The sequence below is a fragment of the Emydura macquarii genome, unplaced genomic scaffold (genome assembly GCF_026122565.2).
Source record: "Emydura macquarii macquarii isolate MOO-44397 ecotype Brisbane River unplaced genomic scaffold, CSIRO-AGI_Emac_v2 contig_170, whole genome shotgun sequence".
NCBI classification, from domain to species: Eukaryota; Metazoa; Chordata; order Testudines; family Chelidae; genus Emydura; species Emydura macquarii.
Window position 1 is genome coordinate 1 of NW_027130307.1, and position 139,352 is coordinate 139,352.

The window sequence follows — 139,352 nt, forward strand, 5'->3', positions numbered from 1 at the left end:
GCGCAGTCCACGAGGCAGGAAGCCGAAAACGTGGTGTAAACTACAGTGTTGTTTTATTATCTTTATTTATTTTTTATTCTTTATTTTTATTATTTTTATTGTTGATATAGAAAACCTTTTATTGCAGCATGAAGTAGACATTCTTTTATTTATTTATTTCATTTTTGTAAGTGTCTCAAAGGAAGCGCTCCATTTTATTTTCACAACACCATTGAAGATTATCTTTATTCACAGTAAGGTACAGAAAAGTCTGAGCATTGCCCCAGCTTTGTGGGAGTGGAACATGAGTTCCCCATCCCTGGCCGCGCAGCGCCTCCCCCGGCATCACCTCGGCCTTTCCCGCCCAGACCCAAGACTGCTCCTGCCGCATCCCCTCAGCACTTCCCGCGCCTCGCACGATTCACCTCAGACCTTCCCCCCTCCGCCCATCCCCGTCCCCGCTGGTCTTCGCGCAGCTGCTTCCTCCGGGCAGGTTCCTCAGCGCCTCGAGCCACGCCGGCATTTCCCGCCCGAACTGGATCCGTTCTTCGCGCCTTGGCCCGCTGGCGCCGCCCCGCCCGCCCCGCGCGTTACCTCAGCGCTTCGCGCCGCAAGCCCGGCCCTTCCCGCCGCTCGTTCCCCCGCTCCGGGTTCGCCCCAGCCTCGCCCCTTCCCGCCCTCCGCGCCTCCCGCCTCAGAGGTACCCGCCCGCCTCGCACTTTCCGCCGCCTCGGAGCTTTCCGCCAGAGGCAGAGCCCGGCCGCCTCCCGCCGTCCCACCGGGCGCTGCAGCCCGGCCTCTGCCCCTGCCGCCGCCTCCCCGCCCGGCCTCCCGCGCCTCTCCCCGCTTCCCACCCGCCGTTCTCGGGGCGCCTCCCCGCCGCAGCCCGCGCCGCCACGCGGAAGCCCGGTCCGAGCCCCCGCCCAGCCTCTCCGGCGCTTGTTCCCTCCGGCCCAACCTGTCCGGTGCTGCGGGGCGGCTCCCGTGCGCTTCTGCCGGCTGCGGGCGGCTCCTGGTGCCGGGGCGGCTCCTCTCCCCGTTGGGATCCCCCTTCTCTGAGGGCTGCCCTCGAGCGGCGTCGGCGCCTCGAAGATCCGAAGTCTGGAGTCGGCGCCTGGGCACGTGCTGCCTCGTGCCGCCTCAGCGCGTCTCTCAGCCCCGCCCCCGGCTCGTGCCGCCTCAGCGCGTCTCTCAGCCCCGCCCCCGGCTCGTGCCACCTCCTCTCGTCTCTCAGCCCCGCCCCCGCCCTGGGCTCGAGCTGACTCCGCCTCCCCCCCCCCACCCCGAGTCGATTCCCCCCCGCTCTGAGCCCCCTCCTCACCCCACGCGCTCCCTCCAGCAGCAGGGCTAGCCCAGCTGAGAGTCATGGCTGTGTTAGCCAGAGGGACCCAACCGCCCCGGGAAGGGTCAGCCCCTTACAGGGGCCGCATCGAAGGGCTACTTCTCTCCCCGCCTGGATGAGGGGTCAGCACCCACGCCTGGGGGTGAGAAGGGTCCGGTTGGCATGCCAGCACAGGCACTAGCCTTGCCCCCCTTTTGCCGTTTGAACAGCTGAGCGATGCTGTGAACTGGAAGGAGCTAGTGGAGAAGAGCGCTGGCTACGGCAGCTGTGCAGGAATGCCACACTATCGCCTGCACGCCTACTTCCGCAAGGAGCCACTCACCCACCTGCTGCAGGATGGGGGGACTTGACCAAGGACAGGTAGGGCTCCACTTGCTGCCTCCACTTCTCCCTTCTGCACCAGAGCCCCCCACTTGCCTACATCACAGCACAGGTGACCCCTTCGTAGCTTTCCTGGCAAGCCAAGCCTGTCTCTCCTTTGCAGGATGGGGCTGAGCTTTCTCCCAGAGCCAGTACTCTCTCTCATCCAATTCAGTGCTTAGGCACGGACCACATCACTTCCATCCCCCAGGGGACAGGCTGCTGCCTCCTGTTATGTGTCAGAGACCTAGGCAAACCCCTTGGCCCAGGATTAGAGGCTGCAGGCAGTGAATGATGGCAGGTATCTGCCCAGACTGCAACAAGGTGAACAGGGCAATTGCTACATTTGATCAAATCCCAGCCACCAACAACTCCAGCCTTGTCGCTATGACAGCAGCCAGCTGCTTCAGCAGAAAGTGCAGGACAGGCTGAGATGGCACTTCTAGGATAACCCGGCCCAAGGGAAAGTTTCTTCCTAATCCCCACACCCTATAGCTACAGCATGATCAAAGTCTAGGGGAGGGGTCACTGCAGATACACCAAGACACTGAGGAAATAGGACATACATGGGCAGGAGTGGAAGAGGCAGTAAAAAGCAGCCTGAAGCTTAGTCCTATCAACCCAAAGGGCAGGCCCTGATGCATGTGATTTTGCCACAGGGCGGTAGGGAGGAGGAGAGGCTGTGACAACTCAGCCAGCTGGACCTGATGTTTGCCTGGGAGAAGATGGAGTCTAATAGGGCAATGGCATCTGCCCCAGTGCTGAAGGAGCTAATACTGGATTCATCTGCTGGCCAGCCCAGTTTGCCTATGCCCTGGAGGAAGGGGGGTGGTGGTTAGAGAACATCACTCACGGAGGTGGTTTGGGAGGCCCTGCTCCCGCTAGACTGGAAGAAGGAAGATGGTCTGGAGGAACACAGCAGGCTGCAGCCGCTTGTCTTAGTTCTGTCCAACTGGGAACGCTGCCCTGAGCCGTGGTGAATGGGTGGGGAGGTACAAACGTGAGAGAGGGGAGGAATGGCATCTAAGCTAACAAAAATAAAACAAAACAAAGGCAAAATGAGTAAATGAAAGGAGGAAATTTATTTCGTCATCTGAGATAGGGTCCAGTTATATGAGAAGGCAGTTTCATTGTTTCAGAAGAGGGGGTACAGCAGAGCAGCTGTTAGCGGTCGTGCTGCGAGGTAGGTCAAGTTCCAGTTGGCATATACTTATTGTTGGAGTGATGAGACCCCATCTATGCCTGCAGTGGGAGCTGGTGCCTCCCCATCCTGCCATTGGAGAGACCCCATCTGAACACAGCTAATGAGACCCTGCCTCTATGGCTGTTGTACTCTTCCCCTGCCAGGAGGCACTTGCCTACAGCTCCTAGGACAGGGCACTGGTCCTTCTGTAATGGGCTTTTCCCACTCTCAGCTCTGTGCTGCCTGGCAGAAAGCCAAGGCTAAGAGAGAAACTCCCCTCTGTGGGCATGGAAATATTTCACACCCTCTCTATAGCTGGCCGCCAGCCTCATGGCCAAGCAAAGGTCACAGCAGCATGCATGCTGCTTGTGCAGGGGGCCAGGGCTTTTTTGCAGTAATGGCATGCTCCGTCAGCTGGAAGAGTCAACATTTCCCCATTGCTAATAAATCACCCGCCAGCAGGGTATAGGCCTGCAGGCGGCAGGGAAAAAAGGGCAATACCAAGCTCTTCCCTCAGTCCTGCTTTTCCCCTACTTGCAGTCCAGCCTTTTGCTGGGAGAAGCTTCCTCAGCCTCAGGGGTGAGCAATAGACTCAGGGGTGATTCCTGCCACCTCCATCCTCTGGTGCAATCAGTTGAGAAAGTGACCCCAGCTTCTTACACCAGAGGGCACATTTGCCATTAGCTAAGTTTGAGCCAAACAATGCTTCAGCTACTGTCTGAAAAGCCCAGTCCCTGCTGTCTTAATTCCGTTAGCTGTTTCACTCCACCTTTACAACGTCAATTGGTACTAACACCCAGGGAAACTCAGGGCAGCTTGTTAGGACAGCAGACACATACTAAATGAAGATCAACTCTCTGTAGCTTGAAAACTTGTTTCTTACTTACAGAAGTTGGTCCAATAAAAGAGACAAGGTGGGTGAGGTACTATGTAATAAATGAGGGATTTGCTCACAGCCCCCTCCAGCCTCTATTTTCATCTGTCAACTCTTGAGCGTGTCTCCTCCTCCTCTTGCAAAACAATTCCATGCCCTCTCCTTCCCCTGGCTGCTGCAGTGCGCCAAAACCCAGCTTCCCCAGCCAAAGAGCACTGGCAGTGAATAGAGTTGCTCCCCCAGGCCAGCGTCTCTGAACAGATGAAAGTGATGCAGGTGGGATAGAACAGTAGTGCCCAAACTGATGAGTATGCAAGTCAGCTGGGATCAAGGAAGCCCTGCATCCTAGGCTGCAGTAGGACATTTTTCCACATGGTGGGAGGGTTGGTGATCTCTGGGACAGTCTTCCTTGCAAAGTAAACCCAGAATGAAAAAGCTGCTCTAGAAGCACTGGCTCTGGAGGAGTTGTGCACACTGGAGCTAGAGCAAGGAATAGCATGAGCACACTGGTGGAGGAGGACCTGACAGCTACCCCAGTACATGTTCTCCCAAGAAGAGTGAAGGGGAAAATGAACATTATGGGGAGTCCAGAACACAGAGCTGAGGACGAGTCAGCTTGCCAGACCCATCAGTTAAGATGCACTGTGACATCACAGAGAGAAACGATCTCATTGTCGTCATAGCACTGGCTGGTTTCCCGGATTGAGATCAGAAGCTATGAAGGGCAGCTAAGCCTTCACACCCAGGATCCAGGTGCTTGGGGTGTCAGTGCAGGTTTCAGTGCAGTTGAGAAAAACAATGAAGGATCTCGGCATTTGGAAATTTGGCTTTGAAGCATCCTTGTTTTGTAAGCACCAGATATTTACACTGATTGGGAGGAAGCACATCATGTCAAAGTTGTGAGAGCCTCCCCCTCTGCTCGGTCTGAAATAAGCCATTAATTCATGGAAAGGCAGTGATGGACTAATTGTATGCCTTGCAGGGCCTGCCCTTCTGAGACCAAGGTTAAAACAAAGGATCTCCTTACCAGAAAACTTGAGAGACCTTCCTTTCCACCTTTCTGCATCAGCAAGGTGGGCATAGCTGCACAGATCGCTCCACAGATCACAGGATGTCGGGCTGGCAGGAGTACATCAGCAGCTTGATGAGAGACGGGCTGTGCTGTGATGCAGCAGTGATCTCCATGGCTCACCAGCAGCTCCTGGCTGCCCACCCAGGAGGGATTCTGGCAAACTTGACTCAGCTGGAGATCCAAGCACTCCTGAGCAGGAATAGAGACACCCTTCTCACCAAGGGAGCCACACTGGGTGGGCTCAGATGTCTGGTGATCCGGGACAATCTCTTCACAGACACCCACAATTACACCATGGATCTTCGGACCAAACAGCAAGACAACAGGGAAACCTGCACCCATGCTGTTACAGTCGCCCTGGCCAGCCCAGTGTGTCTCATCCTTGTAGGCCAGAAGGGGATCCAGGGGGGGATGCTGAACCTGAAGGCTTTTGAGATGGCATGTTACATCAAGAACACAATGCATCAATAAAGACAAACCCTGAGTGACCTCCTTCACCTGGCCGTGAGTTCCTCTTTTCTCCTATATCTGCAGAACAGGAGCCCTTCCAGCTGCTCCACGCTTCCCCACTCAGATACGGAGCTGCCTTTAGAACACTCTGTAGACTAACTGCTTTCCTTCTGGGCATCCAGGCTAGATGTGGTAGCATCCTACGGTAGTTAAGTCCCACTGGAGACTCAATGGAACGATTTGATCTATGGGGCAGCTTTACAGGTGCATTTTGCCAAACCTCCCACACGCAAGGCAGCAGCCAATTGGCTAATAGAAAGGGGAGGGGGCACATTCAGCACACTAAAGATATCCTGAGAGCTGGACAACTGTCCAACAATAGGGCTTGCTTACGTCTTCAGCTCAGTCAGAAAGGCACATTCTTCCAGTGCCCTCGTAGCCAGGGACAATGTAATAGCTAGTAGCTGGTGGGCCTAGACTCTGATCTTTTGCCATGTAAGAGATACAAGCTGCAACAGTACAACTCTGCCAGCACAGTCCATGCCCAAAGTCTGAGGATTAAAAGCCTTTCTACAGAGATCCCCAACTAGACTTTCCTAATAAAGACATTCCCGCCCATTGTAGTTGCGTAAAGCAGTGGTTCTCAACAGCCGGTCCGTAGATCGGTGCCGATTCCTAAGATCTCTCTGACATGGTTTAGGAAGACAGCAAGCCGGTCCCTGGTATCAAAAAAGGTTGAGAAACACTGGTGACTGCCTTGACTGCACCGTGGGCTTGCATCTGAAGACAGCCATACTGTTAGAAGCAAGTCGGGCTTAGAAAGATGGGCATTTTCCACTCATTTGAGTCAAGGGAACATTAAACCCTAGAGCCTAACCCAAAAGGTTGGCCATTACACGGTCATTCATCCCAGCAGAAACATGTCCAATGGTCTTAGAAATTGCAGCCAGACATACCTGTAACACCTCACCTCCCATGGCATTCAGACCTAGTTTTCAGTGCCAATAAAGCTGATTATATCCGGATGAGTGAAATTTTGCTACTGCCTACTGAAGTGCAGAGAATAAGACGTTTTGTTACTGTCAGATAAAACCATGAGATCTCACAAGGTTTGTAACAGAATTGCGGTAGCACCAGGAGCAGCTGTTTTAACCAGATAATGCATATTTACTGAATGTCTCTCCTTGCCCCATACAGTATTATCGGTACACAGTATATGTTAAACATGAGTTAGGGACCAAGAAGACTAGGACACCAAGGCCACCCCGAGCAACAAGTTTGGAGAGCAAGGTGGAGGAGAAAAGAAAATGCCCAGATTCCATTGTCCTGGCTTGTGACAATACATCCAATCCCTCAGAGACAAAGGGCAGGGAAAAAGGAGCAAATAAGAGATTTCTGAGGAAAGATTAACTGCAACATTGCAGGGAGCTAGGAGGGCAGAAGGATAGGAACAGGTGGCCTCTAGGATGACAAGATTTGGAAAACTGGTGCATCAAGGAAGAACAGATTCCCAAATGCCAGGTGGAGGGGACAGCGAGTTTTAGGGAAAGCAGAGAGCACACAAGACACTAAGTACAGACAGTAAGCACTCTAGCCTGCTAGGAATAAGCTGTAGCCCACACACCTACACCACATGTGCACGTGGAAGCAGTTTTATTCCACTTTGATTTCCACACGCAACCCACACAGTGTTCTCGATAGAATCCAGCAGCTTTGCCACCACACTGCAGCTCTCCCATTGGCTCCATCAGGCACAGCCCACATGGACAAGCGGATGGGTCTTCCAAGAGCAATTGTCCCAGTGGGAAACCACTTCATTGGCACAAGTGGCTGGGGGAGGTAGACAACTATCTGTAGCCACTCACATAAACCAGGGAAGAGTTTGGGGTGTCCAAAATCTCAGTAGAAGAGGTGGAATTAGGTGGTTTACTCCAGAACCTAAGTGGTCATTAAACACAGGTGCTGTTGGGCACCCCGTTTCTCTACAGCCTCAATAATGCAATGAACGAACTGGGAAGTTGATACATCAACAGCCAGGAAGGGGGCAGGTGAGAGGGTTGAGGGGTGCCAAATGCAATTTGAACGGAGACCACATTTTAATATTAAACTTCTCCCGAAAGCAGGACTGGCAGCTGGTGAAGTTATTGGCACATTCTTCCATGGCTTCTAAGCTGAAAGGTGTGGGCTGGAAAATTTAAACAATGCACTTCGCACTTGGACAGCACTTTAGAAGTTCCAAGAGCTATCTGGACATTGGCAGAGAGGGCTCTCACCTGCACAGATAGGGGAGATTCACCCACAAAGCCACACCACACATTTACTGGGCACAGGGACTAACCCTTTAAAGGCATATTGACAAGGAGAGGCAGTGTGTCTCTTTGGGCAATCACTGGATGACGTGAAAGCAAGGCCCTGAAGGACTATCTACCCACTCTGGAAGAGCAGTAGTGTCTCAGGGTATGTCTATACAATTAAAAACCACAACTGACTCAGGCTCCCTGGGCTGTTTCACTGCTGTGTAGACGTCTGGGCTCAACTCAGAAGTCTACACTGCAATCGAACAGCCCCTTAGCCTGAGCCCAAGACAGCTGGCATGGGCCAGCCACGGTGTCTAACTGCAGTGTAGAGGCATAAAGGCTGTTACAGGTAAGGAGGCAGAATTTCAGCTGGGTGTTGACACAGGCAGATCAGCGAGCCCACAGGAATGGCTCCCTTTGTATCTGCCCAAAGGGAAACCACTGGGGAAAGTTTAACAGTCTCCAGGATGAGGCCCTAGGCTTGGCTTCCAGGCTTTTCCCAGCAGAGCTTGGGAGGGCGGCAGAGGCAGCTCATTCAACCACAGGGAGCAGAGGGAAGCAGCTTGTGTTGCTTTGTCGAGGCCCCCAGACCAGTCCTCCTTCAGCTCAATGGTGGTGGCTGAATGCAGGGACTCTGGCGATGCAAGGCAGGTGGACGTGGTAAGACACTACAGGCTCATACACACTCAGGAGTGGGGAAGGTACTCTCCCTCACTGGTACCAACCGTCCATGACATACCACACCTGTGCTTCACAGCTGAACCCCCCTTGTCTCAAGTCTAGAGCTGTAGTTTTTCTATACACACAGGGTGGGAACAGTTCATCTATAGACAGTATAAACCTATGTATACTTGTGCCAGCGGGGACCCGAGTGCATTTATCCCCTGTGATTATTGTGTACAGCTACAGCTGGCGGGAGGAGCCCTCCCAACTCCCCTCCCTCTGAGCACAGCCAGCAAAGACCACAGATGGGAGGCTTATAAGTGCAAGATGCCCAAAGGCAGTGTAGGGGCACAGAGGGCATTGCATGGCTGCAATGGGAAACCCTCCTCTGACATGCACCTGCCTCCTGTAGCCAGAACAGGACCTGAACTGGGATGGATGTTTCAAGTGGACGAGAGGAACAGCCCATCTATGGGGATTCCGAGTCGCTGCTGTTTGTCCCGAACCTCCAGAAAGGAGTGGAGAATCCCACAGAGAACGCCTCCCCTCCTTTCCTTTCTTCTATCGATGCTTGTGCTCCAGCAGGGACTCAAAGTCTGGGGAACACACCAGCTTGTGCTTCACGTGTCCCAGGATGATCATCTCTCCGGTCCTGCTGTCTCCAATGCCCACCGATACCAGCTCCTTTCAACAAGACAGAAGAAAGGATTAAAACAGCCAGATCCACTCTGTTTAGGGACCACCTGCCCATGAGTTACTAAAGAGAATGCACCTGCCTGGCTTGGGAAACAATCTTCATGACTACTCAAGAGAGCAACACTGTAGCTTAACTCCTTGGCCCTGATTCATTGGAGGAGTGAGGTCCCCTCCAACCAAGCATTGACGTCTAAAGTCTGAACACTGGAAGGGGAGGCTGTTTTCCCAAAACGGAGAGCTGAGCCCAGAAATTCATCTCCTAGCTGCCTTGGCTCTAGAATCCCCCATGCGCTAGTTATGGACACAGCCAGCAGGGGACTAGGGAAGGCCAAATCCTCACTCAACTATAGGCTCGCCTACCCCACCTTCTCCTAAAGCAAGTGAGCTGGGCTTCTCGCTCTAATCTCCCCCACTGCCAATGCTGGGATTTGGATGCTATAAGCCCTTGCATCTCAGGGCTCCTTCCTGACACCCAAGAAGTTAGCGGCAGCTCCTCTTCTCAGTGCTCCAAGTGCACAGCAATGGATGGCTCAGACGTGAGATTTAAATACAGAACCCTGCACCTCCAGCGGGCTGGTTCAAGTCAGGGCCAGGTGGAGAGTAGATGAAAGTGGCTGCTACCCCAGGGCTGCTGGATGGGCCCTGTGTGAAATGAGTTTTGGAGCCTCAGTCCAGTTCCTAGCAACTAGGGGTCTATAAGATGCTGTATAGATACCATGGAGATCAACATTGTGGATCATAAAAACGAGTACCACAACTAGTTCTCACGAGGCATCTCAGTTGGGAGGCCAAGGACAGAACAGACCCTGGAGAGGGGAAGCTCCTCTTAACCACAGAGGAGGGGGTCCCTCAATACCAGGCCAGGAATGAAAGACAGCAAGCATGTGTTTGGGAGGGGATGAAGCGTTCCCAGGGCTGCCAGCATGTCATCTTTCACCAGCACTGAATTCACCATAGATGCAAGGATGAGCCATTTCCCATGCACACTGGCTGCTGAGTGAGCTATACCTGCAGAAAGGAGCAGGAGGTCCCCATGGTCACGTCCAGAGTCACTTTGCCCAGAACTAGCTGCACCTTTCCCGATTTGCGGATCAGCAGCTTCCCGACCTGCCCTTCCGGCAGGTCCCCCAGGGTGCAGATGTTCTCAGCCTGCTTAGCCTCCTGTGGAGAAACGCATTCGGGGTTAGAGTGCAGCTCCTCTGCCCTGGTCACCCCAGTGCTCTTCTCCAGCCAAGACCTGGGATGCTCATGCTTTCCCTGGATCGACTCTCTCCAAAGAAAAGCAAAGAAACCTGAAAAAGGCTATGCCCCCACTTCCATGCAGTGAGGCTCAGGTGTGCCGTACCGTTGGAGACATGCTAATTGCCTTTCAGAATTTAGTGCAAGTTCCATCAGCATCTAAACAAAACAGCCTCCCTCAAACCAGAGCCTTCCTTCCATACCGAGGTTGCAAGCACATCTGCCACCTGGCTAAAGCTGCTAGGACGCCCAAGGCCAACAGGCTTGGGACGCTCACATAGCAGAGGTGGGAGTGGCCATGAGCCAACACATGGCCTGAGCTGCTTATAGGAACTGCACCGATGAAATCCTGGGTGCTTTCTGGGAGTGTCTGAAGGACCCAGTGAAGGGATTGGGGAGGATTGTTAAAGTTGCTTGCGTCCACCCATCCTCACCACAGTATATAGCAAACTTCCCAGAAATGCCAACACAGACCATCCCTTGTTGCATTGCTCCTTTCCCATTGCACATGCAAACCAGTGCCCCAGGAGGAGCTCTGTCTGACAGAGCTCAGCTCTTAGCTGGGTTTTATCTATGAGTTCTACTAATGGGCATCCAGAACCCACCTGATTCCCTAGTGCCTAGCTACAATATCCCCCATATAACAGTATGGGGGGCTCACAGCAAGCAGGCCCCCTGCTACACTGTCCTTCTCATTCTCGCACCAGGGAGCGGTCAACGAGGGTCCCACTTGACCTCATACCTGGCTCTTCTCCTGCTTCACCATCACCATCTGCCCCTCCTCATTCTGCACCTCTGTTTTGATAGGCTTGGTGTCCTGCGTGGGCGGCTGCCCAGGGAGCGTGTCCGGCAGCTGCAAGAAAAGCAGCTCCTCCTCCTTGGTCAGGCTCAGACTCTGCAGGAGCTCTGCCACAGAGATGTCCTGAGGGTAGCTGGGGGGTGCCTTCGGTTGAGATGGCTTGGTGACCACCAGGGGCTCCTTAAAGTCCTCATCATCCCGGGGCTCCTCTTTCACTAAGAGCAGAGACAAAACCACAGAGCTCACTGGGGAGGAGACAAGGGTGCAGGCTACCTATGCAGGGTTTTCCCCACTCCTTCACGAGCGTCCTGTTAGACAAACAGCCACATTCCCATGAACTGGGAGTGTCCACTTCACCCCCAGGGGGGCTCTAGCCACAGGCAGTGAATTGTGTTCCCTTGCAGCAGAATACCAGGGGCACAGACAGAAAACTGGCCTCTGATGCATTTATTTAATCTGTCATCCCCAATCCTGCAAGGTGTTAAGCCCCTTCAATTCCCAGTGGAGTCAGTGGAAATTGAAGCTTTCAGCATCTGGCAGGATCTGATCCTTAGCCACCAGGAGGATAGGTAACACTGCACCCAGTTAATGTCTGGGCTATACACGGAGCCTCTTGAATAAACCCTTGATCTTGGGTGGTTTCTCATCTCTGAAGAGCTGGAGGCAAGAACCATCCTGGTCAGAGCAAGCAGACTTGGACAGCATGGTACCTCTTGTGCTGCTGTGGACGGTCCAACACACTAAGAGGTCACATCCCCATGTGGTTTCCCTCCACCCCATGCAACCTCTGTACCTTGCTCTTCTTGTGATCTGGGAGCCCCGGATGTGCCTCTGCTCCCCATTCACCAGGGTAGAGAGGCTGGAAGTAGATGGGCCAGACCAAATGTACGAGACTGCTAGGGAGGTCTCCCAGGGATACCTTTCAGTCAACAGCCAGTAAACTTAGCTTAATGCTTGGATTACACATAAAATACATAGTTACGATGCTTGGGAGTACACCGGCACAAAGCAGCTCCATGTTCCCCTACCCCAGACATTCAAGCTGCAAGGCTGTAGCTAGGGCCAGTGAGGTTAGCCCCAGAGGTGTCTCTCTGTAGAGAGACCAGCACCGAATCTGACCATGATGGGCTTGGATCTGGTACCTTTCACAAAAGGCAAATCCACTTCCATCATCTCTTCCTTGGTGCTGGTGCTGGAGGCCCAAGGCTTGACATCTTCTTGGTCATCGCCCTCCTCCTTGAACAGCCAGCCTGAGTGGGCCAGGGGCAGCTGAACTGGCTTGTTCCGGATGTCATTCCTCAAGTGTGGGTCATCAAGGAACTGAAAGAGGAAAGCAGGAGAAGGAGAAGAGTCAGACTGCACAATATCCCTCAGTGCCGGAGACAGGAGAGCTATGCCAGGCAGGATTTATCAGGGCCACCAGACAGAGAGAGGACCAATACTTCAGATAAGGCACAGTACGCTCCCAATGCGGGTAGGCACTATCCCCACCTCCCAGACAGGGAAACTGAGGTACAGAGGAGAAGTGAGTGATCACTGATATAGTGAGTCAACAGCAGAGCTAAGGATAGAACCCAGGAATCCTGCCTGCCCGTCCTGAATACCAACCACATCCAGATACAGATGACACAGAGTCATAGGATTACATTAAGACTACTTGGTCTGATCTGCGTACATGCCAACAACACAGGAGTCAGTGAGAGCTGTCTGTGGCTGCTGCAGGAACGGGCGACTTGAGTATCCTCTCCTCTCCACGAGGCAGCGAAGTCAGTAGAGTAACCTGCGGGGAGCCTGAAGTTCCTGCTGCTGGGTGCAGAAACTGACCCTTGGAGAGCAACAGGGACGCCCTCTCTGGGGAAACAGCCACTAGGCGGCTTGCTGGCGTGGCTGGAACTGGGGACTCCCAGACTACTGAACGTCAGGGAACTAAAAGCCCTGAACTCCCTTCCCTTCCTCCTCCCCCCCACCCCGCAGCAGAACAATCCTGGAGTAGGTTCTTCCATTCCAGCAGGTTGGAGAACTACAGCCCTGCATCCCAGATGGTGCTGCCCACTCCTCCAAGCCTTGCTTACATCATCCTTTTCCAGCATTCGCAGGATCTGTTTGGTCTCCTCGTCCGTCTCCCTCTTCTCTTTCTTTATGTTGATGATGTGGGAAGGTCCGAAGTCTGACATGTCCACAGTCTTATCCCAGGTGCCTGTGTGGAAGAGAAGGAGAGCACAGGAATGAAAGTTTGGAACGGGGATAATCCCTTTGTTGAACACTGTACTTCCATCCTCTTTTCCTTGGAGTGAATTAAGTGGCTCTGGATTCAGAGCCCTGCAGACTGGGATCCCCTTGTTCAACTAGCATAGAACAGCACAGGCAGAGCAAGCTTCTCCACAACACTAGTCTACCAATGTGCCTCCACCCTGACCTAGAGGAACTGCACCTCCGGGGAGAAAGAGTATTTTAGGCTAGTCTACTCTACAACAGTTAGCTCAATTACTACAGGAGTTCACCTAGCTTGAGTGAGCGTGGTCACATTGAAAAACACTCAGATTAGACAGAGTGATTGCATTCAGCACCATGACTGCATCAGCTGATGAGTTGTTGTAACTCAGGCTGCTACATCCCCACTGCATTAGCAGCATCTCAGCATCAATCCACACCCTCCTAACAGCTCAGCTAGCTGGCTCGACGTTAAAGCACCACTTATCTTGAGCTAGATGTGTGGATGCACATGGGAGACAGGACAGGGACAACACTCATGTTACAGCTTGAACTCACACTGCTGTGAAGACAAGGCCTCACTCTCCAACCAGGGAAGATTCTCCAGTCTTGACTTCCCTGAGTGCCAGCGACTTGTGCAACATGGACATCTGTCCACTAGGAACTGCACTGAGACCACCATACAGTCAAGTTGAACAGCAGTGACTTTCATGGGCTGGACTGAAACCGGTAACCTTGTGGTGAAGAGCTCTCTTTCCCCAGCGTGGATCACTGAGCCAATCCAAACCTCACATTTCAAACCTTTGCATAAAGGCGGTGCCAGTGTAAACAAACCATCTACCCATGGACAGTACCTTCCATCCCCAAGTGCTTTAACAATCTTGACACAAAGATACACACAAGACGAACACTGGGATCATTGAAGTTGCCACTGAAATGCAGCCATTTCTCCCCATCACTGGCCTTAGCTGTGAATCATCTCCAAGGAGGAGTAGCAAAGCAGATGAGAGACTGTGGGAAAAACTGGCTTCTGTGATACCTTCCAGTCCCCACCCCCATAAGTGCTGTTCACACTGCACTGCTACTAACAGTACCTTTCTTCTTCATCATTTCCGCTGGGCCTTGCTCGAAGATGGAGTGGGACTGAATGACCTCCGGCCTCCCTCTGCCTCGCCCGTGGCCATCTCGCTGCCGATCCCGATCTCTCTCTTTCTTCTCCTTCTTGATGGAGATATCCTCTTTTGGCCTGGAGGAAAAGGTTTGATGGGGGTAATATTGTTTATTGCAAGCTTAAAATGCCCCTGCTAAACCCTAACGCAGATGAAATGATCCACTCTCACATCTTATAATGTGAGTACGTACATACAGAAGATGCCAGAGTATTTTACAAACCGTCTATAGCGGTCACTGAAATGCAGCCACCTCTGCAGTGGAACGTGGAGGCTGTTTAATAGTGCACAGCAACCAGTACATATTAATTCTTGGTTTAGACTACCACATCCCACTCCACTGAGACAGTGTAAGGTGGTCACTTACTCTTCTTTGATCTTCCTGCTGATTATGTTGGGGGTGAAAGTTTTCTGCAAAACAAAAAATGATCAAGTCACTTCAGAAAGTGCCAAATATAAGCCACAGAAACCAAAGGGGAAACCAAACCCACCATCTGCTGCTGAGCTCTGAACATGGTGCTAGATCCCACAAGGTGCTGAGACCCCCTCAGGTCCCACTGATTTCAGTAGGCATTGAAGGGAGTCAGGCCCTGGACCCTTGATGTAAATCTTGCCTTCTGGAGGTGCTTTGCATCAGTCCCTTGTTTTATCAAGACCCAATAGGTTCTCCCCACCAGAGGTGCTGTTTACAAGTCATCTTATGCACAGGCTCCCGAACGTCTGCCTAGGCTCTGACTATTCCAGCATTTATGGATGAAAGATGCTTTACAACAGGAGTGAGGAAGCTGGCCCATAACCAGTCTGGCTGTAGTACAGACACAGCCAGTGCAGTGTGTCCTGTACAGCCCCCTGCCCCGTTGCCTCAACGGAAGGTGCAAGCCCCAGTTACACAAATTGCTCACGTGGCATCCAGAGTGGGCTAGCAGGCAGCCTTTGAAAGAAGAGGTCACAGAGGACATGGAAACATGCAAGGTCACATCCAGGCTGCCAGTTCAAAACACAACAACGCTGTTTATCTAAGGCTTGTTTTCCAAGTTCTCTTCAGACATTAACTGATTAACCCTCACATCCCAACCTATAAGGCAAGTAGATAAGTATTCCCCCATTTTCCAGATGGGGAAAAAGGAAACAGAAAGAGTGATGTGACCAAGGCCTCAGAAGTAGTCAGTGTCAGAGCAGGGAATAGAACAAGGAGTTATGACTGCAGAGACCCTTGCTCCAACAACTACACGACACAGGAACTGCCATATCAGATCACACCAGTGGGCAGTCTAGTGTGGTATTCTGTCTCCACCTTATCAGATGCTTCAAAGGAAAGTGTAAACCACCCCAATATGGACAACTTTCTTCTTAACCCAAGCAGTTAATGTTTAGCTTATGCCCCTTCTTCCAGCCGAGACAGGCAGAAAGGTACAAAAAAATAAGTTGACACTGAAATTATTGTAATAAAAATCTGGTCTCTAAGGTCTTTAATTTTAGGAGACATCTTTCCTTAAGACTCCAAAAAGGAGCCAAGAACAATTAGCAGCATCCCTCAAAAAAGTGTCACTGCAGAACCACTAAGCACATCCGCTGAGGGTGCTAACCCTTCGGGGCAGGGCCCATGGGTCCTTGATTCTCAGTACAGCATCAGTCATGGATACCCAAGGCCAGATCTGGCCCATGGTAAAGTCAGTGGTACTGAGCCTGGTGGGTGCAGGATCAGGTTCTATAATAATGATCAAATTTATTCTATTGGCCACTTATTTGGTTAAAGAAAGTCTGGAGGGCAGTCTTCTCTGTGCAATTGGGGACACTTGCCTTTTTTACTCCTCCAAGGGTGAGGTCTCGGGAACGGATGGAGGGGAGGCGCCCAGGGGTAATGGGGGTGGCAGGTCTCCTCCCGATCAGCCCTCGCGCCCCGGTGAGTCCAGGCCGATGGCTGCCTGGGTTTCCAGCATCGTTGCCTGAACTCCCCTCCGACATCCTTTCCCGTTACCTGGGGAGGAGAAACATCAGAGGGAACAACACAGCTGAAACTCCCAGCAACCCAAAGAGCTGACACTGGAAACCCATTTCCTGAGCCGGATGGAATGGAGGAAGTGCTACAGATATGCCAGCTCCCAAAAGGGGATCAGAAATAAAGCCCACATATCCAGCCCTCACTAGATCAGAGCTCAGACCCACCCTCCACCTGGAACCTTTGCTATACAGGGACTCAAATACCCCCTCATTCCTCTCACTACACAGGGGTTTTGGCCCTTTTGCTTCTTCCCAGATGCAGGGGCACAATTACCTCCAGAGTCCACGCCATAAGGGAACTCCCCCTCTCGACAGGGAGAGGCGACCCCCTTTCTTCAGACCCTTCACTGCAGGGGCTCCAGACCCCACCCAGCATAGAACTCAGACATCCCCGTCAAGGCTCCCCTCCATCTCCAGGCTCCCCCGCCCCCATAGGGGACTCAGACCCCAGCCTCCATCTCCCGGCACCCCCCCCCCCACAGGGACTCAGACCCCACCCCACCCCCCATCTCCCGGCACCCCCCCCCCCAACAGGGACTCAGACCCCCCCCCCCCACGCCCCATCTCCAAGCATCCCCCTGCCCCCCATAGGGGACTCAGACCTCCCCCATCTCCAAGCACCCCTCTGCCCCCCATAGGGGACTCAGACCCCGCCCCCCGTCTCCAGGCACATCCCCCCCAGTGGGCTCAGACTCTACCCCTGGACACGCCCTCTCCATAGGGGGCTCAATCCCCCCCCGACCCCAGCCCTTACTTGTTACCTAACCCGGCCTCCTCCAGCAGCAGCAGCCCCTGGCGGATTGACCTTTTAACTCTAGCCCGCATGCGTGCGGCGTGCGTCCGCCAGCCGCCATCTTGGTGAGGGGCAGACAAACCGGAAGGACGCCCGCCTCTGCCGCGGCGCCGCCATCTTTGTGAGGGGCGACCTCTGGCGTGGGATGGGGGGGTCGCCATCTTTGTGAGGGGCGTCCTCTGGCGTAGGCGGGGCCGCCATCTTTGTGAGGGGCGCCCACTGTCTTGGGGCAATGAGAGCTGCTAGTGAGCAAGGGAGGGAAACTGAGGCAGAGAGCTGCGACTTGCCTGGATGGCAAAGGAAATAAGTGGGCACATCAAGCACAGAACCCAGGAATCTGGATCCTCAGTCCCCCACTCACTCCCCGCCCACTCTTGGGATTGGCACCTATGTATGCCGACCCCACACCATCACCCTGCCAACGCCCTAGACCCCCCTGGCAGCTCCGTGCCATTGCTCAGAATTGTCCCAGGGACTGTCACTAGCACCAGTCCCTGGGCCGAGGGAGGGAAATGCTGCCAGCAGCTTCCCTCTGTTGCCAACGCTTGTGATTTTTATTGCAAGGCTTGCGATATTTACTGTTTTTCTTAAAAGCCCCAGCTCCTGGAGGACACTGATTACATGAGATTTCACTGATCTTTTTTAATTTAAAAGAAAAAAAAATCACATTTCTAGCTTTGGTTGTGGAGAAAATCTTAAGAATGTGACTCGAATGCATTTCAAAGGCTCCAAACACATTTTTAAAAAAAATCTCATGACTTTTAGGCCACTCTCATGATTTCCTCAGGGATTGTCTCGTGATTTTTGAATGCTTGGGGTTGGAAATACTTGCAGCTGCAATTTTGCACCCACACAGCTATACACGCAGACACTATTCGGCAGACACTCTTTACAGCGCTGTGATGTCTAATTACCTGATTTCCAGGAGGCAGCTATGTGTCAAAGTGTGGTACATCCAATTATTTGACCCCATAAAACTGGGTCTGCAGTTATTTGCTGGAGAAAAATCTGAAGCTGCTTTTCAAAATCAAACTCCAGCTCTCTAAAAAAAATAAAACTGTCCTTGGCTCCTGTCCATGGCTGCTGCCTGCTAGGAAACAGCCTCAGGTATCACTTCACTAGTGCTGAGTGAAAATAGAAAAATCTATAGTGTTTCTGGGTTTTAATTTAACACCTCTGCAGGAGGGGAAGGACATAGGCAATGAAAGTGGGATCTCTAGGCCTAAGGGAAAATCCTGCTAGCTGAAATTATTGCTATCAAATTCATTTTCACACAAAGATAAAGGTGTTTTTTGAAACCAGTTCCTCAGAAATAAAAGGCTTCTTCATTACATCCATTGTGCCATGAAACTGCAGTAATGGAGCATGTTAAACACTTGAGGGGAAGAGCCGTAAATTGAAGACGATGCTGCTGCAGTCATCCCGCGTGCACCTCCGTATGCCTTTGTCCTGTTTCCTGAAGTATACACACCATCCCTACGGCAATTCTGCTTGTACGGTCACCCCCCAATGTACTGTTATACCCATTAACTGGAGGGAAGGGAGAATTCATTTTGCCAAGATTTGCCATTTGAAAATCGTGTGTTCTAGATTTAGAACAGGACTTCTGAGGCTCGGCTTATTAGCTCTGCCCAAACACAAATTTTGGACTGTTATGTGATTTCCTTTGTTAAATTTTGTTTTGTAAGAGGCCTAGAAACCAGAATATCTATTGTCTGCATAGCACAGGCTTTCTTTTAATTAGAAACAGATGCATGGGTCAAACTCTGATTTCACTTTCCTTAGTGTAAATCTGGAGTAACTCCATTGAAACAAATAGAGAGATCCCATGTTGACACTGGTGTAAAGGAGATCAGCATTCGGCTCATCATTCTCAATAATAGTTCTCTTGGAAAATAAAGGTATAAATGGGACCAGTTCAATGGACTATGCTGATTTACATCAGCTGAGAATCCACCCACTGGTGCCTAGTTAGACAGACATTTTGCAAAACTCACAAAAATTTCACAAAGCCACACTTACAAAAAAACTTTCTAGAGATTGGACAAACCCTCAAGCCCCTCTAGATTCACCCTTTCCTAATTACCTGTAATTTTCATTATGCACTATAGGCAGGGAACAGAACACAGAGAGGAAATTTTAGTTTTGCTTGTTCAAAACAAGCTGATGATAGCCATGCCCAATTACAAACCATTCAGAACAGTCCCATCTGCTCCTCAGGTGAATTCTTCCCTGTACCACAGGCCAGTCTAAGGCCTATGAACCACTTTGGGCCCACTGAATACGAATTAATGGGTACATTTCACCATTCCAGAAGAGAGAGATCTAGGGTCAGCTTGGTTCAGGCCTGAGCTGTTTCCTACCTCTGTACTCCTACTCAGACATACACACACACACAGGCAAATCATAGCAGGCCAACACACATCACTAAATCCATGTGAGTTGTAAGTTTGTGCTACTTACATGCTGAGGGAACACAAGTTGTAGCAGGAAAAGCAAAAGGAGGATGTGAGATAAAGAGTGGAGGAAACTATAAGCTCTTTGGGTCAGAGATATCTTTTTGTTTTGCGTTTGTACAGCACCTAGCACAATGGGGTCCTGGTACATGGCTGGTCCTAGGCACTATAGTAAATAAATAATAATAATTAATAATGGGACCAATTTACCTTAACCCTCCACGTGCCCGCTTGCTGGCTGCTTTCCCTTCTATGTCAGTGGCATCCATTTCTCTCAAACGCTGCCTCCATTACACTGAAGTAAATATGAAGCAAGGACTTCAGTGGAGTTGCTCAGTTCAGTGTAACTGATAGAAGGATCTATCCCTAAACCTCTTCCTCCTCCTCTGTCTGGGAAAGGCTGGGAAAACTGATAGTGCCTCTGCCTCACCTGAAGGTCATTGGACTTGTGCTCTGTCAGGTCAAGGTAGGGATGGAGTTTCAGATGCAGATCAAGGACCCTCTGGTGAAAACACCCTGCCCCCAGCTCTTGGATGAACCCAGCTGATCTCAACTGCACAGGGATAACACAAGCAGAGAGATGGTGCCCAAGGTATCTAAGTGCCAAATCAATCCACATGCATAAGCAGCTGCATATGTATGCAAATACTCACACACATGGAGATTCACACAAGCAGGCTCACTGAGATGATCACTCTCCTGCACCCCTCACACCTGCTCTCTCCCTGCCCCCCCATTCTGCTCCCTGGCAATGAGCCTAGGGCTGAGGGAAGCTTGGACAGGTGAACTATCTTTTGGCAGCATTGCAAGTTCCGCCATGCTCTGGCTCTGACAGAGAGGACAGTGACAGAGAGAGATCATTACGGGCTCTGCCGGGCAGCTGTGGGAGCATCCCGACTGGCTGAGTGCCCTTGGATTGCTGACAGCTAGATGGATGATGTAATTACCAGCATATCGGTTACCTCTATTCAGCGTGCTACTGACCGGGTCCCAGCTGCAGCCCAGGGGATGCTGCTCTGCTGTGGGGTCAGGGAAGAGAACGGAGATATTTCCATTCAACCTGAAATCCCTTCACTTGACCATCTGTCTTTCCATGCAAGCCATTGGGAATTTGAAATTTTTCTGCCACGTGGGCAGGGAAAATCCAGCATCCACAGGGTCTCCCTCCTCCACTCCCCAAGATCTCTCTGCAAGTTTTATTGCACTCTCTGCACCGGGAGGAGCACTGGTTCAGCAGCCACGATTGTGAGGGGCCTTCCAGCTGAGGAACTCAAAAATGCTACATAAGACTGGCTGCCTACACAAGATGGCTCAGGCAAACACAACTTATGGAACTCAATACTGACGTCATGGTGAAACTGTAATCAAGAGGAGGGCAGTCTAGATAATCTGCTGGCCCCTTCTGACCTTAAACTATATGAATCAAACACCCCCTTCCCAGAACTGGGAACAGAAGCCAGGAATCCTGACGATTATCCCACTCTAGTCACTAGGTTAGTGCATCTGAAATGGGAGGTTGCAACCCCAAGGTGGAGCAGGGGTCATGAAGCATTGAAAATTTTACTACAATTAGAAAGCAAAGAAAAATCTTGCTTCTCCACTCCCCACACAAATATGTCCTGCCAACCTCTCGAGACACACACACAAATACATTCTATGGCTTATGTTGTTATCATCCATACATTTTTAATTCTTTTTTTATGTAAATGTAAGTGGATCATGAACATTTTTTATTTTGAATATGGGGTCGCCAGCCTGAGAAGGTTGAGAATCCAACCAAGTTAGCAATTTCCAGTTAATCAGTAAGCATCCAGGTGTGAATAGGGTCCGGGCTGGCGGTATAAATGCAACCATGGCTCCTAAAGCTGGTCAAATATATTGCAGCTGCAACTCCTGCCAAACCAGTGACTGAGTCTAGGCCATTCTTCCGAAGTTTCCGATAAGGATTCAGCGTTGCTTAGTGATCACCAGTCTCTCCCCATCTTCGGTAGCATGCTTGCAGCACTTGTCATGCTTCTGCACCCATCCCAAGGCTGCATTCCCCTCCCTGCCCTACAGCCTCCTGTTGTTGTGATCCCCACCCTCCACCCTGGGAAAAGCCTCTATAATTTCACATTGCTGTCCCTGCACAGCGGAGGCTGCAGCTTGGGGAAGCTAGGCAGGGAACGTGGTTGCTCATCACCTGATGCTTTGCAGCCTGAGACACGATTGGCCGAGAAGGACTGTATTTTTTTTCTCCTCAGTGCTGCTTTGATTTTTTTTTCCTCTTCTTTAGGGTGTCTGCTGTTTGCTAGCGTTTGCAAGAGTCTGGGCAGCAGCAAGCAGCAGCGGCAGCCCAGCCTGAGACAGGGAGCAGGCGGCTGCATGGGAAGCAGCAGCACCTAGCTGGAGAGACTGCTTTTGCAGCCAAATTTCCCTGAAACAGAAACCTCACCCCCATCTGTGTGTCTGACACACACTTAATACACAAGGCAGCCACGCTAACTTCTTAGCGTCAGAGATTCCCTGTGGAGACAGGTAAGGAGCTTTTACCTTGAACTATGGGATGGGGGGAGGGGTGTGGTTCTGAGCACCAGATCAGGAATCATGAACTCCTGAGTGCTGAACCCAGCTCTGACACTGACTCACTGTGTGGCCTTGGGCAAGTCACTTATGCCTCTGTTTCCTCATTTGTAAAATGGGACCAAGAAATTCCTCCCTCCCAGGGATTAATCAGTCAAGTCTAGTGAAGTGCATGGAGGAGGGGAAGTGCTAGGTAAGTGTTACTAGAGAGGATGGTGCTGGGGAACTCAAGCCTGCTTCAGAAGTCCTGACGCAGGAAAAGTCCCCTTATAATAAAACAGTACAGTAGGGGAAGGGAGGTTAAGCAGCCCAGGCATGGGCCCATCTGTCAATCTCTCCAAGCCCTGGAGACTTCACTGTACCCAGGCTTTGAGAAGGCAGCTGTACCTGTCAGGCTGCTTTTCATTGTCCCCAAGGAAACGACCTTCTCTTTTCCTCATGACGCAGCCCATCTGAGCGGGGAAGGTTGGAGAACTTTAACTAGGTTTCCATGAATAGGAGCTTATGTGCCATGCAGATCTGCCAGCCCGTGACAGCCTGTTAAAAAGGCTGCCACTGGCGACCAGATTGGTGGGTCTGTGTGGGTGTGCATAGATGTGTGTGTGTGTGGGCGGGGGGGGGGAAACATGTATGTGTTAATGGGTGTCTGTGAGTGAGTGGCTGTTTGCATGATGAATGTGCATATGGAGCATATGGGGGTGGCTGTGAATGGGGGTGTATGTACTATGTGTACATGGTTGCATGGTCTGTATGCAAGTATATGGGTGTAGGATAGTTATGTATGCATGTTGATGGATGTCTGTGTGTGAGTATGATTCATGCACGCGTGTTGTTTTCTCTGTGTTTGCATGTATGTATTTGTGTATGAATGCATGTGGGCATGTGTCTGTATGGGGATGTGTTGTACGTATATATGTTTAGAGGTGATTGTGAGCAGATGCGTATGTATTTGTGTGCACATGGCTGTGAATGGATGTGTTATGAGTGTATACATGGGTGTTCTTGTGAGTGTGTGCATGGCTGCATAATCTGTGTGTGCTTGTGCATGGGGGGGGTTGTGAATATGTGCAAGTGAACGGGTGTGTAAGTAGGCATACATATGTTTGTGTTGACTGAACTTGTGTGTATGCAGTTAGAAGTGTGTGTGTGGCTGTGTGCACTAATGTGAGCTGGTGTGTTCGTATCTGTAGTGGTGTGTGTGTGTGTATACTGTGTGAATGGGTGTGTATTTGTGGGTATGTATGTGGCTGTGCATATACGTATGTATAATATCTCTGTGCCTGTGGATGGGCGGTGGTGTGGATGTATGCATGCGTAGGTGGCTGTCATATGCATGTGCCTGCGTGTGAGTACGCTTGCATGTGGGTGCAGGGGTTGTGAGGGTGGTTGTAAGCCGCAGTCTCAACCTGCCTGCACTCATCTCTGGGGCTGGGTTTGCCTGATGGTAACATGCTGCCTTTGGTGACCTTGGTTCCCAACAGCTCAGGTTCTCTAGCTCCTTGCAGGCTCTGCTCCTGGAATTACTCTGACTGCTATAGCCCAGGGGATGCAGGGGACCGTTGCTTTCCTAAAGGCAGCCAGTAGAAACCCTAGGCCTCCCACCCAGCCAAGCTGTTAAACAGCTGGGAGCCCATCTCTCTCACCCTCCTGCTCCAGCCCCCTGATTTGACTCAGACAGGTGAAAATGGAGCCAGCTGTTCGGAGGGAGGACGGGGAGGGGGGCTGTAAGGAAACAGTGTGAGTGGCTGATGGAGGGAGAAGGGCTGGAGTTCAAAGGGGCAGAGATGCAGGGGAATAAGCCAAGGAGGTCAGCATTGTCCCCATCATGAGGAAGGGGTTTGGGACAAGCTGGATTTACGTCCCACAACCTTGGTCCCTTCTTTCGAAGTGGCATTCACATCAGAGGCAGGCTGCTAGGCTTGTTCTGCATCAGTCCCTGAGGAGACCAGCGCCCTCCCCACTCCTCCCACACACATTCTGCTCTTCCCTGGCTCCCTCCATGCCCTGCCTTGGATCTGGGCTGTAAGCGTGGGAGCTGTTTTCCTTGAGTGGTGGCCCAGACTCCTCAGTCCCCTTTAATCAAGTGGCTTCGAATGTACAAATCAGAGGTTGGAATGGAGCCCTCTTTGATTGCAGAGGGGGTGAAACGGGTGTGCACGATTACGTGAGTGTGTGCATGCACGTGTGCATCTCTGTTCACACCCCAGTCCAGCTCTTCCTTTGCCTGTGCATAGCGTGGGTATCTCTTTCCTCTGAGCATGTGTGAGCGTCTCTGCATGAGGGTGTCTCTGTCTCTGTATATTTCTTTCTGTGAACAGGCACGGGGAAGGTGTAACAGCTGCTTCTGTGCCTTCCTCTAGCCCTCTGTGCCTGCGTGTACACCTCACCCATGTGCCTGCCTCTCTTAATACATGTAATTGTGCATTGCTCCCTGAGTGTGCAGGGAGATAAAGTGATAGCTACACGTGTGCATATGTATGTGTCTCCATTTCTGTATGTGTCTGTATGTCTTTTTGTACATGCATATTGGCACCTCTCTTTTTGGCTGTGTACAAAGATAAGTTGATAGCTTAACATGTATGTGCTTCCATTTGCCCCGTTCCTGTGTGTGCATCTCTTTCTTGCTGTCTTGCTTTCTTTGTGTGTGCATCCCCATGCGGGTCTGCATACACAAAAGCAAAGCAATAGCTTCACATGTGTGTACCAGCATCTCCCTGGGTATGTGTTTTCTTCTCTGTTACTGGACATATATGTGTAGTGCTATTCACTTGTGCTTCCTTCGCACAAAAACGTGTGCATCTCTTTTTCTGTGACAGCTACACACACAGTTGTGTATTTTTCTGTGCATGGGTCTCGGTCACTGTTCATGCATATGCATCCCCATTTGTGTATGTGTCTCTTCCCCATACATGCCTGCATATCTTTTCCTATTAACAGAGAAAAGCAATTATTTGGACATGTGTATCTGTATATGTCTGTAGGTTCATATGTGTGCTTCGCCGTACATGTCTATACACCTCTGCATAGACAAAATAATAACTTTGCATGCATGTATGAAGTGGCTGTCTCTCTGTATGCCTTCACGTCTGAACACTGCCATGCATGTTCCCTCTTTTTGTTCACTTCTCTGTATCTGAGGATGTATCTTGTTGTCCCTTAGGAATATCTCCATTTGCACATGCACCTTTTTCTCTGTCCCACGCTCTGTGGATCGCCATACATGCCTTCACGCCTCTGCATGAGTGGGAGAGCTGCATGCACTTATGACTAACTTCGCATGTGCCCATGTGCATCAGACTAGCTGAACAGCCTGCGATGCATTCTTCAAACGCCACTTATTAAATGGAGCTAAAAATGGATTGAAACATCACGCTAATTGTTGCCTAAGACCCATCCAATCTGGCCTTCCAAACCCCCTCACTGAGCCCTGTTGTCAAGGTCTGCGTAATACAATCACATATAAACATTGCACCAAATTTGACCCCAGGGCTGCAGAGTAAACTTGTTTGGTGGCACCCAAGCATGATGAGACGTGTGTGCGCAAGGTGTGCGGGTGTGTATCTTTTCCCTTCCAAAACATAGCCTCTCTATATGCACCATGTCGGGGTTCCTCACTCGACCCGTGGCTTGTGCTGTGTTAATGCTGGGGAACCCAGGGATCACCCTGCTAAAGGGAATGTAGGACATGTCCTCTTATCAGACACACACAGCTGAAGAGCTCCGTGTCCCCAGCTGTGCACTCCACATGCTCCGTAGCAAGAGCCGCTTGTACATTCAATGCAGGTCAGGACCTGTACTAGAGACGCTGGCTGAGTGGCTTCCAATGGTGTGTGGCATTCCTTGGGACAGCCAGATCCCTGGGGAGTGCTTTCCAAAAGGAGAGCAGCAGGCACTTGCTCCTGACAGTATTTTGTGCTGTGCTAAGCCCCCCGCTCAGCACTGAGCTGTGTCTCCGAGTTAGCTGGACGCTGACAGCTTCCCTGCGTGGCGGCTGCAGAAGCACATTTCACTTCAGCTCACTCATCCAACCAGCCTCCAGCTCCTTCTCTCCATCTATTCTTGGGCTGTAAGAGCTCTGGGGCAGAGGCCTGGTCAGCTCTGAGTTTGGTAAGGTGCATTGGCCAAGCTCCACCCAGGCGCATCAGCAGCTTCTGTTCCCTGTCCCCACTACCTCCTCTCTTGTCCCATCCACCACCTCCTCTTTCTCTCCATCTGCTCCTGAATACCAGGCTCCAAGCCTCCCTCCCATTGTGTCTGGATTCCTGGCAGTGCTTTCCCCCACTAAGAACAGGTTGAGCAGGGAGCCTGAAGCAGCCACATTAAGGGGTCACTAATTTTTATCCCTCCTGCTGCCTTCACCTTTCCCTTATGACTGCCATTGCCTCCTCCCTCCATATACCAGAGGCAAGAACAGCCAGGCTGAGCAATATCTCTCCAATTTCTTCCTCCTGCATCCTCTGTCACCCTGAAAAAGATGGGGCCAAAGGGCTGAGCTTTTAGCATACCTGCTGCAGCTGCTTCGAAGCCAAATTCGACCACAATCTAAATAATGCTTAGTCCTGCCGTAAATGCAGGGGCCTGGACTAGATGACCTCTCAAGGTCCCTTCTAGTCCTATGATTCTATCCGGAAGTGCTGAACTTCCTCTCCTTGGACCGTATCAAGCTGCAGAGAGATAAGCCTCTCCCAGCAGGAGGAAAATGGCATCAGAGTGTGACTGGAACTGTGAATCCGTACAGAGTTCTCGGTGGACAGCAGTGGCTATTAAGCCTACCGACCACCACAACTTCCTCCCCTTCACTTGCCAGCAGCCTCAGCAGAGAGGCCAAAGGGACTGCGGCATGGCGGCTGGACTCCCCTCTGGCCCTAGAGAGAGTCTTTGGCCATCGGACCTGAAGACTCTGGGCCTTGCTCTCCGCCAGTGCTGCCAGCCCGGCATAGTTCACCAGGGCTAAATTCACTCAAGAGAAAGGGAGAAAAGAGTGAATAGAGCAAAGAAAAATACTGGTATTGTGCAGGGGTGGTGAGTGGATGGAGCCGTGCTGGAGCTGAGCAGGGCTGAGAGGGTGCTGATGAATTGTTTCCTGGAGCCTTGCATCCGGCCTTCGGCCTCGATCACAATACACATCGCTGTTCATTAAACTGGCCAGGTTTGGACTGCAGTGGGTTTAAAGAACCATGTTAATAGCCCTTCCAGATCCCCAGGGATCGGTCTGTGAGAAAACAGCACAGCTGAGACCGGCAGCAGCCGCTGGCTATTTATCAGCAAGTGCTTCACACTGATTGGGCTCCCATCCCCATGGGGCTGTGGCTTTCAGAGCTTTCTGCCCATACCAGGGTGGTTGGCAGGAGAATGCAGCCCGCAGAGATTTAGGGTTGGGGATTATCTCCCACTCAGTCACTACCAGCACCGTGTCCACAAGAGACTCAGGCTGCTTCTCCGGTCCCCTGATTGCTCCCGCCCATGTGCATGATGGTTTTGTAGTCATGCAGACACATCCTGGGGCTACTCACCAGGTTATTATTGTAAGGTTGCTCACAAGGGCGGTGTGTGTCGATTGGTTGTTATTGTAGGGTTGCTCATGAACTGTGCGCACCGATTGGTTAATATTGTAGCGTTGCTCCTGTGCTGTGCACTCTGGCTGGTTGTTACTGCTAGGTTTTTCACCAGTGCTCTGCACCTTAGTTGGTTTTTTATTGCAGGATTGCCTACAAATTCTGTGCATATTGGTTGGTTGTTATTGTCTAGTTGCTTTGCTCACCAGTTGGTTATTATTGTGGGGCTGCTCATATGTGCTAAGTTGATGCCTGGATTCATCTTCTCTTTCCCCCCACCCTATTAAAAAGAGTTTGGGGCCCTTTGGCTTTGTTGCATGCAGAGAAGCAAACAAAAGAGGCCCCACACAGGTCTTTGTTAACCATGGCACTGACCCTCTAAAAGGTGCATCACCCAGGTAACAGCGGTGACCCTATTTACGAAGAATTTCTTTCTCCCCTCAGCTAGTGCCCTCCCTATGGTCGGATAGACTGCATCATTACAGGGTTAAATTCTGATGTGCTGAATTCTGAGAAATCGCAACAAAACGGGAAGGTGTGGGCTGTGCATCGGGCAGCTATAAATAAAAGCACCTGCTTCCCAAACACAAAGGAGCCATCACGGTGGGGAGGGGGAGAAAAGAAAGACAATTAGGAAAATTTGACATGAAACACACTGTGATCTTGCTGCAGGAACCTGGGCCCATGTGAGAGAGCAGGGGGTGGGAGGAGGGAAACGATGGAGCGGGGGAAGAGAAAAGAGACATTTGCAAATCTGTCCTTCTAAAGGCCACGTAGGATCCGTGGGGGAGCAGAAGCTGATCTTGCTAACAGAAGGAAACACCAAGGGATCTTTAATGACCACCGCAGCTTAGAGCTTGATTTTTACCTTTCATCTGAAAGCAGCTTTTCAATACTGACTCTAAGCGCCCCGTGTTGAATTGCCAGCACCGCTCTGTTCGCTCAGCAGCTCTCCCATCCGAACACTGACCAGGCCCAAACTTACTTAGCAGGGAAGGGCTCAGCCCCAGGCACTAAGAGCAAAGGCAAGGTGAACAAGGATCTTTAACAGCTAGTGATTCACCCAGTGCCCCTCCTCAGGTGAGCAGACCTGTTCTCCCCAGATAAGTGCCCCACCCTTTGAATCTGATTGCTCAGTTGTTTCCAAAGAAGCCAGAGCAATGTGAAGTGGATGTAAAACTCACCAGGGCCAATTCAGCCTGCTCCCAGGTATGCCCAGCCTGCTCAGCCAATAATACCTAACTAGGAGCCCTCCTCTGTCCCGTTTCATCTGAGCATCAATCTCAAAGCACTTGATAAACGTCAATGAATGGAATCTCCCTGTCCCCATGAAACAGTGCAGTAGCCCTTATCTCCACTGTACAGATGGGGAAACTGAGGCAGAGAGTGGGAGGGGGAAGCAACTTATCCATGATCAAACAACAAATTGGTGTCAGGGATAGAATCCAGACTAAACCCCAGAGGCCTGTCAGTGTTGGCTGGGCCTTGGTACAACGGCAGCTTTCCCTGTAGCACAAAGAGCTGGTGCGGGAGAACATTTACATGTAATTATACATTTCCCCAAGTCCTCTGTTGTTGTTTCTCTTCTGCCCTCCCACTCTCCCATCCCACGGTGAGCAAACAGCGCTGTCCCTTTAAAGAGAAACACCCAGATTACAAGGATTGCTTCTTGGCAGGGCGCCTGCTGCTCCGCCCAGGGAGCGCTGCAGGGGAAGAGCTCCCATCCCTCCCCAAGTCACATCTCTCCCTCCCCCTGGGCCAAGCTGGTGTAAGTGAACTCGCTCCTGATTTACACCTCCCTGTGTGAGTTTAGATTCTCATGCCTGGTGCATCATCTATGAAGGCCATAGACTTGGGTACCCTGCAAATGAAAGAGGCGTGGAAGAAATGATGTTGTGAAACCACTCCAGCTGGCCACACGTCAGCCCAGGGCTCAGCGTGCTGTGCAGATGTTGGGTGCTGGGCTTTTCTAAAAACGGGGCTCCCAGGATCACCGCGGGGGTGAAAGCTCCCAAAGCTGCCGATCAGCTGCCATCAGGAGCGAGTGATACATAGCAGAACTCACGTCATTAACAGGCCTCGTGTTGGGCTCATACTCAGAGAGAATCTGCCTATATTACCAATTGACCGGGTGCCCTTTTGCACACATGGCACACACACACGTTGTGTGAACACACACATTACGTCTGTGTCACGTGTACCCATGGGTCTGCCCACTGCACATCCATGCAACAGATGCTGTGGTCACGTGAATCCATGGCATCTGCTCACACACCGCATAGACTTGGTATGCGCATATTATAAACATACCATATACACAACACACACACTACCTGTGCACCACACAATCCCTTACTGTACAGTATCTGCACCCTGTGCACACCCATTCTTTGCACCCTGTACACACAGCAGATGCTGTTCACTTTCCTTTGCCTGATCCATGCCCAAAGCCCCGCATACATGTGCAATAAACTCCCACTTCCATTGAAACTGCAGCATATGGTCACCTGACATTGCACCCTGCCCTCCAGGCAATGAGAGCAATCCAGCTGCTTTAAGCACAGTGGAAAGCAGCACCTGAAATGACAAAGGGGAAGTTGAAACTGGGGGTTCCGCAGACAGCACACTGAGCCCCCTCTTGGCAGTCTTACACCTTCTCTAGCACCTGACATGCACAGCCCTCAGCCCCAGTGTTCTCCCTGCCTGCGATTCCTCTCGCCTTTAAAAAAAACCAACCCTCAAATCCCTCCTCTTTTCTTGCCTGTTGGCCTGGAGCCCCTTCCCTCCCCAGCACCATCTGCACGGAATCTGTCCCGCTCAAAGCTTGCACTATACTTGCTGGCACTGACACCTGCAAGGTGCCGGCTGCTCTGTTAAGCCTCCGTGTGGGCTGACACCCGCTCTTCAGCTGGCGCCATGGATTCAGATGGAATTAATTAGGGCTCTGATGAGAGGGCCACGTACTCAGGAGGAGAAAGAAAGAGAGAGAGAGAGAGGATGACAGAAGCTGGGGAATTGCTGCCTGAGTTACAGCTCTTTGGGCAGGGTTATTCTCTGCGTTGTCATTATTTGTAGTCTGGTAGCGCCAACTGAGACCGGGGCCCATGGTGCTGGGACCTGCACAAGGCATAGAGTCCGAGACGGTCCCTGCCACAAAGAGCTCACAACCTAGATAGAGGAGGCACACCAAGGAAGCATCAGTGCCCCCCTTCTACAGCAAGAGAATTGAGGCGCAGAGCGGGGAGGGGTCAGTTTTTCCCGTCCACGGCTAGGGCCACCTTTTCCGAAGTGCTCAGCAGGGGGACGTGCCAGCCATCTGGCGCCCATCAGGGGTGCCCACAGCACAGCCCTTTTGGAAATCTGACAGTAAGAGAGATATGTAAACCACGCAGGGAGTCCTGGGAGGGAATCCAGATCCCCCGAGCCCTGGGCCAGTGCATTAACCACAAGGTCAGCTTTCCTCTGCCACTGGGCTGTGTTCAGCCATTCCCAGGTTGGCTTTCTAGTCCGTTTCCTGCTCTTTCAGTTAGGGCTAGTATTTTCGCTCATCCTCGGAAGAGCTGCGGCCACAGGAGCTGCGCGTGCATCTGGATAGCTGTGTAAACATACCCTTCCAAGGAGTCCTTTCGCTCCTGTGCTGGGAGAGGGGTTGCCCCAGAGCACCCCCCAATTCTCACGGCTGGCGTGGGGAGCTGCAATGGAGTCCCATGCTGGGGCGGGGGGGTTCTGCCCGGGGGCTTGGTGCTAAACCTATTCTGGTCAAGGGAAGTCATTCCGTTGTCTCTAATGGGCTCGGGATCTGGTCATGAGACCAACTGATTTTATGGACTCTACCCCTTGGCTCCCCACCTCCACAATGACCCCCTCACTGTGCCATAGGAGCCAGGCGGGTTGGATCATGGAGCTGCTCTCCACCCCCCGCAGCATCGAGATCAACAACATCACCTGTGACTCCTTCCGGATCTCCTGGGCCATGGAGGGGGGAGACCTGGAGAGAGTCACCCACTACTTCATCGACCTCAACAAGAAGGAGAACAAGAACTCCAACAAATTCAAGCACAGGGTGAGTGGGGCGGAGGGGAGGGGACGTGGGCAGTGACTGGATGCTCATGGCTAGCCCAGGCCAACGAGCATCCTCCTTCGAGTACTCAGCCCAGCCTTGAGTCAGTCCCCGTGTAGCCCACTGGCTGTCATTGCTTCCTAGCGGCACAGCTGCATTTCTAAACCACAGAAGCCTCCAAATGGGGTCCCTTTGCCGGCAGCCTCAGTGGAGAACCCAATGGGTGCATGCCCTATGGAGCATGGAAGGGGTCCCTTCAGGGTGCGGCCTGGGATCATTGGTGGGGGCAACACGGATGACGCTGTGCCGGGTGCATCTGTGGGTGACATGAAGAGTCAGGTTCAAATCCAGGTCACACTCATGGCAAAATCCTTCACTGGGAGGAGGATTTGGATCTCAGCCCCTCGGACACTCAGCCTGCTAGCATTACCAGCCTGAGATGCCTGAGCCAGGCTTTAATGGAGCAAGAACGGCCTTTCCTCACCCAGCTCTGCTGTGACGTTCAAAGGTTATGCCTGGGTGTGAGGCCTGCTCCTGTGAACCAGGGAGAGGACGGGTGATGAAGCAGCTGCATGCTCCAAATCAATATGGAGAGGTGTGCTAAACGCACCCTCAAAAACATCACCAGAGGAGACAGGCAGTGAATTACTCACTCTTCCTTCTCTCTCTGGAACAGAGTTGCTAATTCAGGACCCTTTTAGCAGGATGGTTACCACGGTGATGCTATTTAATGTTAAACATTATTTTTTTCCCCGTTCCCAATAATAAGCTTCTTTTTCCCCCATGTCTCCTGACTTTTCAGCATTTGCTGTTGCCACAGAAACGGCACTGCATTGCACTGATGTTTTTGTGGCCTATCGACACGGCAATTTATTCCTTAAAACAAAGGTTTTCAGGACACCTCAGAGCTTATTTGGCTGTTTCCAGGACCCCATGAGATTTCTTTGCCCATCTTACGTGGAAGAGGAGTTGGGCACAACTCTTGTGGCGTGGGAGGTATATTGGAGCCTTAAGGGTGAACACACAGAAGGCGCCATCTCAGATGTTGCTTGAACAGAAAAATTACTATTCCATAGGACTGACTCCTATATTAATAGATACTACAGCATTCTGCAGTAACAAGTACTACAGTATTCTGCAGCATTGAATACCATGGTTGTAAATACTACAGTATCCATGGCCATCTATGGAATGGCAATAAATACTACAGTATTCTGCAATAATGAATGCCATGGTAATCATTACAATAATGGTCTGCAATAACAAATACTACAGTATTCCACTGCAGTGAATATCAGTCAATAAATACTACAGTATTTTGCAGTAACAAATACAACAGTAAACACCCTGGTCAAAAATTATTTTGCAGTAACAAGTACTAGAATATTCCACAGAGATTAATACCATGCGAATGAATGTTACAGTACTCTGCAGTAACAAATACTACAGTATTCCACTTCAGTAGATAGTATGGCAACAAATACCAAGTAACAGATACTCTGCCATGTACTACAGTAATGAATGCTATGGTGATGCTGGAATGCAGTGGTATTCTGTTATAGTGAATCCGGCCGTATCCTCTGTCAGTCTATGCTATATCAGAGCAACGAATCAGGAGTGACAGTTGTTTTACAGTAGTGGACACTGCAGCAATACACCAATAGATTTCCACACTAGTAGCTCATGCAGCTTACTGTACCGCAGCTTGTGGAGCCATGGCTTCTGTCCCTGTAAGAAACTAGGGTGGTTTTTAAGAAGAGTTTTCCCAAAGTCTCCATGACCTGCCTCTCTGTTCATCCCGGGCCGGCATGCGCTCCTGACGGGCATGCACGTCCTGTCTAGGGGAGCTGCTGCGTAAGGCCTTTGCAGACAGGCTGCTGGAGGCTCTGTCCAGATCAGCCTCTTGCGATGCTCAGTGGGTATTCCTGGCTGGGCGCTGAACGTCCCGTGCTGCCGGGGCCCGGGTCTCACGCTGCTCCAGGGAGGAGGCTCTGGGGTTGAGGGGGAGCACTAGCCACACTGCATCACTCCCAAGCACGGTATGTTTTTTTGCATCTGTGCCATGGCTCTTGGCCTCGGACAGGATGTCCCTACCAAGCTGGTGGCCAAGGCGGTCCCGCTGCCCATGACTGTGAGGGGCCACTGGTTCCTGAGCCCCCGGACAGAGTACAGCGTGGCCGTGCAGACGGCGGTGAAGCAGAGTGATGGGGAGTACCTGGTGTCCGGCTGGAGCGAGACCGTGGAGTTCTGCACGGGAGGTGAGTGTGCGCCGATGAGTCAGCCATAGCTGGGAGAGGAACCTCAGCCTCCTGGACCGTGCCCAGCGGTCTCAGACTGTGCTGAGTCCCTGCAGCCCCCATCCTGGGACAGGAATCTCCAGCCTGCTGCACTGCCGAGGGGGATCAGTTCTCAGAGCTGGGTTCACTGTGGACCCGTGTTGGATCTGCCCGGGGGGAAAAACTTTGCTGGCCTACGCTGTTTAGGCAAGGTCTGGGGAGTTCACGCTGCTTGTGCGAGCCCGGGGTGGGAGTGTCATGCTGCTTGAATCTTAAACGAGAACCGAGCTGTCCATGGGGTGCCCCCTTGGGCTCCAGACTCTCTGTGAAGCCATTTGTCTTAGCCAGCGACTGCTGCATGTCGGGCCGGCTGCCAGGTGTGTGGGAGGCTGGCACAGACCAGCTGCCATCTGTACGCTGCCTACAAATATATTTCCTTTCTCCTGCATGAGATAGGGTGGGAGCGGCAGGGATCATTGCTGCTCTGCTCTGTGCCAGGTTACAGCCTTTCCACTGATCCCCCCCACCTCCAGAGTGACAATCAGCAGAGGAGGGCTTTGTATGAACCCCTTCCCCTCCAAATTGGCAGGGAGCTCCCTGTTCCCCACTGATCCCCTGTCCTCTCAGTGCCGTGGGACAAGGGTGCTGCTAACTGGGGGCATCTCGTGCAAAGACCTCCCCCTTCCCGTCACGGGGCAGGAACCGATGGCAGGCTGTGCATGTTCTGGCGCAGGTGTGGACGGAAAAGGGCCAGAATAGGGGGATGGGTGCAGAGCAGCCCAGCGCTAAAGGCAGATAAAAGCAAGAGCAGGTGGGGGCTGCTGACTCTGAGGCAGAACAGAGGCTGCCGGGACGGAGGCGGGTGAGAGCTAGCAGAACCCCAATCCGTCTTGTGGAGCAACCGCGGAAGAGTGGGAGGCTTAGGGTGTGGGGGCCAGTCGCACCCTGAGGGGGAAGCAGGCTGCTGTCAGCTGGGGAAGCGGTGGGAACTGCTTGCAAAGGCAGGGAGGGAATAAAGGAAGGGGGCGCTGGCTGCAGCTATAGGAGGGAGGCAGAAAGATGGGAATGGGGAGCTGGCTGGTTGCCACGGCTGCAGCAGGGAAGCCAGCTAGCTGTGGGGGTGGGGCAGGGATGCGGGGGGGGGGGGCAAGGCTGGGGGGCACTGGGCTGTCAGGAAGATGGCTGGCTGGCTGTGGGGGGGAGCCCCGGCTGGTTGCAGTGGGGCGGGATGGGTAGGAGGGGAGCTGGCTATGAATGTCTCCCTCTGCCTTGCAGACTATGCTAAGGAGCACCTGGCCCAGCTTCAGGAGAAGGCTGAGCTCATCGCGGGCAGGATGCTCAGATTCTCTGTCTTCTATAGGAACCAGCATAAGGAATATTTCCAGCATGTCAGGTAACCCGCTCCCCAGCCCCGTTCCCCTGGTAGGGCCAGCACACACACCCAGCCTAGCAAATACAGGGGAGCTGGGGGAAGAAGCGCAGTCACCCCGAGATGTTTTCCTGGCCTGCTGTTGGAGCCGAGAATGAGAAGGCACAAAGAGCACAGAGCTGGGACTGCACAGCTGGTCTCCCCTCTGGTCCTGTCCCATCTGCACTAGCTCTAAAGTAAAACTGGTTTCAAACCCCCTCTGGGAATAGAACCCAGGAATCCTGGCTCCTTGGCCCCCCCTGCTCTAACCACTAGTGCACAAACCCCAGCCTGGGTTAGAACCACCCCAGCAAACAGTCTCTGAGCCCTGATTTCAGTGGGGGAAGTGCTGGGGGACCTCTGAGGAGCAACTAGTCTCTAGCATGGCAAACGGAGCACAAGAGCCATAAGCCCTCGGCTGGGCTGACGGTCTGTGGCTCTCTCTCCCTCCCTCCCTCCCAGGATGCACTGTGGGAACATGATGAAGCCATACCTGAAGGACAACAGCGGGAGCCACGGCTCACCCACCAGCGGCATGCTGCATGGGATCTTCTTCAGCTGCAACACCGAGTTCAACACCGGCCAGCCCCCCCAGGACTCGCCCTATGGCCGCTACCGCTTCCAGGTCCCCGCCCAGCGCCTCTTCAGCCCCAGCACCAACCTCTACTTCGCGGACTTGTACTGCATGTACACCGCCTACCACTACGTCATCCTGGTGCTGGCCCCCAAGGGCTCCCCGGGAGACCACTTCTGCCAGGAGCGCCTGCCCCAGCTGGACATTTCCTGCAACAAGTTCCTGACCTGCTGCATGGAGGATGGGGAGCTGGTCTATCGCCACGCCCAGGACATCATCCTGGAGGTCATCTACACCGAGCCCGTCGACCTCAGCCTGGGCGTGCTGGGAGAGATCAGCGGCCACCAGCTCATGAGCCTCTCCACGGCGGACGCCAAAAAGGACCCCAGCTGCAAGACGTGCAACATCAGCGTGGGGCGCTAGTGACTGGAGGGGGAGATGGAGGGGATGCGTGTGTGGGGAGGCATGCAGGAGGCAGGGCTGTACTAACCTGAGGCTCTCTGCAATGACGGGGCAGGGGTGGAAACGGGGACCTGGATAGGAGTCGTGGCTGGTGTGAATCTGGGCTCTGGATTTCCTTTTTATTTCCTTTCTCTCTCTGTGGATGCCTTGGTGTCCAGTGTAAATATGGACTTTCCAGGAGCCCTGCCCTCATGAGAGAGGACCTCAGGTGCTGCTCAGATGGGATTGGGGCCTTCATTGACTCCTGCAGATGAGCCACTATCAGTGTGAGAAGGGAAACACCTGAGCTGGCCGCTCACCTGGTTCCTGCCGAGGCAGAACGCTCCGCCCCCTTCAGCACGAACCCCAGTGGGGAGCGTGAGCTCCATTCCCCCTCCCAACCAAACCAGCCATGGCCATTTTCAAGTTGGAAAGAACAGGCGTTTTGAGTTACTTTGACGATGTTGTCATCAGGGGAACCTGGAGCTCTTCCAGCCCTGATTGGAGCATCCTTCTCCTGACGTCTGCCCTTTCACCCCTTCCTCATCCTGTCAATTCAATGAGCCTCTCTCTCTCCCTTTGCTAAGTGCCCAGTCAATGTCGACCCTGCCCTGGTGGGCTAGATCCTTGCCTGTCACCAGATTCCCCACTGGAGATCCCCGAAGGGCATGTCCCCCTGCAGCTGGGAGCAAATCTCCCAGCCCAGGTAGGCATTAGTGAGGCTTGGGAGCTGAGCAGGCGCTGAACCCCCTGGCTCCGGGGTGCATCCTAGCTCAGACGCCTAAGTGTGAAAATGGAGCCCGCTGTTTTTATCTGGTTGGGACTCTCTGCTGTTGGGGGCTTGGCGGGCCCGCAAAGAGCATGCCACTCCCGCACCCCCAGCACCCTTGATCCAGGCTCTGGCACAGCCCCAAGAGGCCATGGAGCTTCTTGCTTCACAGCTTTTATTTACCAGGTTAAGCATGTGGGAGGGGTGAGCAGCCCCGCTGCAGGTGGCGACAGGCCCCATGGCGCGCCAGGGGTGTGTTCGGATTCCTGTGGGCGGCAGCAGCGTGAATGTACCCAGGCTGCTCCCCCCAGCTCAGGTGGAACCTAGCCCTGCCCAGCAGGTCCCCTCCCGCCCCGGCTGGGCGGGGAGAGGAATGCAGTCTGTCTGCTTCTGGCACCGTGGCCTCCCCTCCGCCGTGTCCTGGAGCGACCTGCCAGCTTCTGGGCCGAGGAGAGATTTCCACCTCCCTGCCTTTTGTCCCCCTTGCCCACTCCCATCTCCACGCACAGCACGCCCCTTGGTCCCCCCACATGCACCATGGAACCAGGGTGAGTGGAGCTCTGGGTCGCCTCGCTGCTCCCACGTCCCGCTGGCATGATGGGCTTGCCGTGCTGTGGCTGCTGACGCGTCGCCCCAAGAGAAGTCTTGAGGGCTGAGGTTTTTCTCCAGGCGATGGGGGGAGATAAACTTGGCTAGATCCCAAGGCATTCACAGCAGAGCCCCACCCTGTCTTCAACCTTCCCTGCCTCTCACTCCAGCCAGCCTCGCAGAACTTCCTGCAGCTCCTGCCCCAGGCCCGCCCTGCTCTCCCCACCCACCCCTTCCTCCAAAGGCTGGGCCTCTCCCCCTCCTCTTTATAGATAGTGCTGGTCTTTCTGTGCTCTGTGAAAACTTTAGCTTTCCAGGGGAGTCTGCCAGCAACCAGTCCACCTGAATGCGTGGTGAGGTGCCCTTTGGCCTTCTAGCCATGCCTGCGAGCAGCCCTTGGCCCTGGGATGGGGCAAGATGAGGGGGCATCTCCTAACTTGGAAGAGAGATGCCAAGTCTACTCTTTCACCACATCCTGCTGCAGGTTGGGGCCAGGCCGTGGAAGATAGCGGCAAGAGGGACATTCTGCATGGAGAGGTTGTTTAGCATCTGGAAATCAGATAAGACCCACACAGGAGGTTGTGGGCATCCAAAGCAGCAGATCCAAGCATATGAACTAAAGACTTTGGTACCAACAGCTGGAAGATGCTCAGCATCCCAGGAGTCTGTTTGCCACCCTTTTCACCAGCAGGGGGTTGGAACCTAGGACCTTCCGATCTAAAAGCCGGAGCTGCTGCTGCTGCTGCATGAGTTAAAGGACCAAGTCGCGCTGCTAGAAGTAGCAGCAGGTTCACAAATCTTTCATGTAGACCAGCTACTAGCCGGAGATAAATATCCCAGAGGCGCCTGGCGAGCAGTCATGTGATATGCCCACAGATATCCTTGGGGAACTAAGAGCTAGCATATCCTCTGTGATAGATGGGTGGTGTGTCATGGCTGCCCAGAGAAATGGAGCAGTCATTAAATCCTCTCAAAGGAAGAGGGAAATTTCAAGCGCTGGCGACTGCTCCAGGAAGGGAGGCCCTGCTCTTGCGAGTGCAGTAGTGTTTTCATTCTTAGTGGCGTTTGGGATGCTTGAGCATCCAGCGGTGCCGTGCAGCCAGCTGTACAGTGTTTGCCATGTGCCGTAGCGGTATTGTCCTGTCAGTGCAGCAGCCATGGAGTGGTAGGGCCACCTTGGCTTTTTCTACACTAGCTTTTGATTTTCCCTCGTACTGCAAGATCCAGACCTGCCAACTGACCCCCCACACCCCGCAATCCAGTGGGATGTGGCGGGTGCAGAAGCTGCACATGCCTCCAGGCAGCATCTGGGGATATCCTGGCTGTTCTCTGGCCTGTGCGCCGATGCTCGAAGACCCAGAGGTCCCAAAGGCTGCTTGCATTCCAGAAAGTGGCTCCCAGCAGTCATTCTGATAGATCACTCCAGCAAAGGCCACGGAATTTGCAGCACCGCATGACCGCTGCTTATGTTTCATGGCTCACTGCAGCGTGGGAGTGGTGGTAATATACCAGAAGTGGGCGCAAGCAGGCCACGGTAGGTGTGACAGTCAGCGTTGCTGGGGGGCAGACAGAGGAGGGTGGTGGTGATTAAGGCTGTGTCTACAGTGCGCTGAAAGACCCACAGCATGGCTTTGGCTGGCCTGGGTCAGCTGCCGCAGGCTTGCGGGGCTCAGGCCATGGAGCTATAAGATTGCAGAGAGGACAGACATTCGGACTCACCCAGGCTCATGACGGGGTTGGGGAGGGGAGAGGAGGGGAGGGGGTCTCAGAGACTAGGCTCCAGCCCAACCCAGAACAGCTACACTGCAATTTTTAGCCCTACAAGCTAAGCCGCCGTCAGATGAGCTGGGTGTTGAGACCCAGTGCCATGAGGTTTGTTTTTTTTAATCACAGAGCAGACATACTCTCAGGGTGTTAGTGGTGACAAGCGGCCTGCCCTAGCACCAGGTGGATGTGGGAGGCGGTGAGTGACAGTTTCTCAAGAGCCAGGAGGAGGTGGTGTCCCTCACAGCTGAGTGAGCTCATTGAGTCCGTGAGCCAAATCCAGAAGTGATGTGTAAGGGAGCTGTAAGTTGCCCAATGGCCAGTGGATGAGAGAGTCAGGAGTCAAGGCTGGTGTAACACACACTCTGGGGCACTAGCCTGAATTTTGACTCTGTCTCGACTGACGTAGGCTCCCCTGTGAGACCTGAAGGGGAGGCAACCCCGCCGGGAGAGTCAGAATCTCTTTGATGCTCTGGCTGGGAGCATGCCCACAAGAGGGGAGCGGAGCTGTGCTTGGGAGTTGCATGCCGTCCCTTTAAAGATAGACGCAGGCTAGGTTTCCTTTTCCACAGCACCAAGGAGGGAGCCAGAAGGGGCCGCATCTGCTCTGAGGGACTCTGCCCCCCCCTTGCACTCTATGCCCCCCCCCCCGTGGCTGAGAACCGCAGCATGGCGCTTGTGCGGCTGTGTCCACACCATCCCTGGCCTGGTGTGGTGCTTTGCCAGTTCATGTGTACGATGCACGCTGTAAAGAAAACCCCATACAAACCTGTGCTGTGCTGACGGTGTGTATCAATAAACGAACAACCTGTGTGCAACCGAGCCTGCTGCTTCCATTGGTGTGTCGGGTGGGGGCGGGAGGGGCTGATGCACTGGGGAGGTGAAAATCTCAAGGAGAGAGCTTTTATATAGAGGTTGCCTGTGGCCGTGGGAAACTCCAGGGGTGGAGTGGCTGATCTGTTGCTGAGGCTCTCCCAATTGCACGGAGCTGAAATGTCTTCTAAAGTCAAAAGGGAAGAAAAGTTTAAAAACTGACCAGGTTGCAATGGCAAATATTGTGTCCACGCCCTGTTAATTAACTCTGTCACCGAACCGGCTGTCTGGCCTCAAAGTAGCATCTAGTTCAGTAACCTGTGGGCTTATGGCTGTTGCCTTCCCCTCGGGAGGCTTCCCTGTACAGCTGGTCACAGTGCTCCAGCATGCTCTCTTGAGGCAGCTAACATGCCTTCCCTCTTTCCTTTGGGGTTCTCTGAAGTGAAGGTCTGCCTGAGCAGACTCATGCTGGGCTTGCAGATTGGCTTCTCCCACCTGCACCTGCTGGTGCCTCAAAACATGGGGATCAGTACAGGAGCCTGGATGAGTAGGCAGCCCTGGAACACACCAGCTAGAGTAAGAAGGAATGGACCGTGGCTGGCACCCACCACCATTGCAAGGGGATGGATGGATGGATGGATGGAGTCTTGAGGGGACATGAATGATTTTGTGAGCCAGAGTAAAAGCAACCCCTGTACGACACGAACAGGGCCATGTTAGAGTGACTTTGCTCTGGCTTTAGGGGGGCTGACATTAGGGGGCTATGACACAGCCAGAATATCCTGCAGGATGAACTTAGAACTAGGAATTCTACGCTGCTTTCAAGAATTGCTACACTGTTCCATAGTAACTGACACTGCAGTATTCCATAGAAAGAGACCACGGTGCTGCTCAACGTTTAATACTACAGTACTAAGCACAGAACAATGGTCAACAAAAATTAATGCTACCCTATTCTATAGTATATAATATTACAGGATTTTATCGTAACAGAGTATAGCACTGCTCGGCCATAATTAGTACTAGAGTAATAAAAAACCCCACAACAGCATCCCTCCGTAACAACTCCCAGTACAATAGCTTTACCACTGTTTCTCTACCAGGCGAAATCCTACAGTCCCTTACTCACATTATTCAGCACTTGACTTTGCCTGAGTAAGGACTGTGGAGTATGGCCCGCCATACTTGGAGTTATCACTACAGACTACTGCAGTATTCCTCCTTGTAAGGGTGGAGAGGGTCTTTCAGGCCATTGGGTCCATTTCCTCCTCCCCATGTCTCTGGAGTTGCTGCGGTCTCCAATGCTCACACACTGGCCACTTACCGTGCAATCAGATCTGCTGAGTTTGGCTCATGCTGCGCTGTTGGAATTGGACACAAAGGCCCAGATCCCCTGAGGTATTTAGGCACCTAACTCCCCTGGGAATTAGGCACCTAAGTATCTGTGCACAAAGTGCCTGCAAACCAGAGGAAAAGGGATCGCAATGAACACATACGGAGCAGGAGGAAGTTCCAGATTCAGAACACAGACATCACTACTTCACAGCAGCCCCAGAAGTCAGTCTAGTCTGGAATTCTGTCTCCTGCTGCATTGACTAGACATGGGTGCATCTAACCCTGTCTTCAGCTTCACTAGTCTCCTGTTTCCATCTGCACTGGGACAGACAAGTGCCCTTTCTCGTCCTCTCCAGCTAAATCTCGTTTGATCTCCATCTGCATTGAGACAGACCATCCAGCACAGAATCCTGCCTCTAGCTGTACTGGGACACACTAATGGTCCATCTAGGCTGGTGTCCTGTCTGTTATCAGTGAGGAACGCCAGATGCTTCAGGGGAAGTAAAAAAAACCCCACACTTCTAATGCAGAGCTGTCCAAGCTGTGACAGTTTAAATGCCTGTGATTTCATAGATGTTACCAGTGAGACATTTTAAATTACTCATCTAAAATGCGGCAACATTCGTCTCCCCAAGAGCAAGACGCTTCAGAAGCTGCCTGGCAATTAGTCCAAAATGAGGGAGGCTTGGCACATCTGCATCACACACCTGTGCAGCACACAATGCTAGGCAGAGGTGAGTGTGCAGGGCTCCTCCTGACCCCCGGCTGGCTGGCAGCCTGCACAGGGAAGCATGAGTGTTGATGGCCCATGTCACGTTTATCCCAGCATTCGTGACTGCAGAGGTCATTCTTCTTCATGTCTGAATCGGTTTTTAAATTATGTATGAAAAGACCCTATTCACACACAAGTTCCCTTTGCAAATTAGGCAAGCTACAGAGAGAGAGAGAGAGAGAGAGAGAGAGAGAGAGAGAGAGCTGCTAAATAAGATACTGACTAACTGGCAATTAGCATGCAATTACCCATCATGCTTTGCACTGTTATTATCCCACTTGTAATATTAAGAAATACATAAAAAAAAGAAAAGAAAACTTGCCACTTTGTCTGCACATCCCTTCCTCCTGGAGTAAGGGTAAGGACCGGCTGCCTCTTATACTAGGGGACTAGCTGTGACCCTCAGATCAGGGTTTTATCCCAAAGGGTATTCAGTTCTCATCTACAGTTTGCATTGTGATAGTCAAGACTGGAGATTGTGCACAGAGCAGGTACAGCATGGGCAGAGGCAGGCAGTGTAAGCTTCTCCCGACACTCCCACCCACCACTCATAATAATACTTAGCTCTTCTATAGCATTTTTCATCAGTAGATCTCAAAGTGCTTTATAAAGGAAGTCAGTATAATTATCCCCATTTTACAGATGGGGAAAACTGATGCACAGAGAATGGCCAGTGGCAGAGCTAGGTAGCACCGTGGTCTCCCTACTCCCAATACAATACTCTATCCACTAGATCACACTGTGCTTTCCTCTGAATGCCCCATTCAGTCCAGGATCTCCCTGCTGAAGCTACCAAACAAGGGGGCTAATTCGTGCTAACGGATAAGTTTTTGTAACGTTGATGCCTGCCCAACTGAGCCAAGACCAGCAAACTCATTTCACATGGGCCACCGGGTACCCATCGGACAGACACAGCTTTTGAGCATTATTGTCCACGGTTGGGTTTGGATGGATGATCTAGTCGTGAAGGTCTGTAACGCACCAGCAAACCCAGGCTATTCAGTCCCACGTCTGTCCTTTAGCCCCTTTCGTTTCCTGTTGTCATATCAGCCTGTGTCATTCTGCCCACCTCAACAACCTGGGAACTAGATGGGAGATGTGTAGGTTTTAAAGAAGGTCTCCCCAAGAAGCGAGTGCGAACACACACACACACACACACACACCCCCCAAGATCTGCAGCTGCTCTAAAACCAACACGGAAAATAGCCAATTATTTAAAACTATGATCTTTTCCAACCATTTAAAGAAAAAAAAAAAAAGATTTATTTTAACACTGTACCATGCCTGCAATCAGAGCCCTCATTACCAGCCCCTCTGATAACAGGTGCCCTCATTGTTAACGCTCCTTGACAAGAGATACCCTCACAATGCCCCTGGCAATGGGTGCCCTCTCTACTCCCTCTCTACCACCCCTGCCCCCCACTACTAACCACTGTCCTCCACCCCAGAACAGCACAATGCAGTACATAGACACCACTTGACCCTCGGAACAAATCAGCCCCTGAAAAATGTTATGATGGAGGAGATTCCACGGCTGATATGCACCCTCCCCACTCCCAGCGTAATCCCAGAGAGAGCTAGTTTGGTCACAAGAGGGAGATGCAAAGCTGTCTTGTTTCTGCAACGTGATGGCGCTAAAGAAAGGCCAGGAGAAGTGGGGGAGCCGAGAGGCATTAGCCCATCCTGTCTGCTCTGCTCCTCCTTAGAGGACAGGGTCTCATTTTAGACCCAGACTCACCTCTTTTTTCCTACATGGACCTGGGGATATCACACACCTTAGTGCTGAAAACGACTGCCAGCAGCCACCTCCTGAATGCTGAATCCACGCTCCCAGGACAGTTGATTTATGCTGAAGAACCAGTTGTCTCTGCATCCTTTCAGTTACCTACCTCTGCTGTGTTCTCTTGGGTCTCAGCCCTGCACTGTGTCCTGCCTTTTCCATCTGTCCCTAGGGACATTGTACCTGCTGCCAGGATGGACAAAAGCACCCCCAGCACACCATGCATTCAAGCTCTCCATTGACTCACGAAGGGGTGCACACTCTGACTCAACTACAGCCCCCTGCAGGGCACTCCCAGAGATTTGTGGATTTGCAGTATTGAGACGCCCAGTGCCTAGTGCGTGCTACCATCAATCCTGGTCATTCTGGCTGGTGCAATGGTCCTCAATAGACTAAACGTGTTCGATGATGCTGATGCTACCTGCCGAATCTCTATTAGTAGTTAGCAGCCGCAGTATAGGACCTATGCCACCTGGGTGATCAGTTCTGATGAATCCAGTAGAGGGCAGTAGTGCACGCACACGGGCCAGCTCAGAGCACAATTTCATTAGTCAGCAAAGATTTGCTCCGGGTCTGCTCTGCCCACTCAGTTTCTGCCTAAACGTTGGCCCAATTAGCACCGGGCTGACCGACAGGTACTGAAAGGACCAGGTTAAAACTGGGACTGGCCTGCAAACTAGTGCAAATCAGGCTGCGGCCTTCACAGACTGGGCATGCCCTTTACGGTCGACCCTGAGATAGAGCCCAGGGTGTTGGAAAGAGCTTCGTTCCCTGAGTGACAGAACTGGGGCTGCTGAAATGTTAATGGCTGGCTGGGCAATGATACAAAGACAGCATTGGGGCCAAAAGAGATTGAATCCAGATGTGAGCTGGGCGGACGTGAGGGAGTCAGGGAAAGAAGAGAATGTGTTCCCTGCAGCTGGGGGCACCTAAATCAAAGTGGCCTGACATCCAGAGGTTCTGAGGAGGTGCAATTGTGCCCCGAGGTTTTCAAAAGCAACTTGTGCTTCTGAGTGCCAGAGTGGAGCCGGGCAGGAATTCTCCAGCCAAACCGCTTTGGGTCAGAAAATGCCAATTCGCTGGGGCTGGATCCGGTTGTGGGAGAGGGTCAGTTCTGATAAAACTCTCCCCCTTTAAAAAGTGTTGGAAGAACAAGTTCTGAGATGGTCATACCATCCCGCTTGGACATCAGTGAAATGAACAGCTTCATTTTCCAGTCCCCAGCGACGTTCTGTCCAGACGGTATTAGTTCATTTTAAAAAAAGGCTTTAAAAAAAATGGAAAAAAGGTCAAAATTGAAATGCCACATTTCAACGTTATCACAACAAAACATTTTTCAGATCATTGGGTCACACAGTTTTGACTTTTCATGCCAATTTGGGATGGGAATAAAAGTTGGAACGCTCACAAAAACTCTACCAGGATAAAGAACTGTTTCCCTCCCAGCTCTGCTTGAGACACCTTATTTTCTGACAGTGCTTATTACCCACCCTGCTAGTTACCCACCCTCCCTCCCTCTGAAAATCAGGTCCTTGTGCCTAATGATATCAGGCTACCTGCGATGTCCACATCCCACTCTGATGCATATGGTTCATGTTTCAGCACTCCAACCGTGCTCACATTAGGGAACAGTGAAATAATAGCAAACAGGGAAGGATCTGGCTGGGAGAGCTAGGACTTTATTATATTTTCCAAATACATTCTGACAGACAGCAGCCAGGTTTGGATCCTTTCCCACCACCCAGAGCCAGTGCATTCCTTGCTGATTTCTGTTGGGACCTCTCCTCCTGTTGTATAGGCCCCTTGGTCACAGGAAATCTCCTCGGGGATAGGAACCTTCCTTTCTTCTGGGCTCTCAGCTACAGTCTTGCATGCAGCTGCTGCCCACTGCCTGGTCCTGGATTCCCCCTCACACTGACTATCCCCCTGACCACAAGAAGAATCAGTTTGATTGTCGTCTACTGCCGCCAGTTGGGTGGTGCATATGGAAGGAACTTGGACAGCAACACCCTTGTTCCTCCGTTTCTTGCCTGCTTGCCTCTCCTCTCCTTTCACTGCCCATTGTTCACCCTCCAGGTGTATGTTCAATGGTACATCCAGATGGAGGTTTATGGGTATTGCTATACCTCTTCTCTGGCAGGGCTGCTTGGAAAGTGCAAGAGGGAAAGGTTTCCTCACCTGTTGGGATCTCCTGCCCCGGCCTCCTTTTTTCCTTTTTACATTTTGTCTCCTTCTTCCTCTCCTTCCTTTAGAAAATTTTGCTTTTCTAGCAGAAGGAGCCATGTAGCTTCTTCCCTTGAAGGGTCTGGAATACGATGTGGAGGGGCCATCAGATTCACTCACATCCTCCTTTCTGGACATGGTCCTGGAATAAGATCTTGAAGACATGCAAAGGGAAAGCACATCAGAATCACCCATATTCTTGGCTCCCTTCTTGCCCCTGGCATTAGATGTCAACGGAGCATCATAGTCACTCATATCCTGCTCTGCTTTTCCCTTTGCTCTGCAGCAAGAGATCAAAGGTGCCTCAGAGTCCTTTAAATCCTGGGCTCGGCCTCTGGTCCTGATATAATATGTGCACTTGGTCTTATACACAGTCCCATTCTGTTTTCTGGGAGTTGGCTGAAGGTGGGTGACACGTTGGCAAGCTGTGGCGTGGACCGGCCTGCGGTAGCTCTGCACTATAAACTGGGCCATGGAGTAGGTGACGCCGATCTTCTTGGAAAGCTGCCGTGGGGTGTAGTGCATTTCCTTCCATTTTTCTGCCTTGATTCTCATGCTGCTGCCTTTCCACTCACCTGGCCCATCCTCATACCATCTTCACTTAAGAGTGTTGCGCCAGGCGCTGGGGTTTCTGTGACGTCAGCGGCTGCATGGGTGATGTCACAAGTCATACTGAGGCTGTCATCAGAGACCTTCAAGAGGTGGATTTCAGTTTCATCACCTGCAGTGCCAAGTCCAGTGATCTGACCTGTTTCATGGAATCCTTAAATTCACAGGTTCTCCAGCTGGGGTCATGATCCGGTGTCAGGGAAGGGGGAGGTCGTGACCTCCTTGCCCTTCTCATGTAATTCAATGAGAGAGGGGTCCCCGCGAGGTCCTGGCTAGACGAGGGCAGTCATGGAAAACTATCCATCTTATCTAATCTAGGCTAGCCAACGCCACAGTTTTTGGGCACCATTCTCTTCTTCTAGCACCGCTGGACAGAGGCAGGAGCAGCGTGTTACAGCTGGCAAAAGACAAACTTAAGCGGTGTGTTACAAGGGGCTGGATGGAGGGGACGCTCTGAATGCAACCGTGTGGTTAGCAAGGTAATTACAGCACACATGCTGAAGTGGATGGAAAGAACAGCGCAATTCCCAAGGTCCTTACTCAGGTTTTACTCCATAGTTACTCTTTCCTTAATCAGGCAAACTCTTGTCGGAGTCAGTGGCCGTTTTGCTGAGTAAGGGCTGCCTACAAACTGAGTGACGGCCTGAGGATTTGGCCACACAGGTCTATGGTTGGGTTTAGTGCATCTACCTTTATCCTTCTGAGGGAGCTCCAAGGAGACCTCATGCAGTGCCTTTTGGGTCAGGCTGACATCCTGTCTCCTCTGTAAAGACATTAAGATCTTCTTGCACTTGGAATCACTGTTTCTGCTGATGTCCCCCAACCTCCTACAGCCTTGTATGCTAGCTGTCCCCAGAGCTGAGACTCCACCCCAGGGGCAACTGGTTCCTAGTGTTTGGGGCTCACAAAGTGCTTGGGGACTCTTCTGGAGGGAAAGCACTATAGAAATGTAAGACGTTACTCTCAGACCTATGGGAGAGAAGTCATCCAAGCTGCTCACGTAGAGACAGACAGACAAGACAGGATGGAAGAGGAACAGGCAAGCATTTGACCAGGAGCTCTGTAAATTTGTTTCAAGCCTTAGTCAAAGGCTCCTCGGCTTCAGAGCGGCTGTTGCAATCAGATCTGGGCCTGAACTGCACAATTCAGGCCTGGCTCCAAGCTTTCCTGAAGCTCTGGGTTTTGGACCCATCTCTGACTCGGAGAGACCTGCTCATGTGCAAACATTGTTTGCATTGCACATGGGGTGCCTCCTGAAATGTGAGCCAGTGACTGAGCATTTCATATTCGCAAACCTGAGACCCAGCCAGGCAGGGATTTAGACCCAAGACTCTGGTCCTTGCTGACTGTAAATGTCCATGTTACCTTACAGGTGTCTCTTGTGTCTTAATTGCTCTGTAATATTTTCCTGCTATTCCCCTTAGAACATGGGGTGAGGGGAAAAGTTATTTGAACACAAAAACATGTTAAAAAGTACTTATTAAACATGATCAATAAAGCCCTCCCTGTCCTCCCCAAGGTCCTAAATCAGCAAAGCACCTAAGTACTAGCTTAACTTTAAGCAACCACTTACTTGTTTTGCTGAATCAAGCTCCAAATAGATAGGACTTTTTTCAGTCCTGTCATTTACCATATACTGGAGACATTCCACTGACTCCACTAGAATTACTCCAGATTAACATGAAAGTGTGAAAGGAGAATCAGACCCATGGAAGATTAGGAGCTCCTGCAGAAAAGGATCCATAACAGAGAGATCACAGCTGGAAACAACTGGAGAGCAGGCACGAGCATAGGGTCCACGAGATTAGGATGTCTCCCAAGAAGGAGACAGCACAACTGGAACCCAAGGAGACAATGGATTCTGCAAGCACGACCCCAGAAGGAGACAGCATTACTGGAAACAGCCACCAGAGGGCAGAGGATGAAAGAGGATCCAAAAGAAAGAGAACACATTTGGGAATACCTGGATAGCAGGCGCACACCAGCAAGGACCCAGGCGGTTTTGTTTGCAACACTTTTCGTTTATTAGATGCAGACTTTCCAAGTGGGGCTGGCGGTATTGCATGGCTCTTTCCTGCAATCGCTTTCGAGATCAACTGCTGCGTCGTGAAAGAGGGCTCTGATGGGAGATCAGACTTTTAAAAAGAACAAACATACATTTGGGGAAAAGGACCCTGATGCTTTATGTTTTTCCTCAGAGAAGCATCATTAAAAAAAAAAAAACCCCCAAACAGTCAGAGAGGCAGATGGCCATCTCCTTACAAGACAGAGTATTTTTTACTTTGTTTGTAACAGATAAGACACCCGGCTTCTCTGTGCTGGGCTCTTCACCGTTATGGGGTCTGTACATTCAGAGAGCTGAGCCGATACCTGTTTTGTCAAGTTTATAAAGGAAAATGCCTGCCATACAGTTAGACTTTCCTGCATTAAGCGATACCTCCCGGGGGGGGGGGAGGGGGTTGCAAGGGGAGTTGGGAAATACAATCGATTCATCAACGGTAGTTGCAAAGTGGTTAAGGAGAACATTTGCTCCTGTCTTGGGCAGTGCCCTGCTTCAGAGAACAAAGAGGCCCAGGAATGGATATTTAAAAAGATAAAGGATACCCCCCCACCTTGTCTATGTGAGCATCTGACTGCGCCTTAGCCTCTGTGTGAGTGTCTCCTAGTGCTGAGGTTCACTGTGTGTTTCTCCATCCAGTTTGTCTGTCTGTCTGGTTCCCCTCCCTCCCCGCATGTGCATTTGTCCTATACAAAAAAGAACTGTCCCTCCAGCGCGGGGTAGCCAGGGGCCCTGGCGGCCGTGGGGCCTCATTTCCTGGTGTGCAGAGTGTCCTGGAATTTGGTGCTGGTGTACCGCAGGTGGAAACCCTTCTTGTTGATGGTGTCGTCAGAGTGGAACTTGATCATCACCGAGTCTCCGGCGGAGCTGACCTGTTCCGGGGGCTGGTGGGAGGCAACGGAGTGGAGAGAGCCGGTCAGGGCACGCTGCGTCTCCCTCACAGACTCAGAGGGTGAGACTGTAGGGGCCTGAGAGTCTACGGGCTCTCTGGCACAGCTGGGGGAAGCCTGGGCTCATTTTCCCTTTCCAGCCAGCACAGGAAGGGTGTCAGAGGTCAGCAGCAAACCATCACCCGCCCCGGAGCAAGGAGGGAGCAGGGCAAAGGCATGGGGACTGAGAGCAACTCCTGGAGTCGGGCAGTTTACACCCCACCTTGCTTGAGGCTGGATCCACTAGCCCAGCTGAGCCTTGAATGGCATTGGGGTAGCAGCATAAGCCTTATCCATGCACAAACCTGAACTGGGTTAGTTCAATGGGCACAGACTAGGTGGCCACTGATTTCGGTCTGGCTTACCCCTCGTTCCTAAAGGACCCCAGCTACACTGAAATATCCCTCTCTGGTCCAAGCCACCTCTCCCCTCGCTCTGAAAGGTCAGTCGCTTGCCTGCCAGGAGACAGAGGTTTCCCCCTCTCCTCTAACTGGCTTGCTGCGCGTCGCGTTATAACTGGTTATTCTGTGATCTAGCGGGTCTTACACTGTGCCTGTCTCCGCAGTAGCTGAGCCAGGTTTTTTTTTTTTTTTTCTTCCCAGGGAATAGTTTATTTGCTGAAAAATGCACTTTTTTGCCCAGCCCGCCCTCCCCTCCCCAGCCATGTGTCAATCCTCATGAATTCAGTGAAGAGTTTTATCCAAAAAACAAATGAAAAAAAAACAAAAAAAAAACCAGAAAAAGTCAAAGAGGTTCATTTGGATGTTTTCAAAACAATTTTTTTTGACTTTTTGTTTAGCAATATAGCTAGATTTGCTTAAATATTTTAAAAAAGGGCAAAGGCCACCCCAAAACGTAACAAAACAGTGAAAACGTTTCATTTTGGCTCAAACAAAACATTTTTTTCCTCCCTGGATTTTCCAGTTCAGCCACCAAACGGAGCCATCGATCATTTGCTCAGCGCTACTGTGACATATTGTTTCACTGAGGGAAGCTTTCCCTTCTTTCTGGGGCTGACTGTGGGGAAGGAGCATAGTGGGGGGAGCTTACCCCGGATCCGCAGTAGCGCCCCAGGCGTGGGGCTGTCCCGTCATAGCCGTCGAAGAGCTCCATGTAGTCGTAGCCACAGTCTGCCTCCTCCTCGATCTCGAAGGTCTGGAAGATGAGCTCCACCCCGTAGCCCTCCTCTGCCACAATCACCCACTCACAATCTGAGCCCACCGGGTAGTTGTTGTCTCCGAACTGAGCATGTGAATACAGGTCCTTGGTTTTGACCTCCGCTCGCATGTGGCCCCCGCACACTTGAAGTAAGAACAAGGAGATGAAGAAGGGTGGGCACCTAATGCCAGAGAGGATCATCTCCCCTCCTCTCTATTTCTTAACGTCTTCCCTCTGGTAGCCCGGAGGGCCTCTCTCTATCCCCAGAGCTCACCAAACACCGACCCTACCTATGCGTCCTGGAAGGAGCGAGAGCGGGTTTCACTCTCTGACCCCATCCACCTTTGGCCTCTCTGTTGAGGCTGCCCGCGTTTTCTGTAGCCTGGATACCCACCGCAGACCCAGCCAACCCGTTTTGCACCCGGGCCATTGAGCGGCCGTGAGATGGCCAGCCAAACGGGGCTGAAGTGGGCCACGCAGAAATGAACGGCTCCCTGTCCCATAACTGATCTCCTGATCTGTCCTGCCCCCCAAGAGCATGACTTCAAAAAGAAACATGGCAGTTGCTTCGCTTGCTCCTCTCACCTTTGCTTTATGGTCAGCCAGTGATCCCTAATCTCTCTGCTCTTCTCCTCCCCTTCCCTCTCTGCACACATTTAACCCCTTAGACAATATTCTGAACTTCGCCAAGCTTAGGACCACAGTTCCTAGGGAAACAAAGGAGTGCAATAGGATAACATTCCAGTCCCCTCTTCTGGGACCAGAGTTTCACATCTGGCCTGACACAGCCACAATCCTTGGGAGGTTTTAGGTACCTGTCACCGAACCAAACACCAAGCAAACAAAAGCCCAGTTACCTGTAGAATAGGTGGCCTGGAAGCCCTTCTTCTGGACGGAGTTATCGGAGAAGAACTTGAGGAACATCTTGTTGCTGGTGGAGAGGACAGGCTCTGGTTCCTTAGTCCCACAGAACCTGCCCAGGACGGAAGCCTTGGCGTCTTTTCCATCATAAACCTCCAGGTGGTCGTAAGTGCATTCCTGATGAGCCTCAATATCCAGCTCTGTGAAGGACTGGGAAGAGGGGAGGAGACAGAGGGAAACTTACAGTGAGAGTAGGTGGCAAAGCACAGAAGTTCTATGGATCTCAAGGTGCTACGGTGAAGGGGGCTGATTACAAGTCCCATGCACAGCACATCTCTGGCGGCACTGTTAGCAGCCTCTTTCGTCTGGATGCAGCTGGCAGTTTCTTTGTGCAGAGGTCACCTTCTCTGCAATTTACTCCAATCCCATTCGACTGCTCTCAGAGCAACATTAACGAGAAATGTCCCCTGGGGGTGTTACTGCATAATTGTCCCCTTCCTCCCATGTGTGTTGTGGCTTAATTGTCCATCACAGAGGCTACACACGTCCCTGCACTATCTGGCACTGGGCACAGTGGGAGATGGACCACTGGTCTGAAGCGGACTGGAAATTCCTAAGTATCGTATCTTTCACATGGGGACCAGTGGCTGCGGTCACTATATTGCACGTGTATTTTTCTATTGCTAGCCCCTTGCTCCATACGTTACCAGTTTGACGCGGTGCCCAGCTGTGGTAGTTATTGCCCAGACGCACTCTTTCTTGCTCGGGTACTTATCGGGCCAGTTAGGACTGGTGATGGTACCAGTGATGGATGTCACCTTGTGATCACAGCCGGCTGCAGGAAGAGGATCCCAAAGGAGGAGTCAGGCAGGGGGCTATCCCCCCAAAGGGTCATTTCTCCATCCCCTCCCACCAAAACTCACTCAACCAACGCTCCCAAAGGGCCAGCTAAGCTGTTTATCCCAGGCATGGCTTGCCAGCCCCTTTTTGCTGGTAAAAATGAAGAGATGGGGAACCCTATCGACGGTCCAGAGGAAACTGGCAGCAAACCTTTCAGAAAGCTTGTACCCTGAGAAGCCCAGAAAGGCAAGCAGACCTTCCCAGCCGCCATGGGGACAAACATACCTTCCTTGCAATCATGCTTGTTGTCATGTAGCACGAAGCCACTGCGGCACTGGCACTGGTAGCTGCCGAAAGTATTTAGGCAATCATGCTGGCACCCCCCGTTATCCTTCGAACACTCGTCTTTGTCTATGGAAAAGAAAAGAGGCGGTCCACGGTTTAGCAGGGCACAGGTATTGCTCCCGGCTGGGTTGCCGTGCATCACCAGGATTGCAATGAATGACCCTTCTCAATGGGGTGAAATCTAGGGCAGCTGAGCAGTTGAGAAAGGGCTGGACTCACCCCCTTGCAGAAGGCGCACTCACAATGTTCTGTGCATTGCTAAATCCCACTTCAATTCCATGACTGAACTGCTGGTCCAGGGCCTCCTATGACCCTTCTGCACAGGGGTGAGTGGCAGCGTAAGGGACCTGAATCCATACCACTGCCTCCTCTAGTGGAAACGTCTTCCAAGGAGACAAATTGTACCAGCTCGTGCCTACGTCATTCCTCATTCACTACTCCCAGACTCTGAAAGCTCTGCTACTGAAAAGTCCATGGACTTCAACTATCAGTGGAAGGAAACAATCAGATAAGCAAGTTCTTATTTCCAGCAGCAGCCACATCTATGGCCCGGCCCCCTGCTCTCACTTCCACCAGAGCGAATGCAGTGATTGAAGCACAAAACTAGTGCAAGCGAGAGGAGAATCAAGCTCCGTGTCTATAAATCTTGCCCAATGCTAACTCCATATGGAAATCAATTCAATATATATCAATGTACATGGGACACAACCATTACCTGCTTACTGTACAGATGGGCAGATAGAAAAACAGACACAAGGACAACCAAAGATGCAAGAAAGACCAGGACATGGAGTCCCTCTTTACTTATCAACAGGAAATGTCACAGACACAATAAAAATTGGAAATAAGGTCAGCTGGTCAATGACAAACCAGAGAAGTCTAAAAACAACGGTGAATTAAAAAAAATAACGGTAAGGGCAACAACCAGTTCTGTCAAGCAAGGAATTGGGGCCCGGGGCCACGCTCTGGGCGAGGTGCTGAGCTGGGACAGAACAGAAGGACATTGGTTCCGTGTTCCCTGGATCCTTTGGAGTGGCAGGGGTGTTCCTGAGAAACAAAAGGGAGGAATGGCCTAGTTCGTTTAGGGGCTTGTTTTCTTTTCTGCAGGCGGAATTTCAAGCCGGGTGGACGGGCTTTCGGCGGCTGCAGCTGCTGCTTCTTTTCTGAAATGACAGCGAGAGAGAGAGAGAGAGACAGGGAGAGAGAAAATGAAAACGAATCCGTACCGTGGTGCCAGGAAGGGGAGTCGGACGTCAAGGAAAGGAAGCCAAGTAAAGGGCTGGGGGGCAGTGGGACATGCAGAGAGCGGGGACCATACTCAATAGCACGTTACAGAGCTGAACAAAAGGGGAAGCACAGACAGCTGCCGCCAAACTACAAGAGAGACACAGCACAAGGGAAAGGCGTCAAGATCTACCAGAGCTCACTGAGTCGCACCCCACCCTTCCCAACAACCGCTCTGGCTCTTGAAAGCAAACTTTAGCTCCAGCATTAAGTGATGGATGGGCCAGTGGAGAGGAACTCTGACACAGCACCCCGTGCAGTGTTCTTTGCAGGGCGGAAGCATCACCCCCTTTCCTGCATTCGCTGGCCTAACACAGCTCTAGGTCTGCATAGAGGAGGATGCGAGGAGGCAGAGGTGGGCTGGCAGACTCCAGGGAGGTTTGAGACATGGAAGTATTGGGAGCAAATTGGCCCTTTCAAGCTATCGGTCAAATAAAGTCTTCTCTAGGCATCACCTGCTCAAAGCCGATACGAATTCCACATCATTCCATCAGGGGACAGCCTTCCAGATGAACCAGACAGTTTGGAGAGTGTTAATTTGGAAGAGGTTTGGGAAGACCATATTTGAGGGATCCTTGTTTGAGCTGTGGGCACCTGGAACCAGACGGTGCGTGGAGGAGATTGGAGGAGGCAAAATCCCCGCTACCCACTTACCTCCCCTCTGCCGAACCCTGGCTGTATTTGCTACGGGAAGGACTTGTCCCTGCCAATGGCAGAACCACCTTGAGACGCTGTGTCATCTCAAGGCTTTGGAGCATGTGTAGGAAGGGTGGTTACTTAGGGTTCCCCATGGGCTTCCAGCTGGGACGGTTAGATGATCTTTATGGGAAATTTCTTCAGCTGAAGGTCTGGTCAAGAGGCAGTGTGGTGTCGTGGATAACGCACTGGACTAGCAGTCAGGAGACCTGGGTTCTATTCACCAGTTCTGCCACTGACCTGTTGTGTGACCTCGGGCAAGACACATCCCCGCTCTGGGCCTTGTTTCCCCTCCCACCCTGTATCTGTCTTGTCTAGGTGGTGAGCTCTTTGTGCAGGGGCTGGTTGCTCACTATATGTACGTGCAGCACCTAGCGCAGCGCAGACCTGATCTCAGTTGTGGTCTTGAGGCTCCACTGTAATACAAACAACAACAGGACCCATTAAACCTAAGCATTTGGAGATTTCCAAATACGGCAGATGCGGACTCTGGAAACAGACAACATAGTAGTAAAAATAGCAGTAAGTCGGCTCCCAGGCCCTGGTCTCACAGTAAGGTCTTGAATACACTCTCTCTCCAGATTGCAAACCCCCAGGGGTTGTGTTTTTGTTAGCCCTGTACAATGCCAAGCACACAGTCAGGTGCTTAAACATCAAGAGTGATCAGTCTGCGAGAAACACCCATTTCTAGTCAATGAGCAATGTGAGAACCTGAAGGCGCTTTAAAGCGTTTCATGTAAAGTTACTTCCGAATTCAGGAAAAGTTTGTGGGACCAAACGGCTGGTCTCGTGGTTGAGGCATCACACTGGGACTCAAGAGATCCAGGCTCAGTTCCCAGACTCTCCACGCGGCCAATCACTTCACCTCTATGCCTCAGTTCCCCCTCTGTAGAACAGGGGCTTTACAGTCCTTCCTGTATCTATTTAGATTGTAAACTCTGCAGGGCAGGGCCAGTCCCTTAACTCTGTATATGTGCAGTGCCTAGCACAATGGGAGCCTGATCTCACTTAGAGCCTCCAGGTGTGCTACTATAATTCAAAGAATAGCAACAGTCGTGTGACCATGCCGTCTTGTGGGGACGAGAACAACCCCCAGGAGGTCAGGGGTCTCCTATTCCAGGGGTTCCAGGTGAGACACTGCCTGGGGCTGCATTCGGGAGGCTCTTTCACTTAGACATGCATGCGAGTCTCCTGTGTAGCACGATGCATGGTCCATTTACTCTTACAAGCCTGGCTACTGTTAAGTGCAGGAACAATGTGCAATTACTGCCCCCATGTGCAACACATCCCATTGTTCTGATCACCCACTGCTGCACGTGGCCAGACCTGTTTCCTGGGAGCCCACGACCAGAAAGCTCATGATGCAGCAGAGGAGGGGGGCTCTGAAAGATCTAACTGTGCAGGCAGCGAACAGGGCAGAGGGGAAAGTCATTTCAATTGAGGCTAGGGTACTGCAAGGGGGACTGTGTGTAATAAACCACCTTCGGGAAGGACACCTGGGATGGGGAGACAAAAGAAAGAGAATTTGCATAGGGAAAGAGCCCACTGGAATGCTGTCTTTAGTAACTGTTTATTCTATCAACTCGTTCATTGAAAATAATCCATCAGTAATAACGATGCCATCTTACATTTGTCCTGGAGGTTCCCAAAGCACCTTGCAAACTATGGGCCCGATTCTGCTTCCTGTCTGCACCCAAAACTCACATGGCAGTCAAGCGATGCAGGATTGGGCCCTATACACACGTTTGTATCCCCCCCTCCCCCCCACACACACACACCCCGAGCCATGAAAGCACACTGTTTGCCAAAGCACATGATTAAGTCCCACTGACTTCAATGAGATGCAAGTGCTTCATTGTTAAGCACGTGCTCATATAAGTGCTGGAAGGAGGAGTGTGTGTGTGTGTGGGGGTGCTCCTGTACCCCCTGATTTGAAGTAGTTTCCATTACATGCAGGGTTTACAGTTTGGTTTAATGTCTCTCAGTGCCCCCCAGATAAAAAATGTTCCAGCACCCCTGAGTGCTTACGTGCTTTCCTGAAGCAGGGCCACATGTAGTGGTGATGAAATGCAGCGACTGCTGGGGTGGAGGGCAACTAGGCAGATAACACTGCACAGGCCACATGTAGTGGTGATGAAATGCAGCGACTGTGGTGATAGGCAGATAACACTTCACAGGCCACATGTAGTGGTGATGAAATGCAGCGACTGCTGGGGTGGAGGGCAACAACTAGGCAGATAACACTGCACAGTACTAACGATGGGCTAGAAAGATGCCTAAGCCCAAGAGATACTGGTATCTGTTGACTGAATCACACAAACATACAGCTGTGAGACAATGCTCCAGTGTGGAAGGGACATGAAAGGGGGAGCTTACCTGAGCACTGAAACTGGGGCAGCTCCGGTGGAAATGGTCCCTTACTTATGATTAGATAAGCACCAACAGTCTGGAGCACCTGCTAAGGAACAGGTATTTCAGCTGATGTCTTCTGTTCTGGTGGCTGACATGGTGCACAGCTGCTGTTCCACCACGGCTCACCGTCTCTTGCTGACCGCGTGCACTTGTCTAACTCACGCACCCACATCAATCCAGCGGGTGAGTTCTGCCTCCCTCCAGCTCTTTCTCAGGTGGAATCCAGGGTGATCTGTCTCCTGCCGGCTGCCTCTGGTTACCCCCTGCTCCTCCTCACCAGGAGGTAAGGAACGTGACTCAGTCACAAAGACTGGGGAGTTTCTTGCTGTGTAACGGGGCAGTGGGGAAATGCATTTGCTTCCTGCGTGAATCTGGATCCTCCACGGCCCAAGGACTCCACAGAAGACTACGGGAATGGGAATCATTTACAGACAGGACCAGCCAGCCACGTAAACATCTGGGAGCTGCTCCTGGTTGGGCCTGCCTGGTGCCAGATTGCAACAAGAGAATACTCCGGCAGTAAAATAAGGCCAAATAGGGACACCCAGTTCTGTTTGTGTCTTCCAGCTTCACCTTGCTGGGAAACCAGTGACCTGAGTGAAGAGACAGAAGGGATCTCTTTATGGCCTCATCAGCAGAGGGCTCGTCTGGTAATTCACAGCCTGAGGACGTGCCAGCAAGCAGAGCCCTGGGGCAAAGGGGAGGTCACCCAGGAGTCACTAGTTGCCGCAAAATGCCAATGAGGGTTTGCGGTGGCCACTGCAGTGACAAAGTCACGGGTCTGAATTGTGTGGACAGGCAGGCGCGATTCGGGCAGTCTCTGGGGAATGCTGCATTTCCCCGGTGGCAGCGGGAGCAGGGGAGCCAACACAAGGACATCAGAAGGCTGAGAAGAACCTAAATCGGGGCCTGATCCTGCAGCCCCTACCCACCTGAGCAGTGCCACCAAAACCGACAGGTGAAATCCGGACTCTGTTAAAGTCAGACAAAACTCCCGTGGACTTCAGCGGGGCCAGGATTTCACTCACCTAGGCGAGTAAAGGATCAGGAGCAGGCCCATAAGCTAGGAAATGGAGAATAAGAGACTTACCTGGATGTCTCAGCGATCCTGATGGATGTTCAGAGGTCGTTCTTTGCTGGCTGGTGGTGATTTTTGCTGGCTGGGCCAGGCCAGGTTACCTTACTTGCCTTGTTTTCATTAAAAAAAAAATGAAATAAAGCAAAAACACCGTCCCCAAAGCCCATCCCCTGGGTTCCCCATTGGCTCGTCATTCATTCCAGCCAGCTGCAGAAGGCCACGATTAACAAGCGCCGTGACGGTACTACAGAAGCTGCAGAAGCCCTGGTGGGTGAGCTCTTTGGAACATCTCCTGTGGCAGCATGGGATAGGGCAGGGTGCCCGTCAGGAGCTGTAGGAAATTCTCTGAGCTTTGAGGGCAAAACTGCTCAGGCAGATGGCTTGAAGAGGCCAGGACCTTGAGGAAACCACCGGGGATTTAAGGAGTTTGTCATCACAGTTCTACTTTCTTTGGCCCTGGTTCTGGAATGACCTTATGGTATGTGCTTAAAGCCACCCCTATTCAGGACAGTCTGTGCTTCACTTTAAACACGGTCTTCAGTGACCTGGACTTCACTGTGACTTCAGCATGCGCTTAAAGTGAAGTGTGTCCTAAACATGTATGACATGGATCAGAGATGATCCACCTCTAATTAAGGGACCTCGGGACAGATCCTGCCCAGACTTACCTGTCTGAAATAAAAGTGAATTGGGGAACCTAGAGCCAGACCCTTAGCTAGTGTAAATCAACATAACAAACAAACTTTGACTTCAAGGGCACTGTGCTGATTTACATCAGCTGGAGATCTAGCCTTTGAATCTTTTCTTTTTAAAGAAGCGGGAAAAGGATTTCCAACAGCTGACGCTGCTTCTGAAGCATTGGTGGAGGAAAGAAGAAAAAGACACAGACCACACAGGAAATAAGCAGGTAATGGTTTTCACTGGAACAGTCCCAACATTCCGTCTGCTTTAGGGGAAGAAGACCCAACCCAAGGAGCGTAGGCCACTGAGTAGCTTCATGTATCAAAGATGATTCATCTCCGCATAACTAAGGGACCTCAGGACAAATCCTGCCTAGACTTAAACACTCTGCAATGCCTAGACTTGGATCCAGTGCAATCCCATTGCTGCAGATGATATAAGCCAGGGATCCGAATGACCCTAAATAACCAAGACAGTAGGACGGGTCAATATCTCACCGCTGTTGCTAGTCTAGGAAAACAGGGAGAGTTTTTATTCCATTCTAGATCAGCGCATGTCCCAGCAAGAGGAGGAAGAGAGGGAACGCCGTCAAGCCGAGAAGGAGCAGCAACGCTTTACCGTGTCCCCAAGCGCAGCAGAAGGAGGGACAAGGGGCAAGGGCATTGAGCATACAGTGGCATCCTCAAAGTGGAGCCAGGGACTGGGATGCACTGCGGGGACAGGCAAAGCAGAGGCAGCAATGCGCGGAGACACCCGTAGCCAAGGAGAGAAGCAGCCAACTTGGATAGCTCAAATTCCTCGAAGTTGTTATGATAAAATAATGCTAGAGAATGCAGTGCCCTAGGAAGGGAAGTCTAGCTCTGGTATGTAGAAAGCCGCGAGGGCAGTCGGGGTGAGGACAGTTCATTGCTTTCCCAGGAGTCGTCTCTTTAAAAGTTAGCACAGCTAATCGGACTGTAAGCTTTTGGTTCTGTGTTTGTGCAGCATCTAGCACAACAGGGCCCTGCTCCCCGACTGGGACTCCTCACTGCTACTGCAATACACGTAATTAATCATTACTGATACAAATAACAGCACTGAGATATCTGGGGCCTGATCTGCACAGGTGCTGAGCTCTGGCGGGCCCCATTGACTTCATCTGGGCCGCTGGGAGCTCAGCACCTTGCAAAGCCAGACAGGCAATAACAACCGGCCATGCAGCCGTACTCTGGTGGTTAGATGTCTAAACTCTGTCATTTGCTCTGGCAGTTTTGCACCTGTAATTGACTGCAGGGGCCAAAAACTTAGGGGCTGACTCAGATCCAGCCTTGCAAATGAAACGAAAAGCATGTGGACTTGTCTATTCAGAAACCTCGTGTGTGGAAGCTGGGATTCCACACAGCCGCAAGCCAAAGTGCACTACGGACCTTTCAGGGCATAGCAGCAGGGTCCACCTGGCCACTTGGTGCACGGCAGGCTGTAGGGTCACACCCCAGCTTGCCATGCACTAGGGCCTTGTCTATACTAGTGCTTTTGCTGGCAAAACTTGTGTCATTCGGGGGGGATGAAAAAAAACCCACACGTCCCGAGTGATGTAAGTTTTGCCGGCAAAAGCGCTTGCATGGACAGCGCTCTGTTGGCAGGAGACGCGCTACCGCCGCTCGTTTAGGTGGTTTTAGGATGTCGGCGGGACACAACGCCGCGACACAAGCACTCCCCCAGCAGCACAGCTGTACCGATAGAGCCGTGCTGCTGCCAGCTGTAAGTGTAGGCTTAGTCTTCGTATAGACATGCCCCGTTTGCATCAATTCCACTAAAAGCTTCCCCAGCTGGGAGTGGAAAATGCCCAGGCTTCCCGCATTGGAGGAATATTTTTGTGGGGAGTTTGTCTGAAACTCGTGAAGTCTCATAGGCGTGAGCTGGCGTAAGGCTGAGTTAGCTGGCACGTATCCTTTACGTCGCGGCTGAACACAGCCCGTAGGGATGCTCTGGGGCTGGCCATGTTTGACAGAGGAAAGGCCAGGTTCTGCTGCTCTCACTCACCGGGCATGCATGAGGGTGGCAGAATCAGGACCGAAGTAAGCACCGAGGCCCACATCCTCAAAGACAATCTGGCACCGAACTCCCAGTGCTTTACATGGGAGTTCGGTGCCTAAACACCTCTGAGGATCTGGGCCAAAGCACACGGGGCCAGATTCCCATCTCCATTACGTTGGTGCAGACCTGCAGCCACTTCAGCATCTTCTGGATTTACACCTGTAACAGGGGGCAGACTGTGGCCCACACACCTCACATGCCCAGTAGCATACAGTGACACCACAGGAACTAACTCCAGAGGAACAGAGATTTTGCCTATTAAACGGAGAGCTTTGCAAACGGCCTTCGTTCTGGTGGGTTGTTTTGGTTTTTTTTTGTTTTGTTTGTTTTTGTTTTGTTTTTTTAATTTATTTAAAACAGGGGCCTTTTGTGAGTCTGTCTGGGATTTTGGTCCAAATCTTGAGCTGTTGTAAATCAGCTGGTTTACACCAGCTGAGGATCTGGCCATTGCTCCTAGTTGGAATGAGCTGCAGAACCTCGAACACGTTTTCCGCTTCCTCCCGGGGAGGCAGCTGTGTAGAACTTCCTGGAGGCAGCATAGCATCCTCCAGTGGAAGGGGTTGGGGACTGCACCCTCTAGGCATAGGTAAGTGGCTGGAAGGGATTAGCGATGGGGTAGGGGTTGGAGGGACAGAGCACACTCATGCCGCAGGCTGGCGGGTCTACCTGAGAAGAAATGGGCTTTGAAACCCTTCTTGGAGACGGTGTTGTCGGATTTGAACTCGATCCTCATGTTGTTGTACTGGGAAGTGATGACATCAGGCTTCTCAGCACCGCAGAATTTCCCGTGCAGCTTGGAGTCGGCCGACAGCCCGCTGCGCACCTCCACAAAGTCGTATTTGCACACCTGCTGGGGTGAGGGTGGAGAGGACAGAGGAGACGCGCTGAGGAGACTGTTGGGGTGAGGAAAGGCAACTAGCAGGAGCTGACCAGAAGATCACTGATCTTGGAGCTTACCCCTAGTGTAAACGTGCTGCAGCAGTGCAGAAAGTGACTGGCAACAGTGGGAGGCAAGTCACTTTTCACAGCAATGCAGACATGCCGACTAGAGATTTGCACCTATGTAACAGCACTAGCCAGACAACAGCTGCGAGTTGACGCTAGACACGTTCAGACTGGAAATAAGGCGTAAACGATCGACAGTGAGGACAACTAGCCACTGGAATAAATTACCGAGGGTTGTGGTGGATTCTCCATCAGTGGCAATTCTAAAATCACATCTGGCTGCTTTTCTAAAAGATCTGCTCTGGTTCAAACAGGGATTAATTTCCTGGAAGTCCTCTGGCCAGACTAGAGAACTATGGCCCCTTTTTGCCTATGAGTCTAGTGAGTCAAACAATCCTGTGTAGAAAAGTCCATCACTTCCTCTGAGAGCTGCTACATTGGCTTTGACCCATGCAGATCTCAAGAGGTAGCACCACCAGCAGAAATGAACACCTGACCTCCCTCTGCTGCGGAGCCTCCTCTGAGTGCATGGAACGGCACCCAGAGATGCCGCAAAGCCGGTCTTTTGCCGATGGTGGTGAGGAGTTAACCAAGGAGGAGATCCTCCCATGAGGAGACAGGGCCTCGGTACTCACGTCATTGCCCTCGGTCTCAAAGAATTCGAATTGCAGGGAGATGCGGTACTGGGAGGGCGCCACCAGGTGCCAGACACAGTCCTTGTTGGGCGGATATTCCTTGGGCCAGCCCGGGCTGGTGATGGAACCATTGAGCCTAGTGAGGAGGCCTCCGCAGGCGGCTACAGGGTAGAAAGCACAGGGGAGCATTGGCCAGGCTTCCTTCATTGGCCCCTTCCCCGAGACATGGGGCTGTGGGAAACTGACTGTCACAGGCCAGGCAGTGCCCAGGAGCATATGGGGGGACTGGAGCGGGGAGGGGCGAGCAGTCGCAGCTCTGGAGCTGTTAACGGGTTCGCGGGAAGGCTCGCGGCTGCCCGGAGATACTGACCCTCACACTGGCGCTTGTCCAAAGCCAGTTCGTAGCCAGGGTCACAGGCACACTTGTAGCTGCCCAGCGTGTTCAGGCAGCGCTGCTCACACCCGCCGTTGTTGGGCCGCGAGCACTCGTCTACCTCTGGGTGTGGACAAAAGCAGAGGAAAGTTTGGTAGCGGGACCCTGGGAACAGGGAACACATCTCGGCACTGGCCGGCAGGGAGCACGCTGCCACTCTCAGAGCCCCACCCCTGTCCCGGGAGAACAGGAACCAAGCAGGGCTTGGAGACTGCAACCCCATCCAGGCACGCACGGGAAACCCGGGGAGCAGTGGCCTGGAAAGAGAGGCGCCGCTGAGCAAGCTAAGCTCCCTGCCCAGCTGCTAGCGGGTGGGACCGTACCTTGGACTGGGCTTGCTTTTGGTCCCTCTGCTCCCTCTGATGCCCAAGGATAAAGGGTGGGATTTTAAAGCCAAAGAGCTGACCTGGGGGAACAGCTCAGCCTGCCCCTTCCCCACTGGTAAGCTGAGCCTCTCCCCCCCCGGCACGCTGCACCAAGCCCACCCCGTATACCCGGAGGCTGGCGAGGAAGGGTCCATTGCCACGTGAGCGAGCGCCAGACGACGCTGGCGGAGACGGCGCCGGTACCTTTGAAGAAGTTGACGGCGAAGCCAGCCTTGTTGATGGAGCCGTCCGAGACGAACTTAATCCACAGCTTGTTGGACGTGCTCTTGATGTCGTCGGGCTTGTCGTAGCCGCAGTACCGGCCGATCAGGCTGCTTGACTCATTGTCGCCGTCCCGGATCTCCAGGTAGTCGTAGGCACAGCTGTCGTGCCGCTCGATCTGGGAGCGGGGGAGCAGGCAAGACAGCAGTTCACCAGAGAGCTCCTGAAGACCCATCAGCTGCCCTGATTAGCCAGATGGCAACTTAACCTGCTGAGGTGAACTCCCTCATGCAGTAGCGATGGACCAAACCCTTGTGGTTTCACTTGTCAGCTATCGCTCCTGTCAGCCGATGATCCCAAAGCAACTGAACACCAGCCCCCGTCAGGCAGGGGTGGTACCGTGATCCCTATTTTAAAATTTGGGAAACCGAGGCACGGAGCCAGGAAGAGACTTGCCCAAGGTCACCCAGCAGGTCAGTGGCGCAGCAGGGTGTAGGACCTAGGGAACTGACCCGAAGGAGACGCGTTACACGTTCAGTGACGGTGCAGGTGGTTTCATTTCCCAGGACACAAACTCTACATGCACCCAAACCTGAGAGGTCTAGACTGGGTGTCTGAGTGGGGGTCATGGTCTTGCATCGACCAAACAGAAGCTGGAGATGCAGGGTTTGATTCTGCTCTAACCTGAACCACTTTTATACTGGTGTGAAGCCACTGCCTTCACCAGTGACTCCTGATTTACACCAGCATGAAAGCACCATCCAGCCCACAAGGGGTAGCTCACATACATCTACGGACATGTCTATGCTGCACTTAGACGGCGTTACTGCAGCACAAGCACGCATACTGGGGCTAGCTTCCCGCGAGCTAGCTTGCTAAAAACAGCGGAGAAGACACGGCCGCACGGGCTAGCTGCCCCAATACAAGCCCTTCTTGGAGCCCAGGTACAGACGCAGGTGGCTAGCCACATCACCACATGCGCTGTCAAGCCTTCACTGCTGCTTTTAGCAAGCTAGCGCAGTCACAGCCCTCCACTGCCGTGCACACAGACCCTGAAAAGGCAAATGACACCTGCCGCTGCGCAGCTGTTCCAAAGTGTGGCTGAGGTGTAATTATACAACACACCACCCCCCCTCCCCTTCTGCTCTTACCACCAGGCCGCACTGCCTTCCTACAGCCCGGGCTGTAGAAAAGAGCTGGGCAGAAATCCTCCAGCGGAGCCGTTTACTGTCAGAAAACAGTGATTCCAAACGTTGTGCGTGGATGTACCAATATCACCAAAACATTTTATGAAAGATTGTCCAAACGTTTTGTTTCAATCAGGACAAAGTGCTACATTTTGATTAATACCACATCAGGGGTCAAAAACCCTCGCTTCGAAGTGAAGCGCTTCCATGAGGTCGTTTCGATTTGAGCACAAAAACAGGGTTTCTGAGCTTTCATTGCGTGGGAAATTTCGGTCATTTGGGCTTTTCGTTCTGATTTCGGGCAAGAGGAAATTTTGCAGTGTCAGTGACTTGCCCAAGGTAACCCAGCATGGCACGGCAGAGCCGGGAATAGAACCTTTACGCCTAGCCTGGTGCCCTACCCATTGGGCAATGCTGCCCCCTCACCCAGCAGCTGTGAGGATTAACTAGTTAACGCTTCCAAGGCGCTTTGAGCTCTTCAGGCAAAAGACGCTAGCCCAAGAAGTGTTGGTCTCCTGCCAGCCTCCACGGGGCCAGACAGAGACCCAGAGGCTCAGCATGTCTCAGGACCTGGGCCATTGGGAGAGAGTCAAGGCTCCGTGGCCTGTAACTGCGGTGCCCGCACTGCGGGCTGGATGCTCGCGCAGCCCCTACCTCGAACGACTGGAAGGTGAGGCCCACGTGGAAGCCCTCGGAGATGGTGATCTTCCAGATGCACACTTTGTTGGGCCGGTATTCGTCAGGGTAGTTCGGAGATTGGATGTGTCCAGTGTCCTTCTTCACTTCTCCCCCACAAATGGCTGCAAGGGAAGGTACCGCCAGCCCAGCTGTAAGCCGCGTGGTGCCTCCCTTGCCAAGAGCCACGGCTGCTGCTGGGGCCGGGCCTCGGATTCTAGGGGGGGGCTCCAGGGAGGAAGTTATTTGGAGGGCCTGGGACCACCCAACCCATTCCCAGGGGAAGGCTTAGCACCGACGAGTCCTAGTCAGCCTGCCCCAAAGGAAAGTCACCCTTGAGATACTGCGTTGAACCGGTGTTGGGAGCACAAGGATTCTCTCCCCTGGGGTCACCCACCCGAGCGAGCCCGCCAGTCCCAGGGGGGAGGGCCTGGTACCTTCATAGACGGCGAAGAACCCTTTGCCGACCCAGTTGCTGCTGCTGCGGAATTCGATCCAGAGGCGGCTGTCGGTGGAGATGATGGGCTCAGGCAGTTTACTCCCACAGAACTTGCCTGGGGGAGGACACGTGAGGTCAGAGGAGTTGCGCTTACTTCATTTGCAAAGCACTTGGAAGATGTGGGCGAACATGCGGGGCACGGGGGCGAATCCTCATCATAGGAGGTTTTTAAAGAAGAGGTTAGACAAACACCTGTCAGGGGTGACCTAGACAGATTTAATCCTGCCTCGGCACAGGGGGACGGAGTAGATGACCCCTTGATGTCATAGAATCACAGAAGATGAGGGTTGGAAGGGACCTCAGGAGGCATCTAGTCCAACCCCCTGCTCACAGCAGGACCAACCCCAACCAAATCATCTCAGCCAGGGCTTTGTCAAGCCGGGTCTTAAAAACCTCTAAGGATGGAGATTCCACCCGCTTCCAGCCCTATGTTGCTACGTTTCTGTGGGCGTGTTTCTGATCTCACCCTACTGTCAATTGGGATTAACCCCATTTAAAACAATGGGGTGAGCGAGAGGAAAACCAGGCATCGGTTATTCTTCCTACTCTGGCTGATGGCACGCAGATCATTCAGCATCACTGCAGTAAGTTTCATGCCACAAGCCAATAAAGCAGAAAAGGCGGGGGATGTGGAGAGGGAGAGCGTCACGGGAGCTGGGAGTTAATGATGGAGGAAGGGGTCAGTACATGGACTGAGTTCCAGCAGTACAACAAGGCTCAGCTTGCCAGGGCCCTTAAAGATGCCCGGTGGTTACCTCGCTTCGTGGCCTTTCTCCAGTACCCGTCTCTCACCTCCACGTAATCATACCAGCACAGCTGGCTTCGGTACAGATCCATGGACGTGAAGTTCAGGATGATCTGAGAGGGGAAACAAGCAGAGATTAAACTTCCCCCCCCGGAAGGACCCACTGGCTAAGTGAGTGCCTCATCCCCCTCTGAGGGCTAGTCCATGACAGGATAATAGCCTGCTACTACTGCCAGCTCCCAGAGTTGCTCCGTTAGCTGATGTGGTATTAGTCTGGGCTGCAGTACTGAAGATCCCAGGATCAAACCCACCCAGGGGGTCATTATGCCATTCCAACCACCTCCCTCCGACAGGCCGCCAGGGTGGGTGAGTGAACACAAGAGCAGTTTGTGGTGCAGCCATGAGCGAATCTCATCCTCTGCTAAACTCAAGGTCCATCATCCACCCCAGGGAGTGCTAGGGCACCAGTAGCCACCGTGTCCAGATGCTACTTTGACCAAGGGCCAGCAGCACCTTTCCAAAAGGGACCAGACAGACAGCCTGAAGGGTCCGGACTGACAGATACTCAGCACTGTTTAAAAACCAGGGCCCATTAAGGCACTTCAAGTTGGGGAGCTAACCACTGAGGCACCCCAAATCACGAGTCACTTGGTAGCAGACAGGCCCAAACTTCTCAAGGCCCAGCCGTTACTGCGATCCCCCCAGGCAGCCAGAGTTAGGGGCTTCCACCGCTGGCTAGGGAAAACTGTCAGTTAAATACAGGAAAGTGGCTGCAGGGGGCCATGTACCCTGGGTTTAGCTTCGAACTTCAGGTTGGAATAAATGGTGGAAACTCCAGCCCCACTGAAATCGCAGCTTCATTTGATTTTGGGGTGGGAAGCACAGCATCCCAGGGTGTCAGGAAAGCAAAGCACCAGTTCCAGGTTCACGTAAGAGGAGCGTGAACCTGGCCCAAGCTACGAGCCCGTAACCGAAACTCAACTCATGACTTGGTGTGGAGCTCTGCTCATTAACTCAGCCAGCGGGAAATGGGCCTAGGCTGCACATCACAACTCACCCCAAGCATGGGTCCTTCTCCACAGTCCTGAAGGGGTCAGGGGCGGATCAGTGCTTGCATTGCAACAGAGCAGCAAGAGGCACTGCATATGGAGAGCTGCTTAACTTGGCTAGCTGCGGCTAATGGAAAGCCAAGAGAGCGCTCTGCTGGCATGATTCAAAGGCAGAAAACAGCAAGGATCGCGGGGAGGAGGAAGGAATTAGAGCAGTTTGACTGACAGGAGTGGGGTAAAGTTGAACAAGAGGAAGAATCAGGGCTTGATCTGACACCCATTGAACTTGCTGGGAACCTTCCCACTGGTCCTGAGAGCTCTGGATTGGGCCTTCAGGCAGATCATCTGGGGAAAAAGCTTCCTGAAGGAGAGATTTTTCAGAGTCCCCCTCAAGGGAGTGGGAGTCCCCCTGCTTGGGACATTTCCAAGGGGCTGGCCAAAGCCCAAGGGAATAGCCCGCACCTCTGCACCAGCTCCTGCTGGGGATGGCACAGGAGGCCTTTCCCATCCCCGGCTGGCATGAGCGTGTGGCCATCCCGCTAGTGACCGTGGTGCGGGCAATGGAGGGCAGCCCAGCAGGGCGGACGGGGAGGGATCGAACCACCCGGCCCGGCTACACGGGCCGGAGGATAAAGGGGAGAACCAGGCTGTTTGAAGAGTAAGGTTCCCCCCTGCTTGTGAACTGGGTAGCAGACTGGCTCCATGGTGCTAGGCACTGTACAGACACAGAACAAAGGGGCAGTCCCTGCCCCAGACAGTAAATGGCTCTGATGGCTCTGACGCAGTAAGCCAAGCCTTTTCCAATCCCTGACACCCCCTTCCACCCCCACATCAAGCCAGGATCTAGCTGGGATCCCCTCCCATTGGCAGCCTGGGAAGGGGAGCATGCTCCTTTCCCATCCCTGACTACGAGGCGTCTGGTGATGCCGACAGCACAAGACTGGAGGAGGGAGTAACTTTCCACTGGGGTGCAGAGAAGGGGCTGTCCCCACTCCCGACATATGTCGCATTTCTGCTCCCTGCTCTGTGCTATGCTCCACCACGGAGACATTTCCCGTGGGAAGGCGAAGCCATGCAGTGACGCTCAGGGTGCACGGGGTTAAATAGCGATGGCTGTCAAGGCAGTTCCCAGAACACGGGATCCCAGCCAGGCAGAGTGGAGGCGCTGCAGTAAGAAAGCGAACACCAGGCTGTGTGCTGGGAGCTGGGGCTGAGAGAAAGCGCTGTCACAAGGGGCAGAAAGGAGAGGTGAAGATGTGTGCAGAGCTACGGCCAGCGCTCCGCCACGGGGGGCTACTGAGAAGATAAAGGATGGAGAGGGAAAAGGGATAGAGGGAAAGACAGGAGGGGAAAAATGGGGAAGAAAGAGGAAGGAAAACGTTAATGAGAGGGAGTGAGAAGGGAGGGACAGAGAAGAGAGAGGAACAAGAAAAGCACTGTGCAGCACTTGCCGGATTTCCCTCATTTAATCCCTTCACCCCCAGCCCTTTGCAACAGCACACCTTGCCCCAGACCCTTTAGGGTGGACTCTGGAGAGCAGGTACCTTTTCCCCTGGGGTGACCGATATCCTCCAGACGCAGTGTATGTGTGCAGGATATCCATTGGGGAACTCTGGGGAGGAGAAGTTCCCCTGACTGTCCTGGAGGGTCTCTCCACAGGCTGGGAACAAAACAGGAAAGGGAGAGGGTTAAAAACCCAGCAGCAAAGTCACCCCCCCACCCCCGGCCAAACCCCAGAGGGCAGAGCTTCCTCACAAGTGGATCCCCCTTCCTAGGGCAGGCTGGGTCAGAAGGAACAAATGCCATGGACTGCCACCCACGCCTCAGAAATCTGGGGGTAAGAAGCATCCCAATCAGAGAACTTTATTCCAGCCTCCCCCCAACTCCAGCCCAAGCGCAGGAAGGCCCCTGACCAAGGACACAGCAGAGATCAAACTCTAGATCTAAGCTACCTGCTCCCACTGTTAGAAGGGCTAATGTGTCGCTACCAGCTCCCTGCCCTTGCTAGCTTCCAACCACAGCACCCACCCACCTCCCAAAAGCAGCGCCTTGATTTTTCCAACTGTAACCTTCCCCGTGCCAGCTGGGAGAGCACAAGCAGAAGGTATGTGGGCTGGCTGACTTAGCATCTGGCCTGGCCCTAGGGGAAACGACGGGGACGTGTTACCGGCACATATTCTCAAGGTGCATGATGAGCCCAGAGAACGGCTTCCAAACGGCTTTGTGACCAGAGGAGTTGTGTTGCCAGGCGGGGAGGCTGTGGGCAGAGTGCAGTGTCCGGAGCTGCTAGGTTTGTATCAGGGAGGAAGAGCAGCAGCTGGAGTCTGGGGGCTGGAAGAGCTCCTGATTGAGAGCCTGGTGCGAGGGGGTGATGGTCACAGCGCAGGCCTGCGTGTGGGGCTGTTTCTTGGGAAAGATGACGCGGATCGGGGGAGTGGCACCTTAGCCTTGGGGTGTGACTCTAAACGCCCAGCGCCCTGACGGGTCTCACGCATTACCTGGTGAACCTCACGCACGTGCCCAGGTACACTCCAAAAGCTCTCTGCTCCTGCACTGCTGCCCCATGGACTCCAGCCCCACCTGTGGGCTCAGCAGCTCTGAACGGTTGGGGCTTCTGAGGCGGTGATGGGACTGGAGGCTCCTTTAGACCCGGAGCCCCATTTCAAGGGAACAGAGCGCAAAGGAGGCAAGTGCCCATGGGAAATAGCTCAACAGACCACTCAAGCGCTGAAGGTGTGCTGGGGGACTGAGCCTGGGAACATGGAGCAGGCACTCCCTGCCGCCCTGGGAAGCACGTATAGCACAATGTAACGTGCTCCTCCCAGTTACGGTGCAGACAGAGTCGGGCCAGGTGCGTCTCTCTGGACTGCACGAGCGCTAGAGAAGCAGTGAGCTCTGCAGTTTGCTGGCTGCCATGGACTCTGGCATCCCAGGCGGAGGGAGGTTGCTGCAAGACAGCTTAGCAATAGACACGTTCAGCTCCGAATGCAAGGTTCAAGGATGTTTGGATCAGGCTCCACAACCAGCAGCTTTCCGAGATCCCATTCCAAAGACCCCCAAATAGCACATCGGGGGGGGGGGGGGGGAGGCAATTTATGCCCCTTTGATGGGCTGAGTCACCTTGTTTGGGAGTTGACCCTGCATTCCTGCAGAAGTTAGCACTTTCCAACCTGACACTTAAGGCGTAACACCCTCTGGCTGCTTTGCTCCAAGGGAAATCTCTGTCTTTTGTCTCTGGGCTTTGCTTCTTTTCACCCAGACAGCAGCACTGGCCTCTTTAAGATGCATCCCCCTCACCCCCCAATCACATCAATAGCCTGGACTGAAGTTCCCAAGTAGCCATGGAAACCCAACCCGGTGCCATGTTGCCACAGCAACAGAAATGCCAACTTTAGGATGGAAAATTAAACCTTACAAGAGTTTTTGTGTCGTCTCTTCTCCCGCCCCCGCCCGGACTCCTGCTGCCTCTCGCTCAAGTCTTGGCCTTCCCAGCAGAGCACCATGAATCCAACTATCTCCTATAAACAATTTTCCCCCTGCCTTCCACCAAGCCAGGGTCTCAAACCCAGCCAGGTGTCAGCTGCAATTAAGGCTTTCCGGGAGCTGCATCTGCATTCATGCCCCCCATGGCGGCTGTCAATCCCCTGCCCTGCCTCTCCCCCCTACCCTACCACGCCATGCCATGGCCAGCCAGGCCCGTGACAGGTTTACTGCTTAGCACTGTCTGGAGTTAGCCCAGAACTACCATCTGGAAGCCACACGATCTAGTTGGCTGTGGTAAATCTCAGAGGCACTTCAACCTCGCTGTCCTCAGGCCAAGACGTCATTCTCTGCCTCCCTGAGCATGGAGCCAGCCCCAGGGACTGTTTTGATGGAGCAAGATTAAAGGTGAAATGTAGACAATGGTTTCAAAACTGGGGGGTTGAGCCTGTCCCTGCCCCTCCCATGGAAAAAGGAGGCGTGGGCTGTTTTTAATCATCATTTCCCCTGCTTGGTTTCTAACCTTAGAAACATCAGCCATGTCATGTCTGGTCTGCCCTGAGTGTGCTGGAGAACCGCTGGAAGGTCTGAGGGGTGTTTAATGCAAGTTCTCAGACTTGAATTGCAAGGGCCAGGCAAAGGTCTTGTATGTTTAACAATGACATCCTTTCTCCAAGAGGCTAATTAGTCACCGGAGTTAAACAGGAGCTAGTGATAACCAAATTCATGCACAAGGCTAAAACTCCAGTGAAGCCAATGCAGCTGGGTCCATCTATCCCAGAAGAGGATTTGGCACAAAAAGACGTGATGGTATTGGACTACAAATCCCTTCTCCTCAACTGCCCAGCTTGCACTCTGCTCGCCTCTGTATTGTCATAGTTCTCACTAGTTCTCCAGTCCTCCACGGAGTTTTCCACCTGAGTGTGGACCTGAATTTCAACTTAAAACAAACCAACCAACCAACCAAAAAAACCCCCAAGAGCTATCACTCCTCCTTTATTTATTTATCAATCAACAAAACAAAACAAAAACAAACCTCCTTTCTGGCTTCCTTCATTATAAAGCAGCAAAAGTAAGACATGTCTCATTTTATTCTACTGTAATGGTTCTCTCTAAACAGCAGGGATTTCTGCAGGTCTGCTCCTGCCCTGAGCCAGGGTCTGTCTAGATTTCTGGATCTCGGTCTGTTATCTGAAGTGTACTTAGATATCACACATGTTTGCAAAGCCCCCGTCACCATATCATCAAGCACAGGTGCCCTGTAAATAGGTTCCTCAGGGTGAAGGTAATGTAATGCACTTCGCACACATTGATTAATTCAGCCTGGCACTTCACGCCCCCGGCTCAAGGAGATGGGTATTACACTCATTTCATAGATGGGGGAACAGACACAGATAAGTGAAATGACTTGCTCAAGCCCAGTCAGTGGCAGAGACAGGAATAGAACCCAGGCACCCGGAATCCTACATGTCATTCTTCGGCTCCCGGGGCCAGGTTCAGATCTCAGGCTGCACCAGGAGTAACCCCACTGACTGACTCTCTCTGTGCCTCGGTTCCCCATCTGTAGAAGGGGGATTCCAATTGTTCCTTTGTCTTCTGGTCCATTTACACTGTGAGCACTCTGAGGCAGGGGCCACCTCTTACTATGTGTACATACAGTGCCTAGTGCAATTAGGTAGCTGATTAGAACTTGTTAGGAGATTCACCTGTGCCTCCCCCAGCTGTGGACAACTGCAGCAAAAATCAATTCATTCTCACAGCTGCCAAAGCTACAGATGTTGCAGAGCCATAGTCCGATTGCTGAGCCTGTCACCTCCACAGCCGGACGGACCACGTGGCAACATTGTCATGCCATGGGCATCAGGAAAACCGGCTGGAAGATACTTACTCACGCCTGCAGGAGGCCACTGGGCAGACAGGAGACTGACTGCTGTGGGCCATCCAGACAGCGGTCTTCTCCATCAACACCCTGTCAGCTCACGGCGGAGAATATTGGTGAGGCAACCGTCGCTAGGCACTTGTCTCCATGGCTATTTTTCATGGGTGGAACTCCAGAGCCCCATTCTGCTCTGTTTGCCTGACACGTGCTTTGATTTCTTCTTAACATCCTCTGTTTTCGGCAACCCGTAAGGAGCAAGGGGGAAGATTTATAGCAGAGCTTGCCGACCTGCTCTCCTCTCTCAGGTAGGCTACAGAAACAGCAGCAGAAAAGACCCACCTAGGGCTCGGGAAACTCGGCAGATTTTTCTTGTCTTTCTTTCCATTCTGTTTGGATTGTACATCAGGGAAATGGAGCGGACTCCAAAGTGAGCAGCACCGGTTAGAGCCAGGCAAAACAAGGGAGGGATGCAAGTTCCTGACACACAACTCGGTCGGCGCACCTCAACCCTGCCTCACTGCACCTGTTGCTATTCCAGCCCTGGGCTCGCTACCTCCCGCTCGGTCAATGCACCTCGGTCCTGATCTGCAGCCCCTCCCTGCACTGCCCACTCCCTGTCTCCTGGCACTGAAGCATCATTCCCTTCAGAAACGTTCCCACTGCAATTACATGAACTCCTTGGTGGAAAAACAAGCCCGTTCTCTTTACAAACCTTTGTCCTCTCCCTGACCAGAGGGTGAGTCAGGCTAGTTGTCTATGATCTCCAGGCCAGACGAGTACTCAGGAGTCAAATGGGAACCAGAAATTTCACACACTCCTGACTCTTCACTTGGCTACTTGTCCCTGCCTTCCTTTCTGACATCTGTTTAACTGCTGGAGCCAGCGCCGGAGATGGCTGGACAGTCTCCAAGGCCTTGGTAAAGATGGGAGCTGTCGGTCCAGACTGGAGTCTCAGACCCGAGTTAGATCATGCCATTTCCATTCATAAAGCAGTGAGAAGTGCTCAGATCAGTGCATGATGTCAGGACCCAGGGGACATAACATACTCAGAAGGGGTTGGGACACCAGGCTCATCTTATTCCAGCTGGCGTTACCAAATCAGAGGCTGTGACTGCATTCCCAATGGAACACGCTATGGGTCACTGACTCATTCTCTGCCCTCAACTCCTTTCTGAGACTTCCTTAGCACAAAGATTTTTCATTCATGCAGCTAGGAGAAAATGATGAAGAAAATAGGTGTGTGGGTCAGCTAGAAGAAAGATGCACTACAGACCTATAAAGAATGCATGCCACATTCTGATCACAGTCACAGCAATGTATATTTGAGCTGGGTTTCAGGTTCTTAAACTCACTCGCTTATTTCCCTGGTTTTATTATTTATATTTGTTTGAAATAATTAAAAAAAAAAGAGTAAAGTCAGCCACTCCATGGTCGATTGAAAATCAGGGAGAATTGATGAAAAAAAACTATCAATTTTTTTTTGTAAAAAATTTGAAATTCTGATGAATTTTTTGGTGGAGATTTCAAAATCTGAAAAATTTCAACCAGGAGGCTCATGTGGTTAAGGCCTCCTGGGATCACGGGTTCAATTCCTGCCTCTGCAATGGACTCCCTGGGTGACCTCGCCGTGCCTCCATTCCCCTTCTGTAAAATGGGAATAATAATCCTCTGTTTTCCTACTCTTTGTCTGCCCCTTCTATTTAGATTGCAAGCTCTTTGGGGCAGGCACTGTCCTTGCCTTATGTGTATGTACAGCACCTAGCACAATAGAGCCTCAAACTCAATTGGGATCTTGGCTGCTACTGTAATACCAGTCACAACAACAACAACGTACCAGATAAGGCTGGTGTAGCAGGTTTCTGTGTCGCCCTTGATCCCAGCTGGCAGATGTGTGTTCTGCACCTACCCTGCCCCCCCACCTTGGATACCGAGTAGCTAGTGGCACTTACCTGGGCATCTGTACAGCTTGCGCGCCTGGTCTATGTCCCCTTTGCTCAGCCGAGTCCGCTGGCCAATGTGGGGCACCACGCCGTTCACATTGTATTTGGGCTGGATGGTGTCAAGGAAAATCCCTCTGGAAGAAGAGCGGAGAGGGGTGAGGGGAATGGATGGTGTCAGCTCCTCAGCTCCCCTGGGGCCTCCACAGCAAAGCGGCACCGGGGGCAGAAATTCACGTCATGGGCTCAACACGAAGGGCTCCCCCTTCTGCCCAAAGTGGCTGCAGAGCAATGGAGGGGCTTGCCCTCCTCTCGGATCACGCCACCTCAGCTACACGCCTAGGCCCAGTCCAAGAGCCTAAGTGAGGCTTGGTGGGCCTGGCTCAACCATTCCAGAGAGAGTCCTGCTCTGCTCACGTCTAAGCGGTATGCACCCACCGCAAACCCCGCTCGCTGCGCTTGGAGGGAGGCCGGAGTCAGTGGAGTTATCCCCGAGATGGATGTGGCCCAGACCCCAACTGGCCACACAGTTAAAAAGGGGTGCCACAAAAATTCAGCCCAACTATTCCCTGGACTGGCTGGCGGAACGAAGAGGGGAGAAGTACACAACTCGCCCCCTCAGGAGACAGACCAGCTTCGTTCTGGGGGATTTTAGGACCAAGTGGGTAGAAGAGAAAAGCTGGATGTAGTGCTATACATGGTATTAGCGTTGCTGCAATCAGCCGTCTCCTCGGGTATCGGCCAGAGGGAGAGGAACGGGGTCTGGTTTTCACAGCAGAGGGGGTTTGGAGTCAGGACTCCTGGGTTCTATCCCTAGCTCTGGGAGGGGAGTGGTGTCTAGTGGTTAGAGCAGAGGGGGTCCTGAGTTCTAGTTCTGTCTCTGACACGGGCTACATAAAGTATGTGACTTTGGAGTGACCAGCCAGCAGCAGCTGCACAGAGCAGGGCAGCTCCCCATGGCCCTTCGCCATCTCACAGCCAAACACGAAATACACCAAAACGTAAACAAGGGTGCGGAGTGGTCAGCGAGGGAACCAGGCGAGGGGATTGCCATGGAAACCCAGCCACCAGAGGGCAGGGCGGCCAAGACATGCAGCGAGTGTGTCATCACCAGAGATCTCAACTGCCCGGAGGGGATAGCGGAGAGGGATTGCTCATGGGCCAGGCTGTGGTCTGAGCACATCATCCCGCCAGTGCTCTGAGCTCATCCCACAAACAGGAAAGGTTCAGGGAAGAGGTTCACTCCCCATCACCCGGGGACACTCCAAGGTCGACTGCAAGATGCCAGCTGGGTCTCTCACACCATCCAATCCAACTGCTCTCCATGAAGAAGGCAGGATCATCCCTGCAGACACATCATCCTCAAGGGCCAGGCTCCTGCACGCAGCTTTCCCCGCGGGCGAAGAGATGAGCACCCCCAACTCCCAGCGAGCCAGTGCGCCTGATCCTCCTGCTACTGAAGGCAACAGGAGTTTTCCAAGCAACTTTAACGTCAGCAGGATGGGGCTCAAAGTGTATTGCAGGCCCGGCATTGGCCCGTTCTACACCCAGTGCTTTGGAGTGTATATTTCCTGCCTCTTCTCAGAAGCAAGCTCAAAAGGCAGCAAATCCCATGATGCCCACAGGCTGCTAGACAGGCTAAAGGCAGTCAGAGAAAGAATACAACAGGGAAAGGAAAAGGCGGAGAGAAAACGAATGAGAATGTGTGTGGAAGAGGACTGGTCTATACAGGCAGCAAAGCTACGTCTCCCAGGGGTGTGAAAAGCCCACACCTCTGAGAGACAGAACTATAGCGAGCTAACCCCCGGTGCAGACAGCGCTAGGTCGACAGAAGAATTCCTCCATCAACCTAGCTAGTAGGTGTGTCACTACAGCGATCGGAAAACCGCGCTCGTCTGTACTGGCGACACGGCGCTGCAGCACTTCAGTGCGGACACTGGCAACAGTCACGGTTAAACCACCTCTCCAAGAGGTTGGCTTAACTACGCCACACCGGGGGACTGATTCTTCACACCCCGACGGGCAGTGAGACCGACCTCATTTTCCAGTGTAGACCAGGCCTGACGCGCTACAGCGGGGTAGACATACCCTGAGAGAGGGAAAATGAAAGAAAATGAAAAAGACCGAGAAGGAGGCGTTGAGATCAGAGAGGCTATGCAAGCAGCTAGTGCTCCCCTCCCCCCGCCTGCGCCCCCCGATGGGTCCGGATTCTGCTGTTAATAAATGGAATCTTTCCCTGCTCCTGTTACCATATGGAGCAGTTTAAATCTGGAAGGGGGAGAGCAGGGGGGCTTTTATTTCTCTCTAGTTTCCATCCTGTCATCTTGAGTGATTTTCAGGCGTGCTTTTCCTGGCCCCGTGGAGTTATTGTTACACGCTTCGCCCAGTTGGCAGGGATTCTCATCTGGCAGCCGAAGCCAAGAGGCAAGCAAGCAACGGGATTTAAAAGAGCAGCACAAGGCAAGGCAGATGGGACGTTCTCGACCAGCAGCAGCGCCGCCATCATGTGCTGCAAGTCATCCTCGAGGATGTCCCTGACCAGCCTTTCACCTCCTCCTAAGGTTTTGGCTGGAGATGGAAAACAAATGATGAAATTTCAGGGCCGGCTCCACAGTGAGTAACCATGGGGCGAGTTGCCAATGGCCCTGGGAATATGAGTCATGAGGGAGCAGCCCATCAGCTTTTGTCCCAGAGCTGGGCCCCGGAGGCTCGATTTCACAAAATCGCTGGGCAGGGTGGAAATACCAGGCCTTTTTATTAAAAGGGGGGGAAAATGTGCCGAGCAACCGCGATTATGCAAAGCTCTTGATGGAGGGCCGGGAGCTCTAGGTGATCAGGGACGCCGTCTCTTGCAGATGTTACTTTGCCCAACTATAGGCAAATGCCAGCTTCCCAGATCAGCAGGACACTGTTCAGAAGCCTCCCCTCCTTCTGGGTGCCTGAAGCCACTGGTGCAGAATTCTGCAGAATTCACCTAGCATTTCCACCCTCTCCTGGTTGAGAGGAGATGGATGTGTGCATCCCGCACTGCCCTGAACTGGAGCGGAGAGTGTGCTCAACAGCTCTGCAAACCAGGGCCCCAAGAGGGGTCCCAAGTTGGGTAGCAAAAGCCAAAGAGGTCTCAAATTATTATGGTAGCACCTAGAGATCGGGGCACCATTGTGCTGGGTGCCGCACACATGTAGCCTGGTCTAGAAGAGATTACAGCCTAAATCAGAAAAGGAAGGTGGGACAGAGAGGCAAAATGACTTGCCCAAGGTCATCCAGCAGGTCAGTGGCAGAGCTGGGAATAGAATCAAGACCCCTCCCATTGGTTCAGGCTGCCCTAACTAGCGACTTTTGAAAATGTGAGCCAGGATGACCAAGGTTTTTATAGTTAAGGTGCCGTAGGCTCTGATTCAGCAAAGCCCAGTTTTATGCACCCGGGTAGTCCTGCTGACGTCAATGTAACAGATTGGGTGCATGCTTCTGCACCAGCTGAATTGGGGCCTGAGCCGGGCTGATTCGGCTGGTCTCACAGAATGCCCAACACCCTGGAAAGGAAGGAAGCCCCCATGCTGACTCAGGCATGACTGTGTATCCAGCCCCCAGTCCAGTTATAATCCATGGTAAACAGCCAGAAGGACCTGCCTCCTTTCTGGATAACAGGTGATTTGGTTCATGCCGTCTGGGGTACGTTGTGTCTCTCTTATGAAAGCAAGACCCAGCGGCATGTCCCGGGCAGCATGGATGAAGCTGGCAACCGTACCAGCTGAAACACACCACGCAGCACCACAAACACAGCGCGGACAAACTGCACCAGCTGCACCTTCGTAGCCTGCAGCGACACGCGTCTGCAGAGCGCGCAGTGACTGGCTCGGCCGAAAGGAATTCACAACCTAGGATTCACCTGCCAGCCAACCTCCCAGGGAAAAGACTGGAAAGCCCAACAGCGGCAACAAAAGGAGGGATAAAGCGAGAGGCTCAGCAGAGGACATCGTCAGCCCACAGCATGCAAGGACGCAACCCGCTGGGAGGTGGGCTGCGGCGGCAGATTCAGACACGGCGCTGCTGGCTTGCTCCCAGCAATCTGTGTGTTACAATAATTAGCAATCTGTTTTTAAAGCCCTTTCCCTGGCTGCCGCTGTGTCAGAAGGTGAACTTCTCCCGAGGGGATTTCTCATGCATTTAATCAGGATTCAAACGTGACTCGCTGCATGTGAGAATACACTCTGTGCGTGTCTCTCTCCGCTCCGGTGCACCTCGGGGGAGACCCCAGCTTCATCGCTGCAAACACAGAGTGGGTGGGAGAATCATTCATGGCTATGGGAGATGGGACGAGGTGCACCTGACCTGCAGAAACTGGGGCTGCAGAGCAGGAAACATTTGCTAATGAGGAAAGGCCTGGAGGAAGGGTCAAGGAATAAATTCCTGAAGGAAGGGCGTGAAGCCTCATCAATTCAAACATTGAAACCCTGGAGAACATATTGCAGGGAACAATCCGGCATGGGCAAGGGCAGAAGGCACAGGAGAGGCTCAGTACTACAGCTGAATGGCTATCCCAGAGCTGGGTATTATGATGACATGGATCTTTTTGATTTCCACTTCCTTCCAATCCATCGACACGTCCCATCTCTCTCTAGGCTAGTACCTGCGCACCCTATTCTATGGCTTTCCACAGCTGGGGTGCAGAAAGAAGAACTGAATCAGGGATGCAGAAAGGAAGCGTGGGAGGCAGGGGGGCGCCGCTTGGGAGAGCATAGCCTTCTCCCCAGGACAAGGAGGGGTTTTCCAGGCCCAGCACTACAGCTCCCCTGCATTTCGGAGGCAAACACTCACCTCTTGCCCCCGACTCTTACAAGGCAGCCGGCCACGGCCAGCCCTGGGAAATGCTGCCAGGCCTATTTTGACAGAGGTGTTGTTTGCTGGGGCCTGCCATGGGATGGGCTTTTAATGGAGTGCTCGCTCAGGCGGATCGAGGAGCCGCTCTCCAATGACTCACTGGCACAGGCCGTTGCCTCTGCGTGGGACCTGGAGCAGCATGTCCCTTGAGATTCTGGAGGGATATCTCAGAAGCACCGAGCCGCCCTGAGGCAAGGATTTTTCCTCCCCTTTTAGTGCCCTTGCCGGCGGGTCGCCCTGCTGGAGGCTGCAGCTCCCAACCCATTTCCCCACCTCCTCTACCATGAGTGGACTTCCCGCCGGGATGCAAGCGGCTGCTTCTCTCTCCCCCAGCTCTCCATCTCCCCTCTGGAACCGGCAGTGCTGTCAGCAGCCCCAGGCCCATCTGCCCAGCCCAGGCCAGGACCTGGGGGAGAGCCAGTGGGGTGACACTCAGCAGCTCAGGCTGGGCAGCGAGAGACCTGCAGGGCCCAGCCGCCTTAGGAGAGAGCCCTCCTTGACTTCTCCTCAGAGGGGGGAGAGAGTGAACCCCCCCTAGAGTCGCAGCCAGCTCATCGCCCAGCACGCACGGACGCGGGACCCCTCCCTGACGTCAGTGGAGGAAGGCCAGTCGTGAATTTGGCTTAGAGGCCCAATTCTGCAGCTCCCACTGGCTTGCCCAGTCACCTGCAGACGTCTGCATCGAGGAATATTCTCTGCCTGCTCCTGTCAATTGCCTCCCTATTACATCACCTGGCTTCTTTGATCCGCCCCCCCACTCCCTAACAGAGGCATCTGGTCCCCTCAGGCCTCTTCCCAGGGAAAATCATCTGAGCCCCAAGGAGTCAGCAGAGCGTGCCCAGCTGGGAATCTCATCCGACCCCGAATGCCTCATGCAGGGGGCGAGGCTCATCCTCGTGGCGGCTCCACGGTGCATGGCGGAGTGCTCCAGCCCAAGGCGTGGCTTTCCCAAAGACGCTGCGGTGGGAGAGGCCAGAGGCATGTGCGCGCGTGAATGAAGCAACATCTCCTTGGACTCTTACCTGGAGAAGGTGTTCCTGGCATAGTGCATGATGCTGTCAAAATCGTACGTCTCGCCCAGGGACTCCACCTCTTCAGGCTCCATCTTCAAGAAGTTATACTCCTGCCCTGCGGAAACCGGGGGTGACAGAGGCATGAATAAAGCAAGGGAGGCAACACCGGGCGGGGAAGGGTTCGGGAACCTGGGTAAGCCACGAGTGTACTTGGTTTAGCTTTCTCCCCTCAAGTATGGGCTGATTATTCACAGCTGCTTCCCAATCCCACCCTCAAGGATGCAATGCCTGGGGTGGAAGGGGAGGAGAGAGGCGTGCGGGGGCCTTTACCTGGCTGGATGTTGTCCCGGACAATGGACACATGGTCATCCCGGTCTGGACGCGTGTGCTCGTGCCAGAAGCCGATGACATGGCCCAGCTCGTGAACCACAATCCCGAACTTGTCACAGTTTTTGCCAATGGAGATGGCCTGGGGTCCCCCTCCTCTGTGTCCCACGTAGGAACAGCACCTGGGTTGGGTGGGAGGAAGGGGGGAGAAGAGCCCCATCAAACCCCATGCACAGCAGGAATGAGAAATCAGCCACTCACTTCTCCTTAACCCTCTGGTCACTGCCATTCCCTGGGGCAATGTGCAGGGGGAGGTGCCAATATGCCGGTCTCCAAAGGCTTCATGGCTTTAAAGCTATGCACTTACCCTGGGGCTAAGCGGCCGAGGGTTAGGGGTAGGGTTCTATTCATCATCCCAGGATCTCTAGATTGGCAACGGCCTGCAATCTCACTGCACGATGGAAAGGTCTGGAGCCAACCCATGCTCCTGCAGTGTCCACCTGGGAAAAGGGACTTCCAGTAAAGCCAGAGCTGCCCGGCCCAGAGAGGTGAGTGATTGCAGGAGAGAAGCAGTGCACGCTGGGCTCCCTTGCGAGACCTGATCACAGGATGTCCCTTTGCAGCTCACAAACAGGAAAGCATGCTCCTCACACAGTGAGCTACGCCCACCCCCTCTTATCGTGACCAGGCTCACCTGAGAGCTGGGTGGAGAAGGGGGCATGCCCCTTTGACCAAGGCGAAATCCTGGCCTTTCACATGGTTTAGAAATCAATGGGGCCCTGAGTACTAGCGCTGGACCGTCTCCGCAAGGGGCAGCACATATGGAAAAGCGTTATTCTTTGGAAACTTTTAACTGCCTGCCCACGTTTCATTTAAATGAAAGCCGGTGTAACTTTAACTCGAGTAGGGACTAGTCGGAAACTGGGCAGGTTCAGCTCTTCCCACAGGGCTGACAGGCTGCAGCTGCCTGAGGCCTGGAAAAGTGAAAGCCACCAGACCCCCGGGGCCAGCTGCCCCAGGTTGGGAGGGGGGTACCAGCTTGGATGGAGTAAGACCTGGCCTGGATCTTTGCCTGGGAGTTCCGGGTTAACTCCTAAGAGCAATTGCTTCTCCTTTCTGTAGCGCTGCACTTGGGGTCTGGCCGAGACTGGAACTAGAAGAGCCAAAACCCCACTAGCAAGGCTCCTTGGCCAGACTCCAGAGAGCTCGGACAAGCTCTGCAGGAGCATCTACGCGGCTGGCTGCTGCTCTGAGCCGAACCCCTGGATGCATCCCCCGCTTGGGACCGGCATGGAGAGCTCTGCACTGCACGGGCCAGACTGACCCCGGCACCAGCCCTGCCCAGCAGAACTAACACCCCTGAAGTCACTGGATACGCTCTGATCTAAACCCCCCTTACAGTCAACGGGGAGATAGTCACCGGCCTCTGTGAGAACTGGCCAGGTCCCAGTGGGATCAGAATCTGGTCCCACAGCTCAGGATGTGTGGACATGTCCTGGAGGATGGCTCTTTGGGACGTCTCTCTCCCGCCCCTGGGATTAGAGGTGGATTCCCTGGGAATACCTTATGTTTTTGTCTATCCCCTCCTTAAAGACATGTGGAGTCAGCCCAAGCCACGCGAAGGCTGAGCAGCCACAGGGAGGTGTGTTCTCCGCTCCAAGAATTTTGGGGGCCTGAACGTGCTGACAGCAAATCAAGGTAAAACATCTCCTTTAGGGCCTGATCTGGTGGCACATCCTCTCGGCTGCTTAGTGCCTTCAGCTCAGCCTCTAGTGAATCCAGCTGTCTCGTTTCCCATTCTCATTCAATAGGGCACCCCAATCTACGGCCACGGACAGCTGGGGTGGAAGAAGAACTGAATCCGAACAAAGCAAGCAAGCAGCTTAACCTGCTGTCCTTTACGGAAGGGGTGAAAGGGTCATGCTTTGGCATTGCTACTGCCGGCCAACAGGGCTTGCTATGGAACACGACCCAGTTCATCACCCCTTCGCCCCTTCAGTGCTGAGCTCTCCACCTCCGCACTGCTCCAAGTCCCTGCTGGTCTCCCACCAAGAGGCTTCATTCCTGTGTAATGAGAAGGACTCCTGGCTGTTACCCGCCTGGTTGGGGGAGGAGGGTGGTTCCCTTGCTCCTCTGTGGATTGACTCTGCTAAACCAAATGTTATGCCCCAGAAGATTAATTCATAACTGTGCTTTGTGGCATTTGTACCGCACGCGTGCACGAGGAAGAACGGGTGGCATTCCTGCGGCTCCTGCATTTGGGCTGGGACGCTCCAAGTGAAAGCTGGTCCCCCCTCCTTCCCGCAGTGTAGCACATCTGCTGAGGAAAGCCAGCACCTGCCAAGCCGGGGAGCAGCCTTCCTTCCACCTCCACTTGCCCTCTGCCCTGGTGTGGAGATGGCACAAACAAGGTTGCCTTATCCTGTCTACCCAGCCTGGCCAGCCCGGGACTGCTCCATGCACTGCTTTGCCCAGGCTAGCTGAAAGCCTTCATAATCCACCACTTCCTCCCATAGCCTGATGCATCTCCCAGTCAGGAAACATTCACCGAGATCCAGCCTGCATTTTCCCTTGCTTAATTTCATCCTATTTCAGTCCCCACCCCAAGGACTCTCCCCTTTTCCCGCTGACTACGCGGACAACTGTCACATCTCCCCATCTCTGTTCACTGCTGCTTCTCCAGCGTACACAGATTGGGGTGTCTGAATCCATCCTCATTACCAGATTTTCCCATTTAGAGGCATACGCACACTGTGTGCGCGCAAATAGGTCTGTGAATCTCAGAGACAGAGGCAGCACCTCACTGGATCAGAGCAGGCCTCCCCCTAGCCCAGAGTGGTTTCTCCAACAGTGACTAGCATCGGGTGCTTCAGAGGATGGTGCAAAAGTTTCTTCCCAACCCTCATTAGTTAGAAGTTGATACATGCCCTGAAGCATGAAGATTTCTCTCTTCCCAAGCTCTTGTTTTATTTTTGGTTCTTACTACTAGGACTCTGACTAATCTTATGATCCATGTAAATCTCCAATCCTTCTTTTAAAGCCGCTAAACTCCTGGCCTCAAATATATCACGCGGCAATGAGTTCCACAGCATAACTGGGGGATCGGGTTCTCTCCGAACATCAGATTTACACCACGTAGCTACTTGACTTCAGCAGGGTTACCCCAGTGTGAGAGGAGAGTCCGGCCCTGTGTGTGCACAGCAAATCCAGGCACCCACATTTCAAACTTGGCCCATAATAATTCCGCCACCTCTCCTCTGAACTCCAATTTGCCAATGTCTTTTATCATTAAAATCGTAATTCTTAATCCAAGGCCTTCCTTCCATTTGAGGGTCTCAAAGCACTTTACAGAATGCATCCTCACATTCCCCTTCGGGGGCAGGACATTATTGTTATCACCACTGCGCAGATATGGAAACTGAGGCACTAGGTGGCGAAGTGATCTGCCCAAGCCAGCGGTGGATCCGAGAACAGGTCTCCTAATTCCCATGGTTGTGGTTTAATCACCAGGCAATCCTGCCCCACTTGTTATTGGGGAGCTCAGGTCGGCACGCAGCATTTAAGGCTGGGGGGCCAAAGGGGCCCTAAGGGAGTAAAGTGCTCAGATCCTATTGAATTTCAAAGTGAAGTAGGTACCTAAACCCCCTAGGCTGCTTTGAAAAACTCTCAGCCTTGGTTCCCAGTTTGGGCAATTCTGCCCAGTGCACAATGTCCCCCGTGGCACTGGTGGACGAGGACCAGCTGTCGCCTGGCAGCTGCCTCAGCCCCACTCACCCGCATGGCCTGTGCGTAAACACTATGTAGCTCTCTTCCGTATTGCGCTCCAAGAACGTGACACAGGTGTGCTTCTCCCAGTGGCGCATGGCTTGCCGGAAAACTGCACGCTGGCTGCCTGCAAGAGAGGCAGGAGGAGACCAGGAGTTCAGCTTAGACTCTAAGCCTCTTGGGCTTTTCGTTCTCGGTTCGTACAGCACCTAGCACAATGGGGTCCGGTCCATAGTTAGAGCTCCTAGGTGCTACAAGAATACAAATAATACGTAATAACAATAGGCCCTGCTGAGATGGGAGAGGAGTAACATGGGAATGCATCTGAGCCCCACCTGTCACACGGGACCAACAGCAACGGACACTGCAACACGCGCCATGATCCGTCACTCTTACATGGCGCTGTAAGATTTTCAAAGGGGCCCAGCACTCAGCAGTTCCTGTTGCTCGCAGGGGAAGCCACTATGTGCCTCATCTGTAGGTTAGAGTCGCCATCATCCCCATTTTAACCGATAGGGAAACGGACGCACAGAGCGGGGAAGCCACTCGTATCAAGTGCCACAGCAAGCTGTGGGCAGAGCTGGGAATGGAACCCAGGCGTCCTGACGCCCAATCCGCTGCTCTAAGCTCTGGACCACACAGCTGCCATGCTGCAGACCGTCTCTCCTCAGCCACAGACTATGAGAAAATAGAACCGGGCCACCCCAGCCCATACACAGCTTGGTGATGGAATGTGCTCCCTGCGTACAGAGCCGGCAGGGCCAGCACGTGCCGATCGCCCCCACTCACCACTGAAGTTCCCACTGATCACGTAGGGAATGACCCCGTCCGGCCACACCCTCTCATGACGGGAAGTGGCTGCCCGGCGGCTTCGAGACCGCTCCTGGCCCTGCTTCCATTGTCTCTTCTGCTTTCTCCTGGGCTTCAGGCTGGTGCTGTTGGTAGTGATTCCTGGGGGGCATGAGAGCAGAGAAGGAGGGGTGTGTGACCACGGAAGTATCTTCTTTAGTCCAGGTGACCGGACTAAATGAGATACTTATGGGATTCTTATACGGTCCCAGGCCACATTCCTCCCTGGTGTAACACCGACTTCAGTTACACCAGCGATGGACCTGGCCCAAAGAGCCCGACACACACCACCAATCAATAATCTATGCTCCATTACATCCGTTCTGGGGCGAGGCACGTGAATCCAAGACCCAATTTGAGGGTCATGACAACAGGGACTAAGATGAGACCGCCAAACTCATTTCAGGAATGAGTCTACGTCACACTTGAATCCAGGACTTCCCAGAGGAAACCCAGGATGTGATCACCCTGCTAGCCCAGATTATAGGCAGGATGGACTAATTACTCTTCTAGCACGGCCTTCACCAAAGCCACCTGTTCTCCGCAGCGCCAAAGAGAGAGCTGCTTATGTCCTTCTTGAGTTGGATTGGGATGGGGCAAAGCAGATGCCAGCTAGTGCCCCCTGGATCTCAAGTGACGTGTGCTTGGCCTGGGAATCACAGCCACTTCCAAAATTTTGGCTGGCTCTGTAAGGAAATGAAATCAGAGCAGCCGGGGAGTGCCAAATTCTTTGTCTCCCAATCGCCTGGAATGCCCAGCGTCAGCCATGCCGCCACCCTGGGGCTCCTGGAAAGTGCTGCCCGCCTGGATGGGCTGGGATTGCTAAGGGACGTGGCGTGGCCAAGGCTGCCCAGACAGGCCCCCGGCAAGGAGACGATGCGACGGCATCCAGGACAGGATAGCGCGTTCCCATGTCTGCGGGAAGGCTGAGGCTCTAAGGTTCATAGGAGATTTGTGACAGTGATTTTGGGTGCCCAGCTCAAGACGCCTGAAAGGGGTCACGTTATCAGAGGGCCGGTGCTCTGCACGGTCTGAAAGTCAGGCCACTTTGGAGGTATCCCAAAGGACCAGTCGCCTTAGAGAATCTCAGCCAGAGCGGACCACGGCACCCACCTTACGTGAGGCATTACGGTGCGTGAGGGAGGAGAAACGACAGACGGAGAAAAGCTCTTAGCCCTCAACTGGTCCATTGCCCCCTGGGGCCTACGGCTGGGTTGCCCCCTCTAGTCTGTTCCCCAGGACTTTGCCTAGCCCAGTTTTAATAGTTCTAAGCAATGGGGCGTCTGCTCTTCTCTGTGCGGAGATTCTCCCCCAGCCTAATAGTTCCCACCGCCGGGGAGACTCCCCTGAGACAGCAGGACGGGAGGTTAGATCCCCAGTAATGCCACTGCTGCCAGGGGAATGTGAATGGTTAAACCGCTGCCCTGAGGAGCAGGGTTGGAACAGGCCCTTGTGAGCCAGGTTACCTTTGTCTTATCCCAAATGGACGCGGGGCCGGCAAATATTATCAGTGGAGCCATGCCAGAGGTGGCGGTACCCTTTTCAATCGTTCTCAGTACCAGCTGAGCTAACAGTGGAGCAGCTTCCACGGGCAAATGACCCCTGACTCGCAGCAGGAGGGGAGGCAGGGTCTATGCAACCCTCCAGTGCCGGCCAAGCCGTTTTGTTTACCTTTGGTAGGGAGGGAGAGATGAAAGAAAGGCAGGAGAACAGGGCAGGGGAGCCCCGCAGTTCGGGTCGCACCAAATGGCTCCTGTGAACAAGTCACTAGTTAAGGGCCTGTGGTGAAAAGCACTAGAACAGGAGGACGTCTCGCTGCAAGAGGATCTGTGACTTGTATATGACACAGAAAGAGAAACTTGGTGACGGGGAAGCGTCCTTCCTACCTGCGGATCTCAGGGCTAAACCAGTGAGCTCCTTGGGGCAGGTATTGTCCCCTTTGTTCTGCGTTCATACATCACCTAGCACAAGGGAAGATTCAGCAGAGAAGGAACGACCATTTCTCGGGAAAATTGCCTCGCCCTGGTAGCAAACACCAGAAGAGGAAGGGCAGACAACTGTCAAGCAGCAATCGTGGCCCCAGCCCGGCCTGCCAACACCACCTGCAACCTCTGCCAATGAGTCTGGGGCTCAAGGATCCGACTCCCCACTCACCAAAGGACCCATATATAATAAAACCTGGGACAGATCATCCTCGACCCCGAAGGATCGCTGACGACAAGCAGAATGGGTCTTGTTCCATGGCCTGGGCTCCTAGGCTCTGAGATAGTACAAATAATCAAGACATTAAGTATCTGACGATGAGAGGGGGAATATTAAACCTCTTCTCAGGTCCCATCTACTTCTTGCTCCTTTTAAGGGAGCTACAAGACAGTCCCCACCAGAGACAACCAGGGCATGACGAATAAGCATCAGTGCTTCCTCTTACTAGAGCTCGAAGCACTGTGTGAAGATGGGCACGTGTTGTTATAGCTATTTCCAGATGGAGTCACAGAGAGGTGAAGTGACTCACCCGAGGTCACACAGCATATCAGTGGCAGAGCCGAGGACTTCAGGCCTCCTGATTCTCAGGCCAGAACCCTATCACTGGGTCAAGTTCTCCCTTCCGAGAGTGTCCTGCAGCCACGTGTTCTCCAATAATGAATACCGGGCTAACGATATAGGCTGGAGTTTTCAAAGGGGCTTCTAGGGAAACGGGGCTCCCAACTCCCATTGACTTTCACTCACCTCCATCAGGCCCCTTTGAAAACTCCAGTCCAAGAGCCCCTTTTCCCAAGGGGCCCTGGGTCGAGCCATTCCCTGCCAGCTAATCCCCTCTGCATCGAGGACGCTCCCTCTGTTCCATTACACGGCACAGCATGAGACAACACCTGCCATAAATCAGCGGCTCCGCAACATGCCATGTTTAGCTGGGGCAGAAACATCCCTCTGCTATGGGTTTAGAGCGGGGGGGAGGGGGACTCACTTATAAATCTTAACCACGAGTGGTACTAGTGGAAGGCTTTGGCAACTCCCTCTTCTCCGACCCCCTGTGTATGGAGACATCGAAAGGAAGCACCAGAAAGGGACCAGAGTAAAGAGTCCCTGCCACTCTTAAGGTGCTGCCGTACCTGAGATGTTGGTGTCTGTTTTTTTGATAGTGCGGCGTTTGAGGTCCACGCTTCGGTCCACTTGGAACAACCTGAGGTCCTCCTCGTCCAATGCGATGTCTCCCAGAAAGGCAGCTAGAAAACAGAAAAGGGGACAGGCAGGTTATGGGGCAGAAGGTGTTGGGTTTTAATATTGCTGCCCTCCGAAGGTTGGAGTTTTATAACGGGACCCCCGGAGTCTGCAGTCATGAGGTATTATTCAGGAGAGAGGATCCCTTCCTGCTCAGAGTGGAGTCACATACGTTGCTGGGAAGAGCTTGCCCGGCCCTGCCTTTGCCCTGCCTGCTCCGTGAACAAACGGAAGAGTCAGTTCTCCAGGGTTATCAGTCCAGCATATTTCACTGGACCTTCTGAAAAGAACAAAGAGGTTGAGATAAAGACTATAGACCCAATTCTCCATTGCCCTGGGCAGCCATTTATACCAGTGGAACAGGGTGTCAGATGCTTCCCTTCGGCTCAGGCAGCAGCTTGGCACTGGGGCGAATGACTACACAAGGTGGAGGACAAGGCCGGATCAGGCCCCTGGATGTGTAGGTCAAAGGGCGCCTCCTTGATACAGAAATTCCAAGGCCAGATAGGACCAAGTCTGTGACAATCACAGGCCAGAATTCCAGCCAGTAGCTCAGAGAGTTGGGAGCACAGAGCACATGCACCAGTCCGTTGGGCTCTCATGGCCACCACTGAACCAAGCTCAGAACAACTGTATTTCCTTAGCCACAGAGCAGCTACACAGCTGCCCTGCAGGTTGGGTCTGGGCACATTCGCCAGCTCACGAGAGGCACTGATAGCCACCACAAACAACGGGGGGACGACGACGACACGGACGGTATTCGGTGTCTTGTGACCTTCCTGGGGATGCTCTCGTGCATGGGCACCTACCTCATCCCAAGGGACACGTCGCCAGAGAATCGACCTTAGAAAACACATCGCCAGGGTGAAGAGAGCCTCCAATCCGGGGATAACAAAGACGGATTCTCTCTTGGTCTCCCCTTCTGCCCAGCCTCTCCCAAGTCCCAGAACAGGAAAGGTGAGGAGCAAATCTTCACCTCACATGCACCTCCGAAAACATACAGGCTTTTCCTCTTCTTCCTCCCCCCACCCTTTCCTTTTTTTAAAATGAAAACACAATGCATGCAAGGAAAGCAACAAAGAAGATTGATGGAGACGTGTATAAAGAATCAGTGGGTGCTCTACCATAGTGTCGGTTCACCAGCTCGACATCTGGATTGTATACAACAACCCTGGGTTTTTTTTTTTAATTAATTATTATTACACAAATTGTTTTACCCTTGAGCTTCTTTTGCAAGTTCCCTTTCTGCACCCTCCTTTCTCTGTGTCTCCACACACACACACACGCACACACAGTGCCACAGCCAAGGGATACTCAAATAACTTCAGCTTCATCTGCCAAAGAGAATATAAACCATATGGTCCAACTGAAAGATCAATGGTGCAAGCACAGCCTCTGCCTGCCTCCTTCCCCCCAGTGAGCCCGGATTCAGCTCCTTCGCACGATAGCCAGTGCTGACAGCAGAACCAGAGTCACAGATCTCATGCCCTGTGGGGATGAATGGATGCCCTCAGAGGCTGGGTGGGGGCCCTGTCATTTGCCAGCCCGGAGGAGGCGCCAACATTCAAAGGGCAGATGGGGCTTACGCTGCAAAGTCCAGATTCAGATTTTAACACACATTTTGAGTTTGGATGATCTAAGTTTGGGGCCGTTCTGGTATAAAGATTAGTGGTCCACGTGCATTGTTCAGATCTGGGATCGAATCCAGTGGTTTGGTTCGTGTCCATCAGTTGAGCCAACCCCTCAGCTTGCAGTTCTTGGCCTTCATTCAGGCAAAATTCACTACAATCACTGGGAGTTCTGCCTGTGGAAGGACGGCCCTGAAGATTTGTCCCCAGGTAGTACAATGAAATTCACCTCTGTGCAGAGGGCCCACAAAACTAGGCACCACTTTAGTCCTACCTACGCCCTCAAATTGGGTCTTGCCTGGTACATAGACCTGTGTGTGAGTGTGTGATTTTACCCCCAGAGAACACAGAGCACCCGGCCTCCTGGTACAGTGGCAGTTCCACAATAGCAAGCTTTGCCAAGCATTGCAGTGGCGCTCGGTGGGGTTAAGAACCGCACAGGGCCAGGCAAGTAGATAATGTTCACAAAGATAACTACCAGCCAAGCCTTTGCACAGAACGCCCCTAGAATGGAAAGTGCAGCTGTGTGGCGGAAGGGTCCCAGAACGTGACAGCAGTGCATTCTGGATGCACAGAATGGGGACAGCTAGCACGGGTGGTAGAAGAAAGCAGCTAGCTAGCTTCTGAAATCCCGTGATTACTCATCATGTGTATTATGGTAGCGCCCAGGGACCAAGCAAGAAAGGGGCCCCGTGGTGCTGAGCACTGGGCAAACACAGAGAAACAGGCAGTCCCTGGCCAAAGCTGCCTACAATTGAAATAGCCCAGGTTCCAGTTCAGAATTATCCTCCCTGTGTTTATAACCCCGCATGGACTCGCTTCAGCTGCTATCACGCACCTTGGCCCTCTCTCTGCTCGTCTCCCTCCCTTTGCCCAGCTCTGATAGGATTGAAAGGAGGCCAGACAGCCTCGCCACACAGCCATTTTTGACCGGATGACACTGACCCTGGGCCTGCCCGGCTGCACTAGTGTAGCTACTCCACTGACTGGCCGCTGACAGCTGGAATACCCAGGGTAAAGGAAGTCTGAGCTGTATGTTGCATAGCACATGCGGGTTTGTGGGTGCCACAGCTGCTCCTAGGGGGACCACTGAACTAGCCTAATCTTTAAAAGATGAACTTGCATTGCCACAGCAGGGGGAAAAAAAGAGCAGGATGCTTTCTGACCAAAGGAGGCTGAGAAAGAATCCCCCAGACCTAACAATTGGCTTGGCAGATGGCTCCCCCCTCCTCCCCCTGGAAAAGCCATCTAAGCTCTCCTCTTCACCATATTGATGGAATCCACATACAGCAGCTGGGGGGCTGCATCTTAGAGAGACACCATCAACACTCAGCCAGCCAGCCAGCCGTGAAATAGCAACTCGGCTCACAGTTACAGGAATTTGGCTTGGCCCTCTGCCTTAGGGGCCAGATGTTCACTGAAACACCTCAGCAGGTCTGGAGCAGGGGCTTCAGGTCATTTATCTTGTTCCCACGAGAGCTGGGTGTGGAAAGACGTATGTAGATTGCAAGCGTTTTGGGGCAGGGACCATCCCTTTGTTCTGTGTTTGCACAGGGGGGTCCAGCTCCACGAATGGGGCGCTGCAGACTGGATGAGGCAGTCTTGCCCTCCCCTCTACAACGCAATCAATGGGCAGCCACAGGCTGTGTTAGAATCAAAGGCAGAGCAGCCAGCGCAGGGGGACGAGGAGGACAGAAGCACAGGACTCAGTGAAATGAGCAAAAGGCCACCTCCCCCTGCACGTCTAGCTCACCAACGCTTTCTGTCACTAAGGAAAGGTGAAGGACCGAGTCATAAAAAGGAAAAGGAATTAAGGGGACAGGATCAGTTAACACGTAAGGAAAGGTGAAGTCAAGTCCCCGCTTTGACGCAATTAACATCTTTAATTAGGTCTTGATTATGAAAATGAGGCAGGATAATTAGGATAACAAGAGAAAAGCTAAAACCAAGCCCCTTCTGAATATTGGGCTAGAATCAGATCCCAGCCCAGAGGTGAACGTGGTACCTGTCACAATGGCTGAACCAAACCCCAGCTCTGAGCAAACACTGGGGTTCAGAACTGTCTTAAATGATCACAGCTTTGACAAGGGACAGCACAATGATGTCCTGTGTGAATCTCCACACACTTCCCCCAGAAGGGTAGGTATTATTCTCTCTATTTTACAGCAGGCCAGAACAAGAGACACAAGAGGTGACTTGCCAGAGTCACAGAGCGGGCCTGGGGTAGAGCGGGCGGAAAACCCAGGTCTCTGGGCTCCTGGTTTGGCACCATACCCACATTGTGCCACTCTGCCTCATGCAACTAGAAAAAGGAACCTGGCTACTGATTGTGCAACGTCTGGAATAACTATCCAACTGTGTGGGCAAGGACGTGACAGGTGCATAAAAAATATACATTACAACATCATAAAAAAGAACACAGCTTCTAGGGAACATGTCAAAACCTGCAACATCTGCAGCGGGAGATCAGGGACTGCAGGAGTTTGACTCTCAAATACATTCATGGACAATACCCTCTCTTAGATAATGCCAAGAGCAGTACAGAAAGGCAAGGGAAAGCGAACTCGCTGAAGGAGCCAGGTTATGGATGCAGCCAAGAGATATACATTAAGAGAACATATAGAAGCCACATAGGGAGACTTACGGTGCGTGTGGGACCCGGGTCACGAAACTGGGACTACTTAGGGCCAGATTCTCAGCCTCTTTCCATTGCCTTCGATAACTGACAAGTAAATGTTTCTCCTCTGAAAAGCGGCTAATGCGTGCAGCTGAGCAGTGCGGATTTACATTGAGGACCTGGCCCTCTAATTCTCACTGAAGCTGGGTGTATCCCGAAATGAAAGTGGCTTCATGTGTTTTTAAGAGGCGATGTATTTTAACAGCCATTTGGGTGGAGAACGCAAGAACGGGAGGGCTCGTTGGCAAAGGGAATCAACTCAGAGGAAGCTGCACACTTAGGATTTAGAAAAGTTCCATTTATTTCCCCCCTGCAGTGGCAACAAAAAGCAAAAAACAGAACAAAATCAGCCACTGGAATAAGGTGGCAACAATGCACAGCAGTGTAATAGCCACAGTCTAAAACCTGCCCTCCTGACCAAGCTCCTGAAGGCTCCAGCAGGAAATGGGAAACCAATAATCACTATATTTTTCAAATATTCAGCAAAACCAAGGCAGCGAAGTATCACTTGTGAGCTCCTGCTATCAGCACTTCCAAACAGCTCAGCTACACGTGTACTGACATGACTGCAATGCATCATGGGTGATTTGTGCGGGAGGATCACTACAGATCAGGGAACATGTTGGTGAATGCTGTGGAGAAGGATTTCACCTCCCCCAACCCCATCATCACCAGATCAGCTCCAGCCATCAGCATTTTCACTAGCACGTTGTCTAACCCTGCTCAAAGCAAGCCAAAGTGACATGGGGGGATAAAAAGTTGGTAGCCACTGGCACTGACCCATCCTTGGTACCACCGGCAGAGCTGAAAGAAAAGGCTACTGTAAACAAGGCCAGTGTGTGTATGGACCCAGAGGTGCAGTAGTATTTAGGCCAGGGAACTAGGTTCTATCCCCAGCTCTGAGCAGGGACTGCGGTCTTGTGCCTAGAGCAGCTAAGGGGGAATCCGGATTAGGACACCAGAGTTCCTTGGGCTGAGAGCAAATAGAGGAGGAGATTGGATGTCCAGACTCCTGGATTCTATTCCCAGGTTGTCATTGACTCGCTGTATGCCCTTGGGAACATCCCACCTCACTTAGCTTCTCTGCGCTTCACTTTCCCTCATCTGCAAAAGGAGTTATGAGGATACTCATCTATCCTGCAGGGGATTGGGGGATTGAATTAGTTACTGTTTGCAAAGCGCTTTGAGACGGGTAGAGGGGAATTGTAAATTAACACAGCTGGTCAGAGAATGATCAACATTTTCCAGGAAAAATTTCCTAACAAAACTAAAAAATTTTTTTTTCCATGAACGCTTTTCAGTTTTTAATTGTTTTCAATATCCTATATCTAGATCTATCATTTCTATTCGGAAAAAACCCATGTCATAAGAAACAAACATTTTTGCCATTTAAAAAAAGACAATTTTCATCAAAAACATTTTTTCAAGCAAAAGATTGCAACTAATGCTATAAAATGATCCACTCCACCAAGCTTCCCCAGCCTGTCCACAGATAAATGAGTGAAGGAGCTAGAGGAGTGTTCAGCCCATTTGCAAAGATTCCCAAGACACTTAATTTCCCTTAGTGCATTGGCTTGTAATTGACACAATGTTGCTGTGACTTTTTTATCCCCAATTAGCATAATAGCTGGTGCTGTCTGAGATTTGCATTTCCCAGGTGATAGATAGCAGATTAGCAAACAGAATGCTCCCTGTGATTATCCTCTCTGCAATGCAAGGCGGAGAGGAGAATTTTAACAGCCTTCAACCAGCACTAGACCCCCAAAGCTCAGTCAGATGGCAGGACATGGCAGTACAGACGGTGGCGTCACAAACAAGAACTGCCAAAAGGGAAGAGAAAACTGGTCTCTGGGAAAACTCCTCCTCTGAGCCTGCTGTCAGGAGGAGGAAACTGGCTTAGCCCACAAGTTGCAAGTCTCTGCAGGGCTTCAAGTAGGGACTTGCATCTGAACAAACGGGGAATGGACTTCAGCCAATTATCCAGTGTCCGGTAGGTTGCTGATGGGGCCACACTCACGATTTTCTCATGAGCCTTGCGATATTGGGTGTTTTTCTTCTAGCCCCAGCTCCCAGAGTCATGTGAATACCTGAGAACAGCAACTTACGTTTTAAAAAACAGTGGAAGTTTCTAGCCGTCAGAATTGTTGAAATGATCTTGAAAATGTGACAGGTTTGGAGACGGTCTACTTATTTCTCCGTGCTCATCTGACATGAACACATTGATTTGCTGTTCCTCCATATGCAGAGTATACACCATAAGCCACACCAGCCGGGTTTCCTTACATTTGCTAATGCTCTCCCTGGGAACAAGGCAGCATAATTTGCTAGACGTTCCCGAAGATGCTTATAAAAGTCAGGAGTGCAGGAGATGCCTGCTATGAACAGAAGAGGTTGCGCTTACATTTGTGCAGGACGACAGTGGTAGGAAGAAGGTTAATCACTCCCTCTATGTGAATGGCAGCCTTGGAAGATGCCACACTTGAATTTTAGGTGTTATGCACTCCAATACACACATTCGTCTGGCAAGGAGGTCAAGGGTAGGTGTCTCAGGGGAATGGTAATTGCAGGTGGGGGCCTTTCACCTTTAGGCCACACCCAGATCAGACCAATAGTCGCTGAAAGTTGTTCCCACCCTCCTCAATGATCAATGGGCTCAGACTTGCCCTCTTTTGCAAAGGCCCAGGGTGGCAGGTGAGATTGTGGATGTCCAGCTTGAAGGCACGGTCAAGGGGCCTCATTTTCAAACGGCGGGTGCCCAGCGCGGTCTGAAAAAATCAGACCTTTTCAAGATGCCTAAATCTGGCCAGTCACAAACGGAGCAACTCCAAGTCACCAGGCCCTTGGCCGAAAAGTGCTACCTGTATGTGTCGAAGTGCAAAGCGTGGCTATTGCCACGTGAAAGGGGTAGGCTGGGAGGGCTCAGTCCAGTTCCCCCAAACAATTGTCTACATCACATGCCTGCTGAAATGAAATTTGTTAGTCTTTAAAGTGCCACAGAACTCTCCTTGTTTCTACATCACAAAAAAACTCCCCTGAAGGTTAGTAATTAGTATCATACTGGGGAAGTCCCAGCACCCCAGCCATGGACCAGTTGGATCATACATACAGACTGCAATCTCTTCTCAGCGATGCACGTTGGCAGAAGAGCATGACAGGTCAGCTTGCCCTGATGCTGCCCATGCCGTACCTGCTCAGTCAATAAATACAGGCGCTCATTCTCCAGGGCTGTCAGCCTGGTGCCTATCAAGACCACTGAATATACAAGGTAAAATAAAAAAGTAGGTGGGCAAACTAAGTTGGGTTGGAGACCAATGCTCCGGCCAGCATTCAGCATGGCACCTAACCGCGTGCCTACTCCCGGGGCTACACACAGGTGTTGTAGCAGTGTAACAACGTCAACTAGGCCTGGTCTCCAAGTTTGACCAGTGAAACTTGTCTTATTTTGACACATCTTTACATGTGCCCACAATCCATTTTGCATTCTGTCAGTAAAACCCTGACTTTCCATGGGTTAAGTTAAACCAGCTCCATGGACAACATAAGCCATCTCTGAGCCCTATCCCAGTGGTACCATGACCGAGTGGATGCTGCATTAGCTGTACTGGTGTAAACAGTCCCCCCATGCCCCTGTCTTTGCAACAATGACAGCTCTGGTCACAATTCTGAACTCTGCTGCCCAGAAGTTGCGGTGACCAAAGTCTGCCCATCATCTCTAAAACCCCCACCGTGTTTTTGAAACGTCTCTCTCCCTGCTTGGCGAGTACATAACTATGGGTCCCGATAAATCTCAAGCTGCTGCCCGGTCCAGGAAAGAAGCCTTGGATTTCCTCACCCTCTGGGGAGGAGGAATAGTGCAAGCCCAGCTGCAGAATAACTGCAGCAGTAAAAATGTCTATTTGGATATTACAAAGGAGTGACTTTTTTTTATTGGAGTTGTACCAGAATCACTATACTAGTGCAAAAACAACGAGAGTTCTGTATACAGACTAACATGGCTACCCCTCTGGAACTATACTAGTGCAGATACAGTTATTCCAGATTTTAAAAAACGAAGCCTTTTTTAAAACCACTATAGCTTAATCCCCTTCCCATACAAGAATAGCTATACCAGTATAAGCAACTTTATACAAATATTATTGCATCTACACTACAGGGGTTGCTCATCTCTAGCTATACCTAGACGGCAGATTGCTATAACTTGTCTACAGACAAGGTCTAACTTTAAGCAGTAGTTGCAATGATGCCAACACACGTGCGTCAGCACCTTGCTGAATCAGGCCTCTATCTTCACAGGAATTACAGCATTGTCTTTGAAGGCTCTTTCCAAGAGCCAAAGGCCGATGTTGCCTGCCTGTGCAGTCTGACCACAGAGTCTTTGGGAGTGAGCTTCAGTAAAGTACGTGATTAAGAGACTCAAATCCCAGGACAGAAGTTCTGGTTTTGATACCGGCCGCCCCCAATGGGCTCCCCTGAACCCTTCTCAATGCTTTGATGTTTTCTCGCCCCACTTCGGAGTTTCCAACCCAAGGATTAAAAAAATAATGCCATGGAACTGTAAAAGCAAGCGCCGGCTACTTAGGGATGTACATAGTGAGCCGGTGGGATATAAAACAAACCCTGCTGTTCCCAGGGTTGCTGGCTCCGGCACACCGGGCTCTGACACGCACTGTGTTAGCCAGAAACTCCCCAGCCCAGCATCATATGCACTGTTCCTCAGACCCAGTGTTGTGTTCTCTCTTACCGACTCTCTGCCCTCCATCACTCAGAGATGTCACTTCCTGGTCACGATAGCCACTAAGCCCTGGTTCAAGAGAGTAGAGACTGCTGTTCTCTGGTTGCTGAGCCCTCCTCCCCTGATGGCTGCAGGTGCTGCATGCACAAGCCTCCCCCGTTCCCACACAGCAAGCAACCCATGGATTGCAATTTGAACCCCAGCCTCACGCAGAAGGTCTCAGGGCAATAAAGCCCGAAGGCCAGGGCTCAGTACAACCTGTTATGTCCTTTTGTGCCACCCACAGGGACAAGTCCCGTAAATTTGAGAGATGAAAGCAACAGGGTTCTATTACGACCCATCAGACCAGATCTTCAGTTGGTAAGAAAGCGTTGCTCTGCGGATCTGGTCCACATAATTTAATCCAGGGTGAGGTTTTGACCCACCCCATAGCACTCTCTAGCAGGGATACAATTCTCTGTTCAGTTCTATAGGGTGGTTCAAAGACCCTACACAGAGAGGTGATGAGTCTGTTTGTGAAATGAGTAGAGCTTTTTCTGAAAGGGCGAGGGCATATATTAGCGCTGCTTCCCTTAGGCCTGCCTGTCTGCCTAACCAGCTGTGCTAGTCCGCACGGAGCTTAGAAAAAACCCTTGCTTAAGTTTCCAACAGACTTTTGTTACTGTAAATTCCAGCACTGCAGAGGGGAGAGATGCTGGGGAAGATGAGGAGTGGGAGGGTTCCCGGGGCAGACCGCTCAGCCTGGCCCCAGGGCTGTGCCGTGGCCTGTCTGCGGGGGGGGGGGGGGGGGGGGGGGGGGGGGGCGGGGGTACAGGGGTCAGGGGTCACTGGGCATCAAACAACGGCTGAGCAAGCAGACTTAGGGGTCCATGAACTGAACCTAGTGCAGACGCCATTGAGCAGGGAGTAGGTCGGAGCTGGCTTGCTTCAGAAAGCTGAAACACAAAGGCCTCAGGCAAGGCTGAGGAGAGGCACAGGCACCAACCCACTTTGTAATAGTCACAAGGGCAAGAGGAAAGCTAGGAGCTGAAGGGCGGTCACTCCTGCTTCAGTGATGTGTCTGGAGCACCCCGGACAGCCATGACCATTAGTAATGTGCTCCTTGAAGGTACTGTCCACCGCAGGGTGCAATCTGCACAAAGGGTATTTTCCTTTTGGCCCCACAGGTCCCATATTGCATCATATAAACTCTATATGCACAGCCACATGGCAATGCAGCCACACCCGGGAGGAGAGCATCAGACACACAGAACATGAAAGCAAGTGGGAAGGGGGAAATTTTGATCAAGGGCCTCAAGGCAAAGAACATAAGAATGGCCAGACTGGATCAGACCAAAGGTCCATCTAGCCCCGTGTCTTGTCTTCTGACAGCAGCCAATGCCAGGTGCTTCAGAGGGTAGGAACAGAACAGGCAGTCATCCAGTGATCCATCCTCTATCGCCCATTCCCAGCTTCTGGCAATGAACCCTGCTATATCTTGGTCTTCACAACATCCTCTGGCAAGGAGTTCCACAGGTTGACTGTGCTGTGTGAGGAAATACTTCCTTTTGTTTCTTTGTTTTAAACCTGCTGCCTATTGATTTCATTTGGTGACCCCCCAGTTCTTGTATTATGAGAAGGAATAAATAACGCTTCCTTATTTACTTTCTCCACACCAGTCATGATTTTATAGAAAGCCCTACTCATGTCAATGCTGTTGGATCTGTGACATCCACACAGAGCAGACTGGAAGCAAGTTTATTAAGGTCTCAGCCACAGTGGGGGGCACACGGCTGGGATGGAGGGCAGGGGGCAGCTTTGGGGAGGCCTTTGCCTTGGTGGGAGAGAGGTAGCACTGGGTTGCCTCAGCAGTGCTGAGAACAGCTGACTGCATCAATGCCATCAGCTTTTCCAATGAGCTGATGCAAAACACAGATGGGCTACAAATGCCCCAGGGACAGAATCCTGCCAGCCAGCACCAGAAACTACCCATTTTCCTTGCTGGAAAAAGAAAAAGTCCTTTAGGGTTTCAGAGGGATCTTTGTCCTTTAACTCCACTGCCCTACCAACTCCTCTCCTGACCCTCCACTTCATTCAGTACCTTTGTTCAGGTTTATCTCTGCCGGTTGCTGTTCTGTTTTTCTTTTAAAAAAAAAAAAAAAAAAAAAAAAAAAATGGGGCCTTATCTGTGTGAGACTGGGTTTGATCCCAGCGAGCAAGCGTGTGGAGGACAGAGCAAACACAGGTAGACAAAACAACAGCTCAGCAATCCTGCAGACCAGGCCTGGGCTGCAGCCAGGGGAGGAAAAGAACACAGCAATCTTGAGCAGGTGCAGGTTCAAGGGCAGCTGCTTCGTGTTCTCCCTGTACTAGAACTCTGAGCTCGTTCCCATGTACAGTAGCTGAGCGGCAGGAGGGAAAGAAAGAAAGAGAAAAACATCTCCCTTTCAGGATGGTCATTCCAACTCCCTCAGCCCTCTGAGGATAAAGGCCTGCAAATAAACCTCTCCTGACACACAGCAGTGAGCTCTCTAGCGATTGGCCATGATGATCAGCAGAAGGTGCTTTCATCTTGATTAACTGAGAGCCCCTCTCCCCCCATGCTGTACCAGGGCAGCTGAACTCCACTGCACCGGAGTTAATGGTCTGATCGGCTGCGGGACTGGACGCAGGCATCCCTGGTGAAGGGACTATGCAATTTGCTTCCTACGCTGGCTTGTCCAAGCCAAAATTGCCTATCAGCTTCTGGGCCTGCTTGCTCCCCCAGGCTATTGCTAGGGCAGGAGGGGGTCGCAGGGATGGGTATCTAGGGGTCCAGGGGTCCTAACCATTGCTGACAGTAATACAATAACCGAGATACGACAGATTGATACCAGAGGCCTGATATACCACGCTCCCATTGACTTCAGCTGGAATTGTGGGTATTCAGCACCTCTGACAATCATCTGGGGCTAGACAGAGATCCTGGTGACGGGTCCTACAGAAACCCAGCTGACAGATGACTGAGGGCGAGCTATTTGAGGCAGGATTTTTGTATTGTTCATCGGTATGGCACCGAGAACACTGAATTCCTGACCCCCAGACTGCGGCTAGGAGGCGCTACCCTAATACAACTACGAAATGATAAACAGATTTTAGAATAGTTGTAGGTGGACTCAGAGCATTGGATGGGCTCACTGTTACAAACTGGAAACAAACTAACTGGGATTGGCCGTAAAGAATCTGATCCGTCGCTCGCTCTTCTTTCATTCACAAAAAATGACGACATCTGTTATCTTGCTCATTGTCACATATTCTCTGTCTCTGAAAATCAGGCCCAGGTCTCAGATCGGGCACCTACCATACACCCAAAATAGCATCTCCTTTTCCATATTTTAGCTTTAAACACTCGGTGCCTCAGTTTCCCCATCAGTAATTCCGGGATAATACTGACCAACCCTCAGGAAGGAATTAAATCAGTTCCTATTTCTGAAAGGCTTAAGGTACAATACTCCTCTGTGCAGACGGCCAGCCCAAAGTCCAGGCCCCCATTAAGCCCCACTCAAACTGAAGCACAAGTTCTTTGTGCTTAAACTCAAGTGAAATTTGAGTGGTGCATGGCCCATGGGCAGGAACTCCTCATGGGGAAGGCACTAGAGAGCAGCTAAGTATCAGCATTATTGTGAACGGGCACACTGAGATGTTGCTGTGTCAGAACTGCTGGGAATTCTCTCTGAAGAAAAAGAACCTAGGTTTGACCGACTTTTTCCAACGGCTGGAAGATAACTTAATACTCAGCTGTTTGATGCTCTGGTTTTTTTTCCTTCTTCTTCTTTTGGTTCTTGGAATGCTGATGTAATCCCAGGACAGAGCTTTGTACAAACAAGGCTCTTATTATGACACAAGCCAGACCCTGGAGCATCCAGTGCCTAAACTGCAAGAGGCATGTTCCTTTAGTAAACAGAAAGCGCAGACCCTGTCTCTCTCTGTCACCCTTTCAAATCCCCCCCGCCCATGTTAAAATATCCCCAGCAGCCCCAGATGGCTTCTTTTGGCAAACCCAAGACTCCGGTAGCTCTGTAGCCTTCCAGTAGCTCATCAAAGCTGGAAATATCCTGCGGGGCATGATAAAAGCTCACTGCTCTGCTCTGTCCAAGGAATATGCTTTCCCAAATCATTTGCGGCAGTCACTTCTAGAGGAGTTTGACCTCACGTCCACACCAGAACTGGCGAGGCTGGTGGAACAGCAGGAGAATGTGGAGGAGCAATGGGCTGTGAGCGGGGTCACGGCGCACAAAGAGTGAACATAACGTTCTTGTCAGCAAGCAAGAGCAAATATGGACTGGGGAACGATAGCGGCAACAGCAGATCATGCAGATAACCAGGCGCAGATCACATCTCAACACAGCCTGGGTGAAGTGAACCTCTGTGCAGAGCTGGAGCAAGCCCTTCGCACCACTTCAGTTCCACTTAAGCTGTGAAAATAGCATCTATTTGGAACACGCTCTGGGTAGATGCCCTAAGAGAATGAGATCCCTGTCCAAATATACTTTCAATACCAGTGAACTGCCGGCTAAGAATGAATAGGGGGATGACAGAATCAAAACCCACTCACAAGATGCAAAAATGACTGGGGAGTGTTCTCTCACCCATGCTAAACAGGAGGTCAGACTAGATGATCACAATGGTCCTTTCTGGCCTTAAACACTCCAGGCAAGGATAAAAGAGAAGAAAAACAAAGAAACAACCACAATGGGCATTTTCTACATACTACTGGGGCTGGGAGAGCATGAGAGCAAACAACTCCCGCACCAGCTCTCCAGACACTTGAAACCACAGGAGGCCACACACGGGAGACTTGAACTAGCCAGCCGTGGGTGGGATAATAAACACAACTGGGCCCATAGCACCAAAGAGATGCCATGGGGATGGAGAGGGGACAGTTTTATGTTCTAGAAAGTCTCAACCAGAGAAAAAGCTCTCTCTGATCGACTGCCAACGTAACACCGTGACATTGGGTGGGTCATTCGAATCGGTGACTGAACTCTGCCCTCTGGCAGAGCCTCTATGCATGAGCTAAAAGACCCAGTCCTGCAACTGAAAGAAAAAAAAGCAGACCGAGTGAGAGACCAGTCAGGACACTACATCATCATTTATAGTCCAGCCGCACACAGCAGGCCCAAGCGAGTTCAGGCCCCATTGCGCTAGGCGCTGTACGTTCACCTAGCTAGAGGCAGCCTCTGCCCCAAACAGTCTAAAGAGACAAGCCGCGCCAAGGAGAGAAGAAGAAACAGATGATGGAAGGGGAGGTCAGAGCAAGCCAGGAATAGAACCCAGCTCCCTTGACTCCCACGCCTGTGCCCAATGCACTAGGCTGTCCTGCTTGTCTGGCTAGCTGAATTCAGCAGAGTAAGGAATGGATTCAGAGTGATCAAAAATCATTTCAAGGATGTAAACTCGGGGAGCCTGGGAAATCTGACGTGCACTAGCAGCAGAGCAGAGATGGGTCCGCCCCAGAAAGACTAAGTTCTGTGTAATAACTAGGACTTGACCACTTCGGGCTAGTCCTCAGCGGGTGTAAAGTGGCATAGTGCCATTGGAAGTTACGCCAGTTATACCGGCTGAGGATCTGGCCTTTATTGTTCCATTCTTATCTCTAGGTTGCATTATGGGTCTCCAGTTTTTCCACTTCTGTGAACAGAAAAGGGTTTTTAAAGCTACAAAAGGGAACCAGGCTGTTAAATTCACTCTCCCGGGGCAGGGCTGGAATCCCTATCGGGGCATTTCAAACAAGGGTTGGAACATCTCTGGACAGGATAGCAGGGAAGAATCCTACAAGCAAGCTTAGGCTGCGACCATGCATGGGTGGGGCAGAGTGTCCCACCAGTGATAACTGCGGGGTTTCTTCCACCTTCCTGTGAAGCATCTGCCGTCGGTCACCGCTGGAGACAGGACTAGCTGGACTCCGGGTCTGACCCAGTGTGGTAAGTCTCATATTCCAAAATCCCTGGGTGTGGACTAGATGGGGTCTTTCCCAAATCTCAGACTGGATTCCTGTGCCCACCACCTGGAATGGACTTGATGTGCAGCACCTATGAAGAGAAGACCCTGACCTGCATTCCTGCGTCACCGGAAGCGATTGCGGGTTTACCCAGAACGGGAAGGAGGATCAGTGGGAGGAGAATTGTTTAAAATGTATATCCTGGACAGCTGCTGATCTGGTGAATAATACAGCCTCAGCTTCAACATCTCAGCATCCTACTTAGCCCCGAAGTTGTTAACTATGTCAGGAATGTTCCCCCTCCCCCTCACTAGCACACGCCAGCCTGGCGGCTGCACACAACAAACTGAGGCTCCCAGCAAAAACAGAGGAACCAAGCTGCAAAGAGCAGAATTCCCGGCTCTCCCCCCGAAACGCTGGAGCCCCATGGCACAGCGGAGCATGGCGGGGCTGCGGGAGGGAGCTCAGTCCTGCACGGCTAGCACTGGACAAGTTAAAAAAAAAAAAAAAAAAAACACCCCAAACCAACAGCCCAAACTTGATCATTTTCAAAGACGCCCAAAGAATCTGTAGGGTTCCTTCTCTGGGAGTGAGTTTAGTGCTGGGGAAAGCCACTGGCCTTAATGACTCTGCTTGTCTCCAGAGGGTACCAGCACTAAAAGTGATTTGAAACCAAGGCATTTTTTACACCCACTGGTGCAGGACATGGAGGGGTTTTGCACCAGTCTAACTAACAACTGGGTGTGGACCAGCCCCTGGCTTCCTCCGAGAGCTACTGCATTGGCTTTGCCCTTTGGGGACCAGGGTGTATCATAGGGGGAGGCAGACCTCATGTTCCACTCAACACTTACTATTACTGTTTATCTCAGGTACTCCGTCTGGCCCCCATCACCCCAGTATTAGTGAGGCAGGGCAGTGCTATTATCCCCACATCACAGATGGGAAATGCCAGGCCTTACCCAAGGTCACACAGAAGGTCTGGGATCCAGCAGAGATTTGAACCCAGGACTCCAGAGTCCCAGGCCAGAACTCTAACCACTAGGCATCCTTCCTCTCTGCTAGGTCTTCTACAGTTCTCATTGATTTGCTATGGGGACACATCCCTACTAGGAACCCCAGTTCATTTCAGTGCAGAGGGGTCAGTCCAGCTCTTTCACACAGACCCCCTGATCACCTTCCTCTTGTTACTGGGCTGGACGGGAACCTGTGATCTGCAGCCAAAAGGCTCCACTTATCCCCTCTCAAATCCCCTCAACCCACCCGCTCCCCCAGATTGACTCTGACGCACCATGGCGGATCAGGAACACCGACCGGTACAGATGAAAGTCGTGCACACGGCACCCCTGCAGTGCAATGGAGAAAGCGCACCCTGCTTGTGTCAAGGTGGATGGAGCTGTTATGGAACTACAACCCCCATCAGGGTACCTCGCCTCGGGGAACGTTTCTGGTTCTCCATCCAGCGGCGCAGGAGCCCACAGTTCTAGGGAGCCTGGCTATGTACCCTGTCAGCTGAGAGGAGCATGCAGAAGACGGGGTGCTCAGCTATGCGCTGGTGGGTGGGCAGAAAGCACACGCTAGCGGGGACAATCAGCAACATTCCCCCATTGCATCTGGCCAGGGCCAGCAAATCCCACCCCGTCCCTGCGTCCTTCCTGGGTTTTAACCTCAGAAGGTGGGAGTGTTTATCTGGCCTTGGGCAATCACTCAGCCCAGAAGCAGGCGCTCATTCCGCAGTGCTTCGCACTTGCTCAACTTGGTCAGAGCCAGGCACAGCCTTCACCGTAGACCAGCCACGGTGCTTGACCGAGCCCAAGGCATTGTGCAGGGAGTCCTGAGTACGTACCGGAGTGGGGACATACCCCAGTGTACGCGCTGCAGGAGGAGTGGCCCTCTGCACCAAACCCCTGCCTCCACAGTCCTGAGCTGAGTTCTGCAGCTTACGCCCCCCCTTCCTAGATACTAACATGAGCATTTAAAAACCCCTATCATGGTGGGGGAGGAACAAAACCCTCCCTTAAAAGTCCCCTGCCTAGCAGCAGAGTCAGACTCTCTGGGGTGGAATGGACAGTTACCTGGCACCGGCTTTGCTGGCTGGCGAAGTTCCTGCTCCTCTGCCGGCCTGCAGCCTACGTCCTGATTGCTACAGTGTTTGAACAAGCAGGCTCCTTTCTCGGGATGTTTGTCTGGCAGCAGCCCCGGCTGTGCAGAGAGACTCCAAGAACAGCAAGGAGGGATTGAGAGTTGGGGAGACACAAAGCAGCAGAGCCAGGGAGGCCCTGCCGAAGCTTCCTCCCAGATGCGCCACTCCGCAGACCCTGACAGCGCCTCTCCTGCCAGCCAGGGAGGGGGAGCAAACAGCTCGCAAACACTCTGCCTAAGGATATTTGCTTTCCCAGAGCACCGTCCTTCTGATCCAGACGCACACGTCTGTCACACACAAAAACCGGTATTTCCGCTTCACAACCTGTGCTGTGGGGCAGGTCAGCAGAAGGGGAAACTGAGGCACTGGGCGGGGAAGTGGGAGGCCAGGGAGCGAGCCGGTATCAGGGCTGGGGATAGAACCCAGGGACCCTCTCCTGGCATGCACCCTCTCTGAGCCAGTTAGGTCTTACTATAGTTTGCCGGGGTCTGTGAGCAGTGAGCGAACCGTCGGTACAGCTGTGCTAGTTAGAGAACGGAGCTGAGACCGGGTTAACATCAGAGTTCGTGACTTATCCTGCATGACGGAAAACATCATGAGCCGGCGGCTTTGAGTAACAGGGTACCGGGAGCCCCAAGGGATTCTGAGGAATAGAGAATATGGTGCAGGGGCAGGGCAAGGGCCCTGGGGGATTCTGGGAAACCAAGCGTGGCGTTGGGGCCATGCAGTAGCATGAACAGCTTGAGGGCTCTTCCTTTGGCATGTATCCCCCTCGGTGCACCATCGTATCCCTGCATCTGGGCCTGAGGTAACTGTGCTTTCTGCCCCTGCAGTGAGGGGAGGGCGTCTCAGCCCAGTCTCGGTCCCTCTCGGTCTATATTTCTCAAGCTCTGGTAAATGTCTGTTGCTGGACCCTTTGCTTCCAAGTGTCTCCCCAGCTACTCATCACCATAACCGCTCTGCCTCCTCCCTCTTCGCTCACATGGCCAGTGTGTAGTTGCAGATCTGGCGAGACTGGAACGCCTGCTAATCACAGCACGACAAGCCGCCAGGGCTGTCAGTACCACAAACTATGTCTGTGCTAACCCGACGCACAAACAGCCTGGAGGCACATATAGGATGGACACGGCAAATGGCTCACGGACAGGAGTGAGGAGGACACAGAGAACTCAAGTATAACTGGGCTCAAAAAAGAATTGGGTCATTTCACAGAGGATAGGTCCATCAAGGGTTATGAGGCAAGACGCTCAGGGACACCACCCCATGCTCTTGGGTGCAAGTTATAGATTACAAGGTCAGAAAGGACCATTGCAATCATTTAGTCTGACCTCTTATATAGCACAGACCCTAGAACGTCCCCACAATAATTCCTAGAGCAGATATTTTTAAAAAAAACATCTGATCTTAATTAAAAATTGTCAGTGATGGAGAATCCATCCAGATGTCCCTAACCTCTGACTGCCAGATGCTGGGACTGAACAAGAAGGGATGGATCACTCGACAAATGCCCGGTTCTTTTCATTCCCTCTGAAACACCTGGCACTGGCCACTGCTGGAAGATAGGATACTAGAAGGACCCTGGGTATGATCCAGTATGGCCCTTCTTACGTTCTTAAGAACACCAACACATGTTGGTGGAGGGAATAGGAAAAGGGAGGGAGCCAGCCTTCTTGGGAACAGCGAATGGGGGTGTTGGTCATTCAGATATGGGGAACACAGGGACATGGAAGGCGATAAGAAGAAAAGAGTCATTTTATATTAGCGTTAGGAGTGAGGTATAGAGTGTTAGGAAAGCAGATGGGGAATGTGGGACCCGTTTGACCTTCAGAAAGTCTCTTCCTCTCTCTGGGCCTCAGTTTCCCCTCCCGCCCTTTGTCCATGCTGTGGAGCCTGGACTCTAAATAGAAAAGACAGACAAAAGGTACAGGACAGGCAATATTCTTCCTGATTTACAGATGGGGAAACTGAGGCACGGACAAGGGCAATGGCTTGCCCATGGTCACACAGCAGGCCAGAGCTGGGGTCTCCTGAGTCCCAGTCTAGTGCACTGTCCCCTGCTTCTTCTCTCCTTTTGTAGCAAACTCAGTACCTTTGCCCTCATTCCCCTTTGTCCGCAACGTCTCTTGTCCAGGACTCAAGGCCTTGCCCCGTTCTACTCTCTGCCTTCATTTCTCCCACTGCCACCTTCACCCTGCTGTCGCAGCCCGTTTCCCCACTCCTAGCCACTCTCCCCTTCGTGCCAGTTCTCACGCTGCTACCCCTGCTAGCACCCGCCTGGCTGTCCTTGCACTCTAGTTACCCAGCACCACCCAACCCCATCCCGCTCCTCACTCACCCTGGGCAACGTTGCCACCCCACTTTGCATTCTCCGCACGCAGGTGAACGGCTACCCGAGGCCGGAAACACTGGGGCAATCAGGCTCATTGATGTCATTCGAGTTAGCCCCAATACATCCCCTTGCGAGCGAGCGCAGGACGAGACCCACAGGGTGGCTAAGTTAGCCATGTCCTCGGGAAGCTGCTCTGTGGAATGGGGAGACTGTGTAGGAAATTTCAGAGATAGTATAACGCCGGGGTGGCTTTGGGAGGTTTGGACACCCATCACATCTGGAGCCCACCAAGTTTGGGGTGGGGCAGCTGGAAAAATATTTCTGACTTGGGCCCCCTTCTCAGCTTAACCAGAGCCCACTCAGCAAGGAAAGGAGCTCTGCTGAGGTCTCTGGATTCTCAACAGGGACCATTAGGATCCCTCTAGTCTGACCTCCTGCATAACAATCAATGGTTTCCAGCAAACAAATGCTCAGAGACAGGTCACGAACAGGAGATGGTCTGATAACCCCAAAGGAGGAAGGAAGGGAAACTTCCTATTGCTCCTTCCTGCTCTATTACTCCAAACACAACAGATGCTTCCTCAAACGCTCAGTTACCAGCCAAGGAAGCAGAATAAGAAATCAAACCCAACGCAGGCTAAAGCCACTCTGGAAGCAAATGGAAAAGAAAGGATATTTATGAAACAATGAAGGCTACAAGGCGATGTTGGGGTGGGACTTGATACACACATGTTCCATCCCCCTCGAGTTTGGATTCAATTTGCAAATTCGAGTCAACTATGAAAACAGAACTGGAGCCAGCAGAGTCAGTGACTTACTGAAAGAAGAGCTGCTGGAAAGAAAAATATTTGGAAACTATTCAGCAAGGGTACGGGATGTTTTTTTTAAATGCTTCCCCAGTTCTTCATGATCAAGGTCATCTGCATGGAAACCAGATTTTCAGGAGGGTGAGCATGTTTTTCAGGAGGAGGAACAGTGTGTGTTGTTGATTGACAGGACTGGGAGCACGGACTGCTGGGTTTGGTTCCTGGCTTTGCCTCCAGCTTGCTGGATGACTGTGGAGTTGATAACACTGACCTACTTCCTACTGTTCAGATGGGGAAACTGAGGCACAGAGCGGTGAAGCGGCCTGTCTAATATCACACAGCCAGCCACTGGCAGAGATGGGAATACAACCTGCAAGTCACATCTCCCAAGCCTGCCTCCTCTAACTGCAAAGCTGGGAAAGAACCCAGGAGTTCTGACTTCCAACCCACCCCTCCCCCCAGTGCTTAATTATGAGACAGCACTCCCTCCAACCCAGGGAACAGAATGCAGGAGTCCTGACTCCCAAGTCCTCTGCTGTAAGCACCAGGGAACCATATGACAGCAGAGCTCTGATGGTCATAGATCACACCTCATCACACCCCGACCAACATAGCTATGCCAGCATAACTACCAGGCCTGAGTCCCTTGATGCCTCAGTTCCCCCATCTGTGAAATGGGGAGAACAGCAATTCCCTACCTCACATGGGTGCTGTGAGTGTCACAGCTAGCAGACTAATTGCACCTCTGACCCCTTCTGATCTCTCCACGGGCATCCCAGATACTAACCAGGATGGCCTCAGCAGACCTGACTTATGTTCAATAAATACCCTCTGTTCTGCTATGACCACTGGTAGCCAGTGACCAAACAGCCTCCATAAAGCAACGTATTATTTATTACATGGCTAGTTTACCAGCTGTCTCCATCTTCCACGTGGGGAACCTGGTATAGCTAAACTTTCTACAGACACTTCAAGACCTTTAGGGTCTGGGAGGTACACTCTGTTCCCTTAACTCACAAGCCAGTTTTCTCTGCCTGCTTCAGAGTGCGTGACTTTGAATCCTGCTCTGTCTTTCGTTTCCCAGGGATTAAGCCACTTTTTAACTGTATGTAGCCCTTGGACCTATTACCTCCCAGGATTGGCAAAATAAACCTTGCAGCTTCCGTGGGGACAGGCTATAGGATCCTCCAAGCTAATAGCTTTCCCATTGCCTTCCAAGTGCTGGCATGTTCTTAACTGGAAGAAATTGTCTTCTTCTGGCAACAGCCCCCCTCTCCGCCCCGTGTATATCCCCTTGCGAGCGAGCGGAGGACGAGACTCACAGGGTGGCTAAGTTAGCCATGTCCTCGGGAAGCTGCTCTGTGGAATGGGGAGACCGTGTAGGAAATTTCAGAGATAGTATAACGCCAGGGTGGCTTCCACTACCTGCATACCGTCGTTATACGGTCTCGTTCAATGACTAGGCCACAGACGTATTCCTAAAGGTATTACCGATGTTTCTGACCTTTAGGACCTGCTAGATTTCTGCCATTTTGGCCAGCATCAGCTCACAGCAGTGCAGGGATGATCAGACCTCATGGAGCCTTGGCTTGGCAATCTGAAGCCACTGGGAAAAGATGCCATGTTGTGCAAACAGGGATTCCCTCTCTGTGGGGACGGACACATGCCAAGGTTACTGCCAGTCTCTCTAGCTCGCCAACCAGCTTTGGGGAAGAGGCCATTTTCTTTTCTTCCCCAAGGGACTCCTTCTTCCAGACCCTGCAGCCGCCCTCCACTCCCAGCTGGAAGCTGTTTGCATGTGGCTGACCCCAGGAGACCTCGCAATGAGTCAGTGCTGTCCCAGGCCTCTCCTCCCGCTAGCTCTCTAGTCAGGGAGGCACCGTGGCCTTGGCGTCTCAAAGTACGATAGCATCACGTCTCCAAAGGGTCAGGCTGGGTCACTGTTTGGCCTGGGGACCTCCAAGAAGCACACGGCTGCTGCTGGTAGACCAGGAGCGGGCACTCTCTGCTCCAAAGCAATGCCCCAGTGCGATGCTAGGTTCTGCCTCAGAGATAAAAGCCGGTGAGAAATGCAGCCCTCCGGCACATCAACCCCTTGAGAAAACTGCTCCTGTCCTCTTCCATTCAAGCGGTTCTTTGAGCCACAAGTTAAAGCCCTTTCAGATCGTTCCCATCTTGTTTCTCTTGCCCATCTCTCCCCTTCTGCTCGTGCTGCCTGCTGGACGCTTTGTTCTCCCCTTTCCCTCCTCCCCTGCCAGAGAGGGAAAGCAATCTTCAGGGCGTCTCTGCCCCACTCCGTCTGCAGCAGGCCGAGGAACCCCTCTGGTCTGAGTGCGCGCCATGTGTTCTGCACAGCAGCACTGCTGGCTGATAAGCCTCAGGAAGTCCTACATCCCTCTCGACATGGCCCACTGGCATGGATCAACAGCAGGAGGATTTCCCAGGCTGCTGGCAGCACATACAGAAGGGCAGATGGGAGCTGCAGCAGAGCCAGGCATGCAGCCCTGTGCTTCACCATGGGAAACCCAGCCAGCTCGCCCAAGGATTAAAACCCCCGTGATCAAAATTCAGCACGCGACCAAAGCTTACCTATCTAAACCATGCTGCCGCCTCCATGCCCTCCCAGAGCTGCAGGGCGAGAGCTGACCTCTCTCCAGGCCAGTTTACTATAAATCATAGTAATGTAGGGCTGGAAGGAACTCCACAAGGTCGCCCCCTCCCACTCCCACTCCGAGGCAGAAGTAAGTATAGCAGGACCATCCCTGGCAGGTATCTAGTCAGAGCACGCTGTGGTGTGAAATGAGCCGCCCCCAAGCACTGATAAAGGAGATCCAAATGTCACGGTGTGAAATACACAAGGTCTACGCACTGCTTTAAATCGCCAGACAAAAACCTCAGGCTGGCTTCTGCTCAGTGGGCCCACTTCACCCTGCATGAATAAATGACAACCGTTGGAATGTGTTCGTGCATCGAGACAAATACAATTGTAACAAGTGGTTTCGGTTGACTCGACCTGGAATCTGGAGTCTAGGTCAAACCCTGTTCCCCTGCAACCACCTGCATACGGCAGAGACACCCAGGGTATGACCTAGGAAGTTCTTACACAGGGAGATGGTGAGGTTTGCTAAATATCCCAGTTATTCGGGGGATAACCTCGATCTCATTCGGGTCATCACATACCCCACACACTTTGCTATGGCAGATGCTCCGAGACCCAGAAATCAGACCCCGTGAAATGTCACCGCACCATGCCGCATTGGAAGGACATGTTGACCAGCACAGGGGCCGGATTTAACTCCTGGAGGGGAATGCCACAACGTTTCAGAGTGGCAAGGTTCAAATCAGCCCTGATTCTGTGGGGTCCAAAATCTGATTCCACATTTTCCAGCTTCGCCCCCAAAGAGGTCACACCATAAGCAGCACAGTGGCAGAGCTGCTGCTGCCGACTGTCAGGCTGACAGGAACTAGTGACTCACGCAGGTCCAAACCCACAGCGGCTGTTCTTCTCTGGTGGCTCAGGGGACACCTGGGAGTTTGTTTTGATTGCTGAAGAGCTCCGCAGGTATAGATTAATCTCCCAAGGACAACACAAGCACAAACGCACTCCCGGTGTGTGTTTGGTTAGCACTTAATAGGGCATTGCTAGTTCAAAGCTCTGTGCAAACGTTAACTAAGCCATGTTCACAACAAACCAGCTGAGGTCAGTCGGTATCAATATCCCCATTTCAGAGCTCGGGAAACGGAGGCAAAGAGCTGCAGAAGGGTTTGCCCAAGCCTGCAGAACTAGGAACGGAATCTAAACCCTATGCTCCAGCCATTAGACCACACTTCCCTCCCAGAGCTGGGGATAGCACTCAAGAGGCCTGACTGCCAGTTCCTGTCCCTCCCTGTCACGCTAACCACACGTTCACGGTCCCTTTCCAGACTTGGAAAGAGAATCCAGGAGTCCTGCCTGCCAAACTCATGCTCATTCTTCTAGCCCACCGTGTTCAGCACAAAACAAAGTGATATTTAATTGATTTATAAACGGCGCCCGTCAAAAAAGATAGACTCGGTGGCAGTAGACAGATTCAGCCAGCTGCCCCCCAAAGAGCTTGCTAATCTCATGGGCAAGCTGCCCTATAAATGCAGCAATTATACAGAGCAGCATGTACAGAGATATACAAAAAATAAACAAAGCCCTACCAAAACCAGACACCCCTCTGCACACACAATTCCGCCCCTGGGGAGAGAACAACCCACACGCGAGGTCAGTCAGGTCACTTAGTGCACGACTGGAAGGTGCTTCAGACATTATGGTGATGAGGTGGTATGCAACAGAATAGGTGGACTCTGTTCTCCTGGCCCAACAGGGGGAACGAATGCCACAGCCGAGGGCTCCTCTCCTTGAGTTGCCAGCCACCAGGACAGAAATCTAGGGGTCGTTAGTCCGAGTCCGTCAGCGGATCCCAGCACATAGGACAGAACCGCAGCGCACACAGGCTTTGAGGCAGCTCACTGGCCCTGGCAAATTACCAAGGGGCCCCATAGCGCTGTGAAGTCCAGACTGCTAAGACAGCGGCAGCCTGGGAGGTTTATTTTGACAGGAAGTAGGGAGATGGACTGCAGGACCGGGAGAACCGCCCACTCTTTCCATCTAGGGAGCTGGCACAGCTGTGATGTGGGAGCTTTAATGGCCAAGCCGGCCGGACCACAAGCCTGGATGCGTTTCTCAGGAAAACGCCTACGGGCATTACAGCAGCGTCTGGGCCAGCACCACCCTGCGGAGGGGGTAGTTTGCAGCGGCAGCAGGGACATGCAAGGGGAACGTTACTGAGGCTATGAGCTATCCCTGGTGGGCGGGCGGCCGCGGGATACCCGTGGCATGAGCTGTGCAGTGAAAACCAAACCCCTTTCTTGGCGATTCCCACTTCCCCTTCTCTATGTGGAGTTTAAGGGAGCCACGAAATAATTCCAAGCGCCAGCGAGTCAGCTGTTTCCGGCTGCTCTTAAAGTCCTAGAAAACTTACTGCAGCTGGACGCTGGACACTGGTGCCTACACACACACACACACACACACACACACACACACACACACACACACACACACACACACACACACACACACACACACCCACCCCCTTGTGGGGTACGTAGTTGTCTAGGCCAATCTTGGCAGAGGAGCTCCATGTATGACTGCTTCCCTGCCCCGTAAGAAGCTAAGGGCAAGCTCTGATCCTGAGTTATACCTGAAGCTAATCAGGCAATAAACTCTTTGGAATAGGGCCTGCATTTGAACAGTATCTAATGGAGTCCGGTCCAGATTGGGGCCTTCAGATCCAGCCACCATACAAATGGCAATAACTGAATCCATCACATATGGATCCAATAAGGGGGGGAGGCAGGGCTCCAGCGTGCTGCTCCACATGTCTCAGACACACCAACATCAGGGGCTAGAGTTGTTAAAGGACACTACCCTGCGGCCACACTGACCTCCCTTCATTTAATCAACAATTAAAGCCCCCTCTCCTACACACACCTGCAAGGCGGGGAAGGGGAGGCTGAACAGAACAGATTTAGAGGGACAACTGGTTCCTATGAGCCAGAGCACAAGACTACGCTCTCAGAGACCTGGGTTCTACTCCCAGCTGTCTGTGGCCTTAGGCAACTCAGATCCTCACTCTGGGCCTCAGTTTCCCTTCCCACCCTTCATCAGTTTGGTCTATTCTGATTGCAAGCTCTTTGGAGGCAGGGAGCGTCTCTCATTAGATGCAGCACCTAGCACAATGCAGCCCGGATCTCAGCTGGGGCCTCTAAATGCTGCTGTAATTTAATTACCCATCACCTAGCCAACCCCTGGCCTACTTCGAACATAATTCGAATAGGAGAATAAAAGCACGTAGAGGACGCTCTGTATTATTCACAGTGGTGCAAACACAAATTCAGTCCCCACTTCTGCAATCCAGTCTGCCATAAGGATCCCATTGCAACTCCAGATTTTAAATTTCCTTGCTGTTGGTAGGCCACGCACCATTGTAGACAGATTAACAACTAACACAATAATAAACGGTGAGATAATATCACTACAACGGTTTTGCAGAGCTCTCTGTCAGTCGATCTCAAAGCACTTTGCAAAAAACTATCCTCATTATCCCCATTTTACATAAGGGGAAACCGAGGCACAGAGCAATGAAGTAACTTGCTCAAGGACATGCAGCAGGCCAGTGGCAGAAGCCAGGAAGCGATCCAGGTTTCCTCACTTCCAGCCCAAGTCTCTGCCCAAGGCGCTGATCAAATAACATGTAATGAATCACTCACTGAGATACACTTGTCCCAGCCCAAGCCCCTTCTATAAATCTAACTCAACACCCCCCTCCCCACCATCACCAGGCTTTTCCGCTGTTTTTGCAGCCGTTTATTCGGCTGGGAGAAGGAAAGAAAAAAAAAGTTTTTCCAAACTCTTTGGGCCCCGATTCTCCTCTGCTATATGGCCAGCCCCTGCCCCACGGAGTTCTGGAGCAAGATCCCACCCTTTCACACCGGAGTGAGACAGGAGTTAAACCGGTGTAAACGGCAGGAGACCCAGAGCCCTGATCCACAAAGCCCTAGCTGCCAATGTGCCAGCTGTGCCGGGGACGTCGGAGAGGGGGAGGCACGGAGGCGACTCGGGGTTGCTCGGCGCTGGAGGGGTTTGCCTGTTTTGACAGCTCCGCCTGGGAGCCGCGCGTTCGAGCCCCGTCCGCCTCCTCCCCGGGCTAAGTATAAACAGATGGATGGATCCCCCCAGCGTGTAGCATCGTGGCAACTTCCTTTCCCGTCTCCCTTGTGCACGGTGTGTGTGTAACCCCCCCTCCTGCCAGACACAAGTCCTGCCTGCAAAGAAACCCCAGGGCGAAACGGAGGGGGAGGAAAAGTTCCTCGGGGGGGGGCAAAGTTTCATTTCCTGCAGCACAAAGGGGGGGACAACCCAGAAAACTGTCTGCAAGCACCGCAGCTTTCCCCTGCCCCAGGCTCTGTCTGGCTCGGCTCGGCTTCCTCCCGGCAGCAGCAGCAGCAACTTTTAAAGTCAAACTGTCCCTTACACACTCACACACACACACACACACACACACACTCACACGCGCGCGCGTCCCCTTTCTTTTGTCTGCAGCTGCCCCGCCAGCCAGGCTGCCTGCCCCCGGCTCCCCGCGTCCCGGCCACGCACCACAGAGCCTCCTGCCCCCCGCGCCCCACACCCAGGGCAGGATTTGCGCGGAGGGGGGGGGAGAGAAGGGGCCCCCTTTGACCCTACCGGCTTTGCAAGGATCCTTATAGTCAATGGGCTCCGCGTCCTCCTCGACCTCCAGCACATCGGGGTAGTCGGGCAGGTCCAGGGCCGGCCCCAGCACCACGCAGGACAGGAGCAGCCAGCAGGTCCGGAGCCGGGCTGCAGGCATGCTGGCTGGCGGGTCCCGGGCGGGTCGGCGCTCCTCGGGACCGAAGGGAAAAGCGGAGTGCAGAGGAGGGGGAGCGCTGGACGCAGACGGGAGGCTGGTGGAGTTTTTTTTTTTTTTTGAGGGAAATGAGATCTGGCGGGGGCGGGTTCAGGCGGGGAGCTCAGCCCCTCCAGCCCGCCGCGGCTCGCTCGCAGCCCTGCCGGGAACCGGGCCAACCCGGGCGGCGGTGCTCTGCAGCGCGACTCTCCAGCGAGGGGGCATCCCTCCCCGCGGCGCGCCGCCATGGGCCGGGCTGGGAGCCGGGCAGCCCCCGGGCTAGCTGCCGAAGGCCGGCCGGGGCAGGCTGCAGCCTGCATAATCCCCGCCCCCGGCCCCCGAGAAACTGGTGGGGCGCAGGGGTGCTCGGCGCTGCCTGGGAGGAAATTCCTGGGATCCAGGCGCGGCGCAGCGTGGGACCTGCCCCGCTGGCCCCCCAAGGACCTCCCGCCAGCCGGTGCTGCGCGTGGTGTGAGGGGGCAGCCTCAGGCACTCACTCTGCACAGGTGTAAAGGGGGGCAGAAGGAGGCTCAGCCCTAGCCCCCCAGGCTGGGAAACGCACAGGATGCTTCCCTGGTTTTTAGGGGAACACGGAGCGGAGCGCTGTGCCCCACGTGAGTTCTCCGCCAAGGAATCCAGCCATCCCTCCCCAGCGGGCAGGCCCTCAGCTGCCTTGCCCTCATTCCACCTTCTCTGCCCCCTGCCTCTGCATTGCCCAGGGGCCTCGTCTGGAACGCGACTCCAGAGGTTGAAATTGTAAGTCTGCTGGGAGCCTGTGAAGCCCCTAGACCAGGAGCAGTGGGAGCTGCTGGGGGCTGAGCCCTTTTGCAAATCTGGCCCCGGCCCCCCATTTTCTAGCAGCCCTTTCCTCTGCCTTCTCCCAGGTGCACTGCATGCTGGTGAGGTGCGCTGGCCAGACAGCACTGGAGAGGGCAGCCCTCTATCTCCTGAGCAGGCAGGCAGGCAGGGCAAGCATCCCCCTTGCACACACGGGGCCCCACCGTGGAGTTCTCAGCCCAGGCGCTCCTGGACCTCTCTGCTGACACTGCCCCAATAAAGCAGTGCCTGGGGCTGCAGGGCGTTTACATGCACGACTGTGAGGTGGACACGTGGCCCCACGAGAACTCACCAGCTCATCCTGGCACAAGGCCTGTCCCGCTCCAAGATGCTTCTCCCCAGGGGACAGATGCACAGGGATGGACTCTGCCAACCAGAGGGGGTGTCCGACCCCTATGCAGCCAGGTTAACAGCAGGGAACCACTGACTGAGGCAGCTGGCGGGAGGTGACCCTTGTGAGGAAGGAGCAGGGCAGGGGAATTGCTGGCGTGTGTAGGGAGAAAGCCAGGCCCTGGGAGCAGCCCCGAGCGGGAGAGCAGAGCCAGAGTAGCCTTCCCATGTGCAGGGAGCTTGCCATGTGGGAAGTTGTGCCCAGCACCTCTGTAACCGAGGTCTGTGGGCGACACCTACAGGTCAAATGGTGTCACTTCGGGCCTTTCCTGGAGCCCTCGCTGGGGCTGCCTCAGGGACCCTGAGCCCTCCGGCTGGCAGAAGCCCACCTAGCCAGTGCTCTCAACTCTGGGGAACAGGACGGCTGCAAAGGGAAGATGCAAGGACTGGGTACGAGGGATGGCAAACTGAGGGCAGAGCAGGGTTAGGCCAAGGGGTCAGCAAACATTCCCAGTTCTGCTCCCTACACCAGGACCGGGATGAACCCTCTTGACTTGGCTGGGGCTCAGATCTCCCCAGCTTGTGCCCCATCTGCCCAACAGCACAGGGGCTGTGCTTGGAGGTTATCCTAACCCCAAGGGCAGCTAGGACGGGAGCCAGCCCCCCCCCACCTGCTTTGAACAGATCTTCACCTTTTCTTTTTGCCCTAGGACTCCCTTAGCAGTACGGTAAGTGTAGCAAGAAGCACCGTTCCTCTCCATGCACTGGCCCCTGCTGAAGTAGTGAGAACCATTACCTGCAGCAGAGCAGCTGCAGACACTTTTGTAATCTTTACCCAGGTCATGTGACTGGGGCTAGGCAATAAACTGCAGTCTCTTCCCTAATGGCATGTGAGTGGGGGCAGCTGGTGGGTGTGCGCGCACACACACACCCGCCCATGGTGGAAGTGGTGTAGCGGTTGTTAAGGTGTGGGGAAGGAGGCTGTGTTTATAATGTTTCTGTGTAGGTGCAAGTAGTGTCCTTACCTTTGCATTCACTGATTGCTCTTGTCTTTTTCCTTGCAGGCTGCAGCCCCTGGTACCCAGCAGCCAGACAAAGCAGAGTTACCTCTGTGAAGTGGCTTTCCTGCCATCCTCCATGGAACTCCCACCGCATGTTCCTCTCAGAAGGACAGGATCTCTGCCTGTAGTGAATAGTGAACATTGCCCTCCCTCCTCCCCCGAGCAGCTGGTGGTGCTGGGGGGAAAGGGATGCCTTCTCCCCTCAAACAATGGCATCTTGTTCCCTGTCTTCCTTTAGCTTCTGTCCTTCCTCTTTATACCACCCTTCCCATTGCTCTCTTCTTCCTGCCCGTACACTGGACACACATCACAAGGTCTTTCATTCTAGGCCAAACCTGGCAAAGTCCAAAGAGTTAAAATGTCTCCTGGGTGACCTGGCTGTGGGACAGAACACCGGCAGTGGAGGGGCCAGCTTGAAACGCTGCACAGGGGATAAGGCCATGATCTGTGAGGGTGGGCCATTGCCACTGACAGTGCTTGCAGCTGAACTGGGATCAGCCCAACATGTTGCCACTAGGTAGAGCCCCAAGCTCACTATTGTCTGTCAACGGCAGCACCGGGGGAGGACTAAATCGTTACTGGAGAGGACAGGGCTGCATTTTCAGAGGGCTGAGCACCCTCTGCTCCTCCTGATGCCAGCTGGAGTTGCATGTGCTCGGTTCTTCTAAAAATCAGCCTCAAGGTTTCTCAAGTTAGGTGCCAAAAATCAGAGGCCACTTTTGGAAAGTTTTGTCCAAAGTGACTGAAGTGCTATAGTGAGTCAATGGCAGTGAAGAAAACAGAAACCGGGAGTCCTGGGTCCCAGATTCCTGCTCTGGCTACTAGCTAAAACTTCCTTCTAGAGATGGGAATAGAACCCAGGAATCCTGGGTCCCCCTTCCCTTTTCTACCCACCAGATAACATTTCTTTTCTCATTTTTTCTTTTCAATAACTGGTAAACTCAGACTTCATCTCATTCCAATTCCTTCCTCAAATATCACTGGTTGGGGAAAGCCTGTCTCTTCAATAAATTGCCTTTCATGTACTCCCCTTTGTTTTCCTCCATGGGAGAAATGTCAGGATATACTTCAGTTACACAAATGCTTGCAGGCTAATTTTAGGCATAACATTTAAATTGTTGTAAAAGCCCAAGATTTTAAAGCTATTAAGTTCAATTTAAAAAAAAAAGTTTCCATTTAATAAACAATCCTTTGAAAACAGTGTGCTTTGGTTCTGGTGGGGGTTTTCTCCCCCTTCCTACTCCCTCTTCATGGAGTGCAACCCACACATTGCAACATTGGGCTAGTTCATGAGAACTGGATAGGGCAAGAGGCAAATCCAATTTCATTGTCTGTGTAGTCTCAAGAGGAGACAAACAGCATCCCTGTAAAAGTGCATGTTTCCAACACTTTCCATTTTGATAACATCAGGTTCTGTTAGGGGCACAGGGAAGGAGGTTTGTCTTTGGAGACTATTGGGCCAAATCCTCAGCTGGTGTAAATCAACCTCCCCCTATTGTTTTCAATGGAGCGGTGCTGATTTGCACCCGGTAAATCTGGAGGGTAATCTGGATGTTGTTCCCCTTGAGTTTTAATGTATTGACAAACCCCTGTGCTCTGGGTGAATTTCTTTCCCACCTCTTTCCAGATCTGTTCCCATAAAGTGGCCTGGCTTCTCATTCTGATTGCCAGCTAGGGGAGCTGGAAATCTCCTTGATCCTGCTCCTGGAATTTCATTCAAAAGGCTTCATTATACTTTTAGCAACACGTGCTCCAATATCCAGACATGCCTTTTAACAAGTCTATTCCTTCATTTTACCAGTGGGTTTGCTGCAATCTGCATATACTATACCCTCAACAGGACACTGAAAACCCAGCCGGCACTGCTGAGCGTCGTGCCGGGTGGCATCGTGGGCCTTAGGGAGGTTAGTTTGACCTCACATGGGCTCTTTAAGAATCAGACAGCTAAAATCTGGCAAGTTGTTCTTGGGACGGAATGTGGCTCCTCCTGACGCATCCATTTATTTATTTATTTAGTTCGTCCGTGGAATAAACAAGCAAACCTCCAAACGCAAAACGTCCTAAGTGAGCAGCCAATTCTCCTCCATCCTGCAGCCGGCCACCGAATCAAAGAATAGATTGTTCTGTTCATTGTGGATGAGCCTCTCCGGATCTGCAGGCGCTTGCTGATATAACGTGCAGCAGTGAGGTAAGAGGCTATGCTTTTTGTAAAGAGAAAACTTTGCACTGGGGAAAACTTTAGAAGATAGAGGGAAATATCCCAGGATCAGCTCTCGGCTGTGTTTTGTTCTCAGCTTGCCACTTTGCTGATGCTTAAAGATGTTTCCATTTAAACAAGGTTCTCTTTCTCTTTGATAAAACAGGGAGAGTTCTGTGGTACCTTAAAGACTAACACATTTATTTGGGCATAAACTTTCATGGGCAGAAACCCACTTCGTCGGATGCTAAACACAGACAAACACGGCTACCCCTCTGGAACTGTCTCTTTGATCTCGCAGTGAAGTTACAGTGTTGAATCCACAAAGTGACAGTTGTGCTCTAAAAATAGAGGTAGGGTGGTCTAGCAGTTAGGGCAAGAGGCTGAGAGTCAGGACTCCGGGGTTCTATTCCTAGCTCCCAGAGGGAATGTGGTCTAGTGGTTAGATCAAGGACTAGGTGTCAGGACTCCTGTGATTTATTCTCAACTGAACCTTAACCTCTCTGCACATCAGTTTTCATGTCTTTATAAATGGGGGGAAGAAACTACTTATCCACCTTTGGAAAGCATGTTGAGATTTTCAGCTGAAAGATGCTATATAAATTCAATTTAAAATTGCTAAATTGAATGTGTTAGTCTTTAAAGTGCCACAGAGCTCTCGTTGTTTTTGCTGTATAAATTCAAAGCATCATCAGTATTTATTAACTCACAGCAACATCAGAGCAAAAGACGTATGTGGACTGTGACCTAGCAAAAAGTTTGCATCTATACAGCTTGAGAAAGGACCAAGAAACGCGATGGATATGGAAAAGTCATTTTTGTACACTGGCATACATTTCAGATATTTGGGGCAAATCTCCCCTTACTGGGTCCCCTTCCCCACCAGACCGCAGCATCAAGTCCATTGCACTGGAATAACAGAGGAACAAAATGCACCCGCATGTGTTTCCACAAAGAGCAAAACAAACAGACTATAAAGGGTGGGTCAGGATCTGCTTTGACAGTCAGTGCTGGGGGAAGCCAAAATCAGCCCCTCAGCTGGGCTGGGCTCTGTTTGTTTTTCCTCAGCAATGTCGGAGAGTGGGAAATGGTGCCAGACCCAGAGCCCTGACCCCGATTCCCAAGGCAGGTGTTTGATTATTATTATTATTGCTATTTGTGCTGCAGTGGCGTCTACAGGCCCCAGCTGAGATCAGAGCTCCTTGTGGCAGGCTCGGTATGTACACAGCGAGGCGGTCCTGTCCCAGAGAGCTTGCAGTCCAACTAAACTAAGCCCTGCGCAAGGTCCTGCTTGAGTCCCACATGAAGGGCTGGGTCCTGCTCTCCCCATGGCTGCAGAAGACCCCCGGCAGTAGAACAGATATGGCAGGCCTGGGGCAGGGGTTGAGCGGGGATGCTTAGAACCGAACCATGGCCTATGGCAGTTCCATGCATGTGGTGGGTGAGGGGGAGTCAAGGCCATGGCTCCCATGGTGCTCAGCCCCTGGGAAGCATGCATAAGGGCCGAGGAGGGCTGGTGAATTGGAGTAGCCTCCAAGGGATACCTCCCCATACCTACTTCCCCGTGGATCTGCCCAGGACCCAGTGTGATGGGTAGCTGCCCCGAGGATTGGACCACGGGGGTGAAAGCGAGGTCTTTTTCCCCAGGTGCAGTTATAGACAACCTGAGGGGCAAGAGCTCCAGGAGGGTGATCCCTGTGCTTTCCCCATACAGACCCGCTGTCCTGTCCCCGGGGCCCCCGTCCCACCCCTGCCCTTCCAGCCCGGGGCCCGCCTGCCAGGATGCAGGGGACGGTGCTGTTCAAACGCTGGCTCACTCTGTGTCTGCTCGCTGTTGGTGCTGGAGGGGCTCGGAGTCAGGACACGGGTAAGTGGGGACTCCTCCCCCAGGGGCCTTTATTGATTCTGATGCGCTGCCTGGGGCCGTCCCAATCCCTACAGGTCGGTGCTGCTGCTGACGCCCAGGGCGTACCCCGACAGGGACCCCCAGGCCCTACTCTCTGTGCACAATGAGGTGCAGGGGCTGGTGAGGGGATCCACGGAGACCCCCCGGCCTTGCTGTCTGTGTACGTGGGCGGGTGAAGGGACTCCCAGGGTCCATCCCCTATGGAAGTGGCTTTCAACCTGTGGGTCGCGGACCTCTGGGGTTCCACAGACTGTCTAAGATTTCCAAATGGGTCCACAACTCCATTCGAAATTTAGAGTTTAAGGCCAGGAAGGACCGTTATGTAGCCTCACCTCCAGTATAGCACCGGCCACTCAATGCCACCTCCTCGCTGAGCCTGACACCCAGCATTAGACCAAAGCACCGCGGCCCCCAGGAGAGCAGACTCTGTGACACAAGCAGAGAACAGGAGGGACCAAGGTGCGCCTACCTGAGCCCTTAGCTCCGATCTCCGGAGCCTCCACTGGTGCAGCAACGTCCACACCGCGATTTGTAGTGTGCTAGCACAAGTCTGTCTACGTGTGTGTGTGTGTGTGTGTGTGTGTGTGTGTGTGTGTGCAGGGGGGAATGGATGCTCCCAGCTGCCGTGCAGACCTGCCTTGGAAGGTCCCCCCGCAAAGCTGACTCCTGAGAAGCCATTTGACACCATGGGTGGGCGGGGGAGACCCTGGCACAGGTGTCCCCGGGAGTGTGTGGGAGGGAGACGTGGAGGGGCGGTGGTGCGTGAGAGGGGGCAGGGAGCTGGCTGGGTCTCCATGTTCTGCCCTGCAGGAATTTGCCCCCTGCACCTGCTCATCGGCCTGGACGTCACCGATTACCAACAGTCCAGCCTGCACCAGTACCTGGGAGGCATCATCCGGGAGCTGCTCTCCCTGACCAGGGTCAGCTGCGCCCAGCTCAACATCACCTTGAGCATCCAGAGCGTGGACCAGGACGGAGAGGTCATCTTCCGAGCCCGCCTCGCCAGGTACCAGGAGGACACCTTGCAGCAGCTGCACGTGGCGCACGCCTTCAGGCGCGCCTACCTGAACCAGCCCTCCCTGCAGAGATTCCTGGAGATGAGCAGACGCCTACCAGAGAGTAACAAGGTAGAGGCCAGCACCGCATGGGCGCACCCTGCAGCCACCACGACACCCTCTCGGGCTCCTTTCCTCGGCCAGCTCTGCCCATGTAACCCTCCGGCTGCCTCTTCCCTGCGGAGCTCCCGTTGCTTCACCGCAGTCCAGCCAGTGTTTGGTTCTGTCTGTCTGTTTATCCTGCTGCCCATCACCGTGGCATCAGAGCGCCTTCCTTGTAAAATCAGTAGCAATAGCAGCGGCCCCGGTGGATTTCATGGGCACTCTTCCTATTTTGGAGTGAAAACTCTGCTTGGGGGAGGAGATTTGTGATGGTCTTACTTGTCTCTGTTTTGGCTTGGTTTTGCTGAGGGAGGCTGGGGTGGGGGCGTGTCAGGGCTGGGAACATCATTCTCATGGCGGGTAGGCTTTTCGAAGAGAAAGGCTCCTGGGTGCTCAGCAGAGGTTTCACCTGAGCTGTTTGGCTGCCCAGGTCAGTTGTATCTGGGGCATTTGGTGTCAGCACAGCGGGGTGCGTCTGGCTTGGACGTAATACCCGGTCCGTCGGGCAGAATCAGAGCTGCTTTGCTGCTGCTGCGTAATGTGTGGCCCCAGGCTGGGGGACGCTAGCTGTGTCCGCCTGCATCCTGCTCCCTCCACAGCCGCCCACAGGCTGATGTGTCCCCAACGTGTCTGTGCCCCAGGTGCTGCTGCTGTTTACGGACGGGTTGGATGGTGATGCAGAGGAGCTGGAAGAGATGTCGACCACTCTGCGGGTGCAAGGTTTGTGGGTCGATCACACAACCTCCCTGAGACCGGTGCTCATATGGGGGGGGGGGGAGTCAGAACATTTGTCCGGGGCACAACCAGGGTGCAGGAGCCTTGATGTAGTGTGGAGATCTCAGGTGCGATGGGGCCTGGTGTCTGCATTCCCCTCTTGGCTACATTGCACCTCTTTGGTGGAGGCCACATTTTACCATTGCCCCATGGCACTGGTCTGCCCCCGGCTCGCACCTGCCTGGCTCTCAAAGTACTTTGCAAACATTTGCTGATCCTTACCGGTCCTGCGAGGCAGGACAGTGTCATGGCCTGAACCCTACGGATGGGGAAACTGAGGCACGGAGCGGCTAAGGGACGCAGTCAGATAGGGAGTCATGTGCCCCAGGGCATCAATCACCTAACCCACGCCTCACGGCGCTTGGTAACCTGTGTCCCCCCCTGCCCCGGGGTGCCACACGCTGCCCTCCCCCCCCGCTCTGCCCCCCTTTCCTGTCCTAGGCCAGCTCGACACGCTGGTGACCATCGCGATGAACAATGCTACCCGGGTGGAAGAGCTGAAGCTCATTGAGTTTGGGCGAAGGTTCGGGAACAGCCAGCAGCTGAGCATGGAGAGGCCAGAGATCGGCAGCGTTTTGGCTCAAGAACTGGTAAGGCAGGGCCCTTTCCCAGCCGGTGGGATTCCGTGTCGGCAGGGAGACGGGAGACGGCTCTCGTGGGCCCTGGGGGCTGATCCCTTCTAGCTGAGGGCAGAGATGCTTCACAAGGTGGGCCTATCACATGGGCCAGGGATACTGACTGCACGGCAGCTCCTGTGCTCTGAGCGAGGGAAGCCTGGTGACCAGGTTTGCCTCCCTGGCAGTGGTCAGTCGCTCGCTCTGTGTCGGCCCACAGCTCCCTTGCTCCTTGCAGAGACCGCAGGGCAGAGGTCCCTGCCCTGGATGTGACGCTGGCATTTTCTGTCCCACTGCAGCTGGCTGTGTCAGAGAGGAAGTGCTGCCATCCGTGCCCCTGCACCTGCATAGGACTCCCGGGCCTGCCAGGCCCCGTGGGTGTTCCAGGGCGCAAGGTAAAGCGCTTGCTGCAGGTGGCCGGCCCTGGCACTGCATGCAGGGCTGTCACATGCCGCCTCCGCTTTGGTGAGGGGGGTTGTGTTGTTCCCTTCGGGTGCTTTGGCCTGGGCTCTAGCAGGAGCGTGAGACTGTGCAGGCCTGCGATTTGCCTGGCTCACAGCCCACGCCCGCCCACTCTGCATGGAGGTGACGAAGTTGGAGTCATGCACTTGGCCCCTTTGCTATGCTGGGTTTCTTTACACTGGTGCAGACCCCTGCTAGAGACGTGCTGCATCAGTGTAAATAGTGGCGCCTGCAGATGAGGCTCCCCGTGGCTCCAAACTACGTCTGGGCGCAAACCACACCGGCGGCGTATCTGCATCAAGGATTTGCACCAGTGCAGGGAAACCAGCGGAGCTGCCAGTGCAAAAACACCCTGTGCAGATGACCGCTAGGAAAACGCTTGTTCTGAGCTTACATGCCTTTTGCACTTGCTCACTGGTCTGAGAAGTCAGGATGAGGGCAGATGTTTGCACATCTGCATCGGCACAGCGTGGAGGAATGATATAAAGGCACAAGGGGATTTTTGTTTTTTTGTGTTTCTGAGCAGAGTTTATAATGTTCTCTTTGCCTTCCAGTTGGGGATAAATCTCCTGGTGTCTCCAACTCACATTCCTACTGGCTTTGCTGGGCCTAGGCTGTCTGACCCAGCTGGTTGGTCCCCTGTTGACTTGGCCGCTGTGTTGTCTGAGCTCTATTAGCTGGTGGTGTTGTGTTAACTGGGGTCACCAGACACTGAAGTTGGTCTTAACCACTTAGTCAGAGTGATTAATACTTAGAACGTCCATTTCGTGCTGCGTGTTTTCCTCTGGGGATCTCAAAGCGCTTTACAAACACGATTGTTTTACTAAGAGAGAAACTGAGGCATAGAAGCGAAGTGATTTGCCCAAGGCCACTAGACTGCGGGTGGAGGATAGACTCCAGGCACCCTGAATCACAGTCCCTTGCTCTAACTATTATGCAACATTCCCTCGGAACTGAGGATAGGAACCAGGAGCCTTGACCACCTCAGCCTCTGCTCTAGCCATGAGAGAGCTCCTTCCCAGAGTCCAGACTAGAACTCAGGGGCTGTGACTCGCAAACTCTCGCACAGAGCTGGGAAGAGAACCCACCAAATCCTGATTCCAAAGCTTCTTGCTCTATTCACTAGGCAACACTCCCCTCTTCCTCTCCCGCTGTGCCTAGAATCCAAGGCTCCTGGATCCCAGCCCTGTGCTCAGCCCACTAGACCACAACGGTCCCCTTAGTTGAATCCCCAGTTAAGCAGTTGCACACAGTACAGCTGTCACTCAGCCCAGCACGCCCCCAGTCAGCCAAAGAGATCTCTCTGAGTGCTGAGCAGAGCTTACCCTCAAGCACTTGCCTTGATTCTGCACTGCTGCTCCCCTGGGTTGTCTGGAGCTCACAGGCTGGGACTTTACGTCCTGCTGGGTCCTAGCATTCTGGGCACGGAGAGGGGAGTGAGCCCTAGAGTGGATGCCGCCGGCTGTTCTCTGGAGTGCCCAGACTGGGACCTAGTGCCCGGAGCAGGCTGTGTCCCAGGAAGCTGACTTCAAACGTTCTGTTCTCTCGGTCCTAGGGGAAGAAAGGAACAAAGGGGCTGGTTGGTGACCACGGGAACTATGGACACAGTGTGAGTAGACCTGTCATCTGTCTCTTAAACCTCCAGTGGAAGGCTGGCTGCTCCTTGAGCCCAGGGTGTAGAAATGGGGTGTGTGGGATGCACCCCACAAACCTAGACCCGGCCTGATAATCTGTTTCAAGGGCAGAGATGCTGTGCACAGGCTGGGCTGGCTACCAGGCCTGGCTGCTGGTGTGTTCTGGTGAGCAGAGCGCTGGCCATAAAGACGCGGTCCCCTCCCGGCTTCTGCGATAGGAAGAGCATCGGGGTGGGACTCCGGTGTCCCACAGACTTTGCCCACCCTGATTACAGCTTAGCGGCAGCAAGACGTCTGATTCTTTCCCTCGCGGGCCACGGTAGGGTGGTGCCCTGGAGATTGATCTACTCTGCTTCTGCAGTCCCAGGTGATGGGGCTCCCACCACTTTCCATGCTCGCATTGGCTGCGTGAGTCCTACTGCCCCATGGCCCTGGGCCGTCCCATGCTCATACATCCCGCTGCCCTCCGGCACTGGGCCGTCCCGTGCTCACACGTGCCACGTAAGCAATCTAATAGCATTCACTGCTAAGGAGCATTACCTGATACCCAGCCTGGATTCTCCTTAGCTCAGCTTTCTCCCACTGCAACTCCTGGTCCCCCGTCCCCTCCCGCCCCGAGCACCCTAGACATTTCCCCAGCTGGACAGACCTGGCTCTGGGGGACTCCTGGCCCCTGTCGTGTGCGGCCCGGAAGAGACGTGCGTGATGCTTATTTCTGAAGCCACCTTTACTGCTGGGATGTTTGAAGGTATCTCCTTTCCAATCCCTGTTTCAGGGGGCGCAGGGGCTGCGGGGGCTCCAAGGAAACTGGGGAACCCAGGGATGCCCAGGCCAGCGTGGGCCCAAGGTAAGATGCCAGACCCAGCCTCGGCAGCTGCTTTCCCTTTGGTTCAGAGATCCCTCCGTCTAACCGGCTTTCTCTCTCTGTCTTGCTTCAGGGACTGATGGGATACCCTGGAGAGCAGGTACAGAGACCTTCATGTTTGGTGTGCGTGGAGAAACAAACGTATGTTGTAGAGCAAATCTTAAGGCAAACGTGGCAGGGCTCAGCTTCGTGGCACATCCGCACAGTAACGAGACCCGCTAGCCACACTCCCTCCCTAAACGTCTCCCTGCACGAACTCCGACGTGGCATACCCGGCGCGCTCCTCTGGGGCCAGGCAGAGCAGGTATCTGCCGGCGTGCCAGGGGAATGCACGCCGTCCCAGGCAGAGGGAAGACAAACGCCCCGAGCTGTTCTGTTCATCAGCCTCCAAAAATCCACTTGAGGGCTCCTCAGTGCCTGGCAGTGGCTTTGGTGCTTCTGGTTGCACAGGGGTGAGGAGAGAAGAGAGAGACCATGGTGGCAGCAAATGAGGGGGGAGGAGGGGCTGGGCAAAGAGGAGTGGGAGGGGAGGTGACTTGTGCCATGGCATCCTCTCTGATAAGATGCAAAATGCTGAGAACGCCTGGCCCTAGCCGACGGGGCCAGGAGGGACACATGCTGCTCCTGAACCTGCTCCAGAGCACCTGTTTATTTGGACTGTTCTCACGTAGCATCCAGGACTAAGACAACTACAAATCTCTTTCCAGGGAGCTCCTGGGGAAGCGGGATACGAGGGCATCTCTGGGGAGAAGGTGAGCTATGCAACTGCATGTTCTGCAGCAGAGCTGGGCAAACCCCAGGCCCCTGTGCCATGCTTGCTGTGTGTTCCCTAAAACAGTGGTTCTCAACCGGGGTACGTGTCCCCGTGCGGGTGCACAGAGGTCTTCTCAGGGGCACATCAACACATCTAGATAGTTGCCTAGTTTTACAACAGGCTACGCTAGTGAAGTTAATACAAACTAAAATTTCATATAGACAAAATGAGAACGTAAGCAATTTTTTCAGTAATAGTGGTGTGGCACTTTTGTATTTGATTTCGCAAGCAAGTCGTTTTTAAGTGAGGCGAAACCTGGGGTACACAAGACAAATTAGATTCCTGAAAGGGGTACAGTGGTCGGGAGTGCTTGAGAACCACTGCCCTAAAACGATCCACCGCATCAACCTCCACAAGGCGGGGCTCCTGGAGAAACGACAGTCCTCGCCCAGAACTGAACCCAGGCTTTCAGGAGCGAATGACACGCCCCTCTGCAGCTTGAACTAAAACCCCAAGCCTGAGAAGTTCGTGGCCAGACTCCCCGCGATGTTGTGCCCTCTGTCCCCTCGCTGGTGTCTGTAGCAGCCTCCTAGTCTCTGTGGATCAGGCACGGAGGGGAAGATGCAGCACGCAGTGAGCTGCGGTAACCCTCCGTCTAGCCGGGGATCGGCCCTTAGAGCCATTGGAGCCAAACGATCAATCGGTGGAGCTCTCCCAGGCAGAATAGCAGGCATCAGCAATGACCAATGGACAGTGAGGGAGGGTTCACTCTTTTCCCGGATTCTCTCGTTCCCAGGGGGAAGCCGGTCTGTTTGGGAGCCCCGGGATGAAAGGATCCCGTGGGAGGCAGGTGAGCAGGCAGCAGGGATGAGCAGGTAAAGGAGCCCCCGGGAGAGGAGACGGATCCGTGCCCACCTCCCCTCCCCCAGGGCACTGTGACCTCAGACCCCGGCTCCGAGCCCCGCCCCACTCGGTGTGGCCCAACTCGCACGGTGATGCTCTCCTCGCTTGCCCGGAGCAGGGCACAGACCCCTGTCTCATGCAAACTGCTTCCCAAAGAGCCAGCCGCCTTCAGGGTGACAGGGCTGCGTCAGCAGGATGACCCCGTGGGGTGGGACCCCTGGCAGTGCTGACTCAGCTCCAGCCTCCCGCAGTTCCCACCCCTGCTGGCGCCATGCCGCTAACCCTTTTCCTCCTGCCTCGATCCAGGGCCGGAAAGGCTCCCCAGGCCTCCGTGGCGACACAGGGCCTCCAGGAACACCTGGCGATGCTGTAAGTGTGGGGGAGATTCGCGGGGAGGTAGCTGTTGCCGTGCAGACCCCAGGGGCAGTGACTCCTGCCTGCTCGCTGCCCCGGTGTACAATGAGTTCCGTGGGTCTCGCTCTCAGCCCCTGAAATCACCGTGGCATTTGGCACTAATTGGCCCCCCTGGTTGGTCGCTTTGGTGGCGAGGCCAAGGGCTGGCTGGGCCCCAGAGGAAACGGAGTGGTCTCCGGGGTCGTGCCGGTGCATGTTGGTGGAGCAGTACCGTATGGGGGAGCTTGCCCTACTGGTGCCTATGCCCTGTGGATACACAGACCTTCCTCCCCACCCTGGGGCAGTGAATCTGGCCCCTTCCACCAGCCCTACATTCGCCCAAGCTGTCTTACCCAGCAGAAAAGCGAAGAGCGAGTGAGGGCTGCAGAGTGCACAGCTGGGGTCCCTGGGTGGGCAAAGGGGATGTGTTAATCCCAAACGCCCATCTTCAGAGACATGAGAGGTACCGCCAGGCACCGAGGGGGCATGTCCCACACGACGGACACCCTGCCATTTGCAGCCGGATCTTGCTCTGGGCATAGAGTCTAGCTTCAAAGTCTAAGGGGAGAAATGAATGCTGAGTTCGCTGGCAAGAAAAGGCTAAGTGTGTGTGCTCACCCCCTCTGGCTCCATGCCCCACAGGGAAATCCTGGGAGAAGCAGCACAGCCCAAGGCGTCCCCGGAAGGAAGGGAGAAAGAGGCGCCCAGGTAATGGCAGAAAACCCTTCCCCACTCTCGAGCGATAGGTCACTTGGCGTTAGTTAGATGCTCCAGACAGATGCTGCTAGACAGCCTGGTTTGCTACAGGTCGAGAGAAGCAAAGGGCTGCATCCTTGGTACCCTGTCCTGTGGTCAGTTCAGAGCTCGCCAGCTAAACAGAGCTGGACCTGGGCGGTACGTGGCTGGGAAACCTGCAAAGAACTGCAGGAGCTGCACAGACGATTGAATGGGGAGGGCGTGACGATAGAGGGTTCTGGCAGTGCTTTCTGCAGGATGAGATGTCAGTGCCACCAGGCAGCCAGTGGAAAGAGGCACAGAATGGCGCAGAGCTCTGGGAGCTCTGGATGATGATGTCTAAGGATTTGCTTCCCCGGGGTGCTCTGCCCGGAGGAAGGGGGTGCTCCTGGGAAGGTGCTTGCAGGGCCGGTTGGACCAAGCAAGGGGGTCAGAGGTCCCCTCGGAGAGCAAGGAGCCAGTTCTCCCCTTGTGCACAGGAGAGCACGGTGCTGATTTTGCACAGGTGTAAATGACAGCACCGGGCAGCGCAATGAAGAATCGGGCTCCCGGTGAGGGGCCGGGAGAGGCTGTGCTTAACAGAGGAAGAAACCCGGGGCTGTGCCGGCGAGGTGGCAGTGTGGGGTCCCTGCCCAGTCTGCAGCCCACGCCACTCACAGTCTGTAGGGGGTGGAGGGGGCTGGACTCTCTCTCTCTCTCACCCCAGGCCATTTCTCACAGCTTTGTTCTGCTTCTCTTTCTGACCCCTCCGCTGAACAGGGGGACTCTGGACCGGAGGGCAGACCTGGGCCGCCTGGATCCCAGGGGCCAACTGCAGATCCGGTACGGGTCACTGTCTTGTCCTGCATGAGATGTCCAGTGTCTGTCCTAGGACCTCTTGTGCTCCGAGCTCCCCCCACCCCAGGCCCCAACCTGTATCTTCAGTAAGACCTCAGCCCCTGGCAAGGTGAAGGTGGCGAAAGCTGCTGGCCCCTTCCCTAGCATGTGTGTCTGAAATCAAGACCCATCTGCCCAGTTCCTTGTTCCGTTTCTGTGGGGCAGGGAAGGCTGGGAGGGACTGATCGTACAATAAAGCCATGAAGATCCTGGAGGATCGGAGCCACCATCAGCTTCTGGAGCCTGCTTCCTGTCTGCTGGGGGCTGGTTTAATGCCCGTGTCCCCTCTGGGGGTGCCCACCCCATCTTTACCCAGGCCATGCGTCCTCCTGCCCCATGGAGGTCTGTCATCACAGAGCTGGGGAGAGTTCCCCTATGAGCCCTAGGTTTCCAAGAGGGGGCAGGGCAGGGTAAAGGGCATCCCCTCCTCGGGAGCTGGGTGGGAGCTCCCCAGGCACCCAGCCCTCAGAGTCTGGCCCTGGGCCCAGAACTGGCTGTTGAAACGTTGTCTCCCTGTTAGTATCCCAGTGTTTGCCCAATGCCGCTGGGCTGAGCGGGGAGGCTGGGGCTGGGGGATAGCTTTGGCCTCCAGTTTAGCCGGGTTGTGTAGTGAAGAAACAATGTCTGTGTCTTCTCCCCAGAGCACGTGCCTGAAGGGGCAGAAAGGAGCCCAGGTGAGAACTGATCGTGAGAACCGATGACTCCCTGTTACCCCCTCCCGCCGCCCCCGAGGGAGGGAACTATCCTTATCCCCAGTTTGCTGATGGGGAAACAGGCTCAGAGAGGGCAAGTGACTTCCCCAAGGTCACAGTGAGTCTGTGGGATTGCTGGGGGCAGAGCCCAGGCTCCCCGTTCCCCTCCTCTGACCCACACAGCCACACTTCTTCCCAGAGAGAGGAACAGAACCCAGGAGTCCTGACTCCCGCCCCCTCCTGCTCATTCTGGAATCTCTCCCTACCATTTTTTGTCTTCCTGGTCTCTCCGTAGGGCAGGAGGGGCATTGCAGGTCTCCCCGGTGCTGCTGGTCAGAAGGGCTACCAAGGTGCACAGGTGAGGCCAGCTGGATCCGCCCACGGGTGCCTGACTCGGACTGTCTGCGTGGGCTCGCGCTTGGAGCATCTGCATTTCCCCTCCTGCTTTTTCTGTTCCAGGGCCTGCGAGGTCTCAGAGGGACGAAGGGCGTCGCGGGTCACTCGGGGTGCCGTGGAGCTCAGGTGCCGCCCCCACTTTACAGATGGCCAGAGATGAGATGAGGATCGTGAAATGGAGGAACGGTGCTTCTGCTCCGTCCCTCCGGCGCTGGGATCCGTCCATCCCCCAGCCGCAGCCGGCACCCAGTGGGGTTAGGGGGCAGCGTTTGTTCTCTGTGGTTTACATGGTTCCCCTTGCATGGTTCGTGTTTCCCCAGGGACACAAAGGCATTTGCTGCAGGCTGCAGGGCATCTGCTCTGCCAGTGATGAGCTCCTCACCGCAGGGCCCTGTCCCTGCTGGAAAATGGTCCCCCATGGTAAGGACTCATCCTACCCACGCCAGCTGGGGCGCTGGCTCTGCCTATGCCTCCTCGCTGGGGGTCCCCCTTGCATCTCCCAGCCTATCACCCCAGCAGGCAGAGTGAGCTGAGCTAGTTGCTGGGCATTGCCTGAGGGTCTAGATCTAGTTCCCCATAAGCCAGGGGGCTGGCTGGTCCTGGCACCAGTGGGCATTTTCGGAGCTACCTTTGTCTTTTGCCTAGGGGCTTTCTGGAGACATGGGCTCCCCAGGGAACACCGGCCCTGCTGGCCCCAAGGGCGAGAAGGTCAGTGAATCGTGGCGTATTGCGTGACAGGGGGCATGGCGCAGAAATCTCCCCGCAGGTCCTCTTGACGACTGGGTGCGGCTCTGTTTGTAAGAGCACTGCAGAGCCCTGCCGTGGTGGCTCAGAGTGTTACCCATGACCCCAGTGAGTGTATAGGGAGAAGCATTAATTAGATCTGGGTTCAGGTGGGGGATCCTCTGAATTTCTCGTCCCCACCCTGGAAGGTTTGTCTGGGCGCTGCTTCCCCTTTATAACCCTGTTGGCTTTGGTCCGTTAGCACTTCCCGTGAGCAGGCAGGCTTCTCTCTCTTCCAGGGGCAGGCCGGAGGAAGAGGCAAGGAAGGGGATGCGGGATCTCTGGGGCACAAGGGGGCACTGGTGAGTCAGGTGTGGGGAACGTTGGCATTGCCTGGCACGGGTGTTTCTCATGGTGCTGGACTTGCTCAGCCATGCGTCCGAGAACAGGTTCTCCTGGCCAGAGGCCACTGCAGATGGGAGGTAAGGTTCCCACCTCCTCCTTGTCAGGACCCAGCTGTTCCCCTTAGACACCAAAATGACTTTTTGGATCTCCAGTGGGAGTCCCCTCCCAAATGCATTGCAGCCACCCAGCACCAGTGCAGAGGGGCCTAGGACCTGAGTGGGGGTGAAGATGCACCTGTTATGGCTCCGGCTGTCCCTTTGCCTGAGAGAAAAGAGTCACCTCCATTCCTGATCCAGGGTGCCTGGGAAAGCATCTCTGCGGTGCTTTGCAACAGCTGGCCATCCTGCCAATTTGATTGTCCCCGTGATGTCCCCCAGAGAACTGGGGAAATTCACAGCAGGACAGGCTGGGCCTTTCAGGCTGGGCAGGGGAGTGGGGAGGTCGCAGGTTTTGGGAACAAGCCCTTAACCCTTAGCCAAAAGGGATTTGGGACAGAGGTACTGTGTATGTGTAGGTCCTACAGTAATGATGTATCTTTTCTAGGGGGACAATGGGTGTGATAAACGAGGATCTCCAGGGAGGAAGGGCCCAAAGGTAATCACGGCTTCTGACAAACCAGCAGTTCTCCTCTCCCCAATCCCCTTGCCTTGCGCACTTTCATTGTTGAGCCTGATTCCGGTCTCGCTGATACTGGTGGAAATCAGGGGCTGCGTCACTGGAATGGCTGCTTTTCATCCGCGCAATACCAGCCCCGCTCTGGAATGCTGCACTTCCTCCAAAACTCTTGCTGTCCAGCACCCCGGAGGCGGCTGCATTTCAGCACTGGGTGAAGCGGTTCCTGAGTGTGGATCCAGGCCCCGCGTGCAGTCACCTCTCTCCTGCTTTCTTGTGTAGGGCTCCCGAGGAGGCCGTGGGGATCCGGGCGTCCAGGTGAGTGGAGAGCCAGCTGCTTAGCACTATCATTTCACAGTGACTGCATCCAGACAAGGGATAATTACCCGGGGTCCAGCACAGCCTCTATGTTCTCTGCCAGCTGTGATTGTCACTCAGCACGGCCGGGGAGGCGCAGTTGGCATGGAGGGCAGTGCGAAGGAGGGGCCATCGGACAGTACAGCTGCGGGAGGTGGGGTCTGGAGGGGAGAGCATCTGCTCCTGCATGAGGCGTGGAGGGCATAGGGGACAGGGATCTAATGACAGAAGATACACAGCAGGTAGGTGGATACTCCTAGGTAGGGGACATAAGAGACAGACCAACAATTAAATAGGGCTATAGACTGATAAGAGGATGCATGGTGTATAAGGGAACAAATACTCCTGTATAAAGAGGGTGTAAAAGCTACGTGCAGAGGACAGAGAACATCTGTAGAAAAAGGCAAGTGGGACGGGAGAAGGACCGGTGGGGGGCATAGGGCACAGGAGGGGCGTGGACCAGAGGATCTCTAAGGGCAAGCTGGGAAGCATCTGTGTAAGTGGGGTGCACGGGACAGCTAGTGACTTCCTCTCACCCAGTGCTGGTGCCTGACTCTGCCTGCCTGTTCCCTGTTATTCTCAGGGTAACAGAGGCGAGAAGGGTGCCACGGGGGACAAAGGTGGGAAAGGCCTGCGTGGACCCAGGGTGAGTACAGCGCTGCTAGGGCCTCCGAGCCCAGTCCGGCTTCCTCCTCAGGCTGGATCCAGCACACACCCAGTCTGCCAGGCTGCAGCAATGCCCGTCTCTTCCCCCAGTGCCAGCCCACACCCTAGGCCTCATGCCCACCTGCTGTCTTGTTCAAAGCAAGATTTGCCATGCAAACCCAGCTGGTCATACGTGAGCAGCCAGCGCTCCCCATGCAAAAGCATTTCTGACCCCCCTCTGCTAACCACCCCATCTCCTGCTCCCAAATACAGCTCTAGGAGAGGGGCCCTTTGCCCTGGACTGTAGGCGCTGAGGCGGCGGCCTAGGCTCTGGATATGAGCATCTCCTGCTGGCTGAGGTTCGCTGGTGGGTCTCATGCTTTCCCTGCGGTGAAGCACTGGGCTGTCCCCAGGGGCTGTTTCACACTGTCTTGTGCTGCCCTGCCGGTTCGTGTTCTCTAAAATTGCCCCCCAATTTTTCAGGGGCCAGCTGGGAAAAAGGGAGACCAAGGGGTGCGTGGAAGCATGGGACCTCCGGGAGATATGGTAGGGTCTTGATGCATGGTTGTCTCGGTGGGACTGCGTTTGGCGGGAGTGGGGACGCGGGGCCGGGGGCATAATCAGCCAGCGACTGTGTCTGGGCTTACAGAAGGTCTGGATGTTTTCTGGGGGGGCTATACATAACCCAGCTTCTCATGCTGAGATAAGGGTCACCTGACCTCATGCTTCAGGACATAAACTGATCACCTGCCGAGGTCTGGCAGAAACCCATGTGCAGCGTGGCACTGGTTGGCCAGGTGCACGTTCCTCTGAGGAGCTGGATAGAGGCCGTGGCCAGGGGCAGGGGAATGGCCTGGGTGGGCAAATGCTCTCTCAGGAGGGGGGGGGGGCGGTGTCTGCGTCGATTCCACTGCTCTGAGTCCTCCCAGGCTTTCTCACTCCCTTTTTATTCTCTTATTTTCCCTTTTCTGCTCCGAGGGTCTGACGGGTTTGCCTGGAGTTCCCCTCTACAAGGTAAAGGGTTCTCCCCTCATGCAGGGTCTGGCTAGCCTGGGTGGGTCAGGAAGGGGGTGTGTTGGCTTGGGGAGAGCGCAGCCGCCTCGTCTCTCTGGGACACACTGCCGTGAGAGGGTGCCATTCGCCCTTTAAACCAGCAGCAGCTACCCCTGACGTGCACCCTTGTGCACCCTTGTGCTGCGGGCTCGCCTTCCATGCCGTTGCATCTCTCTGAAGCCCCACGTGACATCCCAGCAGGAAGAGAAGCTGCGGAAGTGAGTGTCCCTTGAGAGACAGGGTGGGGCAGGACGTAGCAGGGATTTTCCCGCACAGCAGGTGTGTGCTGGGTGTTGGTGTTTGCGTCTCTCGTGAGCTCCTCCGGGCCGGGCGGGGGGAGCTGTTTACGGGGTGGACGGAAGCCAAGAATTTCCCTGCACATGGGATTGGCGGATCTAAGTCTGACACTGCAGTAGGCTGTACGACCTCATAGTTTGAATGTCCGCATGATCACACGTGGGCAGAGCTTGGTTTGTGAGCAGAGTTTGGGTGACTACCAACCAGAAATCCTCCCCTCTCCCCCCGGTGGAAATATCCCAAGGATACAAGACCTCATGTTAATTCAGTCCTGTGAATTTCTCCCATCCCTTTGACAGAAGGAGCTTGCAAAAGATCTACACACACTTTCCAAGAAACCTGGGTCTAGTTAGGTCTACTGCGGCCTCTGGGATCAGCACCGACTTGCCCACAGGTCTCTCTGTGTCACATGGGGGTCCTGGGGAGGAGGAGGCCAATTGCCCTGGAAAGAAAAGGCAAGGAACAAAACTAGAACTGATCCAACTTCCCTCTCTCCCTTCCAGCCCTGTGATCTCATTGCCTCTATCCGAGAGAGCTGCGGTAAGTGTTCGGTTCCGCCTGCTTTGTGAGGGGCTGGCAGAACTGGGGAGGGAGGTCTGCCTAGTGAGAAGCATAGTGAAACCAGCAGCATGAACTAGGGCCTGAGATGTGTTGTTTGCTGCGACAGAGGCGCTGGGAGTTTCGGAGCGGTGGATGGACGTGGCAGGGACAGATGGATGTCCTGGGTGGGTGGACGTGGCCGGGGCATTCTGGGAGTTAATGGCTGGTTCATCCTGACCCCTGCCCAGCTCGCTCTCTGAATGGGCTCTGTGCTGATCCCACGTGCAGCCCCAGGGAAGGATGTCATGGTGTCTTTGCTTGTTCCGTCTCTGTTCAGACCCTGACTCCCTGGCATGCCCGCTCTTCCCCACCGACCTGGCCGTGGTGGTGGAGTTATCTGCCAACATCACCGCCGCTGAGTTCGGCCGCTTGACAAATGCCCTGGCCTTCCTGCTCCGGGACCTGCGCATCTCCCAGGGCAACTGCCCTGCCGGGGCCCGCCTGGCCCTGCTCTCCTACGCTTCCACCCCCACCTACCTGCTGCGCTTTGCTGACGTGCAGAGCAAGGCGCCGCTCCTGCGGCTGGTGGGGAGCCTGTCCTACGTGCGCTCCACCCAGAGGGGCCGACTGGCTGCTGCCATGAGGTTCGTGGGCCACAACACCTTCAAAAGGGTGAGGCCAGCCTTACTGGGCAGGAAGGTGGCGGTGTTCCTGACCAGCGGCCGGGGCCAGGCCCTGGAGGGCATTGGCAAGGTTGCCCTGGAGTATGAGGCCC

The 139,352-nt window shown here is 53.2% G+C and overlaps 4 protein-coding genes, 1 long non-coding RNA gene and 1 pseudogene across 11 annotated transcripts; 4 read left to right on the top strand and 2 right to left on the bottom strand.

Moving 5' to 3' along the window:
- Positions 1 to 4,849: 4,849 nt before the first annotated feature.
- Positions 4,850 to 5,281, top strand: LOC137150564 (profilin-2 pseudogene; annotated as a pseudogene).
- Positions 5,282 to 6,401: 1,120 nt separating this feature from the next.
- POLR3D (RNA polymerase III subunit D) lies at positions 6,402 to 19,885 on the bottom strand. Of its 4 annotated transcripts, none has more exons than XM_067544468.1 (9): positions 19,795 to 19,885; positions 16,135 to 16,312; positions 14,702 to 14,745; positions 14,260 to 14,411; positions 13,027 to 13,151; positions 12,097 to 12,274; positions 10,898 to 11,169; positions 9,925 to 10,077; positions 6,402 to 8,904 (listed from the first exon to the last, which is right to left on the bottom strand). In XM_067544468.1, exons 2-9 carry the CDS (start codon positions 16,297 to 16,299, stop codon positions 8,782 to 8,784), a joined length of 1,212 nt encoding a protein of 403 aa, XP_067400569.1. In that variant the 5' UTR covers positions 16,300 to 16,312; positions 19,795 to 19,885; the 3' UTR covers positions 6,402 to 8,781. The 4 variants fall into 4 exon arrangements, with proteins under 4 accessions (XP_067400569.1, XP_067400562.1, XP_067400555.1 ...); XM_067544461.1 differs by lacking the exon at positions 19,795 to 19,885 and adding an exon at positions 17,097 to 17,128; XM_067544454.1 differs by lacking the exon at positions 19,795 to 19,885 and adding an exon at positions 17,090 to 17,123.
- Positions 19,886 to 21,704: 1,819 nt separating this feature from the next.
- PHYHIP (phytanoyl-CoA 2-hydroxylase interacting protein) lies at positions 21,705 to 40,399 on the top strand. Its single transcript, XM_067544481.1, has 5 exons — positions 21,705 to 22,101; positions 31,581 to 31,764; positions 33,845 to 34,019; positions 35,313 to 35,430; positions 35,908 to 40,399. Exons 2-5 carry the CDS (start codon positions 31,600 to 31,602, stop codon positions 36,440 to 36,442), a joined length of 993 nt encoding a protein of 330 aa, XP_067400582.1. The 5' UTR covers positions 21,705 to 22,101; positions 31,581 to 31,599; the 3' UTR covers positions 36,443 to 40,399.
- An 8,714-nt stretch (positions 40,400 to 49,113) lies between these two features.
- BMP1 (bone morphogenetic protein 1) lies at positions 49,114 to 119,306 on the bottom strand. Of its 4 annotated transcripts, XM_067544488.1 has the most exons (22): positions 119,219 to 119,306; positions 118,489 to 118,648; positions 117,179 to 117,417; positions 89,529 to 89,642; positions 86,359 to 86,520; positions 85,579 to 85,696; positions 81,808 to 81,986; positions 81,487 to 81,592; positions 75,596 to 75,720; positions 69,832 to 69,947; positions 67,249 to 67,351; positions 66,432 to 66,548; positions 65,974 to 66,119; positions 64,115 to 64,310; positions 63,483 to 63,608; positions 63,113 to 63,273; positions 62,199 to 62,382; positions 53,246 to 53,371; positions 52,828 to 52,955; positions 52,117 to 52,330; positions 51,152 to 51,402; positions 49,114 to 50,056 (listed from the first exon to the last, which is right to left on the bottom strand). In XM_067544488.1, the coding sequence occupies exons 2-22, from the start codon at positions 118,494 to 118,496 to the stop codon at positions 49,922 to 49,924; spliced, it is 3,054 nt and encodes a 1,017-aa protein (XP_067400589.1). In that variant the 5' UTR covers positions 118,497 to 118,648; positions 119,219 to 119,306; the 3' UTR covers positions 49,114 to 49,921. The 4 variants fall into 4 exon arrangements, with proteins under 4 accessions (XP_067400589.1, XP_067400586.1, XP_067400588.1 ...); XM_067544485.1 differs by lacking the exon at positions 119,219 to 119,306 and having other exon boundaries at positions 62,199 to 62,379; positions 118,489 to 118,589; XM_067544487.1 differs by lacking the exon at positions 119,219 to 119,306 and having other exon boundaries at positions 117,179 to 117,399; positions 118,489 to 118,574.
- A 124-nt stretch (positions 119,307 to 119,430) lies between these two features.
- On the top strand, positions 119,431 to 120,418 carry LOC137150485 (uncharacterized). The gene is made up of 2 exons (XR_010918981.1): positions 119,431 to 119,492; positions 119,591 to 120,418. It is a non-coding gene; the product is annotated as an uncharacterized lncRNA (long non-coding RNA).
- A 3,148-nt stretch (positions 120,419 to 123,566) lies between these two features.
- LOC137150475 (collagen alpha-4(VI) chain-like) lies at positions 123,567 to 139,341 on the top strand (the record flags this gene model as incomplete). The annotated part of the gene is made up of 21 exons (XM_067544434.1): positions 123,567 to 123,651; positions 124,501 to 124,817; positions 125,489 to 125,567; positions 126,063 to 126,211; positions 126,535 to 126,630; positions 128,253 to 128,306; positions 129,107 to 129,178; positions 129,270 to 129,296; positions 129,904 to 129,948; positions 130,747 to 130,800; positions 131,160 to 131,222; positions 131,889 to 131,954; positions 132,741 to 132,803; positions 133,499 to 133,531; positions 133,845 to 133,907; positions 134,009 to 134,071; positions 134,591 to 134,653; positions 137,171 to 137,233; positions 137,666 to 137,701; positions 138,541 to 138,577; positions 138,915 to 139,341. Coding segments are annotated over exons 1-21 (1,955 nt in total), but the record flags the coding sequence as incomplete, so codon positions are not given.
- Between the last annotated feature and the right edge of the window lie 11 nt (positions 139,342 to 139,352).

Coding starts and splice junctions, on each gene's coding strand:
- BMP1 (XM_067544488.1), bottom strand. Junction 75,721..81,486: donor GCCAGGAACACCTTCTCCAG/GTAAGAGTCCAA, acceptor CTCTTCTTCCAG/AGGGATTTTCCTTGACACCA. Junction 64,311..65,973: donor TCACCTTCCAGTCGTTCGAG/GTAGGGGCTGCG, acceptor CCCCGCTCCCAG/ATCGAGCGGCACGACAGCTG.
- POLR3D (XM_067544468.1), bottom strand. CDS start 16,299: ATGTCGGAGGGGAGTTCAGGCAACGATGCTGGAAACCCAGGCAGCCAT. Junction 13,152..14,259: donor GGAAATGATGAAGAAGAAAG/GTACTGTTAGTA, acceptor TCTTCCACACAG/GCACCTGGGATAAGACTGTG. Junction 12,275..13,026: donor GAATGCTGGAAAAGGATGAT/GTAAGCAAGGCT, acceptor TTCCTCTTTCAG/TTCCTTGATGACCCACACTT.
- PHYHIP (XM_067544481.1), top strand. CDS start 31,600: ATGGAGCTGCTCTCCACCCCCCGCAGCATCGAGATCAACAACATCACC. Junction 31,765..33,844: donor CCAACAAATTCAAGCACAGG/GTGAGTGGGGCG, acceptor GGCCTCGGACAG/GATGTCCCTACCAAGCTGGT. Junction 34,020..35,312: donor CGTGGAGTTCTGCACGGGAG/GTGAGTGTGCGC, acceptor TCTGCCTTGCAG/ACTATGCTAAGGAGCACCTG.